This window comes from Hordeum vulgare, chromosome 1H (genome assembly GCF_904849725.1).
Source record: "Hordeum vulgare subsp. vulgare chromosome 1H, MorexV3_pseudomolecules_assembly, whole genome shotgun sequence".
NCBI lineage: Eukaryota > Viridiplantae > Streptophyta > Magnoliopsida > Poales > Poaceae > Hordeum > Hordeum vulgare.
Window position 1 is genome coordinate 18,229,088 of NC_058518.1, and position 144,179 is coordinate 18,373,266.

Here is a 144,179-nt window from a genome sequence, read left to right on the forward strand (position 1 = left end):
TGCACCATTCAGAGGCACATCATAAAATTTCAACAATTTCTGACTTCATTTTGTATATTTCGTGCATTTACTTATTTTTTTTTGAGCTAGTTGACCCTGAAATTGAAAAGCACTACAAATGAACTCTGAAAATGTTGAAAGTTGGCATGCTATCATCATTTCACCCACATAGCATGTGTTACAAATTTGAGAGGGCTACGACAAAAACTGGATGCACTCCGTGTACAAAACGAACAATCTCTCTCGAAGTATCAAGGTTTCGAACGAGAACTTATCTCTTACAAAGGGATTTCATTTTTTTGAACTTATTTGAACTCCATACTTTTTGTGTGTTCAAAATGCACCATTCAAAGGCACATCACAAAATTTCAACAATTTCTGACTTCATTTGGTATATTTCGTGGATTTACTTTTTTTTAGCTAGTTGACCCTGAAATTGAAAAGCACTACAAATGAACTCTGGAAATGTTCAAAGTTGGCATGCTAACATCATTTCACCCACATAGCATGTGTTAAAAAGTTGAGAGGGCTACGACAAAAACTGGATGCACTCCGTGTACAAAACGGACAATCTCTCTCGAAGTATCAGGGTTTCGAACGAGAACACATCTCTTACAAAGGGATTTCATTTTTTGAACTTATTTGAACTCCATACTTTTGTGTGTGTTCAAAATGCACCATTCAAAGGCACATCACAAAATTTCAACAATTTCTGTCTTCATTTGGTATGTTTCGTGGATTTACTTTTTTTTTTGAGCTAGTTGACCCTGAAATTGAAAATCACTACAAATGAACTCTGAAAATGTTGAAAGTTGGCATGCTATCATCATTTCACCCACATAGCATGTGTTACAAAGTTGAGAGGGCTACGACAAAAACTGGATGCACTCCGTGTACAAAATGGACAATCTCTCTCGAAGTATCAGGGTTTCGAACGAGAACTCATCTCTTACAAAGTGATTTCATTTTTTGAACTTATTTGACCTCCATACTTTTTGTGTGTTCAAAATGCACCATTCAAAGGCACATCACAAAATTTCAACAATTTCTGACTTCATTTGGTATATTTCGTGCATTTACTTGTTGTTTGGAGCTAGTTGACCCTGAAATTGAAAAGCACTACAAATGAACTCTGAAAATGTTCAAAGTTGGCATGCTATCATCATTTCACCCACATAGCATGTGTTAAAAAGTTGAGATGGCTACGATAAAAACTGGATGCACTTCGTGTACAAAACGGACAATCTCTCTCGAAGTATCAAGGTTTTGAACGATAACTCATCTCTTACAAAGGGATTTCATTTTTTTGAACTTCTATGAACTCCATTCTTTTTGTGTGTTCAAAATGCACCATTCAAAGGCACATCACAAAATTTCAACAATTTCTGACTTCATTTGGTATATTTCGTGGATTTACTTACTTTTTTTGAGCTAGTTGACCCTAAAATTGAAAAGCACTACAAATGAACTCTGAAAATGTTGAAAGTTGGCATGCTATAATCATTTCACCCACATAGCATGTGTTACAAAGTTGAGAGGGCTACGACAAAAACTGGATGCACTTCGTGTACAAAACGGACAATCTCTCTCGAAGTATCAGGGTTTCAAACGAGAACTCATCTCTTACAAAGGGATCTCATTTTTTTTAACTTATTTGAACTCCATACTTTTTGTGTGTTCAAAATACACCATTAAAAGGCACATCACAAAATTTCAACAATTTCTGACTTCATTTGGTATATTTCGTGCATTTACTTATTTTTTTTGAGCTAGTTGACCCTGAAATTGAAAAGCACTACAAATGAACTATGAAAATGTTGAAAGTTGGCATTCTATCATCATTTCACCCACATAGCATGTGTTAAAAAGTTGAGATGGCTACGACAAAAACTGGATGCACTTCGTGTACAAAACGGACAATCTCTCTCGAAGTATAAGGGTTTCGAACGAGAACTCATCTCTTACAAAGGGATCTTATTTTTTTGAACTTATTTGATCTCCATACTTTTTGTGTGTTCAAAATGCACCATTCAAAGGCACATCACAAAATTTCAACAATTTCTGACTTCATTTGGTATATTTCGTGCATTTACTTTGTTTTTGAGCTAGTTGACCCTGAAATTGAAAAGCACTACAAATGAACTCTGAAAATGTTGAAAGTTGGCATGCTATCATCATTTCACACACATAGCATGTTTTAAAAAGTTCAGAGGGCTACGACAAAAACTGGATGCACTTCGTGTACAAAACGGACAATCTCTCTCGAAGTATCAGGGTTTCGAACGAGAATTCATCTCTTACAAAGGGATCTCATTTTTTTAACTTATTTGAACTCCATACTTTTTGTGTGTTCAGAATGCACCATTAAAACGCACATCACAAAATTTCAACAATTTATGACTTCATTTGGTATATTTCGTGCATTTACTTTTTTTTTGAGCTAGTTGACCCTGAAATTGAAAAGCACTACAAATGAACTCTGAAAATGTTGGAAGTTGGCATGCTATCATCATTTCACCCACATAGCATGTGTTAAAAAGTTGAGATGGCTACGACAAAAACTGGATGCACTTCCTGTACAAAACGGACAATCTCTCTCGAAGTATCAGGGTTTCGAACGAGAACTCATCTCTTACAAAGGGATTTCATTTTTTTTAACTTATTTGAACTCCATACTTTTTGTGTGTTCAAAATGCACCATTCAAAGGCACATCACAAAATTTCAACAATTTCTGACTGCATTTGGTATATTTCGTGGATTAACTTTTTTTTTGAGCTAGTTGACCCTGAAATTGAAAAGCACTACAAATGAACTCTGAAAATGTTCAAAGTTGGCATGCTATCATCATTTCACCCACATAGCATGTGTTAAAAAGTTGAGAGGGCTACGACAAAAACTGGATGCACTTCGTGTACAAAACGGACAATCTCTCTCGAAGTATCAGGGTTTCGAACGAGAACTCATCTCTTACAAAGGGATTTCATTTTTTTGAACTTATTTGAACTCCATACTTTTGTGTGTGTTCAAAATGCACCATTCAAAGGCACATCACAAAATTTCAACAATTTCTGTCTTCATTTGGTATGTTTCGTGGATTTACTTTTTTTTTTGAGCTAGTTGACCCTGAAATTGAAAATCACTACAAATGAACTCTGAAAATGTTGAAAGTTGGCATGCTATCATCATTTCACCCACATAGCATGTGTTACAAAGTTGAGAGGGCTACGACAAAAACTGGATGCACTCCGTGTACAAAACGGACAATCTCTCTCGAAGTATCAGGGTTTCGAACGAGAACTCATCTCTTACAAAGTGATTTCATTTTTTGAACTTATTTGACCTCCATACTTTTTGTGTGTTCAAAATGCACCATTCAAAGGCACATCACAAAATTTCAACAATTTCTGACTTCATTTGGTATATTTCGTGCATTTACTTGTTGTTTGGAGCTAGTTGACCCTGAAATTGAAAAGCACTACAAATGAACTCTGAAAATGTTCAAAGTTGGCATGCTATCATCATTTCACCCACATAGCATGTGTTAAAAAGTTGAGATGGCTACGATAAAAACTGGATGCACTTCGTGTACAAAACGGACAATCTCTCTCGAAGTATCAAGGTTTTGAACGATAACTCATCTCTTACAAAGGGATTTCATTTTTTTGAACTTCTATGAACTCCATTCTTTTTGTGTGTTCAAAATGCACCATTCAAAGGCACATCACAAAATTTCAACAATTTCTGACTTCATTTGGTATATTTCGTGGATTTACTTACTTTTTTTGAGCTAGTTGACCCTAAAATTGAAAAGCACTACAAATGAACTCTGAAAATGTTGAAAGTTGGCATGCTATAATCATTTCACCCACATAGCATGTGTTACAAAGTTGAGAGGGCTACGACAAAAACTGGATGCACTTCGTGTACAAAACGGACAATCTCTCTCGAAGTATCAGGGTTTCAAACGAGAACTCATCTCTTACAAAGGGATCTCATTTTTTTTAACTTATTTGAACTCCATACTTTTTGTGTGTTCAAAATACACCATTAAAAGGCACATCACAAAATTTCAACAATTTCTGACTTCATTTGGTATATTTCGTGCATTTACTTATTTTTTTTGAGCTAGTTGACCCTGAAATTGAAAAGCACTACAAATGAACTATGAAAATGTTGAAAGTTGGCATTCTATCATCATTTCACCCACATAGCATGTGTTAAAAAGTTGAGATGGCTACGACAAAAACTGGATGCACTTCGTGTACAAAACGGACAATCTCTCTCGAAGTATAAGGGTTTCGAACGAGAACTCATCTCTTACAAAGGGATCTTATTTTTTTGAACTTATTTGATCTCCATACTTTTTGTGTGTTCAAAATGCACCATTCAAAGGCACATCACAAAATTTCAACAATTTCTGACTTCATTTGGTATATTTCGTGCATTTACTTTGTTTTTGAGCTAGTTGACCCTGAAATTGAAAAGCACTACAAATGAACTCTGAAAATGTTGAAAGTTGGCATGCTATCATCATTTCACACACATAGCATGTTTTAAAAAGTTCAGAGGGCTACGACAAAAACTGGATGCACTTCGTGTACAAAACGGACAATCTCTCTCGAAGTATCAGGGTTTCGAACGAGAATTCATCTCTTACAAAGGGATCTCATTTTTTTAACTTATTTGAACTCCATACTTTTTGTGTGTTCAGAATGCACCATTAAAACGCACATCACAAAATTTCAACAATTTATGACTTCATTTGGTATATTTCGTGCATTTACTTTTTTTTTGAGCTAGTTGACCCTGAAATTGAAAAGCACTACAAATGAACTCTGAAAATGTTGGAAGTTGGCATGCTATCATCATTTCACCCACATAGCATGTGTTAAAAAGTTGAGATGGCTACGACAAAAACTGGATGCACTTCCTGTACAAAACGGACAATCTCTCTCGAAGTATCAGGGTTTCGAACGAGAACTCATCTCTTACAAAGGGATTTCATTTTTTTTAACTTATTTGAACTCCATACTTTTTGTGTGTTCAAAATGCACCATTCAAAGGCACATCACAAAATTTCAACAATTTCTGACTGCATTTGGTATATTTCGTGGATTAACTTTTTTTTGAGCTAGTTGACCCTGAAATTGAAAAGAACTACAAATGAACTCTGAAAATGTTCAAAGTTGGCATGCTATCATCATTTCACCCACATAGCATGTGTTAAAAAGTTGAGAGGGCTACGACAAAAACTGGATGCACTTCGTGTACAAAACGGACAATCTCTCTCGAAGTATCAGGGTTTCGAACGAGAACTCATCTCTTACAAAGGGATTTCATTTTTTTGAACTTATTTGAACTCCATACTTTTTGTGTGTTCAAAAATCACCATTCAAAGGCACATAACAAAATTTCAACAATTTATGACTTCATTTGGTATATTTCGTGGATTTACTTTTTTTTTTTGAGCTAGTTGACCCTGAAATTGAAAAGCACTACAAATGAACTCTGAAAATGTTGAAAGTTGGCATGCTATCATCATTTCACCCACATAGCATGTTTTAAAAAGTTGAGATGGCTACGACAAAAACTGGATGCACTTCGTGTACAAAACGGACAATCTCTCTCGAAGTATCAGGGTTTCGAACGAGAACTCATCTCTTACAAAGGGATTTCATTTTTTTGAACTTATTTGAACTCCATACTTTTGTGTGTGTTCAAAATGCACCATTCAAAGACACATCACAAAATTTCAACAATTTCTGTCTTCATTTGGTATGTTTCGTGGATTTACTTTTTTTTTGAGCTAGTTGACCCTGAAATTGAAAAGCACTACAAATGAACTCTGAAAATGTTGAAAGTTGGCATGCTATCATCATTTCACCCACATAGCATGTGTTACAAAGTTGAGAGGGCTACGACAAAAATTGGATGCACTTCGTGTACAAAAAGGACAATCTCTCTCGAAGTATGAGGGTTTCGAACGAGAACTCATCTCTTACAAAGGGATTTCATTTTTTTGAACTTATTTGAACTCCATACTTTTTGTGTGTTCAAAATGCACCATTCAAAGGCACATCATAAAATTTCAACAATTTCTCACTTCATTTGGTATATTTCGTGCATTTACTTTTTTTTTTGAGCTAATTGACCCTGAAATTGAAAAGCACTACAAATGAACTCTGGAAATGTTCAAAGTTGGCATGCTATCATCATTTCACCCACATAGCATGTGTTAAAAAGTTGAGAGGGCTACGACAAAAACTGGATGCACTCCGTGTACAAAACGGACAATCTCTCTCGAAGTATCAGGGTTTCGAACGAGAACTCATCTCTTACAAAGGGATTTCATTTTTTGAACTTATTTGAACTCCATACTTTTGTGTGTGTTCAAAATGCACCATTCAAAGGCACATCACAAAATTTCAACAATTTCTGTCTTCATTTGGTATGTTTCGTGGATTTACTTTTTTTTTTGAGCTAGTTGACCCTGAAATTGAAAAGCACTACAAATGAACTATGAAAATGTTGAAAGTTGGCATTCTATCATCATTTCACCCACATAGCATGTGTTAAAAAGTTGAGATGGCTACGACAAAAACTGGATGCACTTCGTGTACAAAACGGACAATCTCTCTCGAAGTATAAGGGTTTCGAACGAGAACTCATCTCTTACAAAGGGATCTCATTTTTTTGAACTTATTTGATCTCCATACTTTTTGTGTGTTCAAAATGCACCATTCAAAGGCACATCACAAAATTTCAACAATTTCTGACTTCATTTGGTATATTTCGTGCATTTACTTTGTTTTTGAGCTAGTTGACCCTGAAATTGAAAAGCACTACAAATGAACTCTGAAAATGTTGAAAGTTGGCATGCTATCATCATTTCACACACATAGCATGTTTTAAAAAGTTCAGAGGGCTACGACAAAAACTGGATGCACTTCGTGTACAAAACGGACAATCTCTCTCGAAGTATTAGGGTTTCGAACGAGAACTCGTCTCTTACAAAGGGATTTCATTTTTTTTACTTACTTGAACTCTATACTTTTTGTGTGTTCAAAATGCACCATTCAAAGGCACATCACAAAATTTGAACAATTTCTGACTTCATTTGGTATATTTCGTGCATTTACTTATTTTTTTGACCTAGTTGACCCTGAAATTGAAAAGCACTACAAATGAACTCTGAAAATGTTGGAAGTTGGCATGCTATCATCATTTCACCCACATAGCATGTGTTAAAAAGTTGAGATGGCTACGACAAAAACTGGATGCACTTCCTGTACAAAACGGACAATCTCTCTCGAAGTATCAGGGTTTCGAACGAGAACTCATCTCTTACAAAGGGATTTCATTTTTTTTAACTTATTTGAACTCCATACTTTTTGTGTGTTCAAAATGCACCATTCAAAGGCACATCACAAAATTTCAACAATTTCTGACTGCATTTGGTATATTTCGTGGATTAACTTTTTTTTTGAGCTAGTTGACCCTGAAATTGAAAAGCACTACAAATGAACTCTGAAAATGTTGAAAGTTGGCATGCTATCATCATTTCACCCACATAGCATGTGTTAAAAAGTTGAGAGGGCTACGACAAAAACTGGATGCACTTCGTGTACAAAACGGACAATCTCTCTCGAAGTATCAGGGTTTCGAACGAGAACTCATCTCTTACAAAGGGATTTCATTTTTTTGAACTTATTTGAACTCCATACTTTTTGTGTGTCCAAAAATCACCATTCAAAGGCACATAACAAAATTTCAACAATTTATGACTTCATTTGGTATATTTCGTGGATTTACTTTTTTTTTTGAGCTAGTTGACCCTGAAATTGAAAAGCACTACAAATGAACTCTGAAAATGTTGAAAGTTGGCATGCTATCATCATTTCACCCACATAGCATGTTTTAAAAAGTTGAGATGGCTACGACAAAAACTGGATGCACTTCGTGTACAAAACGGACAATCTCTCTCGAAGTATCAGGGTTTCGAACGAGAACTCATCTCTTACAAAGGGATTTCATTTTTTTGAACTTATTTGAACTCCATACTTTTGTGTGTGTTCAAAATGCACCATTCAAAGACACATCACAAAATTTCAACAATTTCTGTCTTCATTTGGTATGTTTCGTGGATTTACTTTTTTTTTGAGCTAGTTGACCCTGAAATTGAAAAGCACTACAAATGAACTCTGAAAATGTTGAAAGTTGGCATGCTATCATCATTTCACCCACATAGCATGTGTTACAAAGTTGAGAGGGCTACGACAAAAATTGGATGCACTTCGTGTACAAAAAGGACAATCTCTCTCGAAGTATGAGGGTTTCGAACGAGAACTCATCTCTTACAAAGGGATTTCATTTTTTTGAACTTATTTGAACTCCATACTTTTTGTGTGTTCAAAATGCACCATTCAAAGGCACATCATAAAATTTCAACAATTTCTCACTTCATTTGGTATATTTCGTGCATTTACTTTTTTTTTTTGAGCTAATTGACCCTGAAATTGAAAAGCACTACAAATGAACTCTGGAAATGTTCAAAGTTGGCATGCTATCATCATTTCACCCACATAGCATGTGTTAAAAAGTTGAGAGGGCTACGTCAAAAATTGGATGCACTCCGTGTACAAAACGGACAATCTCTCTCGAAGTATCAGGGTTTCGAACGAGAACTCATCTCTTACAAAGGGATTTCATTTTTTTAAACTTATTTGAACTCCATACTTTTTGTGTGTTCAAAATGCACCATTCAAAGGCACATCACAAAATTTGAACAATTTCTGACTTCATTTGGTATATTTCGTGCATTTACTTATTTTTTTAACCTAGTTGACCCTGAAATTGAAAAGCACTACAAATGAACTCTGAAAATGTTGGAAGTTGGCATGCTATCATCATTTCACCCACATAGCATGTGTTAAAAAGTTGAGATGGCTACGACAAAAACTGGATGCACTTCCTGTACAAAACGGACAATCTCTCTCGAAGTATCAGGGTTTCGAACGAGAACTCATCTCTTACAAAGGGATTTCATTTTTTTTAACTTATTTGAACTCCATACTTTTTGTGTGTTCAAAATGCACCATTCAAAGGCACATCACAAAATTTCAACAATTTCTGACTGCATTTGGTATATTTCGTGGATTAACTTTTTTTTTGAGCTAGTTGACCCTGAAATTGAAAAGCACTACAAATGAACTCTGAAAATGTTGAAAGTTGGCATGCTATCATCATTTCACCCACATAGCATGTGTTAAAAAGTTGAGAGGGCTACGACAAAAACTGGATGCACTTCATGTACAAAACGGACAATCTCTCTCGAAGTATCAGGGTTTCGAACGAGAACTCATCTCTTACAAAGGGATTTCATTTTTTTGAACTTATTTGAACTCCATACTTTTTGTGTGTTCAAAAATCACCATTCAAAGGCACATAACAAAATTTCAACAATTTATGACTTCATTTGGTATATTTCGTGGATTTACTTTTTTTTTTGAGCTAGTTGACCCTGAAATTGAAAAGCACTACAAATGAACTCTGAAAATGTTGAAAGTTGGCATGCTATCATCATTTCACCCACATAGCATGTTTTAAAAAGTTGAGATGGCTACGACAAAAACTGGATGCACTTCGTGTACAAAACGGACAATCTCTCTCGAAGTATCAGGGTTTCGAACGAGAACTCATCTCTTACAAAGGGATTTCATTTTTTTGAACTTATTTGAACTCCATACTTTTGTGTGTGTTCAAAATGCACCATTCAAAGACACATCACAAAATTTCAACAATTTCTGTCTTCATTTGGTATGTTTCGTGGATTTACTTTTTTTTTGAGCTAGTTGACCCTGAAATTGAAAAGCACTACAAATGAACTCTGAAAATGTTGAAAGTTGGCATGCTATCATCATTTCACCCACATAGCATGTGTTACAAAGTTGAGAGGGCTACGACAAAAATTGGATGCACTTCGTGTACAAAAAGGACAATCTCTCTCGAAGTATGAGGGTTTCGAACGAGAACTCATCTCTTACAAAGGGATTTCATTTTTTTGAACTTATTTGAACTCCATACTTTTTGTGTGTTCAAAATGCACCATTCAAAGGCACATCATAAAATTTCAACAATTTCTCACTTCATTTGGTATATTTCGTGCATTTACTTTTTTTTTTGAGCTAATTGACCCTGAAATTGAAAAGCACTACAAATGAACTCTGGAAATGTTCAAAGTTGGCATGCTATCATCATTTCACCCACATAGCATGTGTTAAAAAGTTGAGAGGGCTACGACAAAAACTGGATGCACTCCGTGTACAAAACGGACAATCTCTCTCGAAGTATCAGGGTTTCGAACGAGAACTCATCTCTTACAAAGGGATTTCATTTTTTGAACTTATTTGAACTCCATACTTTTGTGTGTGTTCAAAATGCACCATTCAAAGGCACATCACAAAATTTCAACAATTTCTGTCTTCATTTGGTATGTTTCGTGGATTTACTTTTTTTTTTGAGCTAGTTGACCCTGAAATTGAAAATCACTACAAATGAACTCTGAAAATGTTGAAAGTTGGCATGCTATCATCATTTCACCCTCATAGCATGTGTTACAAAGTTGAGAGGGCTACGAAAAAAACTGGATGCACTCCGTGTACAAAACGGACAATCTCTCTCGAAGTATCAGGGTTTCGAACGAGAACTCATCTCTTACAAAGTGATTTCATTTTTTGAACTTATTTGACCTCCATACTTTTTGTGTGTTCAAAATGCACCATTCAAAGGCACATCACAAAATTTCAACAATTTCTGACTTCATTTGGTATATTTCGTGCATTTACTTATTGTTTGGAGCTAGTTGACCCTGAAATTGAAAAGCACTACAAATGAACTCTGAAAATGTTCAAAGTTGGCATGCTATCATCATTTCACCCACATAGCATGTGTTAAAAAGTTGAGATGGCTACGATAAAAACTGGATGCACTTCGTGTACAAAACGGACAATCTCTCTCGAAGTATCAGGGTTTCGAACGAGAACTCATCTCTTACAAAGTGATTTCATTTTTTGAACTTATTTGACCTCCATACTTTTTGTGTGTTCAAAATGCACCATTCAAAGGCACATCACAAAATTTCAACAATTTCTGACTTCATTTGGTATATTTCGTGCATTTACTTATTGTTTGGAGCTAGTTGACCCTGAAATTGAAAAGCACTACAAATGAACTCTGAAAATGTTCAAAGTTGGCATGCTATCATCATTTCACCCACATAGAATGTGTTAAAAAGTTGAGATGGCTCCGATAAAAACTGGATGCACTTCGTGTACAAAACGGACAATCTCTCTCGAAGTATCAAGGTTTTGAACGAGAACTCATCTCTTACAAAGGGATTTCATTTTTTTGAACTTCTATGAACTCCATTCTTTTTGTGTGTTCAAAATGCACCATTCAAAGGCACATCACAAAATTTCAACAATTTCTGACTTCATTTGGTATATTTCGTGGATTTACTTACTTTTTTTGAGCTAGTTGACCCTCAAATTGAAAAGCACTACAAATGAACTCTGAAAATGTTGAAAGTTGGCATGCTATAATCATTTCACCCACATAGCATGTGTTACAAAGTTGAGAGGGCTACGACAAAAACTGGATGCACTTCGTGTACAAAACGGACAATCTCTCTCGAAGTATCAGGGTTTCAAACGAGAACTCATCTCTTACAAAGGGATCTCATTTTTTTTAACATATTTGAACTCCATACTTTTTGTGTGTTCAAAATACACCATTAAAAGGCACATCACAAAATTTCAACAATTTCTGACTTCATTTGGTATATTTCGTGCATTTACTTATTTTTTTTGAGCAAGTTGACCCTGAAATTGAAAAGCACAACAAATGAACTCTGAAAATGTTGAAAGTTGGCATGCTATCATCATTTCACACACATAGCATGTTTTAAAAAGTTCAGAGGGCTACGACAAAAACTGGATGCACTTCGTGTACAAAACGGACAATCTCTCTCGAAGTATTAGGGTTTCGAACGAGAACTCGTCTCTTACAAAGGGATTTCATTTTTTTTACTTACTTGAACTCTATACTTTTTGTGTGTTCAAAATGCACCATTCAAAGGCACATCACAAAATTTGAACAATTTCTGACTTCATTTGGTATATTTCGTGCATTTACTTATTTTTTTGACCTAGTTGACCCTGAAATTGAAAAGCACTACAAATGAACTCTGAAAATGTTGAAAGTTGGCATGCTATCATCATTTCACCCACATAGCATGTGTTAAAAAGTTGAGATGGCTACGACAAAAACTGGATGCACTTCCTGTACAAAACGGACAATCTCTCTCGAAGTATCAGGGTTTCGAACGAGAACTCATCTCTTACAAAGGGATTTCATTTTTTTGAACTTATTTGAACTCCATTCTTTTTGTGTGTTCAAAATGCACCATTCAAAGGCACATCACAAAATTTCAACAATTTCTGACTTCATTTGGTATATTTCGTGGATTAACTTTTTTTTTGAGCTAGTTGACCCTGAAATTGAAAAGCACTACAAATGAACTCTGAAAATGTTGAAAGTTGGCATGCTATCATCATTTCACCCACATAGCATGTGTTAAAAAGTTGAGAGGGCTACGACAAAAACTGGATGCACTCCGTGTACAAAACGGACAATCTCTCTCGAAGTATCAGGGTTTCGAACGAGAACTCATCTCTTACAAAGGGATTTCATTTTTTGAACTTATTTGAACTCCATACTTTTGTGTGTGTTCAAAATGCACCATTCAAAGGCACATCACAAAATTTCAACAATTTCTGTCTTCATTTGGTATGTTTCGTGGATTTACTTTTTTTTTTGAGCTAGTTGACCCTGAAATTGAAAATCACTACAAATGAACTCTGAAAATGTTGAAAGTTGGCATGCTATCATCATTTCACCCACATAGCATGTGTTACAAAGTTGACAGGGCTACGACAAAAACTGGATGCACTCCGTGTACAAAACGGACAATCTCTCTCGAAGTATCAGGGTTTCGAACGAGAACTCATCTCTTACAAAGTGATTTCATTTTTTGAACTTATTTGACCTCCATACTTTTTGTGTGTTCAAAATGCACCATTCAAAGGCACATCACAAAATTTCAACAATTTCTGACTTCATTTGGTATATTTCGTGCATTTACTTATTGTTTGGAGCTAGTTGACCCTGAAATTGAAAAGCACTACAAATGAACTCTGAAAATGTTCAAAGTTGGCATGCTATCATCATTTCACCCACATAGCATGTGTTAAAAAGTTGAGATGGCTACGATAAAAACTGGATGCACTTCGTGTACAAAACGGACAGTCTCTCTCGAAGTATCAGGGTTTCGAACGAGAACTCATCTCTTACAAAGTGATTTCATTTTTTGAACTTATTTGACCTCCATACTTTTTGTGTGTTCAAAATGCACCATTCAAAGGCACATCACAAAATTTCAACAATTTCTGACTTCATTTGGTATATTTCGTGCATTTACTTATTGTTTGGAGCTAGTTGACCCTGAAATTGAAAAGCACTACAAATGAACTCTGAAAATGTTCAAAGTTGGCATGCTATCATCATTTCACCCACATAGCATGTGTTAAAAAGTTGAGATGGCTACGATAAAAACTGGATGCACTTCGTGTACAAAACGGACAATCTCTCTCGAAGTATCAAGGTTTTGAACGAGAACTCATCTCTTACTAAGGGATTTCATTTTTTTGAACTTCTATGAACTCCATTCTTTTTGTGTGTTCAAAATGCACCATTCAAAGGCACATCACAAAATTTCAACAATTTCTGACTTCATTTGGTACATTTCGTGGATTTACTTACTTTTTTTGAGCTAGTTGACCCTCAAATTGAAAAGCACTACAAATGAACTCTGAAAATGTTGAAAGTTGGCATGCTATAATCATTTCACCCACATAGCATGTGTTACAAAGTTGAGAGGGCTACGACAAAAAATGGATGCACTTCGTGTACAAAACGGACAATCTCTCTCGAAGTATCAGGGTTTCCAACGAGAACTCATCTCTTACAAAGGGATCTCATTTTTTTTAACTTATTTGAACTCCATACTTTTTGTGTGTTCAAAATACACCATTAAAAGGCACATCACAAAATTGCAACAATTTCTGACTTCATTTGGTATATTTCGTGCATTTACTTATTTTTTTTGAGCAAGTTGACCCTGAAATTGAAAAGCACTACAAATGAACTCTGAAAATGTTGAAAGTTGGCATGCTATCATCATTTCACACACATAGCATGTTTTAAAAAGTTCAGAGGGCTACGACAAAAACTGGATGCACTTCGTGTACAAAACGGACAATCTCTCTCGAAGTATTAGGGTTTCGAACGAGAACTCGTCTCTTACAAAGGGATTTCATTTTTTTTACTTACTTGAACTCTATACTTTTTGTGTGTTCAAAATGCACCATTCAAAGGCACATCACAAAATTTGAACAATTTCTGACTTCATTTGGTATATTTCGTGCATTTACTTATTTTTTTTGAGCAAGTTGACCCTGAAATTGAAAAGCACTACAAATGAACTCTGAAAATGTTGAAAGTTGGCATGCTATCATCATTTCACACACATAGCATGTTTTAAAAAGTTCAGAGGGCTACGACAAAAACTGGATGCACTTCGTGTACAAAACGGACAATCTCTCTCGAAGTATTAGGGTTTCGAACGAGAACTCGTCTCTTACAAAGGGATTTCATTTTTTTTACTTACTTGAACTCTATACTTTTTGTGTGTTCAAAATGCACCATTCAAAGGCACATCACAAAATTTGAACAATTTCTGACTTCATTTGGTATATTTCGTGCATTTACTTATTTTTTTGACCTAGTTGACCCTGAAATTGAAAAGCACTACAAATGAACTCTGAAAATGTTGAAAGTTGGCATGCTATCATCATTTCACCCACATAGCATGTGTTAAAAAGTTGAGATGGGTACGAAAAAAACTGGATGCACTTCCTGTACAAAACGGACAATCTCTCTCGAAGTATCAGGGTTTCGAACGAGAACTCATCTCTTACAAAGGGATTTCATTTTTTTGAACTTATTTGAACTCCATACTTTTTGTGTGTTCAAAATGCACCATTCAAAGGCACATCACAAAATTTCAACAATTTCTGACTTCATTTGGTATATTTCGTGGATTAACTTTTTTTTTGAGCTAGTTGACCCTGAAATTGAAAAGCACTACAAATGAACTCTGAAAATGTTGAAAGTTGGCATGCTATCATCATTTCACCCACATAGCATGTGTTAAAAAGTTGAGAGGGCTACGACAAAAACTGGATGCACTCCGTGTACAAAACGGACAATCTCTCTCGAAGTATCAGGGTTTCTAACGAGAACTTATCTCTTACAAAGGGATTTCATTTTTTTGAACTTATTTGAACTCCATACTTTTTGTGTGTTCAAAATGCACCATTCAAAGGCACATCACAAAATTTCAACAATTTCTGACTTCATTTGGTATATTTCGTGGATTTACTTTTTTTTTAGCTAGTTGACCCTGAAATTGAAAAGCACTACAAATGAACTCTGGAAATGTTCAAAGTTGGCATGCTATCATCATTTCACCCACATAGCATGTGTTAAAAAGTTGAGAGGGCTACGACAAAAACTGGATGCACTCCGTGTACCAAACGGACAATCTCTCTCGAAGTATCAGGGTTTCGAACGAGAACTCATCTCTTACAAAGGGATTTCATTTTTTGAACTTATTTGAACTCCATACTTTTGTGTGTGTTCAAAATGCACCATTCAAAGGCACATCACAAAATTTCAACAATTTCTGTCTTCATTTGGTATGTTTCGTGGATTTACTTTTTTTTTTGAGCTAGTTGACCCTGAAATTGAAAATCACTACAAATGAACTCTGAAAATGTTGAAAGTTGGCATGCTATCATCATTTCACCCACATAGCATGTGTTACAAAGTTGACAGGGCTACGACAAAAACTGGATGCACTCCGTGTACAAAACGGACAATCTCTCTCGAAGTATCAGGGTTTCGAACGAGAACTCATCTCTTACAAAGTGATTTCATTTTTTGAACTTATTTGACCTCCATACTTTTTGTGTGTTCAAAATGCACCATTCAAAGGCACATCACAAAATTTCAACAATTTCTGACTTCATTTGGTATATTTCGTGCATTTACTTATTGTTTGGAGCTAGTTGACCCTGAAATTGAAAAGCACTACAAATGAACTCTGAAAATGTTCAAAGTTGGCATGCTATCATCATTTCACCCACATAGCATGTGTTGAAAAGTTGAGATGGCTACGATAAAAACTGGATGAACTTCGTGTACAAAACGGACAATCTCTCTCGAAGTATCAGGGTTTCGAACGAGAACTCATCTCTTACAAAGTGATTTCATTTTTTGAACTTATTTGACCTCCATACTTTTTGTGTGTTCAAAATGCACCATTCAAAGGCACATCACAAAATTTCAACAATTTCTGACTTCATTTGGTATATTTCGTGCATTTACTTATTGTTTGGAGCTAGTTGACCCTGAAATTGAAAAGCACTACAAATGAACTCTGAAAATGTTCAAAGTTGGCATGCTATCATCATTTCACCCACATAGCATGTGTTAAAAAGTTGAGATGGCTACGATAAAAACTGGATGCACTTCGTGTACAAAACGGACAATCTCTCTCGAAGTATCAAGGTTTTGAACGAGAACTCATCTCTTACTAAGGGATTTCATTTTTTTGAACTTCTATGAACTCCATTCTTTTTGTGTGTTCAAAATGCACCATTCAAAGGCACATCACAAAATTTCAACAATTTCTGACTTCATTTGGTATATTTCGTGGATTTACTTACTTTTTTTGAGCTAGTTGACCCTCAAATTGAAAAGCACTACAAATGAACTCTGAAAATGTTGAAAGTTGGCATGCTATAATCATTTCACCCACATAGCATGTGTTACAAAGTTGAGAGGGCTACGACAAAAAACGGATGCACTTCGTGTACAAAACGGACAATCTCTCTCGAAGTATCAGGGTTTCCAACGAGAACTCATCTCTTACAAAGGGATCTCATTTTTTTTAACTTATTTGAACTCCATACTTTTTGTGTGTTCAAAATACACCATTAAAAGGCACATCACAAAATTTCAACAATTTCTGACTTCATTTGGTATATTTCGTGCATTTACTTATTTTTTTTGAGCAAGTTGACCCTGAAATTGAAAAGCACTACAAATGAACTCTGAAAATGTTGAAAGTTGGCATGCTATCATCATTTCACACACATAGCATGTTTTAAAAAGTTCAGAGGGCTACGACAAAAACTGGATGCACTTCGTGTACAAAACGGACAATCTCTCTCGAAGTATTAGGGTTTCGAACGAGAACTCGTCTCTTACAAAGGGATTTCATTTTTTTTACTTACTTGAACTCTATACTTTTTGTGTGTTCAAAATGCACCATTCAAAGGCACATCACAAAATTTGAACAATTTCTGACTTCATTTGGTATATTTCGTGCATTTACTTATTTTTTTGACCTAGTTGACCCTGAAATTGAAAAGCACTACAAAGAACTCTGAAAATGTTGAAAGTTGGCATGCTATCATCATTTCACCCACATAGCATGTGTTAAAAAGTTGAGATGGCTACGACAAAAACTGGATGCACTTCCTGTACAAAACGGACAATCTCTCTCGAAGTATCAGGGTTTCGAACGAGAACTCATCTCTTACAAAGGGATTTCATTTTTTTGAACTTATTTGAACTCCATACTTTCTGTGTGTTCAAAATGCACCTTTCAATGGCACATCACAAAATTTGAACAATTTCTGACTTCATTTGGTATATTTCGTGGATTAACTTTTTTTTTGAGCTAGTTGACCCTGAAATTGAAAAGCACTACAAATGAACTCTGAAAATGTTGAAAGTTGGCATGCTATCATCATTTCACCCACATAGCATGTGTTAAAAAGTTGAGAGGGCTACGACAAAAACTGGATGCACTTCGTGTACAAAACGGACAATCTCTCTCGAAGTATGAGGGTTTCGAACGAGAACTCATCTCTTACAAAGGGATTTCATTTTTTTGAACTTATTTGAACTCCATACTTTTTGTGTGTTCAAAAATCACCATTCAAAGGCGCATAACAAAATTTCAACAATTTATGACTTCATTTGGTATATTTCGTGGATTTACTTTTTTTTTGAGCTAGTTGACCCTGAAATTGAAAAGCACTACAAATGAACTCTGAAAATGTTGAAAGTTGGCATGCTATCATCATTTCACCCACATAGCATGTTTTAAAAAGGTGAGATGGCTACGACAAAAACTGGATGCACTTCGTGTACAAAACGGACAATCTCTCTCGAAGTATCAGGGTTTCGAACGATAACTCATCTCTTACAAAGGGATTTCATTTTTTTGAACTTATTTGAACTCCATACTTTTTGTGTGTTCAAAATGCACCATTCAAAGGCACATAACAAAATTTCAACAATTTCTGACTTCATTTGGTATATTTCGTGGATTTACTTTTTTTTTGAGCTAGTTGACCCTGAAATTGAAAAGCACTACAAATGAACTCTGAAAATGTTGAAAGTTGGCATGCTATCATCATTTCACCCACATGGCATGTGTTAAAAAGTTGAGAGGGCTACGACAAAAACTGGATGCACTTCGTGTACAAAACGGACAATCTCTCTCGAAGTATCAGGGTTTCGAACGAGAACTCATCTCTTACAAAGGGATTTCATTTTTTAACTTATTTGAACTCCATACTTTTTGTGTGTTCAAAATGCACCATTCAAAGGCACATCACAAAATTTCAACAATTTCAGACTTCATTTGGTATGTTTCGTGCATTTACTCAATTTTTTTGAGCTAGTTGACCCTGAAATTGAAAAGCACTACAAATGAACTCTGAAAATGTAGAAAGTGGGCATGCTATCATCATTTCACCCACATAGCATGTGTTACAAAGTTGAGAGGGCTACGACAAAAACTGGATGCACTTCGTGTACAAAACGGACAATCTCTCTCGAAGTATCAGGGTTTCGAACGAGAACTCATCACTTACAAAGGGATATCATTTTTTTGGAACTCCATACTTTTTGTGTGTTCAAAATGCACCATTCAAAGGCACATCACAAAATTCAACAATTTCTGAATTCATTTGGTATATTTCGTTGATTATTTTTTTTTGAGCTAGTTGACCCTGAAATTGAAAAGCATTACAAATGAACTCTGAAAATGTTGAAAGTTGGCATGCTATCATCATTTCACCCACATAGCATGTGTTAAAAATTTGAGAGGGCTACGACAAAAACTGGATGCACTTCGTGTACAAAACGGACAATCTCTCTTGAAGTATCAGGGTTTCGAACGAGAACTCATCTCTTACAAAGTGATTTCATTTTTTGAACTTATTTGACCTCCATTCTTTTTGTGTGTTCAAAATGCACCATTCAAAGGCACATTACAAAATTTCAACAATTTCTGACTTCATTTGGTATATTTCGTGCATTTACTTATTGTTTGGAGCTAGTTGACCCTGAAATTGAAAAGCACTACAAATGAACTCTGAAAATGTTCAAAGTTGGCATGCTATCATCTTTTCACCCACATAGCATGTGTTAAAAAGTTGAGATGGCTACGATAAAAACTGGATGCACTTCGTGTACAAAACGGACAATCTCTCTCGAAGTATCAGGGTTTCGAACGAGAACTCATCTCTTACAAAGTGATTTCATTTTTTGAACTTATTTGACCTCCATACTTTTTGTGTGTTCAAAATGCACCATTCAAAGGCACATCACAAAATTTCAACAATTTCTGACTTCATTTGGTATATTTCGTGCATTTACTTATTGTTTGGAGCTAGTTGACCCTGAAATTGAAAAGCACTACAAATGAACTCTGAAAATGTTCAAAGTTGGCATGCTATCATCATTTCACCCACATAGCATGTGTTAAAAAGTTGAGATGGCTACGATAAAAACTGGATGCACTTCGTGTACAAAACGGACAATCTCTCTCGAAGTATCAAGGTTTTGAACGAGAACTCATCTCTTACAAAGGGATTTCATTTTTTTTGAACTTCTATGAACTCCATTCTTTTTGTGTGTTCAAAATGCACCATTCAAAGGCACATCACAATATTTCAACAATTTCTGACTTCATTTGGTATATTTCGTGGATTTACTTACTTTTTTTGAGCTAGTTGACCCTCAAATTGAAAAGCACTACAAATGAACTCTGAAAATGTTGAAAGTTGGCATGCTATAATCATTTCACCCACATAGCATGTGTTACAAAGTTGAGAGGGCTACGACAAAAACTGGATGCACTTCGTGTACAAAACGGACAATCTCTCTCGAAGTATCAGGGTTTCCAACGAGAACTCATCTCTTACAAAGGGATCTCATTTTTTTTAACTTATTTCAACTCCATACTTTTTGTGTGTTCAAACTACACCATTAAAAGGCACATCACAAAATTTCAACAATTTCTGACTTCATTTGGTATATTTCGTGCATTTACTTATTTTTTTTGAGCAAGTTGACCCTGAAATTGAAAAGCACTACAAATGAACTCTGAAAATGTTGAAAGTTGGCATGCTATCATCATTTCACACACATAGCATGTTTTAAAAAGTTCAGAGGGCTACGACAAAAACTGGATGCACTTCGTGTACAAAACGGACAATCTCTCTCGAAGTATTATGGTTTCGAACGAGAACTCGTCTCTTACAAAGGGATTTCATTTTTTTTACTTACTTGAACTCTATACTTTTTGTGTGTTCAAAATGCACCATTCAAAGGCACATCACAAAATTTGAACAATTTCTGACTTCATTTGGTATATTTCGTGCATTTACTTATTTTTTTGACCTAGTTGACCCTGAAATTGAAAAGCACTACAAATGAACTCTGAAAATGTTGAAAGTTGGCATGCTATCATCATTTCACCCACATAGCATGTGTTAAAAAGTTGAGATGGCTACGACAAAAACTGGATGCACTTCCTGTACAAAACGGACAATCTCTCTCGAAGTATCAGGGTTTCGAACGAGAACTCATCTCTTACAAAGGGATTTCATTTTTTTGAACTTATTTGAACTCCATACTTTTTGTGTGTTCAAAATGCACCATTCAAAGGCACATCACAAAATTTCAACAATTTCTGACTTCATTTGGTATATTTCGTGGATTAACTTTTTTTTTTGAGCTAGTTGACCCTGAAATTGAAAAGCACTACAAATGAACTCTGAAAATGTTGAAAGTTGGCATGCTATCATCATTTCACCCACATAGCATGTGTTAAAAAGTTGAGAGGGCTACGACAAAAACTGGATGCACTCCGTGTACAAAACGGACAATCTCTCTCGAAGTATCAGGGTTTCGAACGAGAACTTATCTCTTACAAAGAGATTTCATTTTTTTGAACTTATTTGAACTCCATACTTTTTGTGTGTTCAAAATGCACCATTCAAAGGCACATCACAAAATTTCAACAATTTCTGACTTCATTTGGTATATTTCGTGGATTAACTTTTTTTTTGAGCTAGTTGACCCTGAAATTGAAAAGCACTACAAATGAACTCTGAAAATGTTGAAAGTTGGCATGCTATCATCATTTCACCCACATAGCATGTGTTAAAAAGTTGAGAGGGCTACGACAAAAACTGGATGCACTTCGTGTACAAAACGGACAATCTCTCTCGAAGTATCAGGGTTCCGAACGAGAACTCATCTCTTACAAAGGGATTTCATTTTTTTGAACTTATTTGAACTCCATACTTTTTGTGTGTTCAAAAATCACCATTCAAAGGCACATAACAAAATTTCAACAATTTATGACTTCATTTGGTATATTTCGTGGATTTACTTTTTTTTTGAGCTAGTTGACCCTGAAATTGAAAAGCACTACAAATGAACTCTGAAAATGTTGAAAGTTGGCATGCTATCATCATTTCACCCACATAGCATGTTTTAAAAAGTTGAGATGGCTACGACAAAAACTGGATACACTTCGTGTACAAAACGGACAATCTCTCTCGAAGTATCAGGGTTTCGAACGAGAACTCATCTCTTACAAAGGGATTTCATTTTTTTGAACTTATTTGAACTCCATACTTTTTGTGTGTTCAAAATGCACCATTCAAAGGCACATAACAAAATTTCAACAATTTCTGACTTCATTTGGTATATTTCGTGGATTTACTTTTTTTTTGAGCTAGTTGACCCTGAAATTGAAAAGCACTACAAATGAACTCTAAAAATGTTGAAAGTTGGCATGCTATAATCATTTCACCCACATGGCATGTGTTAAAAAGTTGAGAGGGCTACGACAAAAACTGGATGCACTTCGTGTACAAAACGGACAATCTCTCTCGAAGTATCAGGGTTTCGTACGAGAACTCATCTCTTACAAAGGGATTTCATTTTTTTGAACTTATTTGAACTCCATACTTTTTGTGTGTTCAAAATGCACCATTCAAAGGCACATCACAAAATTTCAACAATTTCTGACTTCATTTGGTATATTTCGTGGATTAACTTTTTTTTTGAGCTAGTTGACCCTGAAATTGAAAAGCACTACAAATGAACTCTGAAAATGTTGAAAGTTGGCATGCTATCATCATTTCACCCACATAGCATGTGTTAAAAAGTTGAGAGGGCTACGACAAAAACTGGATGCACTTCGTGTACAAAACGGACAATCTCTCTCGAAGTATCAGGGTTTCGAACGAGAACTCATCTCTTACAAAGGGATTTCATTTTTTTGAACTTATTTGAACTCCATACTTTTTGTGTGTTCAAAAATCACCATTCAAAGGCACATAACAAAATTTCAACAATTTATGACTTCATTTGGTATATTTCGTGGATTTACTTTTTTTTTTGAGCTAGTTGACCCTGAAATTGAAAAGCACTACAAATGAACTCTGAAAATGTTGAAAGTTGGCATGCTATCATCATTTCACCCACATAGCATGTGTTAAAAAGTTGAGATGGCTACGACAAAAACTGGATGCACTTCGTGTACGAAACGGACAATCTCTCTCGAAGTATCAGGGTTTCGAACGAGAACTCATCTCTTACAAAGGGATTTCATTTTATTGAACTTATTTGAACTCCATACTTTTTGTGTGTTCAAAATGCACCATTCAAAGGCACATAACAAAATTTCAACAATTTCTGACTTCATTTGGTATATTTCGTGGATTTACTTTTTTTTTTGAGCTAGTTGACCCTGAAATTGAAAAGCACTACAAATGAACTCTAAAAATGTTGAAAGTTGGCATGCTATCATCATTTCACCCACATGGCATGTGTTAAAAAGTTGAGAGGGCTACGACAAAAACTGGATGCACTTCGTGTACAAAACGGACAATCTCTCTCGAAGTATCAGGGTTTCGAACGAGAACTCATCTCTTACAAAGGGATTTCATTTTTTTGAACTTATTTGAACTCCATACTTTTTGTGTGTTCAAAATGCACCATTCAAAGGCACATCACAAAATTTCAACAATTTCTGACTTCATTTGGTATATTTCGTGGATTAACTTTTTTTTTGAGCTAGTTGACCCTGAAATTGAAAAGCACTACAAATGAACTCTGAAAATGTTGAAAGTTGGCATGCTATCATCATTTCACCCACATAGCATGTGTTAAAAAGTTGAGAGGGCTACGACAAAAACTGGATGCACTTCGTGTACAAAACGGACAATCTCTCTCGAAGTATCAGGGTTTCGAACGAGAACTCATCTCTTACAAAGGGATTTCATTTTTTTGAACTTATTTGAACTCCATACTTTTTGTGTGTTCAAAAATCACCATTCAAAGGCACATAACAAAATTTCAACAATTTATGACTTCATTTGGTATATTTCGTGGATTTACTTTTTTTTTTGAGCTAGTTGACCCTGAAATTGAAAAGCACTACAAATGAACTCTGAAAATGTTGAAAGTTGGCATGCTATCATCATTTCACCCACATAGCATGTGTTAAAAAGTTGAGATGGCTACGACAAAAACTGGATGCACTTCGTGTACGAAACGGACAATCTCTCTCGAAGTATCAGGGTTTCGAACGAGAACTCATCTCTTACAAAGGGATTTCATTTTATTGAACTTATTTGAACTCCATACTTTTTGTGTGTTCAAAATGCACCATTCAAAGGCACATAACAAAATTTCAACAATTTCTGACTTCATTTGGTATATTTCGTGGATTTACTTTTTTTTTTGAGCTAGTTGACCCTGAAATTGAAAAGCACTACAAATGAACTCTAAAAATGTTGAAAGTTGGCATGCTATCATCATTTCACCCACATGGCATGTGTTAAAAAGTTGAGAGGGCTACGAAAAAAACTGGATGCACTTCGTGTACAAAACGGACAATCTCTCTCGAAGTATCAGGGTTTCGAACGAGAACTCATCTCTTACAAAGGGATTTCATTTTTTTGAACTTATTTGAACTCCATACTTTTTGTGTGTTCAAAATGCACCATTCAAAGGCACATCACAAAATTTCAACAATTTCTGACTTCATTTGGTATATTTCGTGGATTAACTTTTTTTTTGAGCTAGTTGACCCTGAAATTGAAAAGCACTACAAATGAACTCTGAAAATGTTGAAAGTTGGCATGCTATCATCATTTCACCCACATAGCATGTGTTAAAAAGTTGAGAGGGCTACGACAAAAACTGGATGCACTTCGTGTACAAAACGGACAATCTCTCTCGAAGTATCAGGGTTCCGAACGAGAACTCATCTCTTACAAAGGGATTTCATTTTTTTGAACTTATTTGAACTCCATACTTTTTGTGTGTTCAAAAATCACCATTCAAAGGCACATAACAAAATTTCAACAATTTATGACTTCATTTGGTATATTTCGTGGATTTACTTTTTTTTTGAGCTAGTTGACCCTGAAATTGAAAAGCACTACAAATGAACTCTGAAAATGTTGAAAGTTGGCATGCTATCATCATTTCACCCACATAGCATGTTTTAAAAAGTTGAGATGGCTACGACAAAAACTGGATACACTTCGTGTACAAAACGGACAATCTCTCTCGAAGTATCAGGGTTTCGAACGAGAACTCATCTCTTACAAAGGGATTTCATTTTTTTGAACTTATTTGAACTCCATACTTTTTGTGTGTTCAAAATGCACCATTCAAAGGCACATAACAAAATTTCAACAATTTCTGACTTCATTTGGTATATTTCGTGGATTTACTTTTTTTTTGAGCTAGTTGACCCTGAAATTGAAAAGCACTACAAATGAACTCTAAAAATGTTGAAAGTTGGCATGCTATAATCATTTCACCCACATGGCATGTGTTAAAAAGTTGAGAGGGCTACGACAAAAACTGGATGCACTTCGTGTACAAAACGGACAATCTCTCTCGAAGTATCAGGGTTTCGTACGAGAACTCATCTCTTACAAAGGGATTTCATTTTTTTGAACTTATTTGAACTCCATACTTTTTGTGTGTTCAAAATGCACCATTCAAAGGCACATCACAAAATTTCAACAATTTCTGACTTCATTTGGTATATTTCGTGGATTAACTTTTTTTTTGAGCTAGTTGACCCTGAAATTGAAAAGCACTACAAATGAACTCTGAAAATGTTGAAAGTTGGCATGCTATCATCATTTCACCCACATAGCATGTGTTAAAAAGTTGAGAGGGCTACGACAAAAACTGGATGCACTTCGTGTACAAAACGGACAATCTCTCTCGAAGTATCAGGGTTTCGAACGAGAACTCATCTCTTACAAAGGGATTTCATTTTTTTGAACTTATTTGAACTCCATACTTTTTGTGTGTTCAAAAATCACCATTCAAAGGCACATAACAAAATTTCAACAATTTATGACTTCATTTGGTATATTTCGTGGATTTACTTTTTTTTTTGAGCTAGTTGACCCTGAAATTGAAAAGCACTACAAATGAACTCTGAAAATGTTGAAAGTTGGCATGCTATCATCATTTCACCCACATAGCATGTGTTAAAAAGTTGAGATGGCTACGACAAAAACTGGATGCACTTCGTGTACGAAACGGACAATCTCTCTCGAAGTATCAGGGTTTCGAACGAGAACTCATCTCTTACAAAGGGATTTCATTTTATTGAACTTATTTGAACTCCATACTTTTTGTGTGTTCAAAATGCACCATTCAAAGGCACATAACAAAATTTCAACAATTTCTGACTTCATTTGGTATATTTCGTGGATTTACTTTTTTTTTTGAGCTAGTTGACCCTGAAATTGAAAAGCACTACAAATGAACTCTAAAAATGTTGAAAGTTGGCATGCTATCATCATTTCACCCACATGGCATGTGTTAAAAAGTTGAGAGGGCTACGAAAAAAACTGGATGCACTTCGTGTACAAAACGGACAATCTCTCTCGAAGTATCAGGGTTTCGAACGAGAACTCATCTCTTACAAAGGGATTTCATTTTTTTAACTTATTTGAACTCCATACTTTTTGTGTGTTCAAAATGCACCATTCAAAGGCATATCACAAAATTTCCACAATTTCAGACTTCATTTGGTATGTTTCGTGCATTTACTCAATTTTTTTGAGCTAGTTGACCCTGAAATTGAAAAGCACTACAAATGAACTCTGAAAATGTAGAAAGTGGGCATGCTATCATCATTTCACCCACATAGCATGTGTTACAAAGTTGAGAGGGCTTCGACAAAAACTGGATGCACTTCGTGTACAAAACGGACAATCTCTCTCGAAGTATCAGGGTTTCGAACGAGAACTCATCACTTACAAAGGGATTTCATTTTTTTGAACTCCATACTTTTTGTGTGTTCAAAATGCACCATTCAAAGGCACATCACAAAATTCAACAATTTCTGAATTCATTTGGTATATTTCGTTGATTATTTTTTTTGAGCTAGTTGACCCTGAAATTGAAAAGCATTACAAATGAACTCTGAAAATGTTGAAAGTTGGCATGCTATCATCATTTCACCCACATAGCATGTGTTAAAAATTTGAGAGGGCTACGACAAAAACTGGATGCGCTTCGTGTACAAAACGGACAATCTCTCTTGAAGTATCAGGGTTTCGAACGAGAACTCATCTCTTACAAAGGGATTTCATTTTTTTAACTTATTTGAACTCCATACTTTTTGTGTGTTCAAAATGCACCATTCAAAGGCACATCACAAAATCTGAACAATTTCTGACTTCATTTGATACATTTCGTGCATTTACTTTTTTTTTTGAGCTAGTTGACCGTGAAATTGAAAAGCACTACAAATGAACTCTGAAAATGTTGAAAGCTGGCATGCTATCATCATTTCACCCACATAGCATGTGTTAAAAAGTTGAGATGGCTACGACAAAAACTGGATGCACTTCGTGTACAAAACGGACAATCTCTCTCGATGTATCAGAGTTTCGAACGAGAACTCATCTCTTACAAAGGGATTTCATTTTTTTGAACTTTTTTGAACTCCATACTTTTTGTGTGTTCAAAATGCACCATTCAAAGGCACATCACAAAATTTCAACAATTTCTGACTTCATTTGGTATATTTCGTGGATTTACTTTTTTTTTGAGCTAGTTGACCCTGAAATTGAAAAGCACTACAAATGAACTCTAAAAATGTTGAAAGTTGGCATGCTATCATCATTTCACCCACATGGCATGTGTTAAAAAGTTGAGAGGGCTACGAAAAAAACTGGATGCACTTCGTGTACAAAACGGACAATCTCTCTCGAAGTATCAGGGTTTCAAACGAGAACTCATCTCTTACAAAGGGATTTCATTTTTTTAACTTATTTGAACTCCATACTTTTTGTGTGTTCAAAATGCACCATTCAAAGGCACATCACAAAATTTCAACAATTTCAGACTTCATTTGGTATGTTTCGTGCATTTACTCAATTTTTTTGAGCTAGTTGACCCTGAAATTGAAAAGCACTACAAATGAACTCTGAAAATGTAGAAAGTGGGCATGCTATCATCATTTCACCCACATAGCATGTGTTACAAAGTTGAGAGGGCTTCGACAAAAACTGGATGCACTTCGTGTACAAAACGGACAATCTCTCTCGAAGTATCAGGGTTTCGAACGAGAACTCATCACTTACAAAGGGATTTCATTTTTTTGAACTCCATACTTTTTGTGTGTTCAAAATGCACCATTCAAAGGCACATCACAAAATTCAACAATTTCTGAATTCATTTGGTATATTTCGTTGATTATTTTTTTTTGAGCTAGTTGACCCTGAAATTGAAAAGCATTACAAATGAACTCTGAAAATGTTGAAAGTTGGCATGCTATCATCATTTCACCCACATAGCATGTGTTAAAAATTTGAGAGGGCTACGACAAAAACTGGATGCACTTCGTGTACAAAACGGACAATCTCTCTTGAAGTATCAGGGTTTCGAACGAGAACTCATCTCTTACAAAGGGATTTCATTTTTTTAACTTATTTGAACTCCATACTTTTTGTGTGTTCAAAATGCACCATTCAAAGGCACATCACAAAATTTGAACAATTTCTGACTTCATTTGATACATTTCGTGCATTTACTTTTTTTTTTGAGCTAGTTGACCGTGAAATTGAAAAGCACTACAAATGAACTCTGAAAATGTTGAAAGCTGGCATGCTATCATCATTTCACCCACATAGCATGTGTTAAAAAGTTGAGATGGCTACGACAAAAACTGGATGCACTTCGTGTACAAAACGGACAATCTCTCTCGATGTATCAGAGTTTCGAACGAGAACTCATCTCTTACAAAGGGATTTCATTTTTTTGAACTTTTTTGAACTCCATACTTTTTGTGTGTTCAAAATGCACCATTCAAAGGCACATCACAAAATTTCAACAATTTCTGACTTCATTTGGTATATTTCGTGGATTTACTTTTTTTTGAGCTAGTTGACCCTGAAATTGAAAAGCACTACAAATGAACTCTGAAAATGTTGAAAGTTGGCATGCTATCATCATTTCACCCACATAGCATGTGTTAAAAAGTTGAGAGGGCTACGACAAAAACTGGATGCACTCCGTGTACAAAACGGACAATCTCTCTCGAAGTATCAGGGTTTCGAACGAGAACTCATCTCTTACAAAGGGATTTCATTTTTTTAACTTATTTGAACTCCATACTTTTTGTGTGTTCAAAATGCACCATTCAAAGGCACATCACAAAATTTCAACAATTTCTGACTTCATTTGGTATATTTCGTGCATTTACTTATTGTTTGGAGCTAGTTGACCCTGAAATTGAAAAGCACTACAAATGAACTCTGAAAATGTTCAAATTTGGCATGCTATCATCATTTCACCCACATAGCATGTGTTAAAAAGGTGAGATGGCTACGATAAAAACTGGATGCACTTCGTGTACAAAACGGACAATCTCTCTCGAAGTATCAAGGTTTCGAACGAGAACTCATCTCTTACAAAGGGATTTCATTTTTTTGAACTTCTATGAACTCCATTCTTTTTGTGTGTTCAAAATGCACCATTCAAAGGCACATCACAAAATTTCAACAATTTCTGACTTCATTTGGTATATTTCGTAGATTTACTTACTTTTTTTGAGCTAGTTGACCCTAAAATTGAAAAGCACTACAAATGAACTCTGAAAATGTTGAAAGTTGGCATGCTATAATCATTTCACCCACATAGCATGTGTTACAAAGTTGAGAGGGCTACGACAAAAACTGGATGCACTTCGTGTACAAAACGGACAATCTCTCTCGAAGTATCAGGGTTTCAAACGAGAACTCATCTCTTACAAAGGGATCTCATTTTTTTTAACTTATTTGAACTCCATACTTTTTGTGTGTTCAAAATACACCATTCAAAGGCACATCACAAAATTTCAACAATTTCTGACATCATTTGGTATATTTCGTGCATTTACTTATTTTTTTTGAGCTAGTTGACCCTGAAATTGAAAAGCACTACAAATGAACTATGAAAATGTTGAAAGTTGGCATGCTATCATCATTTCACCCACATAGCATGTGTTAAAAAGTTGAGATGGCTACGACAAAAACTGGATGCACTTCGTGTACAAAACGGACAATCTCTCTCGAAGTATAAGGGTTTCGAACGAGAACTCATCTCTTACAAAGGGATCTCATTTTTTTGAACTTATTTGATCTCCATACTTTTTGTGTGTTCAAAATGCACCATTCAAAGGGACATCACAAAATTTCAACAATTTCTGACTTCATTTGGTATATTTCGTGCATTTACTTTGTTTTTGAGCTAGTTGACCCTGAAATTGAAAAGCACTACAAATGAACTCTGAAAATGTTGAAAGTTGGCATGCTATCATCATTTCACACACATAGCATGTTTTTAAAAGTTCAGAGGGCTACGACAAAAACTGGATGCACTTCGTGTACAAAACGGACAATCTCTCTCGAAGTATCAGGGTTTCGAACGAGAGCTCATCTCTTACAAAGGGATTTCATTTTTTTAACTTATTTGAACTCCATACTTTTTGTGTGTTCAAAATGCACCATTCAAAGGCACATCACAAAATTTCAACAATTTCAGACTTCATTTGGTATGTTTCGTGCATTTACTCTTTTTTTTGAGCTAGTTGACCCTGAAATTGAAAAGCACTACAAAAGAACTCTGAAAATGTTGAAAGTTGGCATGCTATCATCATTTCACCCACATAGCATGTGTTACAAAGTTGAGAGGGCTACGACAAAAACTGGATGCACTTCGTGTACAAAACACACAATCTCTCTCGAAGTATCACGGTTTCGAACGAGAACTCATCTCTTACAAAGGGATTTCATTTTTTTGAACTCCATACTTTTTGTGTGTTCAAAATGCACCATTCAAAGGCACATCACAAAATTTCAACAATTTCTGAATTCATTTGGTATATTTCGTTGATTATTTTTTTTTGAGCTAGTTGACCCTGAAATTGAAAAGCATTACAAATGAACTCTGAAAATGTTGAAACTTGGCATGCTATCATCATTTCACCCACATAGCATGTGTTAAAAATTTGAGAGGGCTACGACAAAAACTGGATGCACTTCGTGTACAAAACGGACAATCTCTCTTGAAGTATCAGGGTTTTGAACGAGAACTCATCTCTTACAAAGGGATTTCATTTTTTTAACTTATTTGAACTCCATACTTTTTGTGTGTTCAAAATGCACCATTCAAAGGCACATCACAAAATTTGAACAATTTCTGACTTCATTTGGTACATTTCGTGCATTTACTTTTTTTTTTGAGCTAGTTCACCCTGAAATTGAAAAGCACTACAAATGAACTCTGAAAATGTTGAAAGCTGGCATGCTATCATCATTTCACCCACATAGCATGTGTTAAAAAGTTGAGATGGCTACGACAAAAACTGGATGCACTTCGTGTACAAAATGGAAAAAATCTCTCGATGTATCAGAGTTTCGAACGAGAACTCATCTCTTACAAAGGGATTTCATTTTTTTGAACTTTTTTGAACTCCATACTTTTTGTGTGTTCAAAATGCACCATTCAAAGGCACATCACAAAATTTCAACAATTTCTGACTTCATTTGGTATATTTCGTGGATTTACTTTTTTTTTGAGCTAGTTGACCCTGAAATTGAAAAGCACTACAAATGAACTCTGAAAATGTTGAAAGTTGGCATGCTATCATCATTTCACCCACATAGCATGTGTTAAAAAGTTGAGAGGGCTACGACAAAAACTGGATGCACTCCGTGTACAAAACGGACAATCTCTCTCGAAGTATTAAGGTTTCGAACGAGAACTCATCTCTTACAAAGGGATTTCATTTTTTTGAACTTATTTGACCTCCATACTTTTTGTGTGTTCAAAATGCACCATTCAAAGGCACATCACAAAATTTCAACAATTTCTCACTTCATTTGGTATATTTCGTGCATTTACTTATTTTTTTTGAGCTAGTTGACCCTGAAATTGAAAAGCACTACAAATGAACTCTGAAAATGTTGAAAGTTGGCATGCTATCATCATTTGACGCACATAGCATGTGTTACAAAGTTGAGAGGGCTACGACAAAAACTGGATGCACTTCGTGTACAAAACAGACAATCTCTTTCGAAGTATGAGGGTTTCGAACGAGAACTCATCTCTTACAAAGGGATTTCTTTTTTTTGACCTTATTTAAACTCCATACTTTTTGTGTGGTCAAAATGCACCATTCAAAGGCACATCACAAAATTTCAACAATTTCTGACTTCATTTGGTATATTTCGTGCATTTACTTATTTTTTTTGAGCTAGTTGACCCTGAAATTGAAAAGCACTACAAATGAACTCTGAAAATGTTGAAAGTTGGCATCCTATCATAATTTCACCCACATAGCATGTTTTAAAAAGTTGAGATGGCTACGACAAAAACTGGATGCACTTCGTGTACAAAACGGACAATCTCTCTCGAAGTATCAGGGTTTCGAACGAGAACTCATCTCTTACAAAGGGATTTCATTTTTTTGAACTTATTTGAACTCCATACTTTTTGTGTGTTCAAAATGCACCATTCAAAGGCACATAACAAAATTTCAACAATTTCTGACATCATTTGGTATATTTCGTGGATTTACTTTTTTTTTTGAGCTAGTTGACCCTGAAATTGAAAAGCACTACAAATGAACTCTGAAAATGTTGAAAGTTGGCATGCTATCATCGTTTCACCCACATGGCATGTGATAAAAAGTTGAGAGGGCTACGACAAAAACTGGATGCACTTCGTGTACAAAACGGACAATCTCTCTCGAAGTATCAGGGTTTCGAACGAGAACTCATCTGTTACAAAGGGATTTCATTTTTTTAACTTATTTGAACTCCATACTTTTTGTGTGTTCAAAATGCACCATTCAAAGGCACATCACAAAATTTCAACAATTTCAGACTTCATTTGGTATGTTTCGTGCATTTACTCTTTTTTTTTGAGCTAGTTGACCCTGAAATTGAAAAGCAGTACAAAAGAACTCTGAAAATGTTGAAAGTTGGCATGCTATCATCATTTCACCCACATAGCATGTGTTACAAAGTTGAGAGGGCTACGACAAAAACTGGATGCACTTCGTGTACAAAACGGACAATCTCTCTCGAAGTATCAGGGTTTCGAACGAGAACTCATCTCTTACAAAGGGATTTCATTTTTTTGAACTCCATACTTTTTGTGTGTTCAAAATGCACCATTCAAAGGCACATCACAAAATTTCAACAATTTCGGAATTCATTTGGTATATTTCGTTGATTATTTTTTTTTGAGCTAGTTGACCCTGAAATTGAAAAGCATTACAAATGAACTATGAAAATGTTGAAACTTGGCATGCTATCATCATTTCACCCAAATAGCATGTGTTAAAAATTTGAGAGGGCTACGACAAAAACTGGATGCACTTCGTGTACAAAACGGACAATCTCTCTTGAAGTATCAGGGTTTCGAACGAGAACTCATCTCTTACAAAGGGATTTCATTTTTTTAACTTATTTGAACTCCATACTTTTTGTGTGTTCAAAATGCACCATTCAAAGGCACATCACAAAATTTGAACAATTTCTGACTTCATTTGGTATATTTCGTGCATTTACTTTTTTTTTTGAGCTAGTTGACCCTGAAATTGAAAAGCACTACAAATGAACTCTGAAAATGTTGAAAGTTGGCATGCTATCATCGTTTCACCCACATAGCATGTGTTAAAAACTTGAGATGGCTACGACAAAAACTGGATGCACTTCGTGTACAAAACGGACAATCTCTCTCGATGTATCAGAGTTTCGAACGAGAACTCATCTCTTACAAAGGGATTTCATTTTTTTGAACTTTTTTGAACTCCATACTTTTTGTGTGTTCAAAATGCACCATTCAAAGGCACATCACAAAATTTCAACAATTTCTGACTTCATGTGGTATATTTCGTGGATTTACTTATTTTTTGAGCTAATTAACCCTGAAATTGAAAAGCACTACAAATGAACTCTGAAAATGTTTAAAGTTGGCATGCTATCATCATTTCACCCACATAGCATGTGTTAAAAAGTTGAGAGGGCTACGACAAAAACTGGATGCACTCCGTGTACAAAACGGACAATCTCTCTCGAAGTATGAGGGTTTCGAACGAGAACTCATCTCTTACAAAGGGATTTCATTTTTTTGAACTTATTTGACCTCCATACTTTTTGTGTGTTCAAAATGCACCATTTAAAGGCACATCACAAAATTTCTACAATTTCTCACTTCATTTGGTATATTTCGTGCATTTACTTATTTTTTTTGAGCTAGTTGACCCTGAAATTGAAAAGCACTACAAATGAACTCTGAAAATGTTGAAAGTTGGCATGCTATCAGCATTTCACCCACATAGCATGTGTTACAATGTTGAGAGGGCTACGACAAAAACTGGATGCACTTCGTGTACAAAACGGACAATCTCTCTCGAAGTATGAGGGTTTCGAACGAGAACTCATCTCTTACAAAGGGATTTCTTTTTTTTTAACTTATTTGAACTCCATACTTTTTGTGTGGTCAAAATGCACCATTCAAAGGCACATCACAAAATTTCAACAATTTCTGACTTCATTTGGTATATTTCGTGCATTTACATTTTTTTTTGAGCTAGTTGACCCTGAAATTGAAAAGCACTACAAATGAATTCTGGAAATGTTGAAAGTTGGCATGCTATCATCATTTCACCCACAAAGCATGTTTTAAAAAGTTGAGATGGCTACGACAAAAACTGGATGCACTTCGTGTACAAAACGGACAATCTCTCTCGAAGTATCAGGGTTTCGAACGAGAACTCATCTCTTACAAAGGGATTTCAATTTTTTGAACTTATTTGAACTCCATACTTTTTGTGTGTTCAAAATGCACCATTCAAAGGAACATAACAAAATTTCAACAATTTCTGACATCATTTGGTATATTTCGTGGATTTACTTTTTTTTTTTTAGCTAGTTGACCCTGAAATTGAAAAGCACTACAAATGAACTCTGAAAATGTTGAAAGTTGGCATGCTATCATCATTTCACCCAAATGGCATGTGTTAAAAAGTTGAGAGGGCTACGACAAAAACTGGATGCACTTCGTGTACAAAACGGACAATCTCTCTCGAAGTATCAGGGTTTCGAACGAGAACTCATCTCTTACAAAGGGATTTCATTTTTTTAACTTATTTGAACTCCATACTTTTTGTGTGTTCAAAATGCACCATTCAAAGGCACATCACAAAATTTCAACAATTTCAGACTTCATTTGGTATGTTTCCTGCATTTACTCATTTTTTTTTGAGCTAGTTGACCCAGAAATTGAAAAGCACTACAAATGAACTCTGAAACTGTTGAAAGTTGGCATGCTATCATCATTTCACCCACATAGCATGTGTTACAAAGTTGAGAGGGCTACGACAAAAACTGGATGCACTTCGTGTACAAAACGGACAATCTCTCTCGAAGTATCAGGGTTTCGAACGAGAACTCATCTCTTACAAAGGGATTTCATTTTTTTGAACTCCATACTTTTGTGTGTTCAAAATGCACCATTCAAAGGCACATCACAAAATTTCAACAATTTCTGAATTCATTTGGTATATTTCGTTGATTTTTTTTTTTGAGCTAGTTGACCCTGAAATTGAAAAGCATTACAAATGAACTCTGAAAATATTGAAAGTTGGCATGCTATCATCATTTCACCCACATAGCATGTGTTAAAAATTTGAGAGGGCTCGACAAAAACTGGATGCACTTCGTGTACAAAACGGACAATCTCTCTTGAAGTATCAGGGTTTCGAACGAGAACTCATCTCTTACAAAGGGATTTCATTTTTTTAACTTATTTGAACTCCATACTTTTTGTGTGTTCAAAATGCACCATTCAAAGGCACATCACAAAATTTGAACAATTTCTGACTTCATTTGGTATATTTCGTGCATTTACTTTTTTTTTGAGCTAGTTGACCCTGAAATTGAAAAGCACTACAAATGAACTCTGAAAATGTTGAAAGTTGGCATGCTATCATCATTTCACCCACATAGCATGTGTTCAAAAGTTGAGAGGGCTACGACAAAAACTGGATGCACTCCGTGTACAAAACGGACAATCTCTCTCGAAGTATTAAGGTTTCGAACGAGAACTCATCTCTTACAAAGGGATTTCATTTTTTTGAACTTTTTTGAACTCCATACTTTTTGTGTGTTCAAAATGCACCATTCAAAGGCACATCACAAGATTTCAACAATTTCTCACTTCATTTGGTATATTTCGTGCATTTACTTATTTTTTTTGAGCTAGTTGACCCTGAAATTGAAAAGCACTACAAATGAACTCTGAAAATGTTGAAAGTTGGCATGCTATCATCATTTCACCCACATAGCATGTGTTACAATGTTGAGAGGGCTACGACAAAAACTGGATGCACTTCGTGTACAAAACGGACAATCTCTCTCGAAGTATGAGGGTTTCGAACGAGAACTCATCTCTTACAAAGGGATTTCTTTTTTTTGAACTTATTTGAACTCCATACTTTTTGTGTGGTCAAAGTGCACCATTCAAAGGCACATCACAAAATTTCAACAATTTCTGACTTCATTTGGTATATTTCGTGCATTTACTTATTTTTTTGAGCTAGTTGACCCTGAAATTGAAAAGCACTACAAATGAACTCTGAAAATGTTGAAAGTTGGCCTGCTATCATCATTTCACCCACATAGCATGTTTTAAAAAGTTGAGATGGCTACGACAAAAACTGGATGCACTTCGTGTACAAAACGGACAATCTCTCTCGAAGTATCAGGGTTTCGAACGAGAACTCATCTCTTGCAAAGGGATTTCATTTTTTTGAACTTATTTGAACTCCATACTTTTTGTGTGTTCAAAATGCACCATTCAAAGGGACATAACAAAATTTCAACAATTTCTGACATCATTTGGTATATTTCGTAGATTTACTTTTTTTTTTGAGCTAGTTGACCCTGAAATTGAAAAGCACTACAAATGAACTCTGAAAATGTTGAAAGTTGGCATGCTATCATCATTTCACCCACATGGCATGTGTTAAAAAGTTGAGAGGGCTACGACAAAAACTGGATGCACTTCGTGTACAAAACGGACAATCTCTCTCCAAGTATCAGGGTTTCGAACGAGAACTCATCTCTTACAAAGGGATTTCATTTTTTTTAACTTAATTGAACTCCATACTTTTTATGTGTTCAAAATGCACCATTCAAAGGCACATCACAAAATTTCAACAATTTCAGACTTCATTTGGTATGTTTCGTGCATTTACTCATTTTTTTGAGCTAGTTGACCCTGAAATTGAAAAGCACTACAAATGAACTCTGAAAATGTTGAAAGTTGGCATGCTATCATCATTTGACCCACATAGCATGTGTTACAAAGTTGAGAGGGCTACGACAAAAACTGGATGCACTTCGTGTACAAAACGGACAATCTCTCTCGAAGTATCAGGGTTTCGAACGAGAACTCATCTCTTACAAAGGGATTTCATTTTTTGAACTCCATACTTTTTGTGTGTTCAAAATGCACCATTAAAAGGCACATCACAAAATTTCAACAATTTCTGAATTCATTTGGTATATTTCGTTGATTATTTTTTTTTGAGCTAGTTGACCCTGAAATTGAAAAGCATTACAAATGAACTCTGAAAATGTTGAAAGTTGGCATGCTATCATAATTTCACCCACATAGCATGTGTTAAAAATTTGACAGGGCTACGACAAAAACTGGATGCACTTCGTGTACAAAACGGACAATCTCTCTTGAAGTATCAGGGTTTCGAACGAGAACTCATCTCTTACAAAGGGATTTCATTTTTTTAACTTATTTGAACTCCATACTTTTTGTGTGTTCAAAATGCACCATTCAAAGGCACATCACAAAATTTGAACAATTTCTGACTTCATTTGGTATATTTCGTGCATTTACTTTTTTTTTGAGCTAGTTGACCCTGAAATTGAAAAGCACTACAAATGAACTCTGAAAATGTTGAAAGTTGGCATGCTATCATCATTTCACCCACATAGCATGTGTTAAAAAGTTGAGATGGCTACGACAAAAACTGGATGCACTTCGTGTACAAAACGGACAATCTCTCTCGATGTATCAGAGTTTCGAACGAGAACTCATCTCTTACAAAGGGATTTCATTTTTTTGAACTTTTTTGAACTCCATACTTTTTGTGTGTTCAAAATGCACCATTCAAACGCACATCACAAAATTTCAACAATTTCTGACTTCATTTGGTATATTTCGTGGATTTACTTTTTTTTTGAGCTAGTTAACCCTGAAATTGAAAAGCACTACAAATGAACTCTGAAAATGTTGAAAGTTGGCATGCTATCATCATTTCACCCACATAGCATGTGTTAAAAAGTTGAGAGGGCTACGACAAAAACTGGATGCACTTCGTGTACAAAACGGACAATCTCTCTCGAAGTATGAGGGTTTCGAACGAGAACTCATCTCTTACAAAGGGATTTCTTTTTTTTTTGAACTTATTTGAACTCCATACTTTTTGTGTGGTCAAAATGCACCATTCAAAGGCACATCACAAAATTTCAACAATTTCTGACTTTATTTGGTATATTTCGTGCATTTACTTATTTTTTTTGAGCTAGTTGACCCTGAAATTGAAAAGCACTACAAATGAACTCTGAAAATGTTGAAAGTTGGCATGCTATCATCATTTCACCCACATAGCATGTTTTAAAAAGTTGAGATGGCTACGACAAAAACTGGATGCACTTCGTGTACAAAACGGACAATCTCTCTCGAAGTATCAGGGTTTCGAACGAGAACACATCTCTTACAAAGGGATTTCATTTTTTTGAACTTATTTGAACTCCATACTTTTTGTGTGTTCAAGATGCACCATTCAAAGGGACATAACAAAATTTCAACAATTTCTGACATCATTTGGTATATTTCGTGGATTTACTTTTTTTTTGAGCTAGTTGACCCTGAAATTGAAAAGCACTACAAATGAACTCTGAAAATGTTGAAAGTTGGCATGCTATCATCATTTCACCCACATGGCATGTGTTAAAAAGTTGAGAGGGCTACGAAAAAAACTGGATGCACTTCGTGTACAAAACGGACAATCTCTCTCGAAATATCAGGGTTTCGAACGAGAACTCATCTCTTACGAAGGGATTTCATTTTTTTAACTTATTTGAACTCCATACTTTTTGTGTGTTCAAAATGCACCATTCAAAGGCACATCACAAAATTTCAACAATTTCAGACTTCATTTGGTATGTTTCGTGCATTTACTCATTTTTTTTGAGCTAGTTGACCCTGAAATTGAAAAGCACTACAAATGAACTCTGAAAATGTTGAAAGTTGGCATGCTATCATCATTTCACCCACATAGCATGTGTTACAAAGTTGAGAGGGCTACGACAAAAACTGGATGCACTTCGTGTACAAAACGGACAATCTCTCTCGAAGTATCAGAGTTTCGGACGAGAACTCATCTCTTACAAAGGGATTTCATTTTTTTGAACTCCATACTTTTTGTGTGTTCAAAATGCACCATTCAAAGGCACATCACAAAATTTCAACAATTTCTGAATTCATTTGGTATATTTCGTTGATTATTTTTTTTTGAGCTAGTTGACCCTGAAATTGAAAAGCATTACAAATGAACTCTGAAAATGTTGAAAGTTGGCATGCTATCATCATTTCACCCACATAGCATGTGTTAAAAATTTGACAGGGCTACGACAAAAACTGGATGCACTTCGTGTACAAAACGGACAATCTCTCTTGAAGTATCAGGGTTTCGAACGAGAACTCATCTCTTACAAAGGGATTTCATTTTTTTAACTTATTTGAACTCCATACTTTTTGTGTGTTCAAAATGCACCATTCAAAGGCACATCACAAAATTTGAACAATTTCTGACTTCATTTGGTATATTTCGTGCATTTACTTTTTTTTTGAGCTAGTTGACCCTGAAATTGAAAAGCACTACAAATGAACTCTGAAAATGTTGAAAGTTGGCATGCTATCATCATTTCACCCACATAGCATGTGTTAAAAAGTTGAGATGGCTACGACAAAAACTGGATGCACTTCGTGTACAAAACGGACAATCTCTCTCGATGTATCAGAGTTTCGAACGAGAACTCATCTCTTACAAAGGGATTTCATTTTTTTGAACTTTTTTGAACTCCATACTTTTTGTGTGTTCAAAATGCACCATTCAAACGCACATCACAAAATTTCAACAATTTCTGACTTCATTTGGTATATTTCGTGGATTTACTTTTTTTTTGAGCTAGTTAACCCTGAAATTGAAAAGCACTACAAATGAACTCTGAAAATGTTGAAAGTTGGCATGCTATCATCATTTCACCCACATAGCATGTGTTAAAAAGTTGAGAGGGCTACGACAAAAACTGGATGCACTTCGTGTACAAAACGGACAATCTCTCTCGAAGTATGAGGGTTTCGAACGAGAACTCATCTCTTACAAAGGGATTTCTTTTTTTTTGAACTTATTTGAACTCCATACTTTTTGTGTGGTCAAAATGCACCATTCAAAGGCACATCACAAAATTTCAACAATTTCTGACTTTATTTGGTATATTTCGTGCATTTACTTATTTTTTTTGAGCTAGTTGACCCTGAAATTGAAAAGCACTACAAATGAACTCTGAAAATGTTGAAAGTTGGCATGCTATCATCATTTCACCCACATAGCATGTTTTAAAAAGTTGAGATGGCTACGACAAAAACTGGATGCACTTCGTGTACAAAACGGACAATCTCTCTCGAAGTATCAGGGTTTCGAACGAGAACACATCTCTTACAAAGGGATTTCATTTTTTTGAACTTATTTGAACTCCATACTTTTTGTGTGTTCAAGATGCACCATTCAAAGGGACATAACAAAATTTCAACAATTTCTGACATCATTTGGTATATTTCGTGGATTTACTTTTTTTTTGAGCTAGTTGACCCTGAAATTGAAAAGCACTACAAATGAACTCTGAAAATGTTGAAAGTTGGCATGCTATCATCATTTCACCCACATGGCATGTGTTAAAAAGTTGAGAGGGCTACGAAAAAAACTGGATGCACTTCGTGTACAAAACGGACAATCTCTCTCGAAATATCAGGGTTTCGAACGAGAACTCATCTCTTACGAAGGGATTTCATTTTTTTAACTTATTTGAACTCCATACTTTTTGTGTGTTCAAAATGCACCATTCAAAGGCACATCACAAAATTTCAACAATTTCAGACTTCATTTGGTATGTTTCGTGCATTTACTCATTTTTTTTGAGCTAGTTGACCCTGAAATTGAAAAGCACTACAAATGAACTCTGAAAATGTTGAAAGTTGGCATGCTATCATCATTTCACCCACATAGCATGTGTTACAAAGTTGAGAGGGCTACGACAAAAACTGGATGCACTTCGTGTACAAAACGGACAATCTCTCTCGAAGTATCAGGGTTTCGGACGAGAACTCATCTCTTACAAAGGGATTTCATTTTTTTGAACTCCATACTTTTTGTGTGTTCAAAATGCACCATTCAAAGGCACATCACAAAATTTCAACAATTTCTGAATTCATTTGGTATATTTCGTTGATTATTTTTTTTTGAGCTAGTTGACCCTTAAATTGAAAAGCATTACAAATGAACTCTGAAAATGTTGAAAGTTGGCATGCTATCATCATTTCACCCACATAGCATGTGTTAAAAATTTGAGAGGGCTACGACAAAAACTGGATGCACTTCGTGTACAAAACGGACAATCTCTCTTGAAGTATGAGGGTTTCGAACGAGAACTCATCTCTTACAAAGGGATTTCATTTTTTTAACTTATTTGAACTCCATACTTTTTGTGTGTTCAAAATGCACCATTCAAAGGCACATCACAAAATTTGAAGAATTTCTGATTTCATTTGGTATATTTCGTGCATTTACTTATTTTTTTGACCTAGTTGACCCTGAAATTGAAAAGCACTACAAATGAACTCTGGAAATGTTGAAAGTTGGCATGCTATCATCATTTCACCCACATAGCATGTGTTAAAAAGTTGAGAGGGCTACGACAAAAACTGGATGCACTCCGTGTACAAAACAGACAATCTCTCTCGAAGTATCAGGTCTTCGAACGAGAACTCATCTCTTACAAAGGGATTTCATTTTTTTAACTTATTTGAACTCCATACTTTTTGTGTGTTCAAAATGCACCATTCAAAGGCACATCACAAAATTTGAACAATTTCTGATTTCATTTGGTATATTTCGTGCATTTACTTTTTTTTTGAGCTAGTTGACCCTGAAATTGAAAAGCACTACAAATGAACTCTGAAAATGTTGAAAGTTGGCATGCTATCATAATTTCACCCACATAGCATGTGTTAAAAAGTTGAGATGGCTACGACAAAAACTGGATGCACTTCGTGTACAAAACGGACAATCTCTCTCGATGTATCAGAGTTTCGAACGAGAACTCATCTCTTACAAAGGGATTTCATTTTTTTGAACTTTTTTGAACTCCATACTTTTTGTGTGTTCAAAATGCACCATTCAAAGGCACATCACAAAATTTCAACAATTTCTGACTTCATTTGGTATATTTCGTGGATTTACTTTTTTTTTGAGCTAGTTGACCCTGAAATTGAAAAGCACTACAAATGAACTCTGAAAATGTTGAAAGTTGGCATGCTATCATCATTTCACCCACATAGCATGTGTTAAAAAGTTGAGAGGGCTACGACAAAAACTAGATGCACTCCGTGTACAAAACGGACAATCTCTCTCGAAGTATTAAGGTTTCGAACGAGAACTCATCTCTTACAAGGGGATTTCATTTTTTGAACTTATTTGACCTCCATACTTTTTGTGTGTTCAAAATGCACCATTCAAAGGCACATCACAAAATTTCAACAATTTCTCACTTCATTTGGTATATTTCGTGCATTTACTTATTTTTTTTGAGCTAGTTGACCCTGAAATTGAAAAGCACTACAAATGAACTCTGAAAATGTTGAAAGTTGGCATGCTTTCATCATTTCACCCACATAGCATGTGTTACAAAGTTGAGAGGGCTACGACAAAAACTGGATGCACTTCGTGTACAAAACGGACAATCTCTCTCGAAGTATGAGGGTTTCGAACGAGAACTCATCTCTTACAAAAGGATTTCTTTTTTTGAACTTATTTGAACTCCATACTTTTTGTGTGTTCAAAATGCACCATTCAAAGGCACATCACAAAATTTCAACAATTTCTGACTTCATTTGGTATATTTCGTGCATTTACTTATTTTTTTTGAGCTAGTTGACCCTGAAATTGAAAAGCACTACAAATGAACTCTGAAAATGTTGAAAGTTGGCATGCTATCATCATTTCACCCACATAGCATGTGTTGAAAAGTTGAAATGGCTACGACAAAAACTGGATGCACTTCGTGTACAAAATGGACAATCTCTCTCGAAGTATCACGGTTTCGAACGAGAACTCATCTCTTACAAAGGGATTTCATTTTTTTAACTTATTTGAACTCCATACTTTTTGTGTGTTCAAAATGCACCATTCAAAGGCACATCACAAAATTTCAACAATTTGTGACTTCATTTGGTATATTTCGTGGATTTACTTTTTTTTTGAGCTAGTTGACCCTGAAATTGAAAAGCACTACAAATGAACTCTGAAAATGTTGAAAGTTGGCATGCTATCATCATTTAACCCACATAGCATGTGTTACAAAGTTGAGAGGGCTACGACAAAAACTGGATGCACTTCGTGTACAAAAAGGACAATCTCTCTCGAAGTATCAGGGTTTCGAACGAGAACTCATCTCTTACAAAGGGATTTCATTTTTTTAACTTATTTGAACTCCATACTTTTTGTGTGTTCAAAATGCACCATTCAAAGGCACATCACAAAATTTCAACAATTTCTGACTTCATTTGGTATATTTCGTGGATTTACGTTTTTTTTTTGAGCTAGTTGACCCTGAAATTGAAAAGCACTACAAATGAACTCTGAAAATGTTGAAAGTTGGCATGCTATCATCATTTCACCCACATAGCATGTGTTAAAAAGTTGAGAGGGCTATGACAAAAACTGGATGCACTTCGTGTACAAAACAGACAATCTCTCTCGAAGTATCAGGGTTTCGAACGAGAACTCATCTCTTACAAAGGGATTTCATTTTTTTAACTTATTTGAACTCCATACTTTTTGTGTGTTCAAAATGCACCATTCAAAGGCACATCACAAAATTTCAACAATTTCTGACTTCATTTGGTATATTTCGTGCATTTACTTTTTTTTTTTGAGCTAGTTGACACTGAAATTGAAAAGCACTACAAATGAACTCTGAAAATGTTGAAAGTTGGCATGCTATCATCATTTCACCCACATAGCATGTGTTAAAAAGTTGAGATGGCTACGACAAAAACTGGATGCACTTCGTGTACAAAACGGACAATCTCTCTCGATGTATCAGAGTTTCGAACGAGAACTCATCTCTTACAAAGGGATTTCATTTTTTTGAACTTTTTTGAACTCCATACTTTTTGTGTGTTCAAAATGCACCATTCAAAGGCGCATCACAAAATTTCAACAATTTCTGACTTCATTTGGTATATTTCGTGGATTTACTTTTTTTTTGAGCTAGTTGACCCTGAAATTGAAAAGCATTACAAATGAACTCTGAAAATGTTGAAAGTTGACATGCTATCATCATTTCACCCACATAGCATGTGTTAAAAAGTTGAGAGGGCTACGACAAAAACTGGATGCACTCCGTGTACAAAACGGACAATCTCTCTCGAAGTATTAAGGTTTCGAACGAGAACTCATCTCTTACAAAGGGATTTCATTTTTTTGAACTTATTTGACCTCCATACTTTTTGTGTGTTCAAAATGCACCATTCAAAGGCACGTCACAAAATTTCAACAATTTCTCACTTCATTTGGTATATTTCGTGCATTTACTTATTTTTTTTGAGCTAGTTGACCCTGAAATTGAAAAGCACTACAAATGAACTCTGAAAATGTTGAAAGTTGGCATGCTATCATCATTTCACCCACATAGCATGTGTTACAATGTTGAGAGGGCTACGACAAAAACTGGATGCACTTCGTGTACAAAACGGACAATCTCTCTCGAAGTATGAGGGTTTCAAACGAGAACTCATCTCTTACAAAGGGATTTCTTTTTTTTGAACTTATTTGAACTCCATACTTTTTGTGTGGTCAAAATGCACCATTCAAAGGCACATCACAAAATTTCAACAATTTCTGACTTCATTTGGTATATTTCGTGGATTTTTTTTTTTGAGCTAGTTAACCCTGAAATTCAAAAGCACTACAAATGAACTCCGAAAATGTTGAAAGTTGGCATGCTATCATCATTTCACCCACATAGCATGTTTTAAAAAGTTGAGATGGCTACGACAAAAACTGGATGCACTTCGTGTACAAAACGGACAATCTCTCTCGAAGTATCAGGGTTTCGAACGAGAACTCATCTCTTACAAAGGGATTTCATTTTTTTAACTTATTTGAACTCCATACTTTTTGTGTGTTCAAAATGCACCATTCAAAGGCACATCACAAAATTTCAACAATTTCAGACTTCATTTGGTATGTTTCGTGCATTTACTCATTTTTTTTGAGCTAGTTGACCCTGAAATTGAAAAGCACTACAAATGAACTCTGAAAATGTTGAAAGTTGGCATGCTATCATCATTTCACCCACATAGCATGTGTTACAAAGTTGAGAGGGCAACGACAAAAACTGGATGCACTTCGTGTACAAAACGGACAATCTCTCTCGAAGTATCAGGGTTTCGAACGAGAACTCATCTCTTACAAAGGGATTTCATTTTTTTGAACTCCATACTTTTTGTGTGTTCAAAATGCACCATTCAAAGGCACATCACAAAATTTCAACAATTTCTAAATTCATTTGGTATATTTCGTTGATTATTTTTTTTGAGCTAGTTGACCCTGAAATTGAAAAGTATTACAAATGAACTCTGAAAATGTTGAAAGTTGGCATGCTATCATCATTTCACCCACATAGCATGTGTTAAAAATTTGAGAGGGCTACGACAAAAACTGGATGCACTTCGTGTACAAAACGGACAATCTCTCTTGAAGTATCAGGGTTTCGAACGAGAACTCATCTCTTACAAAGGGATTTCATTTTTTTAACTTATTTGAACTCCATACTTTTTGTGTGTTCAAAATGCACCATTCAAAGGCACATCACAAAATTTGAACAATTTCTGACTTCATTTGGTATATTTCGTGCACTTACTTTTTTTTTGAGCTAGTTGACCCTGAAATTGAAAAGCACTACAAATGAACTCTGAAAATGTTGAAAGTTGGCATGCTATTATCATTTCACCCACATAGCATGTGTTAAAAAGTTGAGATGGCTACGACAAAAACTGGATGCACTTCGTGTACAAAACGGACAATCTCTCTCGATGTATCAGAGTTTCGAACGAGAACTCATCTCTTACAAAGGGATTTCATTTTTTTGAACTTTTTTGAACTCCATACTTTTTGTGTGTTCAAAATGCACCATTCAAAGGCACATCACAAAATTTCAACAATTTCTGACTTCATTTGGTATATTTCGTGGATTTACTTTTTTTTGAGCTAGTTTACCCTGAAATTGAAAAGCACTACAAATGAACTCTGAAAATGTTGAAAGTTGGCATGCTATCATCATTTCACCCACATAGCATGTGTGAAAAAGTTGAGAGGGCTACGACAAAAACTGGATGCACTCCGTGTACAAAACGGACAATCTCTCTCGAAGTATTAAGGTTTCGAAAGAGAACTCATCTCTTACAAGGGGATTTCATTTTTTTGAACTTATTTGACCTCCATACTTTTTGTGTGTTCAAAATGCACCATTCAAAGGCACATCACAAAATTTCAACAATTTCTCACTTCATTTGGTATATTTCGTGCATTTACTTATTTTTTTGAGCTAGTTGACCGTGAAATTGAAAAGCACTACAAATGAACTATGAAAATGTTGAAAGTTGGCATGCTATCATAATTTCACCCACATAGCATGTGTTACAAAGTTGAGAGGGCTACGACAAAAACTGGATGCACTTCGTGTACAAAACGGACAATCTCTCTCGAAGTATGAGGGTTTCGAACGAGAACTCATCTCTTACAAAGGGATTTCTTTTTTTGAACTTATTTGAACTCCATACTTTTTGTGTGTTCAAAATGCACCATTCAAAGGCACATCACAAAATTTCAACAATTTCTGACTTCATTTGGTATATTTCGTGCATTTACTTTTTTTTTTTAGCTAGTTGACCCTGAAATTGAAAAGCACTACAAATGAACTCTGAAAATGTTGAAAGTTGGCATGCTATCATCATTTCACCCACATAGCATGTGTTACAAAGTTGAGAGGGCTACGACAAAAACTGGATGCACTTCGTGTACAAAACGGACAATCTCTCTTGAAGTATGAGGGTTTCGAACGAGAACTCATCTCTTACAACGGGATTTCTTTTTTTGAACTTATTTGAACTCCATAATTTTTGTGTGTTCAAAATGCACCATTCAAAGGCACATCACAAAATTTCAACAATTTCTGACTTCATTTGGTATATTTCGTGGATTTACTTATTTTTTTGAGCTAGTTGACCCTGAAATTGAAAAGCACTACAAATGAACTCTGAAAATGTTGAAAGTTGGCATGCTATCATCATTTCACCCACATAGCATGTGTTACAAAGTTGAGAGGGCTACGACAAAAACTGGATGCACTTCGTGTACAAAACGGACAATCTCTCTCGAAGTATCAGGGTTTCGAACGAGAACTCATCTCTTACAAAGGGATTTCATTTTTTTGAACTCCATACTTTTTGTGTGTTCAAAATGCACCATTCAAAGGCACATCACAAAATTTCAACAATTTCTAAATTCATTTGGTATATTTCGTTGATTATTTTTTTTGAGCTAGTTGACCCTGAAATTGAAAAGCATTACAAATGAACTCTGAAAATGTTGAAAGTTGGCATGCTATCATCATTTCACCCACATAGCATGTGTTAAAAATTTGAGAGGGCTACGACAAAAACTGGATGCACTTCGTGTACAAAACGGACAATCTCTCTTGAAGTATCAGGGTTTCGAACGAGAACTCATCTCTTACAAGGGGATTTCATTTTTTTAACTTATTTGAACTCCATACTTTTTGTGTGTTCAAAATGCACCATTCAAAGGCACATCACAAAATTTGAACAATTTCTGACTTCATTTGGTATATTTCGTGCACTTACTTTTTTTTTGAGCTAGTTGACCCTGAAATTGAAAAGCACTACAAATGAACTCTGAAAATGTTGAAAGTTGGCATGCTATTATCATTTCACCCACATAGCATGTGTTAAAAAGTTGAGATGGCTACGACAAAAACTGGATGCACTTCGTGTACAAAACGGACAATCTCTCTCGATGTATCAGAGTTTCGAACGAGAACTCATCTCTTACAAAGGGATTTCATTTTTTTGAACTTTTTTGAACTCCATACTTTTTGTGTGTTCAAAATGCACCATTCAAAGGCACATCACAAAATTTCAACAATTTCTGACTTCATTTGGTATATTTCGTGGATTTACTTTTTTTTGAGCTAGTTTACCCTGAAATTGAAAAGCACTACAAATGAACTCTGAAAATGTTGAAAGTTGGCATGCTATCATCATTTCACCCACATAGCATGTGTGAAAAAGTTGAGAGGGCTACGACAAAAACTGGATGCACTCCGTGTACAAAACGGACAATCTCTCTCGAAGTATTAAGGTTTCGAAAGAGAACTCATCTCTTACAAGGGGATTTCATTTTTTTGAACTTATTTGACCTCCATACTTTTTGTGTGTTCAAAATGCACCATTCAAAGGCACATCACAAAATTTCAACAATTTCTCACTTCATTTGGTATATTTCGTGCATTTACTTATTTTTTTGAGCTAGTTGACCGTGAAATTGAAAAGCACTACAAATGAACTATGAAAATGTTGAAAGTTGGCATGCTATCATAATTTCACCCACATAGCATGTGTTACAAAGTTGAGAGGGCTACGACAAAAACTGGATGCACTTCGTGTACAAAACGGACAATCTCTCTCGAAGTATGAGGGTTTCGAACGAGAACTCATCTCTTACAAAGGGATTTCTTTTTTTGAACTTATTTGAACTCCATACTTTTTGTGTGTTCAAAATGCACCATTCAAAGGCACATCACAAAATTTCAACAATTTCTGACTTCATTTGGTATATTTCGTGCATTTACTTATTTTTTTTTAGCTAGTTGACCCTGAAATTGAAAAGCACTACAAATGAACTCTGAAAATGTTGAAAGTTGGCATGCTATCATCATTTCACCCACATAGCATGTGTTGAAAAGTTGAGATGGCTACGACAAAAACTGGATGCACTTCGTGTACAAAACGGACAATCTCTCTCGAAGTATCACGGTTTCGAACGAGAACTCATCTCTTACAAAGGGATTTCATTTTTTTGAACTTACTTGAACTCCATACTTTTTGTGTGTTCAAAATTCACCATTCAAAGGCACATCACAAAATTTCAACAATTTCTGACTTCATTTGGTATATTTCGTGGATTTACTTTTTTTTTTTGAGGTAGTTGACCCTGAAATTGAAAAGCACTACAAATGAACTCTGAAAATGTTGAAAGTTGGCATGCTATCATCATTTAACCCACATAGCATGTGTTACAAAGTTGAGAGGGCTACGACAAAAACTGGATGCACTTCGTGTACAAAAAGGACAATCTCTCTCGAAGTATCAGGGTTTCGAACGAAAACTCATCTCTTACAAAGGGATTTCATTTTTTTTAACTTATTTGAACTCCATACTTTTTGTGTGTGGAAAATGCACCATTCAAAGGCACATCATAAAATTTCAACAATTTCTGACTTCATTTGGTATATTTCGTGCATTTACTTATTTTTTTTGAGCTAGTTGACCCTGAAATTGAAAATCACTACAAATGAACTCTGAAAATGTTGAAAGTTGGCATGCTATCATCATTTCACCGACATAGCATGTGTTAAAAAGTTGAGAGGGCTACGACAAAAACTGGATGCACTCCGTGTACAAAACGGACAATCTCTCTCGAAGTATTAAGGTTTCGAACGAGAACTCATCTCTTACAAGGGGATTTCATTTTTTTGAACTTATTTGACCTCTATACTTTTTGTGTGTTCAAAATGCACCATTCAAAGGCACATCACAAAATTTCAACAATTTCTCACTTCATTTGGTATATTTCGTGCATTTACTTATTTTTTTTGAGCTAGTTGACCCTGAAATTGAAAAGCACTACAAATGAACTCTGAAAATGTTGAAAGTTGGCATGCTATCATCATTTCACCCACATAGCATGTGTTACAAAGTTGAGAGGGCTACGACAAAAACTGGATGCACTTCGTGTACAAAACGGACAATCTCTCTCGAAGTATGAGGGTTTCGAACGAGAACTCATCCCTTACAACGGGATTTCTTTTTTTGAACTTATTTGAACTCCATAATTTTTGTGTGTTCAAAATGCACCATTCAAAGGCACATCACAAAATTTCAACAATTTCTGACTTCATTTGGTATATTTCGTGGATTTACTTATTTTTTTGAGCTAGTTGACCCTGAAATTGAAAAGCACTACAAATGAACTCTGAAAATGTTGAAAGTTGGCATGCTATCATCATTTCACCCACATAGCATGTGTTACAAAGTTGAGAGGGCTACGACAAAAACTGGATGCACTTCGTGTACAAAACGGACAATCTCTCTCGAAGTATCAGGGTTTCGAACGAGAACTCATCTCTTACAAAGGGATTTCATTTTTTTGAACTCCATACTTTTTGTGTGTTCAAAATGCACCATTCAAAGGCACATCACAAAATTTCAACAATTTCTAAATTCATTTGGTATATTTCGTTGATTATTTTTTTTGAGCTAGTTGACCCTGAAATTGAAAAGCATTACAAATGAACTCTGAAAATGTTGAAAGTTGGCATGCTATCATCATTTCACCCACATAGCATGTGTTAAAAATTTGAGAGGGCTACGACAAAAACTGGATGCACTTCGTGTACAAAACGGACAATCTCTCTTGAAGTATCAGGGTTTCGAACGAGAACTCATCTCTTACAAAGGGATTTCATTTTTTTAACTTATTTGAACTCCATACTTTTTGTGTGTTCAAAATGCACCATTCAAAGGCACATCACAAAATTTGAACAATTTCTGACTTCATTTGGTATATTTCGTGCACTTACTTTTTTTTTGAGCTAGTTGACCCTGAAATTGAAAAGCACTACAAATGAACTCTGAAAATGTTGAAAGTTGGCATGCTATTATCATTTCACCCACATAGCATGTGTTAAAAAGTTGAGATGGCTACGACAAAAACTGGATGCACTTCGTGTACAAAACGGACAATCTCTCTCGATGTATCAGAGTTTCGAACGAGAACTCATCTCTTACAAAGGGATTTCATTTTTTTGAACTCCATACTTTTTGTGTGTTCAAAATGCACCATTCAAAGGCACATCACAAAATTTCAACAATTTCTAAATTCATTTGGTATATTTCGTTGATTATTTTTTTTGAGCTAGTTGACCCTGAAATTGAAAAGCATTACAAATGAACTCTGAAAATGTTGAAAGTTGGCATGCTATCATCATTTCACCCACATAGCATGTGTTAAAAATTTGAGAGGGCTACGACAAAAACTGGATGCACTTCGTGTACAAAACGGACAATCTCTCTTGAAGTATCAGGGTTTCGAACGAGAACTCATCTCTTACAAAGGGATTTCATTTTTTTAACTTATTTGAACTCCATACTTTTTGTGTGTTCAAAATGCACCATTCAAAGGCACATCACAAAATTTGAACAATTTCTGACTTCATTTGGTATATTTCGTGCACTTACTTTTTTTTTGAGCTAGTTGACCCTGAAATTGAAAAGCACTACAAATGAACTCTGAAAATGTTGAAAGTTGGCATGCTATTATCATTTCACCCACATAGCATGTGTTAAAAAGTTGAGATGGCTACGACAAAAACTGGATGCACTTCGTGTACAAAACGGACAATCTCTCTCGATGTATCAGAGTTTCGAACGAGAACTCATCTCTTACAAAGGGATTTCATTTTTTTGAACTTTTTTGAACTCCATACTTTTTGTGTGTTCAAAATGCACCATTCAAAGGCACATCACAAAATTTCAACAATTTCTGACTTCATTTGGTATATTTCGTGGATTTACTTTTTTTTGAGCTAGTTTACCCTGAAATTGAAAAGCACTACAAATGAACTCTGAAAATGTTGAAAGTTGGCATGCTATCATCATTTCACCCACATAGCATGTGTGAAAAAGTTGAGAGGGCTACGACAAAAACTGGATGCACTCCGTGTACAAAACGGACAATCTCTCTCGAAGTATTAAGGTTTCGAAAGAGAACTCATCTCTTACAAGGGGATTTCATTTTTTTGAACTTATTTGACCTCCATACTTTTTGTGTGTTCAAAATGCACCATTCAAAGGCACATCACAAAATTTCAACAATTTCTCACTTCATTTGGTATATTTCGTGCATTTACTTATTTTTTTGAGCTAGTTGACCGTGAAATTGAAAAGCACTACAAATGAACTATGAAAATGTTGAAAGTTGGCATGCTATCATAATTTCACCCACATAGCATGTGTTACAAAGTTGAGAGGGCTACGACAAAAACTGGATGCACTTCGTGTACAAAACGGACAATCTCTCTCGAAGTATGAGGGTTTCGAACGAGAACTCATCTCTTACAAAGGGATTTCTTTTTTTGAACTTATTTGAACTCCATACTTTTTGTGTGTTCAAAATGCACCATTCAAAGGCACATCACAAAATTTCAACAATTTCTGACTTCATTTGGTATATTTCGTGCATTTACTTATTTTTTTTTAGCTAGTTGACCCTGAAATTGAAAAGCACTACAAATGAACTCTGAAAATGTTGAAAGTTGGCATGCTATCATCATTTCACCCACATAGCATGTGTTGAAAAGTTGAGATGGCTACGACAAAAACTGGATGCACTTCGTGTACAAAACGGACAATCTCTCTCGAAGTATAACGGTTTCGAACGAGAACTCATCTCTTACAAAGGGATTTCATTTTTTTGAACTTACTTGAACTCCATACTTTTTGTGTGTTCAAAATTCACCATTCAAAGGCACATCACAAAATTTCAACAATTTCTGACTTCATTTGGTATATTTCGTGGATTTACTTTTTTTTTTGAGGTAGTTGACCCTGAAATTGAAAAGCACTACAAATGAACTCTGAAAATGTTGAAAGTTGGCATGCTATCATCATTTAACCCACATAGCATGTGTTACAAAGTTGAGAGGGCTACGACAAAAACTGGATGCACTTCGTGTACAAAAAGGACAATCTCTCTCGAAGTATCAGGGTTTCGAACGAAAACTCATCTCTTACAAAGGGATTTCATTTTTTTTAACTTATTTGAACTCCATACTTTTTGTGTGTGGAAAATGCACCATTCAAAGGCACATCACAAAATTTCAACAATTTCTGACTTCATTTGGTATATTTCGTGCACTTACTTTTTTTTGAGCTAGTTGACCCTGAAATTGAAAAGCACTACAAATGAACTCTGAAAATGTTGAAAGTTGGCATGCTATTATCATTTCACCCACATAGCATGTGTTAAAAAGTTGAGATGGCTACGACAAAAACTGGATGCACTTCGTGTACAAAACGGACAATCTCTCTCGATGTATCAGAGTTTCGAACGAGAACTCATCTCTTACAAAGGGATTTCATTTTTTTGAACTCCATACTTTTTGTGTGTTCAAAATGCACCATTCAAAGGCACATCACAAAATTTCAACAATTTCTAAATTCATTTGGTATATTTCGTTGATTATTTTTTTTGAGCTAGTTGACCCTGAAATTGAAAAGCATTACAAATGAACTCTGAAAATGTTGAAAGTTGGCATGCTATCATCATTTCACCCACATAGCATGTGTTAAAAATTTGAGAGGGCTACGACAAAAACTGGATGCACTTCATGTACAAAACGGACAATCTCTCTTGAAGTATCAGGGTTTCGAACGAGAACTCATCTCTTACAAAGGGATTTCATTTTTTTAACTTATTTGAACTCCATACTTTTTGTGTGTTCAAAATGCACCATTCAAAGGCACATCACAAAATTTGAACAATTTCTGACTTCATTTGGTATATTTCGTGCACTTACTTTTTTTTTGAGCTAGTTGACCCTGAAATTGAAAAGCACTACAAATGAACTCTGAAAATGTTGAAAGTTGGCATGCTATTATCATTTCACCCACATAGCATGTGTTAAAAAGTTGAGATGGCTACGACAAAAACTGGATGCACTTCGTGTACAAAACGGACAATCTCTCTCGATGTATCAGAGTTTCGAACGAGAACTCATCTCTTACAAAGGGATTTCATTTTTTTGAACTTTTTTGAACTCCATACTTTTTGTGTGTTCAAAATGCACCATTCAAAGGCACATCACAAAATTTCAACAATTTCTGACTTCATTTGGTATATTTCGTGGATTTACTTTTTTTTGAGCTAGTTTACCCTGAAATTGAAAAGCACTACAAATGAACTCTGAAAATGTTGAAAGTTGGCATGCTATCATCATTTCACCCACATAGCATGTGTGAAAAAGTTGAGAGGGCTACGACAAAAACTGGATGCACTCCGTGTACAAAACGGACAATCTCTCTCGAAGTATTAAGGTTTCGAAAGAGAACTCATCTCTTACAAGGGGATTTCATTTTTTTGAACTTATTTGACCTCCATACTTTTTGTGTGTTCAAAATGCACCATTCAAAGGCACATCACAAAATTTCAACAATTTCTCACTTCATTTGGTATATTTCGTGCATTTACTTATTTTTTTGAGCTAGTTGACCGTGAAATTGAAAAGCACTACAAATGAACTATGAAAATGTTGAAAGTTGGCATGCTATCATAATTTCACCCACATAGCATGTGTTACAAAGTTGAGAGGGCTACGACAAAAACTGGATGCACTTCGTGTACAAAACGGACAATCTCTCTCGAAGTATGAGGGTTTCGAACGAGAACTCATCTCTTACAAAGGGATTTCTTTTTTTGAACTTATTTGAACTCCATACTTTTTGTGTGTTCAAAATGCACCATTCAAAGGCACATCACAAAATTTCAACAATTTCTGACTTCATTTGGTATATTTCGTGCATTTACTTATTTTTTTTTAGCTAGTTGACCCTGAAATTGAAAAGCACTACAAATGAACTCTGAAAATGTTGAAAGTTGGCATGCTATCATCATTTCACCCACATAGCATGTGTTGAAAAGTTGAGATGGCTACGACAAAAACTGGATGCACTTCGTGTACAAAACGGACAATCTCTCTCGAAGTATAACGGTTTCGAACGAGAACTCATCTCTTACAAAGGGATTTCATTTTTTTGAACTTACTTGAACTCCATACTTTTTGTGTGTTCAAAATTCACCATTCAAAGGCACATCACAAAATTTCAACAATTTCTGACTTCATTTGGTATATTTCGTGGATTTACTTTTTTTTTTTGAGGTAGTTGACCCTGAAATTGAAAAGCACTACAAATGAACTCTGAAAATGTTGAAAGTTGGCATGCTATCATCATTTAACCCACATAGCATGTGTTACAAAGTTGAGAGGGCTACGACAAAAACTGGATGCACTTCGTGTACAAAAAGGACAATCTCTCTCGAAGTATCAGGGTTTTGAACGAAAACTCATCTCTTACAAAGGGATTTCATTTTTTTTAACTTATTTGAACTCCATACTTTTTGTGTGTGGAAAATGCACCATTCAAAGGCACATCATAAAATTTCAACAATTTCTGACTTCATTTGGTATATTTCGTGCATTTACTTATTTTTTTTGAGCTAGTTGACCCTGAAATTGAAAAGCACTACAAATGAACTCTGAAAATGTTGAAAGTTGGCATGCTATCATCATTTCACCGACATAGCATGTGTTAAAAAGTTGAGAGGGCTACGACAAAAACTGGATGCACTCCGTGTACAAAACGGACAATCTCTCTCGAAGTATTAAGGTTTCGAACGAGAACTCATCTCTTACAAGGGGATTTCATTTTTTTGAACTTATTTGACCTCTATACTTTTTGTGTGTTCAAAATGCACCATTCAAAGGCACATCACAAAATTTCAACAATTTCTCACTTCATTTGGTATATTTCGTGCATTTACTTATTTTTTTTGAGCTAGTTGACCCTGAAATTGAAAAGCACTACAAATGAACTCTGAAAATGTTGAAAGTTGGCATGCTATCATCATTTCACCCACATAGCATGTGTTACAAAGTTGAGAGGGCTACGACAAAAACTGGATGCACTTCGTGTACAAAACGGACAATCTCTCTCGAAGTATGAGGGTTTCGAACGAGAACTCATCTCTTACAACGGGATTTCTTTTTTTGAACTTATTTGAACTCCATAATTTTTGTGTGTTCAAAATGCACCATTCAAAGGCACATCACAAAATTTCAACAATTTCTGACTTCATTTGGTATATTTCGTGGATTTACTTATTTTTTTGAGCTAGTTGACCCTGAAATTGAAAAGCACTACAAATGAACTCTGAAAATGTTGAAAGTTGGCATGCTATCATCATTTCACCCACATAGCATGTGTTACAAAGTTGAGAGGGCTACGACAAAAACTGGATGCACTTCGTGTACAAAACGGACAATCTCTCTCGAAGTATCAGGGTTTCGAACGAGAACTCATCTCTTACAAAGGGATTTCATTTTTTTGAACTCCATACTTTTTGTGTGTTCAAAATGCACCATTCAAAGGCACATCACAAAATTTCAACAATTTCTAAATTCATTTGGTATATTTCGTTGATTATTTTTTTTGAGCTAGTTGACCCTGAAATTGAAAAGCATTACAAATGAACTCTGAAAATGTTGAAAGTTGGCATGCTATCATCATTTCACCCACATAGCATGTGTTAAAAATTTGAGAGGGCTACGACAAAAACTGGATGCACTTCGTGTACAAAACGGACAATCTCTCTTGAAGTATCAGGGTTTCGAACGAGAACTCATCTCTTACAAAGGGATTTCATTTTTTTAACTTATTTGAACTCCATACTTTTTGTGTGTTCAAAATGCACCATTCAAAGGCACATCACAAAATTTGAACAATTTCTGACTTCATTTGGTATATTTCGTGCACTTACTTTTTTTTTGAGCTAGTTGACCCTGAAATTGAAAAGCACTACAAATGAACTCTGAAAATGTTGAAAGTTGGCATGCTATTATCATTTCACCCACATAGCATGTGTTAAAAAGTTGAGATGGCTACGACAAAAACTGGATGCACTTCGTGTACAAAACGGACAATCTCTCTCGATGTATCAGAGTTTCGAACGAGAACTCATCTCTTACAAAGGGATTTCATTTTTTTGAACTTTTTTGAACTCCATACTTTTTGTGTGTTCAAAATGCACCATTCAAAGGCACATCACAAAATTTCAACAATTTCGGACTTCATTTGGTATATTTCGTGGATTTACTTTTTTTTGAGCTAGTTTACCCTGAAATTGAAAAGCACTACAAATGAACTCTAAAAATGTTGAAAGTTGGCATGCTATCATCATTTCACCCACATAGCATGTGTGAAAAAGTTGAGAGGGCTACGACAAAAACTGGATGCACTCCGTGTACAAAACGGACAATCTCTCTCGAAGTATTAAGGTTTCGAAAGAGAACTCATCTCTTACAAGGGGATTTCATTTTTTTGAACTTATTTGACCTCCATGCTTTTTGTGTGTTCAAAATGCACCATTCAAAGGCACATCACAAAATTTCAACAATTTCTCACTTCATTTGGTATATTTCGTGCATTTACTTATTTTTTTGAGCTAGTTGACCGTGAAATTGAAAAGCACTACAAATGAACTATGAAAATGTTGAAAGTTGGCATGCTATCATAATTTCACCCACATAGCATGTGTTACAAAGTTGAGAGGGCTACGACAAAAACTGGATGCACTTCGTGTACAAAACGGACAATCTCTCTCGAAGTATGAGGGTTTCGAACGAGAACTCATCTCTTACAAAGGGATTTCTTTTTTTGAACTTATTTGAACTCCATACTTTTTGTGTGTTCAAAATGCACCATTCAAAGGCACATCACAAAATTTCAACAATTTCTGACTTCATTTGGTATATTTCGTGCATTTACTTATTTTTTTTTAGCTAGTTGACCCTGAAATTGAAAAGCACTACAAATGAACTCTGAAAATGTTGAAAGTTGGCATGCTATCATCATTTCACCCACATAGCATGTGTTGAAAAGTTGAGATGGCTACGACAAAAACTGGATGCACTTCGTGTACAAAACGGACAATCTCTCTCGAAGTATCACGGTTTCGAACGAGAACTCATCTCTTACAAAGGGATTTCATTTTTTTGGACTTACTTGAACTCCATACTTTTTGTGTGTTCAAAATGCACCATTCAAAGGCACATCACAAAATTTCAACAATTTCTGACTTCATTTGGTATATTTCGTGGATTTACTTTTTTTTTTGAGGTAGTTGACCCTGAAATTGAAAAGCACTACAAATGAACTCTGAAAATGTTGAAAGTTGGCATGCTATCATCATTTAACCCACATAGCATGTGTTACAAAGTTGAGAGGGCTACGACAAAAACTGGATGCACTTCGTGTACAAAAAGGACAATCTCTCTCGAAGTATCAGGGTTTCGAACGAAAACTCATCTCTTACAAAGGGATTTCATTTTTTTTTTAACTTATTTGAACTCCATACTTTTTGTGTGTGGAAAATGCACCATTCAAAGGCACATCATAAAATTTCAACAATTTCTGACTTCATTTGGTATATTTCGTGCATTTACTTATTTTTTTTGAGCTAGTTGACCCTGAAATTGAAAAGCACTACAAATGAACTCTGAAAATGTTGAAAGTTGGCATGCTATCATCATTTCACCGACATAGCATGTGTTAAAAAGTTGAGAGGGCTACGACAAAAACTGGATGCACTCCGTGTACAAAACGGACAATCTCTCTCGAAGTATTAAGGTTTCGAACGAGAACTCATCTCTTACAAGGGGATTTCATTTTTTTGAACTTATTTGACCTCTATACTTTTTGTGTGTTCAAAATGCACCATTCAAAGGCACATCACAAAATTTCAACAATTTCTCACTTCATTTGGTATATTTCGTGCATTTACTTATTTTTTTTGAGCTAGTTGACCCTGAAATTGAAAAGCACTACAAATGAACTCTGAAAATGTTGAAAGTTGGCATGCTATCATCATTTCACCCACATAGCATGTGTTACAAAGTTGAGAGGGCTACGACAAAAACTGGATGCACTTCGTGTACAAAACGGACAATCTCTCTCGAAGTATGAGGGTTTCGAACGAGAACTCATCTCTTACAAAGGGATTTCTTTTTTTGAACTTATTTGAACTCCATAATTTTTGTGTGTTCAAAATGCACCATTCAAAGGCACATCACAAAATTTCAACAATTTCTGACTTCATTTGGTATATTTCGTGCATTTACTTATTTTTTTTGAGCTAGTCGACCCTGAAATTGAAAAGCACTACAAATGAACTCTGAAAATGTTGAAAGTTGGCATGCTATCATCATTTCACCCACATAGCATGTGTTGAAAAGTTGAGATGGCTACGACAAAAACTGGATGCACTTCGTGTACAAAACGGACAATCTCTCTCGAAGTATCACTGTTTCGAACGAGAACTCATCTCTTACAAAGGGATTTCATTTTTTTGAACTTACTTGAACTCCATACTTTTTGTGTGTTCAAAATTCACCATTCAAAGGCACATCACAAAATTTCAACAATTTCTGACTTCATTTGGTATATTTCGTGGATTTACTTTTTTTTTTAGCTAGTTGACCCTGAAATTGAAAAGCACTACAAATGAACTCTGAAAATGTTGAAAGTTGGCATGCAATCATCATTTCACCCACATAGCATTGTTAAAAAGTTGAGAGGGCTACGACAAAAACTGGATGCACTTCGTGTACAAAACGGACAATCTCTCTCGAAGTATGAGGGTTTCGAAGGAGAACTCATCTCTTACAAAGGGATTTCATTTTTTTGAACTTATTTGAGCTCCATACTTTTTGTGTGTTCAAAATGCACCATTCAAAGGCACATCACAAAATTTCAACAATTTCTGACTTCATTTCGTATATTTCGTGGATTTACTTTTTTTTTGAGCTAGTTGACCCTGAAATTGAAAAGCACTACAAATGAACTCTGAAAATGTTGAAAGTTGGCATGCTATCATCATTTCACCCACATAGCATGTGTTAAAAAGTTGAGAGGGCTACGACAAAAATTGGATGCACTTCGTGTACAAAACGGACAATCTCTCTCGAAGTATCACGGTTTCGAACGAGAACTCATCTCTTACAAAGGGATTTCATTTTTTTAACTTATTTGAACTCCACACTTTTTGTGTGTTCAAAATGCACCATTCAAAGGCACATCACAAAATTTCAACAATTTCTGACTTCATTTGGTATATTTCGTGCATTTACTTATTTTTTTTGAGCTAGTTGACCCTGAAATTGAAAAGCACTACAAATGAAATTTGAAAATGTTGAAAGTTGGCATGCTATCATCATTTCACCCACATAGCATGTGTTAAAAAGTTGAGATGGCTACGACAAAAACTGGATGCACTTCGTGTACAAAACGGACAATCTCTCTCGAATTATGAGGGTTTCGAACGAGAACTCATCTCTTACAAAGGGATTTCATTTTTTTGAACTTATTTGAAATCCATACTTTTTGTGTGTTCAAAATGCACCATTCAAAGGCACATCACAAAATTTCAACAATTTCTGACTTCATTTGGTATATTTCGTGGATTTACTTTTTTTTTTGAGCTAGTTGACCCTGAAATTAAAAAGCACTACAAATGAACTCTGAAAATGTTGAAAGTTGGCATGCTATCATCATTTCACCCACATAGCATGTGTTAAAAAGTTGAGAGGGCTACGACAAAAACTGGATGCACTTCGTGTACAAAACGGACAATCTCTCTCGAAGTATGAGGGTTTCGAACGAGAACTCATCTCTTACAAAGGGATTTCATTTTTTTAACTTATTTGAACTCCATACTTTTTGTGTGTTCAAAATGCACCATTCAAAGGCACATCACAAAATTTCAACAATTTCTGACTTCATTTGTTATATTTCGTGCATTTACTTACTTTTTTTGAGCTAGTTGACCCTGAAATTGAAAAGCACTACAAATGAACTCTGAAAATGTTGAAAGTTGGCATGCTATCATAATTTCACCCACATAGCATGTGTTAAAAAGTTGAGAGGGCTACGACAAAAACTGGATGCACTTCGTGTACAAAACGGACAATCTCTCTCGAAGTATGAGCGTTTCGAACGAGAACTCATCTCTTACAAAGGGATTTCATTTTTTTGAACTTATTCGAACTCCATACTTTTTGCGTGTTCAAAATGCACCATTCCAAGGCACATCACAAAATTTCAAAAATTTCTGACTTCCTTTGGTATATTTCGTGGATTTACTTTTTTTTTGAGTTAGTTGACCCTGAAATTGAAAAGCACTACAGATGAACTCTGAAAATGTTGAAAGTTGGCATGCTATCATCATTTCACCCACATAGCATGTGTTAAAAAGTTGAGAGGGCTACGACAAAAACTGGATGCACTTCGTGTACAAAACGGACAATCTCTCTCGAAGTATCAGGGTTTCGAACGACAACTCATCTCTTACAAAGGGATTTCATTTTTTTGAAATTATTTGAACTCCATACTTTTTGTGTGTTCAAAATGCACCATTCAAGGGCACATCACAAAATTTCAACAATTTCTGACTTCATTTGGTATATTTCGTGGATTTACTTTTTTTGAGCTAGCTGACCCTGAAATTGAAAAGCACTACAAATGAACTCTGAAAATGTTGAAAGTTGGCATTCTATCATCATTTCACCCACATAGCATGTGTTAAAAAGTTGAGAGGGCTACGACAAAAACTGGATGCACTCCGTGTACAAAACGGACAATCTCTCTCGAAGTATTAGGGTTTCGAACGAGAACTCATCTCTTACAAAGGGATTTCATTTTTTTGAACTTATTTGACCTCCATACTTTTTGTGTGTTCAAAATGCATCATTCAAAGGCACATCACAAAATTTCAACAATTTCTGACTTCATTTGGTATATTTCGTGCATTTACTTATTTTTTTTGAGCTAGTTGACCCTGAAATTGAAAAGCACTACAAATGAACTCTGAAAATGTTGAAAGTTGGCATGCAATCATCATTTCACCCACATAGCATGTGTTAAAAAGTTGAGAGGGCTACGACAAAAACTGGATGCACTTCGTGTACAAAACGGACAATCTCTCTCGAAGTATGAGGGTTTCGAAGGAGAACTCATCTCTTACAAAGGGATTTCATTTTTTTGAACTTATTTGAACTCCATACTTTTTGTGTGTTCAAAATGCACCATTCAAAGGCACATCACAAAATTTCAACAATTTCTGACTTCATTTGGTATATTTCGTGGATTTACTTTTTTTTTGAGCTAGTTGACCCTGAAATTGAAAAGCACTACAAATGAACTCTGAAAATGTTGAAAGTTGGCATGCTATCATCATTTCACCCACATAGCATGTGTTAAAAAGTTGAGAGGGCTACGACAAAAATTGGATGCACTTCGTGTACAAAACGGACAATCTCTCTCGAAGTATCAGGGTTTCGAACGAGAACTCATCTCTTACAAAGGGATTTCATTTTTTTAACTTATTTGAACTCCATACTTTTTGTGTGTTCAAAATGCACCATTCAAAGTCACATCACAAAATTTCAACAATTTCTGACTTCATTTGGTATATTTCGTGCATTTACTTTTTTTTTGAGCTAGTTGACCCTGAAATTGAAAAGCACTACGAATGAAATTTGAAAATGTTGAAAGTTGGCATGCTATCATCATTTCACCCACATAGCATGTGTTAAAAAGTTGAGATGGCTACGACAAAAACTGGATGCACTTCGTGTACAAAACGGACAATCTCTCTCGAATTATGAGGGTTTCGAACGAGAACTCATCTCTTACAAAGGGATTTCATTTTTTTGAACTTATTTGAAATCCATACTTTTTGTGTGTTCAAAATGCACCATTCAAAGGCACATCACAAAATTTCAACAATTTCTGACTTCATTTGGTATATTTCGTGGATTTACTTATTTTTTTTGAGCTAGTTGACCCTGAAATTAAAAAGCACTACAAATGAACTCTGAAAATGTTGAAAGTTGGCATGCTATCATCATTTCACCCACATAGCATGTGTTAAAAACTTGAGAGGGCTACGACAAAAACTGGATGCACTTCGTGTACAAAACGGACAATCTCTCTCGAAGTATCAGGGTTTCGAACGAGAACTCATCTCTTACAAAGGGATTTCATTTTTTTAACTTATTTGAACTCCATACTTTTTGTGTGTTCAAAATGCACCATTCAAAGGCACATCACAAAATTTCAACAATTTCTGACTTCATTTGTTATATTTCATGCATTTACTTACTTTTTTTGAGCTAGTTGACCCTGAAATTGAAAAGCACTACAAATGAACTCTGAAAATGTTGAAAGTTGGCATGCTATCATAATTTCACCCACATAGCATGTGTTAAAAAGTTGAGAGGGCTACGACAAAAACTGGATGCACTTCGTGTACAAAATGGACAATCTCTCTCGAAGTATGAGCGTTTCGAACGAGAACTCATCTCTTACAAAGGGATTTCATTTTTTTGAACTTATTCGAACTCCATACTTTTTGCGTGTTCAAAATGCACCATTCCAAGGCACATCACAAAATTTCAACAATTTCTGACTTCCTTTGGTATATTTCGTGGATTTACTTTTTTTTTGAGTTAGTTGACCCTGAAATTGAAAAGCACTACAGATGAACTCTGAAAATGTTGAAAGTTGGCATGCTATCATAATTTCACCCACATAGCATGTGTTAAAAAGTTGAGAGGGCTACGACAAAAACTGGATGCACTTCGTGTACAAAACGGACAATCTCTCTCGAAGTATCAGGGTTTCGAACGACAACTCATCTCTTACAAAGGGATTTCATTTTTTTGAAATTATTTGAACTCCATACTTTTTGTGTGTTCAAAATGCACCATTCAAGGGCACATCACAAAATTTCAACAATTTCTGACTTCATTTGGTATATTTCGTGGATTTACTTTTTTTGAGCTAGCTGACCCTGAAATTGAAAAGCACTACAAATGAACTCTGAAAATGTTGAAAGTTGGCATTCTATCATCATTTCACCCACATAGCATGTGTTAAAAAGTTGAGAGGGCTACGACAAAAACTGGATGCACTTCGTGTACAAAAAGGACAATGTCTCTCGAAGTATCAGGGTTTCGAACGAGAACTCATTTCTTACAAAGGGATTTCATTTTTTTTAACTTATTTGAACTCCATACTTTTTGTGTGTTGAAAATGCACCATTCAAAGGCATATCATAAAATGTCAACAATTTCTGACTTCATTTGGTATATTTCGTGCATTTACTTATTTTTTTGAGCTAGTTGACCCTGAAATTGAAAAGCACTACAAATGAACTCTGAAAATGTTGAAAGTTGGCATGCAATCATCATTTCACCCACATAGCATGTGTTAAAAAGTTGAGAGGGCTACGACAAAAACTGGATGCACTTCGTGTACAAAACGGACAATCTCTCTCGAAGTATGAGGGTTTCGAAGGAGAACTCATCTCTTACAAAGGGATTTCATTTTTTTGAACTTATTTGAACTCCATACTTTTTGTGTGTTCAAAATGCACCATTCAAAGGCACATCACAAAATTTCAACAATTTCTGACTTCATTTGGTATATTTCATGGATTTACTTTTTTTTTTGAGCTAGTTGACCCTGAAATTGAAAAGCACTACAAATGAACTCTGAAAATGTTGAAAGTTGGCATGCTATCATCATTTCACCCACATAGCATGTGTTAAAAAGTTGAGATGGCTACGACAAAAAATGGATGCACTTCGTGTACAAAACGGACAATCTCTCTCGAAGTATCACGGTTTCGAACGAGAACTCATCTCTTACAAAGGGATTTCATTTTTTTAACTTATTTGAACTCCACACTTTTTGTGTGTTCAAAATGCACCATTCAAAGTCACATCACAAAATTTCAACAATTTCTGACTTCATTTGGTATATTTCGTGCATTTACTTATTTTTTTTGAGCTAGTTGACCCTGAAATTGAAAAGCACTACAAATGAAATTTGAAAATGTTGAAAGTTGGCATGCTATCATCATTTCACCCACATCGCATGTGTTAAAAAGTTGAGATGGCTACGACAAAAACTGGATGCACTTCGTGTACAAAACGGACAATCTCTCTCGAATTATGAGGGTTTCGAACGAGAACTCATCTCTTACAAAGGGATTTCATTTTTTTGAACTTATTTGAAATCCATACTTTTTGTGTGTTCAAAATGCACCATTCAAAGGCACATCACAAAATTTCAACAATTTCTGACTTCATTTGGTATATTTCGTGGATTTACTTTTTTTTTTGAGCTAGTTGACCCTGAAATTAAAAAGCACTACAAATGAACTCTGAAAATGTTGAAAGTTGGCATGCTATCATCATTTCACCCACATAGCATGTGTTAAAAAGTTGAGAGGGCTACGACAAAAACTGGACGCACTTCGTGTACAAAACGGACAATCTCTCTCGAAGTATGAGGGTTTCGAACGAGAACTCATCTCTTACAAAGGGATTTCATTTTTTTAACTTATTTGAACTCCATACTTTTTGTGTGTTCAAAATGCACCATTCAAAGGCACATCACAAAATTTCAACAATTTCTGACTTCATTTGTTATATTTCGTGCATTTACTTACTTTTTTTGAGCTAGTTGACCCTGAAATTGAAAAGCACTACAAATGAACTCTGAAAATGTTGAAAGTTGGCATGCTATCATAATTTCACCCACATAGCATGTGTTAAAAAGTTGAGAGGGCTACGACAAAAACTGGATGCACTTCGTGTACAAAACGGACAATCTCTCTCGAAGTATGAGCGTTTCGAACGAGAACTCATCTCTTACAAAGGGATTTCATTTTTTTGAACTTATTCGAACTCCATACTTTTTGCGTGTTCAAAATGCACCATTCCAAGGCACATCACAAAATTTCAACAATTTCTGACTTCCTTTGGTATATTTCGTGGATTTACTTTTTTTTTGAGTTAGTTGACCCTGAAATTGAAAAGCACTACAGATGAACTCTGAAAATGTTGAAAGTTGGCATGCTATCATCATTTCACCCACATAGCATGTGTTAAAAAGTTGAGAGGGCTACGACAAAAACTGGATGCACTTCGTGTACAAAACGGACAATCTTTCTCGAAGTATCAGGGTTTCGAACGACAACTCATCTCTTACAAAGGGATTTCATTTTTTTGAAATTATTTGAACTCCATACTTTTTGTGTGTTCAAAATGCACCATTCAAGGGCACATCACAAAATTTCAACAATTTCTGACTTCATTTGGTATATTTCGTGGATTTACTTTTTTTGAGCTAGCTGACCCTGAAATTGAAAAGCACTACAAATGAACTCTGAAAATGTTGAAAGTTGGCATTCTATCATCATTTCACCCACATAGCATGTGTTAAAAAGTTGAGAGGGCTACGACAAAAACTGGATGCACTCCGTGTACAAAACGGACAATCTCTCTCGAAGTATTAGGGTTTCGAACGAGAACTCATCTCTTACAAAGGGATTTCATTTTTTTGAACTTATTTGACCTCCATACTTTTTGTGTGTTCAAAATGCATCATTCAAAGGCACATCACAAAATTTCAACAATTTCTGACTTCATTTGGTATATTTCGTGCATTTACTTATTTTTTTTGAGCTAGTTGACCCTGAAATTGAAAAGCACTACAAATGAACTCTGAAAATGTTGAAAGTTGGCATGCAATCATCATTTCACCCACATAGCATGTGTTAAAAAGTTGAGAGGGCTACGACAAAAACTGGATGCACTTCGTGTACAAAACGGACAATCTCTCTCGAAGTATGAGGGTTTCGAAGGAGAACTCATCTCTTACAAAGGGATTTCATTTTTTTGAACTTATTTGAACTCCATACTTTTTGTGTGTTCAAAATGCACCATTCAAAGGCACATCACAAAATTTCAACAATTTCTGACTTCATTTGGTATATTTCGTGGATTTACTTTTTTTTTTGAGCTAGTTGACCCTGAAATTGAAAAGCACTACAAATGAACTCTGAAAATGTTGAAAGTTGGCATGCTATCATCATTTCACCCACATAGCATGTGTTAAAAAGTTGAGAGGGCTACGACAAAAATTGGATGCACTTCGTGTACAAAACGGACAATCTCTCTCGAAGTATCAGGGTTTCGAACGAGAACTCATCTCTTACAAAGGGATTTCATTTTTTTAACTTATTTGAACTCCATACTTTTTGTGTGTTCAAAATGCACCATTCAAAGTCACATCACAAAATTTCAACAATTTCTGACTTCATTTGGTATATTTCGTGCATTTACTTTTTTTTTTGAGCTAGTTGACCCTGAAATTGAAAAGCACTACAAATGAAATTTGAAAATGTTGAAAGTTGGCATGCTATCATCATTTCACCCACATAGCATGTGTTAAAAAGTTGAGATGGCTACGACAAAAACTGGATGCACTTCGTGTACAAAACGGACAATCTCTCTCGAATTATGAGGGTTTCGAACGAGAACTCATCTCTTACAAAGGGATTTCATTTTTTTGAACTTATTTGAAATCCATACTTTTTGTGTGTTCCAAATGCACCATTCAAAGGCACATCACAAAATTTCAACAATTTCTGACTTCATTTGGTATATTTCGTGGATTTACTTATTTTTTTTGAGCTAGTTGACCCTGAAATTAAAAAGCACTACAAATGAACTCTGAAAATGTTGAAAGTTGGCATGCTATCATCATTTCACCCACATAGCATGTGTTAAAAACTTGAGAGGGCTACGACAAAAACTGGATGCACTTCGTGTACAAAACGGACAATCTCTCTCGAAGTATCAGGGTTTCGAAAAAGAACTCATCTCTTACAAAGGGATTTCATTTTTTTAACTTATTTGAACTCCATACTTTTTGTGTGTTCAAAATGCACCATTCAAAGGCACATCACAAAATTTCAACAATTTCTGACTTCATTTGTTATATTTCATGCATTTACTTACTTTTTTTGAGCTAGTTGACCCTGAAATTGAAAAGCACTACAAATGAACTCTGAAAATGTTGAAAGTTGGCATGCTATCATAATTTCACCCACATAGCATGTGTTAAAAATTTGAGAGGGCTACGACAAAAACTGGATGCACTTCGTGTACAAAACGGACAATCTCTCTCGAAGTATGAGCGTTTCGAACGAGAACTCATCTCTTACAAAGGGATTTCATTTTTTTGAACTTATTCGAACTCCATACTTTTTGCGTGTTCAAAATGCACCATTCCAAGGCACATCACAAAATTTCAACAATTTCTGACTTCCTTTGGTATATTTCGTGGATTTACTTTTTTTTTGAGTTAGTTGACCCTGAAATTGAAAAGCACTACAGATGAACTCTGAAAATGTTGAAAGTTGGCATGCTATCATCATTTCACCCACATAGCATGTGTTAAAAAGTTGAGAGGGCTACGACAAAAATTGGATGCACTTCGTGTACAAAACGGACAATCTCTCTCGAAGTATCAGGGTTTCGAACGAGAACTCATCTCTTACAAAGGGATTTCATTTTTTTAACTTATTTGAAGTCCATACTTTTTGTGTGTTCAAAGTGCACCATTCAAAGTCACATCACAAAATTTCAACAATTTCTGACTTCATTTGGTATATTTCGTGCATTTACTTTTTTTTTTTGAGCTAGTTGACCCTGAAATTGAAAAGCACTACAAATGAAATTTGAAAATGTTGAAAGTTGGCATGCTATCATCATTTCACCCACATAGCATGTGTTAAAAAGTTGAGATGGCTACGACAAAAACTGGATGCACTTCGTGTACAAAACGGACAATCTTTCTCGAATTATGAGGGTTTCGAACGAGAACTCATCTCTTACAAAGGGATTTCATTTTTTTGAACTTATTTGAAATCCATACTTTTTGTGTGTTCAAAATGCACCATTCAAAGGCACATCACAAAATTTCAACAATTTCTGACTTCATTTGGTATATTTCGTGGATTTACTTATTTTTTTTGAGCTAGTTGACCCTGAAATTAAAAAGCACTACAAATGAACTCTGAAAATGTTGAAAGTTGGCATGGTATCATCATTTCACCCACATAGCATGTGTTAAAAACTTGAGAGGGCTACGACAAAAACTGGATGCACTTCGTGTACAAAACGGACAATCTCTCTCGAAGTATCAGGGTTTCGAACGAGAAATCATCTCTTACAAAGGGATTTCATTTTTTTAACTTATTTGAACTCCATACTTTTTGTGTGTTCAAAATGCACCATTCAAAGGCACATCACAAAATTTCAACAATTTCTGACTTCATTTGTTATATTTCGTGCATTTTCTTACTTTTTTTGAGCTAGTTGACCCTGAAATTGAAAAGCACTACAAATGAACTCTGAAAATGTTGAAAGTTGGCATGCTATCATAATTTCACCCACATAGCATGTGTTAAAAAGTTGAGAGGGCTACAACAAAAACTGGATGCACTTCGTGTACAAAACGGACAATCTCTCTCGAAGTATCAGGGTTTCGAACGAGAACTCATCTCTTACAAAGGGATTTCATTTTTTTAACTTATTTGAACTCCATACTTTTTGTGTGTTCAAAATGCACCATTCAAAGGCACATCACAAAATTTCAACAATTTCTGACTTCATTTGTTATATTTCGTGCATTTACTTACTTTTTTTGAGCTAGATGACCCTGAAATTGAAAAGCACTACAAATGAACTCTGAAAATGTTGAAAGTTGGCATGCTATCATCATTTCACCCACATAGCATGTGTTAAAAAGATGAGAGGGCTACGACAAAAACTGGATGCACTCCGTGTACAAAACGGACAATCTCTCTCGAAGTATTAGGGTTTCGAACGAGAACTCATCTCTTACAAAGGGATTTCATTTTTTTGAACTTATTTGACCTCCATACTTTTTGTGTGTTCAAAATGCATCATTCAAAGGCACATCACAAAATTTCAACAATTTCTGACTTCATTTGGTATATTTCGTGCATTTACTTATTTTTTTTGAGCTAGTTGACCCTGAAATTGAAAAGCACTACAAATGAACTCTGAAAATGTTGAAAGTTGGCATGCAATCATCATTTCACCCACATAGCATGTGTTAAAAAGTTGAGAGGGCTACGACAAAAACTGGATGCACTTCGTGTACAAAACGGACAATCTCTCTCGAAGTATGAGGGTTTCGAAGGAGAACTCATCTCTTACAAAGGGATTTCATTTTTTTGAACTTATTTGAACTCCATACTTTTTGTGTGTTCAAAATGCACCATTCAAAGGCACATCACAAAATTTCAACAATTTCTGACTTCATTTGGTATATTTCGTGGATTTACTTTTTTTTTTGAGCTAGTTGACCCTGAAATTGAAAAGCACTACAAATGAACACTGAAAATGTTGAAAGTTGGCATGCTAATATCATTTCACCCACATAGCATGTGTTAAAAAGTTGAGAGGGCTACGACAAAAATTGGATGCACTTCGTGTACAAAACGGACAATCTCTCTCGAAGTATCAGGGTTTCGAACGAGAACTCATCTCTTACAAAGGGATTTCATTTTTTTAAGTTATTTGAACTCCATACTTTTTGTGTGTTCAAAATGCACCATTCAAAGTCACATCACAAAATTTCAACAATTTCTGACTTCATTTGGTATATTTCGTGCATTTACTTTTTTTTTTGAGCTAGTTGACCCTGAAATTGAAAAGCACTACAAATGAAATTTGAAAATGTTGAAAGTTGGCATGCTATCATCATTTCACCCACATAGCATGTGTTAAAAAGTTGAGATGGCTACGACAAAAACTGGATGCACTTCGTGTACAAAACGGACAATCTCTCTCGAATTATGAGGGTTTCGAACGAGAACTCATCTCTTACAAAGGGATTTCATTTTTTTGAACTTATTTGAAATCCATACTTTTTGTGTGTTCAAAATGCACCATTCAAAGGCACATCACAAAATTTCAACAATTTCTGACTTCATTTGGTATATTTCGTGGATTTACTTATTTTTTTGAGCTAGTTGACCCTGAAATTAAAAAGCACTACAAATGAACTCTGAAAATGTTGAAAGTTGGCATGCTATCATCATTTCACCCACATAGCATGTGTTAAAAACTTGAGAGGGCTACGACAAAAACTGGATGCACTTCGTGTACAAAACGGACAATCTCTCTCGAATTATGAGGGTTTCGAACGAGAACTCATCTCTTACAAAGGGATTTCATTTTTTTGAACTTATTTGAAATCCATACTTTTTGTGTGTTCAAAATGCAACATTCAAAGGCACATCACAAAATTTCAACAATTTCTGACTTCATTTGGTATATTTCGTGCATTTACTTATTTTTTTGAGCTAGCTGACCCTGAAATTGAAAAGCACTACAAATGAACTCTGAAAATGTTGAAAGTTGGCATGCAATCATCATTTCACGCACATAGCATGTGTTAAAAAGTTGAGAGGGCTACGACAAAAACTGGATGCACTTCGTGTACAAAACGGACAATCTCTCTCGAAGTATGAGGGTTTCGAAGGAGAACTCATCTCTTACAAAGGGATTTCATTTTTTTGAACTTATTTGAACTCCATACTTTTTGTGTGTTCAAAATGCACCATTCAAAGGCACATCGCAAAATTTCAACAATTTCTGACTTCATTTGGTATATTTCGTGGATTTACTTTTTTTTTTGAGCTAGTTGACCCTGAAATTGAAAAGCACTACAAATGAACTCTGAAAATGTTGAAAGTTGGCATGCTATCATCATTTCACCCACATAGCATGTGTTGAAAAGTTGAGAGGGCTACGACAAAAACTGGATGCACTTCGTGTACAAAACGGACAATCTCTCTCGAAGTATCAGGGTTTCGAACGAGAACTCATCTCTTACAAAGGGATTTCATTTTTTTAACTTATTTGAACTCCATAATTTTTGTGTGTTCAAAATGCACCATTCAAAGGCACATCACAAAATTTCAACAATTTCTGACTTCATTTGGTATATTTCGTGCATTTACCTTTTTTTTTTGAGCTAGTTGACCCTGAAATTGAAAAGCACTACAAATGAAATTTGAAAATGTTGAAAGTTGGCATGCTATCATCATTTCACCCACATAGCATGTGTTAAAAAGTTGAGATGGCTACGACAAAAACTGGATGCACTTCGTGTACAAAACGGACAATCTCTCTCGAATTATGAGGGTTTCGAACGAGAACTCATCTCTTACAAAGGGATTTCATTTTTTTGAACTTATTTGAAATCCATACTTTTTGTGTGTTCAAAATGCACCATTCAAAGGCACATCACAAAATTTCAACAATTTCTGACTTCATTTGGTATATTTCGTGGATTTACTTATTTTTTTGAGCTAGTTGACCCTGAAATTAAAAAGCACTACAAATGAACTCTGAAAATGTTGAAAGTTGGCATGCTATCATCATTTCACCCACATAGCATGTGTTAAAAACTTGAGAGGGCTACGACAAAAACTGGATGCACTTCGTGTACAAAACGGACAATCTCTCTCGAAGTATCAGGGTTTCGAACGAGAACTCATCTCTTACAAAGGGATTTCATTTTTTTAACTTATTTGAACTCCATACTTTTTGTGTGTTCAAAATGCACCATTCAAAGTCACATCACAAAATTTCAACAATTTCTGACTTCATTTGGTATATTTCGTGCATTTACTTATTTTTTTGAGCTAGTTGACCCTGAAATTGAAAAGCACTACAAATGAAATTTGAAAATGTTGAAAGTTGGCATGTTATCATCATTTCACCCACATAGCATGTGTTAAAAAGTTGAGAGGGCTACGACAAAAACTGGATGCACTTCGTGTACAAAACGGACAATCTCTCTCGAATTATGAGGGTTTCGAACGAGAACTCATCTCTTACAAAGGGATTTCATTTTTTTGAACTTATTTGAAATCCATACTGTTTGTGTGTTCAAAATGCACCATTCAAAGGCACATCACAAAATTTCAACAATTTCTGACTTCATTTGGTATATTTCGTGGATTTACTTATTTTTTTTGAGCTAGTTGACCCTGAAATTAAAAAGCACTACAAATGAACTCTGAAAATGTTGAAAGTTGGCATGCTATCATAATTTCACCCACATAGCATGTGTTAAAAAGTTGAGAGGGCTACGACAAAAACTGGATGCACTTCGTGTACAAAACGGACAATCTCTCTCGAAGTATCAGGGTTTCGAACGACAACTCATCTCTTACAAAGGGATTTCATTTTTTTGAAATTATTTGAACTCCATACTTTTTGTGTGTTCAAAATGCACCATTCAAAGGCACATCACAAAATTTCAATAATTTCTGACTTCACTTGTTATATTTCGTGCATTTACTTACTTTTTTTGAGCTAGTTGACCCTGAAATTGAAAAGCACTACAAATGAACTCTGAAAATGTTGAAAGTTGGCATGCTATCATAATTTCACCCACATAGCATGTGTTAAAAAGTTGAGAGGGCTACGACAAAAACTGGATGCACTTCGTGTACAAAACGGACAATCTCTCTCGAAGTATGAGGGTTTCGAACGAGAACTCATCTCTTACAAAGGGATTTCATTTTTTTGAACTTATCCGAACTCCATACTTTTTGCGTGTTCAAAATGCACCATTCCAAGGCACATCACAAAATTTCAACAATTTCTGACTTCCTTTGGTATATTTCGTGGATTTACTTTTTTTTTGAGTTAGTTGACCCTGAAATTGAAAAGCACTACAGATGAACTCTGAAAATGTTGAAAGTTGGCATGCTATCATCATTTCACCCACATAGCATGTGTTAAAAAGTTGAGAGGGCTACGACAAAAACTGGATGCACTTCGTGTACAAAACGGACAATCTCTCTCGAAGTATCAGGGTTTCGAACGACAACTCATCTCTTACAAAGGGATTTCATTTTTTTGAAATTATTTGAACTCCATACTTTTTGTGTGTTCAAAATGCACCATTCAAGGGCACATCACAAAATTTCAGCAATTTCTGACTTCATTTGGTATATTTCGTGGATTTACTTTTTTTGAGCTAGCTGACCCTGAAATTGAAAAGCACTACAAATGAACTCTGAAAATGTTGAAAGTTGGCATGCTATCATCATTTCACCCACATAGCATGTGTTAAAAAGTTGAGAGGGCTACGACAAAAACTGGATGCACTCCGTGTACAAAACGGACAATCTCTCTCGAAGTATCAGGGTTTCGAACGAGAACTCATCTCTTATAAAGGGATTTCATTTTTTTGAACTTATTTGAACTCAATACTTTTTGTGTGTTCAAAATGCACCATTCAAAGGCACATCACAAAATTTTAACAATTTCTGACTTCATTTGGTATATTTCGTGCATTTACTTACTTTTTTTGAGCTAGTTGACCCTGAAAATGAAAAGCACTACAAATGAACTCTGAAAATGTTGTAAGTTGGCATGCTATCATCATTTCACCCACATAGCATGTGTTAAAAAGTTGAGAGGGCTACGACAAAAACTGGATGCATTTCGTGTACAAAACGGACAATCTCTCTCGAAGTATGAGGGTTCCGAACGAGAACTCATCTCTTACAAAGGGATTTCATTTTTTTGAAGTTATTCGAACTCCATACTTTTTGTGTGTTCAAAATGCACCATTCAAAGGCACATCACAAAATTTCAAGAATTTCTGACTTCCTTTGGTATTATTTCGTGGATTTACTTTTTTTCTGAGTTAGTTGACCCTGAAATTGAAAAGCACTACAAATGAACTCTGAAAATGTTGAAAGTTGGCATGCTATCATCATTTCACCCACATAGCATGTGTTAAAAAGTTGAGAGGGCTACGACAAAAACTGGATGCACTTCGTGTACAAAACAGACAATCTCTCTCGAAGTATCACGGTTTCGAACGACAACTCATCTCTTACAAAGGGATTTCATTTTTTTGAAACTATTTGAACTCCATACTTTTTGTGTGTTCAAAATGCACCATTCAAAGGCACATCACAAAATTTCAACAATTTCTGACTTCATTTGGTATATTTCGTGGATTTACTTTTTTTGAGCTAGTTGACCCTGAAATTGAAAAGCACTACAAATGAACTCTGAAAATGTTGAAAGTTGGCATGCTATCATCATTTCACCCACATAGCATGTGTTAAAAAGTTGAGAGGGCTACGACAAAAACTAGATGCACTCCGTGTACAAAACGGACAATCTCTCTCGAAGTATCAGGGTTTCGAACGAGAACTCATCTCTTATAAAGGGATTTCATTTTTTTGAACTTATTTGAACTCCATACTTTTTGTGTGTTCAAAATGCACCATTCAAAGGCACATCACAATATTTTAACAATTTCTGACTTCATTTGGTATATTTCGTGCATTTACTTATTTTTTTAGCTAGTTGTCCCTAAAATTGAAAAGCACTACAAATGAACTCTGAAAATGTTGAAAGTCGGCATGCTATCATCATTTTACTCACATAGCATGTGTTAAAACGTTGAGAGGGCTACGACAAAAACTGGATGCACTTCGTGTACAAAACGGACAATCTCTCTCGATGTATCACGGTTTCGAACGAGAACTCATCTCTTACAAAGGGATTTCATTTTTTTGAACTTATTTGAACTCCATACTTTTTGTGTGTTCAAAATGCACCATTCAAAGGCACATCACAAAATTTCAACAATATCTGACTTCATTTGGTATATTTCGTGGAGTTACTTTTTTTTAGCTAGTTGACCCTGAAATTGAAAAGCACTACAAATGAACTCTGAAAATGTTGAAAGTTGGCATGCTATCATCATTTCACCCACATAGCATGTTTTAAAAAGTTGAGAGGGCTACGACAAAAACTAGATGCACTCCGTGTACAAAACGGACAATCTCTCTCGAAGTATTAGGGTTTCGAACGAGAACTCATCTCTTACAAAGGGATTTCATTTTGATGAACTTATTTGACCTCCATACTTTTTGTGTGTTCAAAATGCATCATTCAAAGGCACATCACAAAATTTCAACAATTTCTGACTTCATTTGGTATATTTCGTGCATTTACTTATTTTTTTTGAGCTAGTTGACCCTGAAATTGAAAAGCACTATAAATGAACTCTGAAAATGTTGAAAGTTGGCATGCTATCATCATTTCACCCACATAGCATGTGTTACAAAGTTGAGAGGGCTACGACAAAAACTGGATGCACTTCGTGTACAAAACGGACAATCTCTCTCGAAGTATCAGGGTTTCGAACGAGAACTCATCTCTTACAAAGGGATTTCATTTTTTCGAACTTATTTGAACTCCATACTTTTTGTGTGTGCAAAATGCACCATTCAAAGGCACATCACAAAATTTCAACAATTTCTGACTTCATTTGGTATATTTCGTGCATTTACTTTTTTTTTTGAGCTAGTTGACCCTGAAATTGAAAAGCACTACAAATGAACTCTGAAAATGTTGAAAGTTGGCATGCTATCATCATTTCACCCACATAGCATGTGTTACAAAGTTGAGAGGGCTACGACAAAAACTGGATGCACTCCGTGTACAAAACGGACAATCTCTCTCGAAGTATCAGGGTTTCGAACGAGAACTCATCTCTTACAAAGGGATTTCATTTTTTTGAACTTGTTTGAACCCCCTTGTTTTTCTGTGTTCAAAATGCACTATTCAAGGCACATCACAAAATTTCAACAATTTCTGACTTCATTTGGTATATTTCGTGGATTTACTTATTTTTTTTGAGCTAGTTGACCCTGAAATTGAAAAGCACTACAAATGAACTCTGAAAATGTTGAAAGTTGGCATTCTATCATCATTTCACCCACATAGCATGTGTTAAAAAGTTGAGAGGGCTACGACAAAAACTGGATGCACTTCGTGTACAAAACGGACAATCTCTCTCGAAGTATCACGGTTTCGAACGACAACTCATCTCTTACAAAGGGATTTCATTTTTTTGAAATTATTTGAACTCCATACTTTTTGTGTGTTCAAAATGCACCATTCAAAGGCACATCACAAAATTTCAACAATTTCTGACTTCATTTGGTATATTTCGTGGATTTACTTTTTTTGAGCTAGTTGACCCTGAAATTGAAAAGCACTACAAATGAACTCTGAAAATGTTGAAAGTTGGCATGCTATCATCATTTCACCCACATAGCATGTGTTAAAAAGTTGAGAGGGCTACGACAAAAACTGGATGCACTCCGTGTACAAAACGGACAATCTCTCTCGAAGTATCAGGGTTTCGAACGAGAACTCATCTCTTATAAAGGGATTTCATTTTTTTGAACTTATTTGAACTCCATACTTTTTGTGTGTTCAAAATGCACCATTCAAAGGCACATCACAATATTTTAACAATTTCTGACTTCATTTGGTATATTTCGTGCATTTACTTATTTTTTTTAGCTACTTGACCCTAAAATTGAAAAGCACTACAAATGAACTCTGAAAATGTTGAAAGTTGGCATGCTATCATCATTTCACTCACATAGCATGTGTTAAAACGTTGAGAGGGCTACGACAAAAACTGGATGCACCTCGTGTACAAAACGGACAATCTCTCTCGATGTATCACGGTTTCGAACGAGAACTCATCTCTTACAAAGGGATTTCATTTTTTTGAACTTATTTGAACTCCATACTTTTTGTGTGTTCAAAATGCACCATTCAAAGGCACATCACAAAATTTCAACAATTTCTGACTTCATTTGGTATATTTCGTGGAGTTACTTTTTTTTTAGCTAGTTGACCCTGAAATTGAAAAGCACTACAAATGAACTCTGAAAATGTTGAAAGTTGGCATGCTATCATCATTTCACCCACATAGCATGTGTTAAAAAGTTGAGAGGGCTACGACAAAAACTGGATGCACTCCGTGTACAAAACGGACAATCTCTCTCGAAGTATTTGGTTTCGAACGAGAACTCATCTCTTACAAAGGGATTTCATTTTTTTGAACTTATTTGACCTCCATACTTTTTGTGTGTTCAAAATGCACCATTCAAAGGCACATCACAAAATTTCAACAATTTCTGACTTCATTTGGTATATTTCGTGCATTTACTTATTTTTTTTGAGCTAGTTGACCCTGAAATTGAAAAGCACTACAAATGAACTCTGAAAATGTTGAAAGTTGGCATGCTATCATCATTTCACCCACATAGCATGTGTTACAAAGTTGAGAGGGCTACGACAAAAACTGGATGCACTTCGTGTACAAAACGGACAATCTCTCTCGAAGTATCAGGGTTTCGAACGAGAACTCATCCCTTACAATGGGATTTCATTTTTTTGATCTTATTTGAACTCCATACTTTTTGTGTGTGCAAAATGCACCATTCAAAGGCACATCACAAAATTTCAACAATTTCTGACTTCATTTGGTATATTTCGTGCATTTACTTATTTTTTTTTTGAGCTAGTTGACCCTGAAATTGAAAAGCACTACAAATGAACTCTGAAAATGTTGAAAGTTGGCATGCTATCATCATTTCACCCACATAGCATGTGTTACAAAGTTGAGAGGGCTACGACAAAAACTGGATGCACTTCGTGTACAAAACGGACAATCTCTCTCGAAGTATGAGGGTTTCGAACGAGAACTCATCTCTTACAAAGGGATTTCATTTTTTTGAACTTATTTGAACTCCATACTTTTTGTGTGTTCAAAATGCACCATTCAAAGGCACATCACAAAATTTCAACAATTTCTGACTTCATTTGGTATATTTCGTGGATTTACTTTTTTTTGAGCTAGTTGACCCTGAAATTGAAAAGCACTACAAATGAACTCTGAAAATGTTGAAAGTTTGCATGCTATCATCATTTCACCCACATAGCATGTGTTACAAAGTTGAGAGGGCTACGAGAAAAACTGGATGCACTTCGTGTACAAAACGGACAATCTCTCTCGACGTATCAGGGTTTCGAACGAGAACTCATCCCTTACAAAGGGATTTCATTTTTTTGAACTTATTTGAACTCCATACTTTTTGTGTGTTCAAAATGCACCATTCAAAGGCACATCACAAAATTTCAACAATTTCTGACTTCATTTGGTATATTTCGTCCATTTACTTATTTTTTTTGAGCTAGTTCACCCTAAAATGAAAAGCACTACAAATGAACTCTCAAAATGCTGAAAGTTGGCATGCTATCATCATTTCACCCACATAGCATGTGTTAAAAAGATGAGAGGGCTACGACAAAAACTGGATGCACTCCATGTACAAAACGGACAATCTCTCTCGAAGTATCAGGGTTTCGAACGAGAACTCATCTCTTACAAAGGGATTTCATTTTTTTGAACTTGTTTGAACCCCCTTGTTTTTCTGTGTTCAAAATGCACTATTCAAGGCATATCACAAAATTTCAACAATTTCTGACTTCATTTGGTATATTTCGTGGATTTACTTATTTTTTTTGAGCTAGTTGACCCTGAAATTGAAAAGCACTACAAATGAACTCTGAAAATGTTGAAAGTTGGCATTCTATCATCATTTCACCCACATAGCATGTGTTAAAAAGTTGAGAGGGCTACGACAAAAACTGGATGCACTTCGTGTACAAAACGGACAATCTCTCTCGAAGTATCAGGGTTTCGAACGAGAACTCATCTCTTACAAAGGGATTTCATTTTTTTGAACTTATTTGAACTCCATACTTTTTGTGTGTTCAAAATGCACCATTCAAAGGCACATCACAAAATTTCAACAATTTCTGACTTCATTTGGTATATTTCGTGCATTTACTTATTTTTTTTGAGCTAGTTGACCCTGAAATTGAAAAGCACTACAAATGAACTCTGAAAATGTTGAAAGTTGGCATGCTATCATCATTTCACCCACATAGCATGTGTGAAAAAGTTGAGAGGGCTACGGCAAAAACTGGATGCACTTCGTGTACAAAACGGACATTCTCTCTCGAAGTATCAGGGTTTCGAACGAGAACTCATCTCTTACAAAGGGATTCCATTTTTTTGAACTTATTTGAACTCCATACTTTTTGTGTGTTCAAAATGCACCATTCAAAGGCACATCACAAAATTTCAACAATTTCTGACTTCATTTGGTATATTTCGTGGATTTACTTTTTTTTTGAGCTAGTTGACCCTGAAATTGAAAAGCACTACAAATGAACTCTTAAAATGTTGAAAGTTGGCATTCTATCATCAATTCACCCACATAGCATGTGTTAAAAAGTTGAGAGGGCTACGACAAAAACTGGATGCACTTCGTGTACAAAACGGACAATCTCTCTCGAAGTATCAGGGTTTCGAATGAGAACTCATCTCTTACAAAGGGATTTCATTTTTTTAACTTATTTGAACTCCATACTTTTTGTGTGTTCAAAATGCACCATTCAAAGGCACATCACAATATTTCAACAATTTCTGACTTCGTTTGGTATATTTCTTGCATTTACTTTTTTTTTTGAGCTAGTTCACCCTGAAAATGAAAAGCACTACAAATGAACTCTGAAAATGTTGAAAGTTGGCATGCTATCATCATTTCACCCACATAGCATGTGTTAAAAAGTTGAGAGGGCTACGACAAAAACTGGATGCACTTCGTGTACAAAACGGACAATCTCTCTCGAAGTATCAGGTTTCGAACGAGAACTCATCTCTTACAAAGGGATTTCATTTTTTTTAACTTATTTGAACCCCTTGTTTTTCTGTGTTCAAAATGCACCATTCAAAGGCACATCACAAAATTTCAACAATTTCTGACTTCATTTGGTATATTTCGTGCATTTACTTATTTTTTTTGAGCTAGTTGACCCTGAAATTGAAAAGCACTACAAATAAACTCTGAAAATGTTGAAAGTTGGCATGCTATCATCATTTCACCCACATAGCATGTGTTGAAAAGTTGAGATGGCTACGACAAAAACTGGATGCACTTCGTGTACAAAACGGACAATCTCTCTCGAAGTATCAGGGTTTCGAACGAGAAGTCATCTCTTACAAAGGGATTTCATTTTTTTGAACTTATTTGAACTCCATACTTTTTGTGTGTTCAAAATGCACCATTCAAAGGCACATCACAAAATTTCAACAATTTCTGACTTCATTTGCTATATTTCGTGGATTTACTTTTTTTGAGCTAGTTGACCCTGAAATTGAAAAGCACTACAAATGAACTCTTAAAATGATGAAAGTTGGCATGCTATCATCATTTCACCCACATAGCATGTGTTAAAAAGTTGATAGGGATACGACAAAAACTGGATGCACTTCGTGTACAAAACGGACAATCTCTCTCGAAATATCAGGGTTTCGAACAAGAACTCATCTCTTACAAAGGGATTTCATTTCTTTAAGTTATTTGAACTCCATACTTTTTGTGTGTTCAAAATGCACCATTCAAAGGCACATCACAAAATTTCAACAATTTCTGACTTCATTTGGTATATTTCTTGCATTTACTTTTTTTTTTTTGAGCTAGTTGACCCTGAAATTGAAAAGCACTACAAATGAACTCTTAAAATGTTGAAATTTGGCATGCTATCATCATTTCACCCACATAGCATGTGCTAAAAAGTTGAGAGGGCTACGACAAAAACTGGATGCACTTCCTGTACAAAACGGACAATCTCTCTCGAAGTATCAGGGTTTCGAACGAGAACTCATCTCTTACAAAGGGATTTCATTTTTTGAAACTTATTTGAACTCCATACTTTTTGTGTGTTCAAGATGCACCATTCAAAGGCACATCACAAAATTTCAACAATTTCTGACTTCATTTGGTATATTTCGTGCATTTACTTATTTTTTTTGAGCTAGTTGACCCTGAAATTGAAAAGCACTACAAATGAACTCTGAAAATGTTGAAAGTTGGCATGCTATCATCATTTCACCCACATAGCATGTGTGAAAAAGTTGAGAGGGCTATGACAAAAACTGGATGCACTTCGTGTACAAAACGGACATTCTCTCTCGAAGTATCAGGGTTTCGAACGAGAACTCATCTCTTACAAAGGGATTTCATTTTTTTGAACTTATTTGAACTCCATACTTTTTGTGTGTTCAAAATGCACCATTCAAAGGCACATCACAAAATTTCAACAATTTCTGACTTCATTTGGTATATTTCGTGGATTTACTTTTTCTTTGAGCTAGTTGACCCTGAAATTGAAAAGCACTACAAATGAACTCTTAAAATGTTGAAAGTTGGCATTCTATCATCAATTCACCCACATAGCATGTGTTAAAAAGTTGAGAGGGCTACGACAAAAACTGGATGCACTTCATGTACAAAACGGACAATCTCTCTCGAAGTATCAGGGTTTCGAATAAGAACTCATCTCTTACAAAGGGATTTCATTTTTTTAACTTATTTGAACTCCATACATTTTGTGTGTTCAAAATGCACCATTCAAAGGCACATCACAATATTTCAACAATTTCTGACTTCATTTGGTATATTTCTTGCATTTACTTATTTTTTTTTGAGCTAGTTGACCCTGAAATTGAAAAGCACTACAAATGAACTCTGAAAATGTTGAAAGTTGGCATGCTATCATCATTTCACCCACATAGCATGTGTTAAAAAGTTGAGATGGCTACGACAAAAACTGGATGCACTTCGTGTACAAAACGGACAATCTCTCTCGAAGTTTTAGGGTTTCGAACGAGAACTCATCTCTTACAAAGGGATTTCATTTTTTTGAACTTATTTGAACTCCATACTTTTTCTGTGTTGAAAATGCACCATTCAAAGGCACATCACAAAATATCAACAATTTCTGACTTCATTTGGTATATTTCGTGCATTTACTTATTTTTGTTGAGCTAGTTCACCCTGAAAATGAAAAGCACTACAAATGAACTCTGAAAATGTTTAAAGTTGGCATGCTATCATCATTTCACCCACATAGCATGTGTTAAAAAGTTGAGAGGGCTACGACAAAAACTGGATGCACTTCGTGTACAAAACGGACAATCTCTCTCGAAGTATCAGGTTTCGAACGAGAACTCATCTCTTACAAAGGGATTTCATTTTTTTTAACTTATTTGAACCCCTTGTTTTTCTGTGTTCAAAATGCACCATTCAAAGGCACATCACAAAATTTCAACAATTTCTGACTTCATTTGGTATATTTCGTGCATTTACTTATTTTTTTGAGCTAGTTGACCCTGAAATTGAAAAGCACTACAAATAAACTCTGAAAATGTTGAAAGTTGGCATGCTATCATCATTTCACCCACATAGCATGTGTTGAAAAGTTGAGATGGCTACGACAAAAACTGGGTGCACTTCGTGTACAAAACGGACAATCTCTCTCGAAGTATCAGGGTTTCGAACGAGAAGTCATCTCTTACAAAGGGATTTCATTTTTTTAACTTATTTGAACTCCATACTTTTTGTGTGTTCAAAATGCACCATTGAAAGGCACATCACAAAATTTCAACAATTTCTGACTTCATTTGGTATATTTCTTGCATTTACTTATTTTTTTTTTGAGCTAGTTGACCCTGAAATTGAAAAGCACTACAAATGAACTCTTAAAATGTTGAAATTTGGCATGCTATCATCATTTCACCCACATAGCATGTGCTAAAAAATTGAGAGGGCTACGACAAAAACTGGATGCACTTCGTGTACAAAACGGACAATCTCTCTCGAAGTATCAGGGTTTCGAACGAGAACTCATCTCTTACAAAGGGATTTCATTTTTTTGAACTTATTTGAACTCCATACTTTTTGTGTATTCAAAATGCACCATTCAGAGGCACATCACAAAATTTCAACAATTTCTGACTTCATTTGGTATATTTCGTGGATTTACTTTTTTTTTTGAGCTAGTTGACCCTGAAATTGAAAAGCACTACAAATGAACTCTTAAAATGTTGAAAGTTGGCATTCTATCATCAATTCACCCACATAGCATGTGTTAAAAAGTTGAGAGGGCTACGACAAAAACTCGATGCACTTCGTGTACAAAACGGACAATCTCTCTCGAAGTATGAGGGTTTCGAATGAGAACTCATCTCTTACAAAGGGATTTCATTTTTTTAACTTATTTGAACTCCATACTTTTTGTGTGTTCAAAATGCACCATTCAAAGGCACATCACAATATTTCAACAATTTCTGACTTCATTTGGTATATTTCTTGCATTTACTTATTTTTTTTGAGCTAGTTGACCCTGAAATTGAAAAGCACTACAAATGAACTCTGAAAATGTTGAAAGTTGGGATGCTATCATCATTTCACCCACATAGCATGTGTTAAAAAGTTGAGATGGCTACGACAAAAACTGGATGCACTTCGTGTACAAAACGGACAATCTCTCTCGAAGTTTCAGGGTTTCGAACGAGAACTCATCTCTTACAAAGGGATTTCATTTTTTTGAACTTATTTGAACTCCATACTTTTTCTGTGTTTAAAATGCACCATTCAAAGGCACATCACAACATATCAACAATTTCTGACTTCATTTGGTATATTTCGTGCATTTACTTTTTTTTTTGAGCTAGTTCACCCTGAAAATGAAAAGCACTACAAATGAACTCTGAAAATGTTGAAAGTTGGCATGCTATCATCATTTCACCCACATAGCATGTGTTAAAAAGTTGACAGGGCTACGACAAAAACTGGATGCACTTCGTGTACAAAACGGACAATCTCTCTCGAAGTATCAGGTTTCGAACGAGAACTCATCTCTTACAAAGGGATTTCATTTTTTTAACTTATTTGAACCCCTTGTTTTTCTGTGTTCAAAATGCACCATTCAAAGGCACATCACAAAATTTCAACAATTTCTGACTTCATTTGGTATATTTCGTGCATTTACTTATTTTTTTTGAGCTAGTTGACCCTGAAATTGAAAAGCACTACAAATAAACTCTGAAAATGTTGAAAGTTGGCATGCTATCATCATTTCACCCACATAGCATGTGTTGAAAAGTTGAGATGGCTACGACAAAAACTGGATGCACTTCGTGTACAAAACGGACAATCTCTCTCGAAGTATCACGGTTTCGAACGAGAAGTCATCTCTTACAAAGGGATTTCATTTTTTTGAACTTATTTGAACTCCATACTTTTTGTGTGTTCAAAATGCACCATTCAAAGGCACATCACAAAATTTCAACAATTTCTGACTTCGTTGGGTATATTTCGTGGATTTACATTTTTTGAGCTAGTTGACCCTGAAATTGAAAAGCACTACAAATGAACTCTGAAAATGTTGAAAGTTGGCATGCTATCATCATTTCACCCACATAGCATGTGTTAAAAAGTTGAGATGGCTACGACAAAAACTGGATGCACTTCGTGTACAAAACGGACAATCTCTCTCGAAATATCAGGGTTTCGAACAAGAACTCATCTCTTACAAAGGGATTTCATTTTTTTAATTTATTTGAACTCCATACTTTTTGTGTGTTCAAAATGCACCATTCAAAGGCACATCACAAAATTTCAACAATTTCTGACTTCATTTGGTAAATTTCGTGGATTTACTTTTTTTTTGAGCTAGTTGACCCTGAAATTGAAAAGCACTACAAATGAACTCTTAAAATGTTGAAAGTTGGCATTCTATCATCAATTCACCCACATAGCATGTGTTAAAAAGTTGAGAGGGCTACGACAAAAACTGGATGCACTTCGTGTACAAAACGGACAATCTCTCTCGAAGTATCAGGGTTTCGAATGAGAACTCATCTCTTACAAAGGGATTTCATTTTTTTAACTTATTTGAACTCCATACTTTTTGTGTGTTCAAAATGCACCATTCAAAGGCACATCACAATATTTCAATAATTTCTGACTTCATTTGGTATATTTCTTGCATTTACTTATTTTTTTTGAGCTAGTTGACCCTGAAATTGAAAAGCACTACAAATGAACTCTGAAAATGTTGAAAGTTGGCATGCTATCATCATTTCACCCACATAGCATGTGTTAAAAAGTTGAGATGGCTACGACAAAAACTGGATGCACTTCGTGTACAAAACGGACAATCTCTCTCGAAGTTTCAGGGTTTCGAACGAGAACTCATCTCTTACAAAGGGATTTCATTTTTTTGAACTTATTAGAACTCCATACTTTTTCTGTGTTTAAAATGCACCATTCAAAGGCACATCACAAAATATCAACAATTTCTGACTTCATTCGGTATATTTCGTGCATTTACTTATTTTTTTTGAGCTAGTTCACCCTGAAAATGAAAAGCACTACAAATGAACTCTGAAAATGTTGAAAGTTGGCATGCTATCATCATTTCACCCACATAGCATGTGTTAAAAAGTTGAGAGGGCTACGACAAAAACTGGATGCACTTCGTGTACAAAACGGACAATCTCTCTCGAAGTATCAGGTTTCGAACGAGAACTCATCTCTTACAAAGGGATTTCATTTTTTTAAACTTATTTGAACCCCTTGTTTTTCTGTGTTCAAAACGCACCATTCAAAGGCACATCACAAAATTTCAACAATTTCTGACTTCATTTGGTATATTTCATGCATTTACTTTTTTTTTTGAGCTAGTTGACCCTGAAATTGAAAAGCACTACAAATAAACTCTGAAAATGTTGAAAGTTGGCATGCTATCATCATTTCACCCACATAGCATGTGTTGAAAAGTTGAGATGGCTACGACAAAAACTGGATGCACTTCGTGTACAAAACGGACAATCTCTCTCGAAGTATCACGGTTTCGAACGAGAAGTCATCTCTTACAAAGGGATTTCATTTTGTTGAACTTATTTGAACTCCATACTTTTTGTGTGTTCAAAATGCACCATTCAAAGGCACATCACAAAATTTCAACAATTTCTGACTTCATTGGGTATATTTCGTGGATTTACTTTTTTTGAGCTAGTTGACCCTCAAATTGAAAAGCACTACAAATGAACTCTGAAAATGTTGAAAGTTGGCATGCTATCATCATTTCACCCACATAGCATGTGTTAAAAAGTTGAGATGGCTACGACAAAAACTGGATGCACTTCGTGTACAAAACGGACAATCTCTCTCGAAATATCAGGGTTTCGAACAAGAACTCATCTCTTACAAAGGGATTTCATTTTTTTAATTTATTTGAACTCCATACTTTTTGTGTGTTCAAAATGCACCATTCAAAGGCACATCACAAAATTTCAACAATTTCTGACTTCATTTGGTATATTTCGTGGATTTACTTTTTTTTTGAGCTAGTTGACCCTGAAATTGAAAAGCACTACAAATGAACTCTTAAAATGTTGAAAGTTGGCATTCTATCATGAATTCACCCACATAGCATGTGTTAAAAAGTTGAGAGGGCTACGTCAAAAACTGGATGCACTTCGTGTACAAAACGGACAATCTCTCTCGAAGTATCAGGGTTTCGAATGAGAACTCATCTCTTACAAAGGGATTTCATTTTTTTAACTTATTTGAACTCCATACTTTTTGTGTGTTCAAAATGCACCATTCAAAGGCACATCACAATATTTCAACAATTTCTGACTTCATTTGGTATATTTCTTGCATTTACTTATTTTTTTTGAGCTAGTTGACCCTGAAATTGAAAAGAACTACAAATGAACTCTGAAAATGTTGAAAGCTCGCATGCTATCATCATTTCACCCACATAGCATGTGTTAAAAAGTTGAGATGGCTACGACAAAAACTGGATGCACTTCGTGTACAAAACGGACAATCTCTCTCGAAGTTTCAGGGTTTCGAACGAGAACTCATCTCTTACAAAGGGATTTCATTTTTTTAACTTATTTGAACTCCATACTTTTTGTGTGTTCAAAATGCACCATTCAAAGGCACATCACAATATTTCAATAATTTCTGACTTCATTTGGTATATTTCTTGCATTTACTTATTTTTTTTGAGCTAGTTGACCCTGAAATTGAAAAGCACTACAAATGAACTCTGAAAATGTTGAAAGTTGGCATGCTATCATCATTTCACCCACATAGCATGTGTTAAAAAGTTGAGATGGCTACGACAAAAACTGGATGCACTTCGTGTACAAAACGGACAATCTCTCTCGAAGTATCAGGGTTTCGAATGAGAACTCATCTCTTACAAAGGGATTTCATTTTTTTAACTTATTTGAACTCCATACTTTTTGTGTGTTCAAAATGCACCATTCAAAGGCACATCACAATATTTCAATAATTTCTGACTTCATTTGGTATATTTCTTGCATTTACTTATTTTTTTTGAGCTAGTTGACCCTGAAATTGAAAAGCACTACAAATGAACTCTGAAAATGTTGAAAGTTGGCATGCTATCATCATTTCACCCACATAGCATGTGTTAAAAAGTTGAGATGGCTACGACAAAAACTGGATGCACTTCGTGTACAAAACGGACAATCTCTCTCGAAGTTTCAGGGTTTCGAACGAGAACTCATCTCTTACAAAGGGATTTCATTTTTTTGAACTTATTTGAACTCCATACTTTTTCTGTGTTTAAAATGCACCATTCAAAGGCACATCACAAAATATCAACAATTTCTGACTTCATTCGGTATATTTCGTGCATTTACTTATTTTTTTTGAGCTAGTTCACCCTGAAAATGAAAAGCACTACAAATGAACTCTGAAAATGTTGAAAGTTGGCATGCTATCATCATTTCACCCACATAGCATGTGTTAAAAAGTTGAGAGGGCTACGACAAAAACTGGATGCACTTCGTGTACAAAACGGACAATCTCTCTCGAAGTATCAGGTTTCGAACGAGAACTCATCTCTTACAAAGGGATTTCATTTTTTTAAACTTATTTGAACCCCTTGTTTTTCTGTGTTCAAAACGCACCATTCAAAGGCACATCACAAAATTTCAACAATTTCTGACTTCATTTGGTATATTTCGTGCATTTACTTTTTTTTTTGAGCTAGTTGACCCTGAAATTGAAAAGCACTACAAATAAACTCTGAAAATGTTGAAAGTTGGCATGCTATCATCATTTCACCCACATAGCATGTGTTGAAAAGTTGAGATGGCTACGACAAAAACTAGATGCACTTCGTGTACAAAACGGACAATCTCTCTCGAAGTATCACGGTTTCGAACGAGAAGTCATCTCTTACAAAGGGATTTCATTTTGTTGAACTTATTTGAACTCCATACTTTTTGTGTGTTCAAAATGCACCATTCAAAGGCACATCACAAAATTTCAACAATTTCTGACTTCATTGGGTATATTTCGTGGATTTACTTTTTTTGAGCTAGTTGACCCTCAAATTGAAAAGCACTACAAATGAACTCTGAAAATGTTGAAAGTTGGCATGCTATCATCATTTCACCCACATAGCATGTGTTAAAAAGTTGAGATGGCTACGACAAAAACTGGATGCACTTCGTGTACAAAACGGACAATCTCTCTCGAAATATCAGGGTTTCGAACAAGAACTCATCTCTTACAAAGGGATTTCATTTTTTTAATTTATTTGAACTCCATACTTTTTGTGTGTTCAAAATGCACCATTCAAAGGCACATCACAAAATTTCAACAATTTCTGACTTCATTTGGTATATTTCGTGGATTTACTTTTTTTTTTGAGCTAGTTGACCCTGAAATTGAAAAGCACTACAAATGAACTCTTAAAATGTTGAAAGTTGGCATTCTATCATGAATTCACCCACATAGCATGTGTTAAAAAGTTGAGAGGGCTACGTCAAAAACTGGATGCACTTCGTGTACAAAACGGACAATCTCTCTCGAAGTATCAGGGTTTCGAATGAGAACTCATCTCTTACAAAGGGATTTCATTTTTTTAACTTATTTGAACTCCATACTTTTTGTGTGTTCAAAATGCACCATTCAAAGGCACATCACAATATTTCAACAATTTCTGACTTCATTTGGTATATTTCTTGCATTTACTTATTTTTTTTGAGCTAGTTGACCCTGAAATTGAAAAGAACTACAAATGAACTCTGAAAATGTTGAAAGCTCGCATGCTATCATCATTTCACCCACATAGCATGTGTTAAAAAGTTGAGATGGCTACGACAAAAACTGGATGCACTTCGTGTACAAAACGGACAATCTCTCTCGAAGTTTCAGGGTTTCGAACGAGAACTCATCTCTTACAAAGGGATTTCATTTTTTTGAACTTATTTGAACTCCATACTTTTTCTGTGTTTAAAATGCACCATTCAAAGGCACATCACAAAATATCAACAATTTCTGACTTCATTCGGTATATTTCGTGCATTTACTTATTTTTTTTGAGCTAGTTCACCCTGAAAATGAAAAGCACTACAAATGAACTCTGAAAATGTTGAAAGTTGGCATGCTATCATCATTTCACCCACATAGCATGTGTTAAAAAGTTGAGAGGGCTACGACAAAAACTGGATGCACTTCGTGTACAAAACGGACAATCTCTCTCGAAGTATCAGGTTTCGAACGAGAACTCATCTCTTACAAAGGGATTTCATTTTTTTAAACTTATTTGAACCCCTTGTTTTTCTGTGTTCAAAATGCACCATTCAAAGGCACATCACAAAATTTCAACAATTTCTGACTTCATTTGGTATATTTCGTGCATTTACTTATTTTTTTTGAGCTAGTTGACCCTGAAATTGAAAAGCACTACAAATAAACTCTGAAAATGTTGAAAGTTGGCATGCTATCATCATTTCACCCACATAGCATGTGTTGAAAAGTTGAGATGGCTACGACAAAAACTGGATGCACTTCGTGTACAAAACGGACAATCTCTCTCGAAGTATCACGGTTTCGAATGAGAAGTCATCTCTTACAAAGGGATTTCATTTTTTTGAACTTATTTGAAATCCATACTTTTTGTGTGTTCAAAATGCACCATTCAAAGGCACATCACAAAATTTCAACAATTTCTGACTTCATTGGGTATATTTCGTGGATTTACTTTTTTTGAGCTAGTTGACCCTGAAATTGAAAAGCACTACAAACGAACTCTTAAAATATTGAAAGTTGGCATGCTATCATCATTTCACCCACATAGCATGTGTTAAAAAGTTGAGAGGGCTACGACAAAAACTGGATGCACTTCGTGTACAAAACGGACAATCTCTCTCGAAATATCAGGGTTTCGAACAAGAACTCATCTCTTACAAAGGGATTTCATTTTTTTAACTTATTTGAACTCCATACTTTTTGTGTGTTCAAAATGCACCATTCAAAGGCACATCACAAAATTTCAACAATTTCTGACTTCATTTTGTATATTTCTTGCATTTACTTATTTTTTTTGAGCTAGTTCACCCTGAAAATAAAAAGCACTACAAATGAACTCTGAAAATGTTGAAAGTTGGCATGCTATCATCATTTCACCCACATAGCATGTGTTAAAAAGTTGAGAGGGCTACGACAAAAACTGGATGCACTTCGTGTACAAAACGGACAATCTCTCTCGAAGTATCAGGTTTCGAACGAGAACTCATCTCTTACAAAGGGATTTCATTTTTTTAAACTTATTTGAACCCCTTGTTTTTCTGTGTTCAAAATGCACCATTCAAAGGCACATCACAAAATTTCAACAATTTCTGACTTCATTTGGTATATTTCGTGCATTTACTTATTTTTTTTGAGCTAGTTGACCCTGAAATTGAAAAGCACTACAAATACACTCTGAAAATGTTGAAAGTTGGCATGCTATCATCATTTCACCCACATAGCATGTGTTGAAAAGTTGAGATGGCTACGACAAAAACTGGATGCACTTCGTGTACAAAACGGACAATCTCTCTCGAAGTATCACGGTTTCGAAGGAGAAGTCATCTCTTACAAAGGGATTTCATTTTTTTGAACTTATTTGAAATCCATACTTTTTGTGTGTTCAAAATGCACCATTCAAAGGCACATCACAAAATTTCAACAATTTCTGACTTCATTGGGTATATTTCGTGGATTTACTTTTTTTGAGCTAGTTGACCCTGAAATTGAAAAGCACTACAAACGAACTCTTAAAATATTGAAAGTTGGCATGCTATCATCATTTCACCCACATAGCATGTGTTAAAAAGTTGAGAGGGCTACGACAAAAACTGGATGCACTTCGTGTACAAAACGGACAATCTCTCTCGAAATATCAGGGTTTCGAACAAGAACTCATCTCTTACAAAGGGATTTCATTTTTTTAACTTATTTGAACTCCATACTTTTTGTGTGTTCAAAATGCACCATTCAAAGGCACATCACAAAATTTCAACAATTTCTGACTTCATTTGGTATATTTCGTGGATTTACTTTTTTTGAGCTAGTTGACCCTGAAATTGAAAAGCACTACAAATGAACTCTTAAAATGTTGAAAGCTCGCATGCTATCATCATTTCACCCACATAGCATGTGTTAAAAAGTTGAGAGGCCTACGACAAAAACTGGATGCACTTCGTGTACAAAACGGACAATCTCTGTCGAAATATCAGGGTTTCGAACAAGAACTCATCTCTTACAAAGGGATTTCATTTTTTTAACTTATTTGAACTCCATACTTTTTGTGTGTTCAAAATGCACCATTCAAAGGCACATCACAAAATTTCAACAATTTCTGACTTCATTTGGTATATTTCTTGCATTTACTTATTTTTTTTGAGCTAGTTGACCCTGAAATTGAAAAGCACTACCAATGAACTCTTAAAATGTTGAAAGTTGGCATGCTATCATCATTTCACCCACATAGCATGTGTTAAAAAGTTGAGAGGGCTACGACAAAAACTGGATGCACTTCGTGTACAAAACAGACAATCTCTCTCGAAGTATCAGGGTTTGGAATGAGAACTCATCTCTTACAAAGGGATTTCATTTTTTTGTACTTATTTGAACTCCATACTTTTTCTGTGTTGAAAATGCACCATTCAAAGGCACATCACAATATTTCAACAATTTCTGACTTCATTTGGTATATTTCGTGGATTTACTTTTTTTTTGAGCTAGTTGACCCTGAAATTGAAAAGCACTACAAATGAACTCTGAAAATGTTGAAAGTTGGCATGCTATCATCATTTCACCCACATAGCATGTGTTAAAAAGTTGAGATGGCTACGACAAAAACTGGATGCACTTCGTGTACAAAACGGACAATCTCTCTCGAAATATCAGGGTTTCGAACAAGAACTCATCTCTTACAAAGGGATTTCATTTTTTTAATTTATTTGAACTCCATACTTTTTGTGTGTTCAAAATGCACCATTCAAAGGCACATCACAAAATTTCAACAATTTCTGACTTCATTTGGTATATTTCGTGGATTTACTTTTTTTTTGAGCTAGTTGACCCTGAAATTGAAAAGCACTACAAATGAACTCTTAAAATGTTGAAAGTTGGCATTCTATCATGAATTCACCCACATAGCATGTGTTAAAAAGTTGAGAGGGCTACGTCAAAAAATGGATGCACTTCGTGTACAAAACGGACAATCTCTCTCGAAGTATCAGGGTTTCGAATGAGAACTCATCTCTTACAAAGGGATTTCATTTTTTTAACTTATTTGAACTCCATACTTTTTGTGTGTTCAAAATGCACCATTCAAAGGCACATCACAATATTTCAACAATTTCTGACTTCATTTGGTATATTTCTTGCATTTACTTATTTTTTTTGAGCTAGTTGACCCTGAAATTGAAAAGCACTACAAATGAACTCTGAAAATGTTGAAAGCTCGCATGCTATCATCATTTCACCCACATAGCATGTGTTAAAAAGTTGAGATGGCTACGACAAAAACTGGATGCACTTCGTGTACAAAACGGACAATCTCTCTCGAAGTTTCAGGGTTTCGAACGAGAACTCATCTCTTACAAAGGGATTTCATTTTTTTGAACTTATTTGAACTCCATACTTTTTCTGTGTTTAAAATGCACCATTCAAAGGCACATCACAAAATATCAACAATTTCTGACTTCATTCGGTATATTTCGTGCATTTACTTATTTTTTTTGAGCTAGTTCACCCTGAAAATGAAAAGCACTACAAATGAACTCTGAAAATGTTGAAAGTTGGCATGCTATCATCATTTCACCCACATAGCATGTGTTAAAAAGTTGAGAGGGCTACGACAAAAACTGGATGCACTTCGTGTACAAAACGGACAATCTCTCTCGAAGTATCAGGTTTCGAACGAGAACTCATCTCTTACAAAGGGATTTCATTTTTTTAAACTTATTTGAACCCCTTGTTTTTCTGTGTTCAAAATGCACCATTCAAAGGCACATCACAAAATTTCAACAATTTCTGACTTCATTTGGTATATTTCGTGCATTTACTTATTTTTTTTGAGCTAGTTGACCCTGAAATTGAAAAGCACTACAAATAAACTCTGAAAATGTTGAAAGTTGGCATGCTATCATCATTTCACCCACATAGCATGTGTTAAAAAGTTGCGAGGGCTACGACAAAAACTGGATGGACTTCGTGTAGAAAACGGACAATCTCTCTCGAAGTATCAGGGTTTCGAACGAGAACTCATCTCTTACAAAGGGATTTCATTTTTTAACTTATTTGAACTCCATACTTTTTGTGTGTTCAAAATGCACCATTCAAAGGCACATCACAAAATTTCAACAATTTCTGACTTCATTTTGTATATTTCTTGCATTTACTTATTTTTTTTGAGCTAGTTGACCCTGAAATTGAAAAGCACTACAAATGAACTCTTAAAATGTTGAAAGCTCGCATGCTATCATCATTTCACCCACATAGCATGTGTTAAAAAGTTGAGAGGCCTACGACAAAAACTGGATGCACTTCGTGTACAAAACGGACAATCTCTGTCGAAATATCAGGGTTTCGAACAAGAACTCATCTCTTACAAAGGGATTTCATTTTTTTAACTTATTTGAACTCCATACTTTTTGTGTGTTCAAAATGCACCATTCAAAGGCACATCACAAAATTTCAACAATTTCTGACTTCATTTGGTATATTTCTTGCATTTACTTATTTTTTTTGAGCTAGTTGACCCTGAAATTGAAAAGCACTACCAATGAACTCTTAAAATGTTGAAAGTTGGCATGCTATCATAATTTCACCCACATAGCATGTGTTAAAAAGTTGAGAGGGCTACGACAAAAACTGGATGCACTTCGTGTACAAAACGGACAATCTCTCTCGAAGTATCAGGGTTTCGAACGAGAACTCATCTCTTACAAAGGGATTTCATTTTTTTGTACTTATTTGAACTCCATACTTTTTCTGTGTTGAAAATGCACCATTCAAAGGCACATCACAATATTTCAACAATTTCTGACTTCATTTGGTATATTTCGTGCATTTACTTATTTTTTTTGAGCTAGTTGACCATGAAATTCAAAAGCACTACAAATGAACTCTGAAAATGTTGAAAGTTGGCATGCTATCATCATTTCACCCACATAGCACGTGTTAACAAGTTGAGATGGCTACGACAAAAACTGGATGCACTTCGTGTACAAAACGGACAATCTCTCTCGAATTATCAGGGTTTCGAACGAGAACTCATCTCTTACAAAGGGATTTCATTTTTTTGAACTTATTTGAACTCCATACTTTTTGTGTGTTCAAAATGCACCATTCAAAGGCACATCACAAAATTTCAACAATTTCTGACTTCATTTGGTATATTTCGTGTATTTACTTTTTTTTTGAGCTAGTTGACCCTGAAATTGAAAAGCACTACAAATGAACTCTTAAAATGTTGAAAGTTGGCATTCTATCATCAATTCACCCACATAGCATGTGTTAAAAAGTTGAGAGGGCTACGACAAAAACTGGATGCACTTCGTGTACAAAACGGACAATCTCTCTCGAAGTATCAGGGTTTCGAACGAGAACTCATCTCTTACAAAGGGATTTCATTTTTTTAACTTATTTGAACTCCATACTTCTTGTGTGTTCAAAATGCACCATTCAAAGGCACATCACAATATTTCAACAATTTCTGACTTCATTTGGTATATTTCATGGATTTACTTATTTTTTTTGAGCTAGTTGACCCTGAAATTGAAAAGCACTACAAATTAACTCTGAAAATGTTGAAAGTTGGCATGCTATCATCATTTCACCCACATAGCATGTGTTAAAAAGTTGAGATGGCTACGACAAAAACTGGATGCACTTCGTGTACAGAACTGACAATCTCTCTCGAAGTATCAGGGTTTCGAACGAGAACTCATCTCTTACAAAGGGATTTCATTTTTTAAACTTATTTGAACTCCATAATTTTTGTGTGTTCAAAATGCACCATTCAAAGGCACATCACAAAATATCAACAATTTCTGACTTCATTTGGTATATTTCGTGCATTTACTTATTTTTTTGAGCTAGTTCACCCTGAAAATGAAAAGCACTACAAATGAACTCTGAAAATGTTGAAAGTTGGCATGCTATCATCATTTCACCCACATAGCATATTTTAAAAAGTTAAGAGGGCTACGACAAAAACTGGATGCACTTCGTGTACAAAACGGACAATCTCTCTCGAAGTATCAGGTTTCGAACGAGAACTCATCTCTTACAAAGGGATTTCATTTTTTTGAACTTATTTGAATCCCCTTGTTTTTCTGTGTTCAAAATGCACCATTCAAAGGCACATCACAAAATTTCAACAATTTCTGACTTCATTTTGTATTATTTCGTGCATTTACTTATTTTTTTTTGAGCTAGTTGACCCTGAAATTGAAAAGCACTACAAATAAACTCTGAGAATGTTGAAAGTTGGCATGCTATCATCATTTCACCCACATAGCATGTGTTAAAAAGTTGAGATGGCTACGACAAAAACTGGATGCACTTCGTGTACAAAACGGACAATCTCTCTCGAAGTATTAGGGCTTCGAACGAGAACTCATCTCTTACAAAGGGATTTCATTTTTTTAACTTATTTGAACTCCATACTTTTTGTGTGTTCAAAATGCACCATTCAAAGGCACATCACAAAATTTCAACAATTTCTGACTTCATTTGGTATATTACTTGCATTTACTTATTTTATTTGAGCTAGTTGACCCTGAAATTGAAAAGCACTACAAATGAACTCTTAAAATGTTGAAAGTTGGCATGCTATCATCATTTCACCCACATAGCATGTGTTAAAAAGTTGAGATGGCTACGACAAAAACTGGATGCACTTCGTGTACAAAACGGACAATCTCTCTCGAAGTTTCAGGGTTTCGAACGAGAACTCATCTCTTACAAAGGGATTTCATTTTTTTGAACTTATTTGAACTCCATACTTTTTGTGTGTTCAAAATGCACCATTCAAAGGCACATCACAAAATATCAACAATTTCTGACTTCATTTGGTATATTTCGTGCATTTACTTATTTTTTTTGAGCTAGTTCACCCTGAAAATGAAAAGCACTACAAATGAACTCTGAAAATGTTGAAAGTTGGCATGCTATCATCATTTCACCCAAATAGAATGTGTTAAAAAGTTGACATGGCTACGAAAAAAACTGGATGCACTTCATGTACAAAACGGACAATCTCTCTCGAAGTATCAGGGTTTCGAACGAGAACTCATCTCTTACAAAGGGATTTCATTTTTTTGAACTTATTTGAACCACCTTGTTTTTCTGTGTTCAATATGCACCATTCAAAGGCACATCACAAAATTTCAACAATTTCTGACTTCATTTGGTATTATTTCGTGCATTTACTTATTTTTTTTTGAGCTAGTTGACCCTGAAATTGAAAAGCACTACAAATAAACTCTGAAAATGTTGAAAGTTGGCATGCTATCATCATTTCACCCACATAGCATGTGTTAAAAAGTTGAGATGACCACGACAAAAACTGGATGCACTTCGTGTACAAATCGGACAATCTCTCTCGAAGTATTAGGGCTTCGAACGAGAACTCATCTCTTACAAAGGGATTTCATTTTTTTGAACTTATTTGAACTCCATACTTTTTGTGTGTTCAAAATGCACCATTCAAAGGCACATCACAAAATATCAACAATTTCTGACTTCATTTGGTATATTTCGTGGATTTACTTATTTTTTTTGAACTAGTTGACCCTGAAATTGAAAAGCACTACAAATGAACTCTAAAAATGTTGAAAGTAGGCATTCTATCATCATTTCACCCACATAGCATGTGTTAAAAAGTTGAGAGGGCTACGACAAAAACTGGATGCACTTCGTGTACAAAACGGACAATATCTCTCGAAGTATCAAGGTTTCGAACGAGAACTCATCTCTTACAAAGGGATTTCATTTTTTTGAACTTATTTGAACCACCTTGTTTTTCTGTGTTCAAAATGCACCATTCAAAGGCACATCACAAAATTTCAACAATTTCTGACTTCATTTGGTATATTTCGTGCATTTACTTGTTTTTTTTGAGCTAGTTGACCCTGAAATTGAAAAGCACTACAAATAAACTCTGAAAATGTTGAAAGTTGGCATGCTATCATCATTTCACCCACATAGCATGTGTTAAAAAGTTGAGATGGCTACGACAAAAACTGGATGCACTTCGTGTACAAAACGGACAATCTCTTTCGAAGTATCAGGGTTTCGAACGAGAACTCATCTCTTACAAAGGGATTTCATTTTTTTGAACTTATTTGAACTCCATACTTTTTGTGTGTTCAAAATGCACCATTCAAAGGCACATCACAAAATATCAACAATTTCTGACTTCATTTGGTATATTTCGTGCATTTACCTCTTTTTTTTTGAGCTAGTTCACCCTGAAAATGAAAAGCACTACAAATGAACTCTGAAAATGTTGAAAGTTGGCATGCTATCATCATTTCACCCACATAGCATGTGTTAAAAAGTTGATATGGCTACGACAAAAACTGGATGCACTTCGTGTACAAAACGGACAATCTCTGTCGAAGTATCAGGGTTTCGAACGAGAACTCATCTCTTACAAAGGGATTTCATTTTTTTGAACTTATTTGAATCACCTTGTTTTTCTGTGTTCAAAATGCACCATTCAAAGGCACATCACAAAATTTCAACAATTTCTGACTTCATTTGGTATATTTCGTGCATTTACTTATTTTTTTGAGCTAGTTGACCCTGAAATTGAAAAGCACTACAAATAAACTCTGAAAATGTTGAAAGTTGGCATGCTATCATCATTTCACCCACATAGCATGTGTTAAAAAGTTAAGATGGCTACGACAAAAACTGGATGCACTTCGTGTACAAAACGGACAATCTCTCTCTCTCAGTATTAGGGCTTCGAACGAGAACTCATCTCTTACAAAGGGATTTCATTTTTTTGAACTTATTTGAACTCCATACTTTTTGTGTGATTAAAATGCACCATTCAAAGGCACATCACAAAATATCAACAATTTTTGACTTCATTTGGTATATTTCGTGGATTTACTTTTTTTTTTTGAGCTAGTTGACCCTGAAATTGAAAAGCACTACAAATGAACTCTGAAAATGTTGAAAGTTGGCATTCTATCATCATTTCACCCACATAGCATGTGTTAAAAAGTTGAGAGGGCTACGACAAAAACTGGATGCACTTCGTGTACAAAATGGACAATCTCTCTCGAAGTATCAGGGTTTCGAACGACAACTCATCTCTTACAAAGGGATTTCATTTTTTTGAACTTATTTGAACTCCATAATTTTTGTGTGTTCAAAATGCACCATTCAAAGGCACATCACAAAATTTTAACAATTTCTGACTTCATTTGGTATATTTCGTGCATTTACTTATTTTTTTTGAGCTAGTTCACCCTGAAAATGAAAAGCACTACAAATGAACTCTGAAAATGTTGAAAGTTGGCATGCTATCATCATTTCACCCACATAGCATGTGTTAAAAAGTTGAGAGGGCTACGACGAAAACTGGATGCACTTCGTGTACAAAACGGACAATCTCTCTCGAAGTATCAGGGTTTCGAACGAGAACTCATCTCTTACAAAGGGATTTCATTTTTTGAACTTATTTGAACCCCCTTGTTTTTCCGTGTTCAAAATGCAACATTCAAAGGCACATCACAAAATTTCAACAATTTCTGACTTCATTTGGTATATAACGTGCATTTACTTTTTTTTTGAGCTAGTTGACCCTCAAATTGAAAAGCACTACAAATGAACTCTAAAAATGTTGAAAGTTGGCATGCTATCATCATTTCACCCACATAGCATGTGTTAAAAAGTTGCGAGGGCTACGACAAAAACTGGATGCACTTCGTGTACAAAACGGACAATCTCTCTCGAAGTATCAGGGTTTCGAACGAGAACTCATCTCTTACAAAGGGATTTCATTTTTTTAACTTATTTTAACTCCATACTTTTTGTGTGTTCAAAATGCACCATTCAAAGGCACATCACAAAATTTCAACAATTTCTGACTTCATTTGGTATATTTCGTGCATTTACTTATTTTTTTTGAGCTAGTTGACCCTGAAATTGAAAAGCACTACAAATGACCTCTGAAAATATTGAAAGTTGGCATGCTATCATCATTTCACCCACATAGCATGTGTTAAAAAGTTGAGATGGCTACGACAAAAACTGGATGCACTACGTGTACAAAACGGACAATCTCTCTCGAAGTATCAGGGTTTCGAACGAGAACTCATCTCTTACAAAGGGATTTCATTTTTTTGAACTTATTTGAACTCCATACTTTTTGTGTGTTCAAAATGCACCATTCAAAGGCACATCACAAAATTTCAACAATTTCTGACTTCATTTGGTATATTTCATGGATTTACTTTTTTTTTGAGCTAGTTGACCTTGAAATTGAAAAGCACTACAAATGAACTCTTAAAATGTTGACAGTTGGCATGCTATCATCATTTCACCCACATAGCACGTGTTAAAAAGATGAGAGGGCTACGACAAAAACTGGATGCACCTCGTGTACAAAACGGACAATCTCTCTCGAAGTATGAGGGTTTCGAACGAGAACTCATCTCTTACAAAGGGATTTCATTTTTTTAACTTATTTGAACTCCATACTTTTTGTGTGTTCAAAATGCACCATTCAAAGGCACATCACAAAATTTCAACAATTTCTGACTTCATTTGTTATATTTCGTGGATTTACTTATTTTTTTTGAGCTAGTTGACCCTGAAATCGAAAAGCACTACAAATGAACTCTGAAAATGTTGAAAGTTGGCATGCTATCATCATTTCACCCACATAGCATGTGTTAAAAAGTTGAGATGGCTACGACAAAAACTGGATGAACTTCGTGTACAAAACGGACAATCTCTCTCGAAGTATCAGGGTTTCGAACGAGAACTCATCTCTTACAAAGGGATTTCATTTTTTTAACTTATTTGAACTCCATACTTTTTGTGTTTTCAAAATGCACCATTGAAAGGCACATCACAAAATTTCAACAATTTCTGACTTCATTTGGTATATTTCTTGCATTTACTTTTTTTTTGAGCTAGTTGACCCTGAAAATGAAAAGCACTACAAATGAACTCAGAAAATGTTGAAAGTTGGCATGCTATCATCATTTCACCCACATAGCATGTTTTAAAAAGTTGAGAGGGCTACGACAAAAACTGGATGCACTTCGTGTACAAAACGGACAATCTCTCTCGAACTATCAGGGTTTCGAACGAGAACTCATCTCTTACAAAGGGATCTCATTTTTTTGAACTTATTGGATCTCCATACTTTTTGTGTGTTCAAAATGCACCATTCAAAGGCACATCGCAAAATTTCAACAATTTCTGACTTCATTTGGTATATTTCTTGCATTTACTTTTTTTTTGAGCTAGTTGACCCTGAAATTGACAAGCACAACAAATGAACTCTGAAAATGTTGAAAGTTGGCATGCTATCATCATTTCACCCACATAGCATGTGTTAAAAAGTGAAGAGGGCTACGACAAAAAATGGATGCACTTCGTGTACAAAACGGACAATCTCTCTCGATGTATCACGGTTTCGAACGAGAACTCATCTCTTACAAAGGGATTTCATTTTTTTGAACTTATTTGACCTCCATACTTTTTGTGTGTTCAAAATGCACCATTCAAAGGCACATCACAAAATTTCAACAATTTCTGACTTCATTTGGTATATTTCGTGCATTTACTTTTTTTTTGACCTAGTTGACCCTGAAATTGAAAAGCACTACAAATGAACTCTGAAAATGTTGAAAGTAGGCATTCTATCATCATTTCACCCACATAGCATGTGTTAAAAAGTTGAGAGGGCTACGACAAAAACTGGATGCACTTCGTGTACAAAACGGACAATCTCTCTCGAAGTATCAAGGTTTCGAACGAGAACTCATCTCTTACAAAGGGATTTCATTTTTTTGAACTTATTTGAACCACGTTGTTTTTCTGTGTTCAAAATGCACCATTCAAAGGCACATCACAAAATTTCAACAATTTCTGACTTCATTTGGTATATTTCGTGCATTTACTTATTTTTTTGAGCTAGTTGACCCTGAAATTGAAAAGCACTACAAATAAACTCTGAAAATGTTGAAAGTTGGCATGCTATCATCATTTCACCCACATAGCATGTGTTAAAAAGTTAAGATGGCTACGACAAAAACTGGATGCACTTCGTGTACAAAACGGACAATCTCTCTCGAAGTATTAAGGCTTCGAACGAGAACTCATCTCTTACAAAGGGATTTCATTTTTTTGAACTTATTTGAACTCCATACTTTTTGTGTGTTTAAAATGCACCATTCAAAGGCACATCACAAAATATCAACAATTTCTGACTTCATTTGGTATATTTCGTGGATTTACTTTTTTTTTTGAGCTAGTTGACCCTGAAATTGAAAAGCACTACAAATGAACTCTGAAAATGTTGAAAGTTGGCATTCTATCATCATTTCACCCACATAGCATGTGTTAAAAAGTTGAGAGGGCTACGACAAAAACTGGATGCACTTCGTGTACAAAATGGACAATCTCTCTCGAAGTATCAGGGTTTCGAACGACAACTCATCTCTTACAAAGGGATTTCATTTTTTTGAACTTATTTGAACTCCATAATTTTTATGTGTTCAAAATGCACCATTCAAAGGCACATCACAAAATTTTAACAATTTCTGACTTCATTTGGTATATTTCGTGCATTTAGTTATTTTTTTTCAGCTAGTTCACCCTGAAAATGAAAAGCACTACAAATGAACTCTGAAAATGTTGAAAGTTGGCATGCTATCATCATTTCACCCACATAGCATGTGTTAAAAAGTTGAGAGGGCTACGACAAAAACTGGATGCACTTCGTGTACAAAACGGACAATCTCTCTCGAAATATCAGGGTTTCGAACGAGAACTCATCTCTTACAAAGGGATTTCATTTTTTGAACTTATTTGAACCCCCTTGTTTTTCCATGTTCAAAATGCACCATTCAAAGGCACATCACAAAATTTCAACAATTTCTGACTTCATTTGGTATATAACGTGCATTTACTTTTTTTTTGAGCTAGTTGACCCTCAAATTGAAAAGCACTACAAATGAACTCTAAAAATGTTGAAAGTTGGCATGCTATCATCATTTCACCCACATAGCATGTGTTAAAAAGTTGCGAGGGCTACGACAAAAACTGGATGCACTTCGTGTACAAAACGGACAATCTCTCTCGAAGTATCAGGGTTTCGAACGAGAACTCATCTCTTACAAAGGGATTTCATTTTTTTAACTTATTTTAACTCCATACTTTTTGTGTGTTCAAAATGCACCATTCAAAGGCACATCACAAAATTTCAACAATTTCTGACTTCATTTGGTATATTTCGTGCATTTACTTATTTTTTTTGAGCTAGTTGACCCTGAAATTGAAAAGCACTACAAATGACCTCTGAAAATATTGAAAGTTGGCATGCTATCATCATTTCACCCACATAGCATGTGTTAAAAAGTTGAGATGGCTACGACAAAAACTGGATGCACTACGTGTACAAAACGGACAATCTCTCTCGAAGTATCAGGGTTTCGAACGAGAACTCATCTCTTACAAAGGGATTTCATTTTTTTGAACTTATTTGAACTCCATACTTTTTGTGTGTTCAAAATGCACCATTCAAAGGCACATCACAAAATTTCAACAATTTCTGACTTCATTTGGTATATTTCATGGATTTACTTTTTTTTTGAGCTAGTTGACCTTGAAATTGAAAAGCACTACAAATGAACTCTTAAAATGTTGACAGTTGGCATGCTATCATCATTTCACCCACATAGCACGTGTTAAAAAGATGAGAGGGCTACGACAAAAACTGGATGCACCTCGTGTACAAAACGGACAATCTCTCTCGAAGTATGAGGGTTTCGAACGAGAACTCATCTCTTACAAAGGGATTTCATTTTTTTAACTTATTTGAACTCCATACTTTTTGTGTGTTCAAAATGCACCATTCAAAGGCACATCACAAAATTTCAACAATTTCTGACTTCATTTGTTATATTTCGTGGATTTACTTATTTTTTTTGAGCTAGTTGACCCTGAAATCGAAAAGCACTACAAATGAACTCTGAAAATGTTGAAAGTTGGCATGCTATCATCATTTCACCCACATAGCATGTGTTAAAAAGTTGAGATGGCTACGACAAAAACTGGATGAACTTCGTGTACAAAACGGACAATCTCTCTCGAAGTATCAGGGTTTCGAACGAGAACTCATCTCTTACAAAGGGATTTCATTTTTTTAACTTATTTGAACTCCATACTTTTTGTGTTTTCAAAATGCACCATTGAAAGGCACATCACAAAATTTCAACAATTTCTGACTTCATTTGGTATATTTCTTGCATTTACTTTTTTTTTGAGCTAGTTGACCCTGAAAATGAAAAGCACTACAAATGAACTCAGAAAATGTTGAAAGTTGGCATGCTATCATCATTTCACCCACATAGCATGTTTTAAAAAGTTGAGAGGGCTACGACAAAAACTGGATGCACTTCGTGTACAAAACGGACAATCTCTCTCGAACTATCAGGGTTTCGAACGAGAACTCATCTCTTACAAAGGGATCTCATTTTTTTGAACTTATTGGATCTCCATACTTTTTGTGTGTTCAAAATGCACCATTCAAAGGCACATCGCAAAATTTCAACAATTTCTGACTTCATTTGGTATATTTCTTGCATTTACTTTTTTTTTGAGCTAGTTGACCCTGAAATTGACAAGCACAACAAATGAACTCTGAAAATGTTGAAAGTTGGCATGCTATCATCATTTCACCCACATAGCATGTGTTAAAAAGTGAAGAGGGCTACGACAAAAAATGGATGCACTTCGTGTACAAAACGGACAATCTCTCTCGATGTATCACGGTTTCGAACGAGAACTCATCTCTTACAAAGGGATTTCATTTTTTTGAACTTATTTGACCTCCATACTTTTTGTGTGTTCAAAATGCACCATTCAAAGGCACATCACAAAATTTCAACAATTTCTGACTTCATTTGGTATATTTCGTGCATTTACTTTTTTTTTGACCTAGTTGACCCTGAAATTGAAAAGCACTACAAATGAACTCTGAAAATGTTGAAAGTAGGCATTCTATCATCATTTCACCCACATAGCATGTGTTAAAAAGTTGAGAGGGCTACGACAAAAACTGGATGCACTTCGTGTACAAAACGGACAATCTCTCTCGAAGTATCAAGGTTTCGAACGAGAACTCATCTCTTACAAAGGGATTTCATTTTTTTGAACTTATTTGAACCACGTTGTTTTTCTGTGTTCAAAATGCACCATTCAAAGGCACATCACAAAATTTCAACAATTTCTGACTTCATTTGGTATATTTCGTGCATTTACTTATTTTTTTGAGCTAGTTGACCCTGAAATTGAAAAGCACTACAAATAAACTCTGAAAATGTTGAAAGTTGGCATGCTATCATCATTTCACCCACATAGCATGTGTTAAAAAGTTAAGATGGCTACGACAAAAACTGGATGCACTTCGTGTACAAAACGGACAATCTCTCTCGAAGTATTAAGGCTTCGAACGAGAACTCATCTCTTACAAAGGGATTTCATTTTTTTGAACTTATTTGAACTCCATACTTTTTGTGTGTTTAAAATGCACCATTCAAAGGCACATCACAAAATATCAACAATTTCTGACTTCATTTGGTATATTTCGTGGATTTACTTTTTTTTTTGAGCTAGTTGACCCTGAAATTGAAAAGCACTACAAATGAACTCTGAAAATGTTGAAAGTTGGCATTCTATCATCATTTCACCCACATAGCATGTGTTAAAAAGTTGAGAGGGCTACGACAAAAACTGGATGCACTTCGTGTACAAAATGGACAATCTCTCTCGAAGTATCAGGGTTTCGAACGACAACTCATCTCTTACAAAGGGATTTCATTTTTTTGAACTTATTTGAACTCCATAATTTTTATGTGTTCAAAATGCACCATTCAAAGGCACATCACAAAATTTTAACAATTTCTGACTTCATTTGGTATATTTCGTGCATTTAGTTATTTTTTTTCAGCTAGTTCACCCTGAAAATGAAAAGCACTACAAATGAACTCTGAAAATGTTGAAAGTTGGCATGCTATCATCATTTCACCCACATAGCATGTGTTAAAAAGTTGAGAGGGCTACGACAAAAACTGGATGCACTTCGTGTACAAAACGGACAATCTCTCTCGAAATATCAGGGTTTCGAACGAGAACTCATCTCTTACAAAGGGATTTCATTTTTTGAACTTATTTGAACCCCCTTGTTTTTCCATGTTCAAAATGCACCATTCAAAGGCACATCACAAAATTTCAACAATTTCTGACTTCATTTGGTATATAACGTGCATTTACTTTTTTTTTGAGCTAGTTGACCCTCAAATTGAAAAGCACTACAAATGAACTCTGAAAATGTTGAAAGTTGGCATGCTATCATCATTTCACCCACATAGCATGTGTTAAAAAGTTGCGAGGGCTACGACAAAAACTGGATGGACTTCGTGTAGAAAACGGACAATCTCTCTCGAAGTATCAGGGTTTCGAACGAGAACTCATCTCTTACAAAGGGATTTCATTTTTTAACTTATTTGAACTCCATACTTTTTGTGTGTTCAAAATGCACCATTCAAAGGCACATCACAAAATTTCAACAATTTCTGACTTCATTTGGTATATTTCGTGCATTTACTTATTTTTTTTGAGCTAGTTGACCCTGAAATTGAAAAGCACTACAAATGAACTCTGAAAATATTGAAAGTTGGCATGCTATCATCATTTCACCCACATAGCATGTGTTAAAAAGTTGAGATGGCTACGACAAAAACTGGATGCACTTCGTGTACAAAACGGACAACTCTCTCGAAGTATCAGGGTTTCGAACGAGAACTCATCTCTTACAAAGGGATTTCATTTTTTTGAACTTATTTGAACTCCATACTTTTTGTGTGTTCAAAATGCACCATTCAAAGGCACATCACAAAATTTCAACAATTTCTGACTTCATTTGGTATATTTCGTGGATTTACTTTTTTTTTGAGCTAGTTGAACCTGAAATTGAAAAGCACTACAAATGAACTCTTAAAATGTTGAAAGTTGGCATGCTATCATCATTTAACCCACATAGCACGTGTTAAAAAGTTGAGAGGGCTACGACAAAAACTGGATGCACTTCGTGTACAAAACGGACAATCTCTCTCGAAGTATGAGGGTTTCGAACGAGAACTCATCTCTTACAAAGGGATTTCATTTTTTTAACTTATTTGAACTCCATACTTTTTGTGTGTTCAAAATGCACCATTCAAAGGCACATCACAAAATTTCAACAATTTCTGACTTCATTTGTTATATTTTGTGGATTTACTTATTTTTTTTGAGCTAGTTGACCCTGAAATCGAAAAGCACTACAAATGAACTCTGAAAATGTTGAAAGTTGGCATGCTATCATCATTTCACCCACGTAGCATGTGTTAAAAAGTTGAGATGGCTACGACAAAAACTGGATGAACTTCGTGTACAAAACGGACAATCTCTCTCGAAGTATCAGGGTTTCGAACGAGAACTCATCTCTTACAAAGGGATTTCATTTTTTTAACTTATTTGAACTCCATACTTTTTGTGTTTTCAAAATGCACCATTCAAAGGCACATCACAAAATTTCAACAATTTCTGACTTCATTTGGTATATTTCGTGCATTTACTTTGTTTTTGAGCTAGTTGACCCTGAAATTGAAAAGCACTACAAGTGAACTCTGAAAATATTGAAAGTTGGCATGCTATCATCATTTCACCCACATAGCATGTGTTAAAAAGTTGAGATGGCTACGACAAAAACTGGATGCACTTCGTGTACAAAACGGACAATCTCTCTCGAAGTATCAGGGTTTCGAACGAGAACTCATCTCTTACAAAGGGATTTCATTTTTTTGAACTTATTTGAACTCCATACTTCTTGTGTGTTCAAAATGCACCATTCAAAGGCACATCACAAAATTTCAACAATTTCTGACTTCATTTGGTATATTTCGTGGATTTACTTTTTTTTTTGAGCTAGTTGACCCTGAAATTGAAAAGCACTACAAATGAACTCTTAAAATGTTGAAAGTTCGCATGCTATCATCATTTCACCCACATAGCACGTGTTAAAAAGTTGAGAGGGCTACGACAAAAACTGGATGCACTTCGTGTACAAAACGGACAATCTCTCTCGAAGTATGAGGGTTTCAAACGAGAACTCATCTCTTACAAAGGGATTTCATTTTTTTAACTTATATGAACTCCATACTTTTTGTGTGTTCAAAATGCACCATTCAAAGGCACATCACAAAATTTCAACAATTTCTGACTTCATTTGTTATATTTCGTGGATTTACTTATTTTTTTTGAGCTAGTTGACCCTGAAATCGAAAAGCACTACAAATGAACTCTGAAAATGTTGAAAGTTGGCATGCTATCATCATTTCACCCACGTAGCATGTGTTAAAAAGTTGAGATGGCTACGACAAAAACTGGATGCACTTCGTGTACAAAACGAACAATCTCTCTCGAAGTATGAGGGTTTCGAACGAGAACTCATCTCTTACAAAGGGATCTCATTTTTTTGAACTTATTTGATCTCCATACTTTTTGTGTGTTCAAAATGCACCATTCAAAGGCACATCACAAAATTTCAACAATTTCTGACTTCATTTGGTATATTTCGTGCATTTACTTTGTTTTTGAGCTAGTTGACCCTGAAATTGAAAAGCACTACAAATGAACTCTGAAAATATTGAAAGTTGGCATGCTATCATCATTTCACCCACATAGCATGTGTTAAAAAGTTGAGATGGCTACGACAAAAACTGGATGCACTTCGTGTACAAAACGGACAATCTCTCTCGAAGTATCAGGGTTTCGAACGAGAACTCATCTCTTACAAAGGGATTTCATTTTTTTGAACTTATTTGAACTCCATACTTCTTGTGTGTTCAAAATGCACCATTCAAAGGCACATCACAAAATCTCAACAATTTCTGACTTCATTTGGTATATTTCGTGGATTTACTTTTTTTTTTGAGCTAGTTGACCCTGAAATTGAAAAGCACTACAAATGAACTCTTAAAATGTTGAAAGTTGGCATGCTATCATCATTTCACCCACATAGCACGTGTTAAAAAGTTGAGAGGGCTACGACAAAAACTGGATGCACTTCGTGTACAAAACGGACAATCTCTCTCGAAGTATGAGGGTTTCAAACGAGAACTCATCTCTTACAAAGGGATTTCATTTTTTTAACTTATATGAACTCCATTCTTTTTGTGTGTTCAAAATGCACCATTCAAAGCCACATCACAAAATTTCAACAATTTCTGACTTCATTTGTTATATTTCGTGGATTTACTTATTTTTTTTGAGCTAGTTGACCCTGAAATCGAAAAGCACTACAAATGAACTCTGAAAATGTTGAAAGTTGGCATGCTATCATCATTTCACCCACGTAGCATGTGTTAAAAAGTTGAGATGGCTACGACAAAAACTGGATGCACTTCGTGTACAAAACGAACAATCTCTCTCGAAGTATGAGGGTTTCGAACGAGAACTCATCTCTTACAAAGGGATCTCATTTTTTTCAACTTATTTGATCTCCATACTTTTTGTGTGTTCAAAATGCACCATTCAAAGGCACATCACAAAATTTCAACAATTTCTGACTTCATTTGGTATATTTCGTGCATTTACTTTGTTTTTGAGCTAGTTGACCCTGAAATTGAAAACCACTACAAATGAACTCTGAAAATATTGAAAGTTGGCATGCTATCATCATTTCACCCACATAGCATGTGTTAAAAAGTTGAGATGGCTACGACAAAAACTGGATGCACTTCGTGTACAAAACGGACAATCTCTCTCGAAGTATCAGGGTTTCGAACGAGAAGTCATCTCTTACAAAGGGATTTCATTTTTTTGAACTTATTTGAACTCCATACTTCTTGTGTGTTCAAAATGCACCATTCAAAGGCACATCACAAAATTTCAACAATTTCTGACTTCATTTGGTATATTTCGTGCATTTACTTTGTTTTTGAGCTAGTTGACCCTGAAATTGAAAAGCACTACAAATGAACTCTGAAAATATTGAAAGTTGGCATGCTATCATCATTTCACCCACATAGCATGTGTTAAAAAGTTGAGATGGCTACGACAAAAACTGGATGCACTTCGTGTACAAAACGGACAATCTCTCTCGAAGTATCAGGGTTTCGAACGAGAACTCATCTCTTACAAAGGGATTTCATTTTTTTGAACTTATTTGAACTCCATACTTCTTGTGTGTTCAAAATGCACCATTCAAAGGCACATCACAAAATCTCAACAATTTCTGACTTCATTTGGTATATTTCGTGGATTTACTTTTTTTTTTGAGCTAGTTGACCCTGAAATTGAAAAGCACTACAAATGAACTCTTAAAATGTTGAAAGTTGGCATGCTATCATCATTTCACCCACATAGCACGTGTTAAAAAGTTGAGAGGGCTACGACAAAAACTGGATGCACTTCGTGTACAAAACGGACAATCTCTCTCGAAGTATGAGGGTTTCAAACGAGAACTCATCTCTTACAAAGGGATTTCATTTTTTTAACTTATATGAACTCCATACTTTTTGTGTGTTCAAAATGCACCATTCAAAGCCACATCACAAAATTTCAACAATTTCTGACTTCATTTGTTATATTTCGTGGATTTACTTATTTTTTTTGAGCTAGTTGACCCTGAAATCGAAAAGCACTACAAATGAACTCTGAAAATGTTGAAAGTTGGCATGCTATCATCATTTCACCCACGTAGCATGTGTTAAAAAGTTGAGAGGGCTACGACAAAAACTGGATGCACTTCGTGTACAAAACGGACAATCTCTCTCGAAGTATCAGGGTTTCGAACGAGAACTCATCTCTTACAAAGGGATTTCATTTTTTTAACTTATTTGAACTCCATACTTTTTGTGTTTTCAAAATGCACCATTGAAAGGCACATCACAAAATTTCAACAATTTCTGACTTCATTTGGTATATTTCTTGCATTTACTTTTTTTTTGAGCTAGTTGACCCTGAAAATGAAAAGCACTACAAATGAACTCAGAAAATGTTGAAAGTTGGCATGCTATCATCATTTCACCCACATAGCATGTTTTAAAAAGTTGAGAGGGCTACGACAAAAACTGGATGCACTTCGTGTACAAAACGGACAATCTCTCTCGAACTATCAGGGTTTCGAACGAGAACTCATCTCTTACAAAGGGATCTCATTTTTTTGAACTTATTGGATCTCCATACTTTTTGTGTGTTCAAAATGCACCATTCAAAGGCACATCGCAAAATTTCAACAATTTCTGACTTCATTTGGTATATTTCTTGCATTTACTTTTTTTTGGAGCTAGTTGACCCTGAAATTGACAAGCACAACAAATGAACTCTGAAAATGTTGAAAGTTGGCATGCTATCATCATTTCACCCACATAGCATGTGTTAAAAAGTGAAGAGGGCTACGACAAAAAATGGATGCACTTCGTGTACAAAACGGACAATCTCTCTCGATGTATCACGGTTTCGAACGAGAACTCATCTCTTACAAAGGGATTTCATTTTTTTGAACTTATTTGACCTCCATACTTTTTGTGTGTTCAAAATGCACCATTCAAAGGCACATCACAAAATTTCAACAATTTCTGACTTCATTTGGTATATTTCGTGCATTTACTTTTTTTTTGACCTAGTTGACCCTGAAATTGAAAAGCACTACAAATGAACTCTGAAAATGTTGAAAGTAGGCATTCTATCATCATTTCACCCACATAGCATGTGTTAAAAAGTTGAGAGGGCTACGACAAAAACTGGATGCACTTCGTGTACAAAACGGACAATCTCTCTCGAAGTATCAAGGTTTCGAACGAGAACTCATCTCTTACAAAGGGATTTCATTTTTTTGAACTTATTTGAACCACGTTGTTTTTCTGTGTTCAAAATGCACCATTCAAAGGCACATCACAAAATTTCAACAATTTCTGACTTCATTTGGTATATTTCGTGCATTTACTTATTTTTTTGAGCTAGTTGACCCTGAAATTGAAAAGCACTACAAATAAACTCTGAAAATGTTGAAAGTTGGCATGCTATCATCATTTCACCCACATAGCATGTGTTAAAAAGTTAAGATGGCTACGACAAAAACTGGATGCACTTCGTGTACAAAACGGACAATCTCTCTCGAAGTATTAAGGCTTCGAACGAGAACTCATCTCTTACAAAGGGATTTCATTTTTTTGAACTTATTTGAACTCCATACTTTTTGTGTGTTTAAAATGCACCATTCAAAGGCACATCACAAAATATCAACAATTTCTGACTTCATTTGGTATATTTCGTGGATTTACTTTTTTTTTTGAGCTAGTTGACCCTGAAATTGAAAAGCACTACAAATGAACTCTGAAAATGTTGAAAGTTGGCATTCTATCATCATTTCACCCACATAGCATGTGTTAAAAAGTTGAGAGGGCTACGACAAAAACTGGATGCACTTCGTGTACAAAATGGACAATCTCTCTCGAAGTATCAGGGTTTCGAACGACAACTCATCTCTTACAAAGGGATTTCATTTTTTTGAACTTATTTGAACTCCATAATTTTTATGTGTTCAAAATGCACCATTCAAAGGCACATCACAAAATTTTAACAATTTCTGACTTCATTTGGTATATTTCGTGCATTTAGTTATTTTTTTTCAGCTAGTTCACCCTGAAAATGAAAAGCACTACAAATGAACTCTGAAAATGTTGAAAGTTGGCATGCTATCATCATTTCACCCACATAGCATGTGTTAAAAAGTTGAGAGGGCTACGACAAAAACTGGATGCACTTCGTGTACAAAACGGACAATCTCTCTCGAAATATCAGGGTTTCGAACGAGAACTCATCTCTTACAAAGGGATTTCATTTTTTGAACTTATTTGAACCCCCTTGTTTTTCCATGTTCAAAATGCACCATTCAAAGGCACATCACAAAATTTCAACAATTTCTGACTTCATTTGGTATATAACGTGCATTTACTTTTTTTTTGAGCTAGTTGACCCTCAAATTGAAAAGCACTACAAATGAACTCTGAAAATGTTGAAAGTTGGCATGCTATCATCATTTCACCCACATAGCATGTGTTAAAAAGTTGCGAGGGCTACGACAAAAACTGGATGGACTTCGTGTAGAAAACGGACAATCTCTCTCGAAGTATCAGGGTTTCGAACGAGAACTCATCTCTTACAAAGGGATTTCATTTTTTAACTTATTTGAACTCCATACTTTTTGTGTGTTCAAAATGCACCATTCAAAGGCACATCACAAAATTTCAACAATTTCTGACTTCATTTGGTATATTTCGTGCATTTACTTATTTTTTTTGAGCTAGTTGACCCTGAAATTGAAAAGCACTACAAATGAACTCTGAAAATATTGAAAGTTGGCATGCTATCATCATTTCACCCACATAGCATGTGTTAAAAAGTTGAGATGGCTACGACAAAAACTGGATGCACTTCGTGTACAAAACGGACAACTCTCTCGAAGTATCAGGGTTTCGAACGAGAACTCATCTCTTACAAAGGGATTTCATTTTTTTGAACTTATTTGAACTCCATACTTTTTGTGTGTTCAAAATGCACCATTCAAAGGCACATCACAAAATTTCAACAATTTCTGACTTCATTTGGTATATTTCGTGGATTTACTTTTTTTTTGAGCTAGTTGAACCTGAAATTGAAAAGCACTACAAATGAACTCTTAAAATGTTGAAAGTTGGCATGCTATCATCATTTAACCCACATAGCACGTGTTAAAAAGTTGAGAGGGCTACGACAAAAACTGGATGCACTTCGTGTACAAAACGGACAATCTCTCTCGAAGTATGAGGGTTTCGAACGAGAACTCATCTCTTACAAAGGGATTTCATTTTTTTAACTTATTTGAACTCCATACTTTTTGTGTGTTCAAAATGCACCATTCAAAGGCACATCACAAAATTTCAACAATTTCTGACTTCATTTGTTATATTTTGTGGATTTACTTATTTTTTTTGAGCTAGTTGACCCTGAAATCGAAAAGCACTACAAATGAACTCTGAAAATGTTGAAAGTTGGCATGCTATCATCATTTCACCCACGTAGCATGTGTTAAAAAGTTGAGATGGCTACGACAAAAACTGGATGAACTTCGTGTACAAAACGGACAATCTCTCTCGAAGTATCAGGGTTTCGAACGAGAACTCATCTCTTACAAAGGGATTTCATTTTTTTAACTTATTTGAACTCCATACTTTTTGTGTTTTCAAAATGCACCATTCAAAGGCACATCACAAAATTTCAACAATTTCTGACTTCATTTGGTATATTTCGTGCATTTACTTTGTTTTTGAGCTAGTTGACCCTGAAATTGAAAAGCACTACAAGTGAACTCTGAAAATATTGAAAGTTGGCATGCTATCATCATTTCACCCACATAGCATGTGTTAAAAAGTTGAGATGGCTACGACAAAAACTGGATGCACTTCGTGTACAAAACGGACAATCTCTCTCGAAGTATCAGGGTTTCGAACGAGAACTCATCTCTTACAAAGGGATTTCATTTTTTTGAACTTATTTGAACTCCATACTTCTTGTGTGTTCAAAATGCACCATTCAAAGGCACATCACAAAATTTCAACAATTTCTGACTTCATTTGGTATATTTCGTGGATTTACTTTTTTTTTTGAGCTAGTTGACCCTGAAATTGAAAAGCACTACAAATGAACTCTTAAAATGTTGAAAGTTCGCATGCTATCATCATTTCACCCACATAGCACGTGTTAAAAAGTTGAGAGGGCTACGACAAAAACTGGATGCACTTCGTGTACAAAACGGACAATCTCTCTCGAAGTATGAGGGTTTCAAACGAGAACTCATCTCTTACAAAGGGATTTCATTTTTTTAACTTATATGAACTCCATACTTTTTGTGTGTTCAAAATGCACCATTCAAAGGCACATCACAAAATTTCAACAATTTCTGACTTCATTTGTTATATTTCGTGGATTTACTTATTTTTTTTGAGCTAGTTGACCCTGAAATCGAAAAGCACTACAAATGAACTCTGAAAATGTTGAAAGTTGGCATGCTATCATCATTTCACCCACGTAGCATGTGTTAAAAAGTTGAGATGGCTACGACAAAAACTGGATGCACTTCGTGTACAAAACGAACAATCTCTCTCGAAGTATGAGGGTTTCGAACGAGAACTCATCTCTTACAAAGGGATCTCATTTTTTTGAACTTATTTGATCTCCATACTTTTTGTGTGTTCAAAATGCACCATTCAAAGGCACATCACAAAATTTCAACAATTTCTGACTTCATTTGGTATATTTCGTGCATTTACTTTGTTTTTGAGCTAGTTGACCCTGAAATTGAAAAGCACTACAAATGAACTCTGAAAATATTGAAAGTTGGCATGCTATCATCATTTCACCCACATAGCATGTGTTAAAAAGTTGAGATGGCTACGACAAAAACTGGATGCACTTCGTGTACAAAACGGACAATCTCTCTCGAAGTATCAGGGTTTCGAACGAGAACTCATCTCTTACAAAGGGATTTCATTTTTTTGAACTTATTTGAACTCCATACTTCTTGTGTGTTCAAAATGCACCATTCAAAGGCACATCACAAAATCTCAACAATTTCTGACTTCATTTGGTATATTTCGTGGATTTACTTTTTTTTTTGAGCTAGTTGACCCTGAAATTGAAAAGCACTACAAATGAACTCTTAAAATGTTGAAAGTTGGCATGCTATCATCATTTCACCCACATAGCACGTGTTAAAAAGTTGAGAGGGCTACGACAAAAACTGGATGCACTTCGTGTACAAAACGGACAATCTCTCTCGAAGTATGAGGGTTTCAAACGAGAACTCATCTCTTACAAAGGGATTTCATTTTTTTAACTTATATGAACTCCATTCTTTTTGTGTGTTCAAAATGCACCATTCAAAGCCACATCACAAAATTTCAACAATTTCTGACTTCATTTGTTATATTTCGTGGATTTACTTATTTTTTTTGAGCTAGTTGACCCTGAAATCGAAAAGCACTACAAATGAACTCTGAAAATGTTGAAAGTTGGCATGCTATCATCATTTCACCCACGTAGCATGTGTTAAAAAGTTGAGATGGCTACGACAAAAACTGGATGCACTTCGTGTACAAAACGAACAATCTCTCTCGAAGTATGAGGGTTTCGAACGAGAACTCATCTCTTACAAAGGGATCTCATTTTTTTCAACTTATTTGATCTCCATACTTTTTGTGTGTTCAAAATGCACCATTCAAAGGCACATCACAAAATTTCAACAATTTCTGACTTCATTTGGTATATTTCGTGCATTTACTTTGTTTTTGAGCTAGTTGACCCTGAAATTGAAAACCACTACAAATGAACTCTGAAAATATTGAAAGTTGGCATGCTATCATCATTTCACCCACATAGCATGTGTTAAAAAGTTGAGATGGCTACGACAAAAACTGGATGCACTTCGTGTACAAAACGGACAATCTCTCTCGAAGTATCAGGGTTTCGAACGAGAAGTCATCTCTTACAAAGGGATTTCATTTTTTTGAACTTATTTGAACTCCATACTTCTTGTGTGTTCAAAATGCACCATTCAAAGGCACATCACAAAATTTCAACAATTTCTGACTTCATTTGGTATATTTCGTGCATTTACTTTGTTTTTGAGCTAGTTGACCCTGAAATTGAAAAGCACTACAAATGAACTCTGAAAATATTGAAAGTTGGCATGCTATCATCATTTCACCCACATAGCATGTGTTAAAAAGTTGAGATGGCTACGACAAAAACTGGATGCACTTCGTGTACAAAACGGACAATCTCTCTCGAAGTATCAGGGTTTCGAACGAGAACTCATCTCTTACAAAGGGATTTCATTTTTTTGAACTTATTTGAACTCCATACTTCTTGTGTGTTCAAAATGCACCATTCAAAGGCACATCACAAAATCTCAACAATTTCTGACTTCATTTGGTATATTTCGTGGATTTACTTTTTTTTTTGAGCTAGTTGACCCTGAAATTGAAAAGCACTACAAATGAACTCTTAAAATGTTGAAAGTTGGCATGCTATCATCATTTCACCCACATAGCACGTGTTAAAAAGTTGAGAGGGCTACGACAAAAACTGGATGCACTTCGTGTACAAAACGGACAATCTCTCTCGAAGTATGAGGGTTTCAAACGAGAACTCATCTCTTACAAAGGGATTTCATTTTTTTAACTTATATGAACTCCATACTTTTTGTGTGTTCAAAATGCACCATTCAAAGCCACATCACAAAATTTCAACAATTTCTGACTTCATTTGTTATATTTCGTGGATTTACTTATTTTTTTTGAGCTAGTTGACCCTGAAATCGAAAAGCACTACAAATGAACTCTGAAAATGTTGAAAGTTGGCATGCTATCATCATTTCACCCACGTAGCATGTGTTAAAAAGTTGAGATGGCTACGACAAAAACTGGATGCACTTCGTGTACAAAACGAACAATCTCTCTCGAAGTATGAGGGTTTCGAACGAGAACTCATCTCTTACAAAGGGATCTCATTTTTTTGAACTTATTTGATCTCCATACTTTTTGTGTGTTCAAAATGCACCATTCAAAGGCACATCACAAAATTTCAACAATTTCTGACTTCATTTGGTATATTTCGTGCATTTACTTTGTTTTTGAGCTAGTTGACCCTGAAATTGAAAACCACTACAAATGAACTCTGAAAATATTGAAAGTTGGCATGCTATCATCATTTCACCCACATAGCATGTGTTAAAAAGTTGAGATGGCTACGACAAAAACTGGATGCACTTCGTGTACAAAACGGACAATCTCTCTCGAAGTATCAGGGTTTAGAACGAGAAGTCATCTCTTACAAAGGGATTTCATTTTTTTGAACTTATTTGAACTCCATACTTCTTGTGTGTTCAAAATGCACCATTCAAAGGCACATCACAAAATTTCAACAATTTCTGACTTCATTTGGTATATTTCGTGCATTTACTTTGTTTTTGAGCTAGTTGACCCTGAAATTGAAAAGCACTACAAATGAACTCTGAAAATATTGAAAGTTGGCATGCTATCATCATTTCACCCACATAGCATGTGTTAAAAAGTTGAGATGGCTACGACAAAAACTGGATGCACTTCGTGTACAAAACGGACAATCTCTCTCGAAGTATCAGGGTTTCGAACGAGAACTCATCTCTTACAAAGGGATTTCATTTTTTTGAACTTATTTGAACTCCATACTTCTTGTGTGTTCAAAATGCACCATTCAAAGGCACATCACAAAATCTCAACAATTTCTGACTTCATTTGGTATATTTCGTGGATTTACTTTTTTTTTTGAGCTAGTTGACCCTGAAATTGAAAAGCACTACAAATGAACTCTTAAAATGTTGAAAGTTGGCATGCTATCATCATTTCACCCACATAGCACGTGTTAAAAAGTTGAGAGGGCTACGACAAAAACTGGATGCACTTCGTGTACAAAACGGACAATCTCTCTCGAAGTATGAGGGTTTCAAACGAGAACTCATCTCTTACAAAGGGATTTCATTTTTTTAACTTATATGAACTCCATACTTTTTGTGTGTTCAAAATGCACCATTCAAAGCCACATCACAAAATTTCAACAATTTCTGACTTCATTTGTTATATTTCGTGGATTTACTTATTTTTTTTGAGCTAGTTGACCCTGAAATCGAAAAGCACTACAAATGAACTCTGAAAATGTTGAAAGTTGGCATGCTATCATCATTTCACCCACGTAGCATGTGTTAAAAAGTTGAGATGGCTACGACAAAAACTGGATGCACTTCGTGTACAAAACGAACAATCTCTCTCGAAGTATGAGGGTTTCGAACGAGAACTCATCTCTTACAAAGGGATCTCATTTTTTTGAACTTATTTGATCTCCATACTTTTTGTGTGTTCAAAATGCACCATTCAAAGGCACATCACAAAATTTCAACAATTTCTGACTTCATTTGGTATATTTCGTGCATTTACTTTGTTTTTGAGCTAGTTGACCCTGAAATTGAAAAGCACTACAAATGAACTCTGAAAATATTGAAAGTTGGCATGCTATCATCATTTCACCCACATAGCATGTGTTAAAAAGTTGAGATGGCTACGACAAAAACTGGATGCACTTCGTGTACAAAACGGACAATCTCTCTCGAAGTATCAGGGTTTAGAACGAGAAGTCATCTCTTACAAAGGGATTTCATTTTTTTGAACTTATTTGAACTCCATACTTCTTTTGTGTTCAAAATGCACCATTCAAAGGCACATCACAAAATTTCAACAATTTCTGACTTCATTTGGTATATTTCGTGCATTTACTTTGTTTTTGAGCTAGTTGACCCTGAAATTGAAAAGCACTACAAATGAACTCTGAAAATATTGAAAGTTGGCATGCTATCATCATTTCACCCACATAGCATGTGTTAAAAAGTTGAGATGGCTACGACAAAAACTGGATGCACTTCGTGTACAAAACGGACAATCTCTCTCGAAGTATCAGGGTTTAGAACGAGAAGTCATCTCTTACAAAGGGATTTCATTTTTTTGAACTTATTTGAACTCCATACTTCTTGTGTGTTCAAAATGCACCATTCAAAGGCACATCACAAAATTTCAACAATTTCTGACTTCATTTGGTATATTTCGTGGATTTACTTTTTTTTTTGAGCTAGTTGACCCTGAAATTGAAAAGCACTACAAATGAACTCTTAAAATGTTGAAAGTTGGCATGCTATCATCATTTCACCCACATAGCACGTGTTAAAAAGTTGAGAGGGCTACGACAAAAACTGGATGCACTTCGTGTACAAAACGGACAATCTCTCTCGAAGTATGAGGGTTTCGAACGAGAACTCATCTCTTACAAAGGGATTTCATTTTTTTAACTTATTTGAACTCCATACTTTTTGTGTGTTCAAAATGCACCATTCAAAGGCACATCACAAAATTTCAACAATTTCTGACTTCATTTGTTATATTTCGTGGATTTACTTATTTTTCTTGAGCTAGTTGACCCTGAAATCGAAAAGCACTACAAATGAACTCTGAAAATGTTGAAAGTTGGCATGCTATCATCATTTCACCCACATAGCATGTGTTCAAAAGTTGAGATGGCTACGACAAAAACTGGATGAACTTCGTGTACAAAACGGACAATGTCTCCCGAAGTATCAGGGTTTCGAACGAGAACTCATCTCTTACAAAGGGATTTCATTTTTTTAACTTATTTGAACTCCATACTTTTTGTGTTTTCAAAATGCACCATTCAAAGGCACATCACAAAATTTCAACAATTTCTGACTTCATTTGGTATATTTCTTGCATTTACTTTTTTTTTGAGCTAGCTGACCCTGAAAATGAAAAGCACTACAAATGAACTCAGAAAATGTTGAAAGTTGGCATGCTATCATCATTTCACCCACATAGCATGTTTTAAAAAGTTGAGAGGGCTACGACAAAAACTGGATGCACTTCGTGTACAAAACGGACAATCTCTCTCGAAGTATGAGGGTTTCGAACGAGAACTCATCTCTTACAAAGGGATTTCATTTTTTTAACTTATTTGAACTCCATACTTTTTGTGTGTTCAAAATGCACCATTCAAAGGCACATCACAAAATTTCAACAATTTCTGACTTCATTTGTTATATTTCGTGGATTTACTTTTTTTTTTGAGCTAGTTGACCCTGAAATCGAAAAGCACTACAAATGAACTCTGAAAATGTTGAAAGTTGGCATGCTATCATCATTTCACCCACATAGCATGTGTTCAAAAGTTGAGATGGCTACGACAAAAACTGGATGAACTTCGTGTACAAAACGGACAATGTCTCCCGAAGTATCAGGGTTTCGAACGAGAACTCATCTCTTACAAAGGGATTTCATTTTTTTAACTTATTTGAACTCCATACTTTTTGTGTTTTCAAAATACACCATTCAAAGGCACATCACAAAATTTCAACAATTTCTGACTTCATTTGGTATATTTCTTGCATTTACTTTTTTTTGAGCTAGCTGACCCTGAAAATGAAAAGCACTACAAATGAACTCAGAAAATGTTGAAAGTTGGCATGCTATCATCATTTCACCCACATAGCATGTTTTAAAAAGTTGAGAGGGCTACGACAAAAACTGGATGCACTTCGTGTACAAAACGGACAATCTCTCTCGAACTATCAGGGTTTCGAACGAGAACTCATCTCTTACAAAGGGATCTCATTTTTTTGAACTTATTGGATCTCCATACTTTTTGTGTGTTCAAAATTCACCATTCAAAGGCACATCACAAAATTTCAACAATTTCTGACTTCATTTGGTATATTTCTTGCATTTACTTTTTTTTTGAGCTAGTTGACCCTGAAATTGACAAGCACTACAAATGAACTCTGAAAATGTTGAAAGTTGGCATGCTATCATCATTTCACCCACATAGCATGTGTGAAAAAGTTCAGAGGGCTACGACAAATATTGGATGCACTTCGTGTACAAAACGGAATATCTCTCTCGATGTATCACGGTTTCGAACGAGAACTCATCTCTTACAAAGGGATTTCATCTTTTTGAACTTATTTGACCTCCATACTTTTTGTGTGTTCAAAATGCACCATTCAAAGGCACATCACAAAATTTCAACAATTTCTGACTTCATTTGGTATATTTCGTGCATTTACTTTTTTTTGACCTAGTTGACCCTGAAATTGAAAAGCACTACAAATGAACTCTGAAAATGTTCAAAGTTGGCATGCTATCATCATTTCACCCACATAGCATGTGTTAAAAAGTTGAGATGGCTACGACAAAAACTGGATGCACTTCGTGTACAAAACGAACAATCTCTCTCGAAGTATGAGGGTTTCGAACGAGAACTCATCTCTTACAAAGGGATCTCATTTTTTTGAACTTGTTTGATCTCCATACTTTTTGTGTGTTCAAAATGCACCATTCAAAGGCACATCACAAAATTTCAACAATTTCTGACTTCATTTGGTATATTTCGTGCATTTACTTTTTTTTTTGAGCTAGTTGACCCTGAAATTGAAAAGCACTACAAATGAACTCTTAAAATGTTGAAAGTTGGCATGCTATCATCATTTCACCCACATAGCACGTGTTAAAAAGTTGAGAGGGCTACGACAAAAACTGGATGCACTTCGTGTACAAAACGGACAATCTCTCTCGAAGTATGAGGGTTTCAAACGAGAACTCATCTCTTACAAAGGGATTTCATTTTTTTAACTTATATGAACTCCATACTTTTTGTGTGTTCAAAATGCACCATTCAAAGGCACATCACAAAATTTCAACAATTTCTGACTTCATTTGTTATATTTCGTGGATTTACTTATTTTTTTTGAGCTAGTTGACCCTGAAATCGAAAAGCACTACAAATGAACTCTGAAAATGTTGAAAGTTGGCATGCTATCATCATTTCACCCACATAGCATGTGTTAAAAAGTTGAGATGGCTACGACAAAAACTGGATGAACTTCGTGTACAAAACGGACAATCTCTCTCGAAGTATGAGGGTTTCAAACGAGAACTCATCTCTTACAAAGGGATTTCATTTTTTTAACTTATATGAACTCCATACTTTTTGTGTGTTCAAAATGCACCATTCAAAGGCACCTCACAAAATTTCAACAATTTCTGACTTCATTTGTTATATTTCGTGGATTTACTTATTTTTTTTGAGCTAGTTGACCCTGAAATCGAAAAGCACTACAAATGAACTCTGAAAATGTTGAAAGTTGGCATGCTATCATCATTTCACCCAGGTAGCATGTGTTAAAAAGTTGAGATGGCTACGACAAAAACTGGATGCACTTCGTGTACAAAACGAACAATCTCTCTCGAAGTATGAGGGTTTCGAACGAGAAGTCATCTCTTACAAAGGGATCTCATTTTTTGAACTTGTTTGATCTCCATACTTTTTGTGTGTTCAAAATGCACCATTCAAAGGCACATCACAAAATTTCAACAATTTCTGACTTCATTTGGTATATTTCGTGCATTTACTTTTTTTTGACCTAGTTGACCCTGAAATTGAAAAGCACTACAAATGAACTCTGAAAATGTTCAAAGTTGGCATGCTATCATCATTTCACCCACATAGCATGTGTTAAAAAGTTGAGATGGCTACGACAAAAACTGGATGCACTTCGTGTACAAAACGAACAATCTCTCTCGAAGTATGAGGGTTTCGAACGAGAACTCATCTCTTACAAAGGGATCTCATTTTTTTGAACTTGTTTGATCTCCATACTTTTTGTGTGTTCAAAATGCACCATTCAAAGGCACATCACAAAATTTCAACAATTTCTGACTTCATTTGGTATATTTCGTGCATTTACTTTTTTTTTTGAGCTAGTTGACCCTGAAATTGAAAAGCACTACAAATGAACTCTTAAAATGTTGAAAGTTGGCATGCTATCATCATTTCACCCACATAGCACGTGTTAAAAAGTTGAGAGGGCTACGACAAAAACTGGATGCACTTCGTGTACAAAACGGACAATCTCTCTCGAAGTATGAGGGTTTCAAACGAGAACTCATCTCTTACAAAGGGATTTCATTTTTTTAACTTATATGAACTCCATACTTTTTGTGTGTTCAAAATGCACCATTCAAAGGCACATCACAAAATTTCAACAATTTCTGACTTCATTTGTTATATTTCGTGGATTTACTTATTTTTTTTGAGCTAGTTGACCCTGAAATCGAAAAGCACTACAAATGAACTCTGAAAATGTTGAAAGTTGGCATGCTATCATCATTTCACCCACATAGCATGTGTTAAAAAGTTGAGATGGCTACGACAAAAACTGGATGAACTTCGTGTACAAAACGGACAATCTCTCTCGAAGTATGAGGGTTTCAAACGAGAACTCATCTCTTACAAAGGGATTTCATTTTTTTAACTTATATGAACTCCATACTTTTTGTGTGTTCAAAATGCACCATTCAAAGGCACCTCACAAAATTTCAACAATTTCTGACTTCATTTGTTATATTTCGTGGATTTACTTATTTTTTTTGAGCTAGTTGACCCTGAAATCGAAAAGCACTACAAATGAACTCTGAAAATGTTGAAAGTTGGCATGCTATCATCATTTCACCCAGGTAGCATGTGTTAAAAAGTTGAGATGGCTACGACAAAAACTGGATGCACTTCGTGTACAAAACGAACAATCTCTCTCGAAGTATGAGGGTTTCGAACGAGAAGTCATCTCTTACAAAGGGATCTCATTTTTTTGAACTTGTTTGATCTCCATACTTTTTGTGTGTTCAAAATGCACCATTCAAAGGCACATCACAAAATTTCAACAATTTCTGACTTCATTTGGTATATTTCGTGCATTTACTTTTTTTTGACCTAGTTGACCCTGAAATTGAAAAGCACTACAAATGAACTCTGAAAATGTTCAAAGTTGGCATGCTATCATCATTTCACCCACATAGCATGTGTTAAAAAGTTGAGATGGCTACGACAAAAACTGGATGCACTTCGTGTACAAAACGAACAATCTCTCTCGAAGTATGAGGGTTTCGAACGAGAACTCATCTCTTACAAAGGGATCTCATTTTTTGGAACTTGTTTGATCTCCATACTTTTTGTGTGTTCAAAATGCACCATTCAAAGGCACATCACAAAATTTCAACAATTTCTGACTTCATTTGGTATATTTCGTGCATTTACTTTTTTTTTTGAGCTAGTTGACCCTGAAATTGAAAAGCACTACAAATGAACTCTTAAAATGTTGAAAGTTGGCATGCTATCATCATTTCACCCACATAGCACGTGTTAAAAAGTTGAGAGGGCTACGACAAAAACTGGATGCACTTCGTGTACAAAACGGACAATCTCTCTCGAAGTATGAGGGTTTCAAACGAGAACTCATCTCTTACAAAGGGATTTCATTTTTTTAACTTATATGAACTCCATACTTTTTGTGTGTTCAAAATGCACCATTCAAAGGCACATCACAAAATTTCAACAATTTCTGACTTCATTTGTTATATTTCGTGGATTTACTTATTTTTTTTGAGCTAGTTGACCCTGAAATCGAAAAGCACTACAAATGAACTCTGAAAATGTTGAAAGTTGGCATGCTATCATCATTTCACCCACGTAGCATGTGTTAAAAAGTTGAGATGGCTACGACAAAAACTGGATGCACTTCGTGTACAAAACGAAGAATCTCTCTCGAAGTATGAGGGTTTCGAACGAGAAGTCATCTCTTACAAAGGGATCTCATTTTTTTGAACTTGTTTGATCTCCATACTTTTTGTGTGTTCAAAATGCACCATTCAAAGGCACATCACAAAATTTCAACAATTTCTGACTTGATTTGGTATATTTCGTGCATTTACTTTTTTTTGACCTAGTTGACCCTGAAATTGAAAAGCACTACAAATGAACTCTGAAAATGTTCAAAGTTGGCATGCTATCATCATTTCACCCACATAGCATGTGTTAAAAAGTTGAGATGGCTACGACAAAAACTGGATGCACTTCGTGTACAAAACGAACAATCTCTCTCGAAGTATGAGGGTTTCGAACGAGAACTCATCTCTTACAAAGGGATCTCATTTTTTTGAACTTGTTTGATCTTCATACTTTTTGTGTGTTCAAAATGCACCATTCAAAGGCACATCACAAAATTTCAACAATTTCTGACTTCATTTGGTATATTTCGTGCATTTACTTTTTTTTTGAGCTAGTTGACCCTGAAATTGAAAAGCACTACAAATGAACTCTTAAAATGTTGAAAGTTGGCATGCTATCATCATTTCACCCACATAGCACGTGTTAAAAAGTTGAGAGGGCTACGACAAAAACTGGATGCACTTCGTGTACAAAACGGACAATCTCTCTCGAAGTATGAGGGTTTCAAACGAGAACTCATCTCTTACAAAGGGATTTCATTTTTTTAACTTATATGAACTCCATACTTTTTGTGTGTTCAAAATGCACCATTCAAAGGCACATCACAAAATTTCAACAATTTCTGACTTCATTTGTTATATTTCGTGGATTTACTTTTTTTTTTTGAGCTAGTTGACCCTGAAATCGAAAAGCACTACAAACGAACTCTGAAAATGTTGAAAGTTGGCATGCTATCATCATTTCACCCACGTAGCATGTGTTAAAAAGTTGAGATGGCTACGACAAAAACTGGGTGCACTTCGTGTACAAAACGAACAATCTCTCTCGAAGTATGAGGGTTTCGAACGAGAACTCATCTCTTACAAAGGGATCTCATTTTTTTGAACTTATTTGATCTCCATACTTTTTGTGTGTTCAAAATGCACCATTCAAAGGCACATCACAAAATTTCAACAATTTCTGACTTCATTTGGTATATTTCGTGCATTTACTTTGTTTTTGAGCTAGTTGACCCTGAAATTGAAAAGCACTACAAATGAACTCTGAAAATATTGAAAGTTGGCATGCTATCATCATTTCACCCACATAGCATGTGTTAAAAAGTTGAGATGGCTACGACAAAAACTGGATGCACTTCGTGTACAAAACGGACAATCTCTCTCGAAGTATCAGGGTTTAGAACGAGAAGTCATCTCTTACAAAGGGATTTCATTTTTTTGAACTTATTTGAACTCCATACTTCTTGTGTGTTCAAAATGCACCATTCAAAGGCACATCACAAAATTTCAACAATTTCTGACTTCATTTGGTATATTTCGTGGATTTACTTTTTTTTTTTGAGCTAGTTGACCCTGAAATTGAAAAGCACTACAAATGAACTCTTAAAATGTTGAAAGTTGGCATGCTATCATCATTTCACCCACATAGCACGTGTTAAAAAGTTGAGAGGGCTACGACAAAAACTGGATGCACTTCGTGTACAAAACGGACAATCTCTCTCGAAGTATGAGGGTTTCGAACGAGAACTCATCTCTTACAAAGGGATTTCATTTTTTTAACTTATTTGAACTCCATACTTTTTGTGTGTTCAAAATGCACCATTCAAAGGCACATCACAAAATTTCAACAATTTCTGACTTCATTTGTTATATTTCGTGGATTTACTTATTTTTTTTGAGCTAGTTGACCCTGAAATCGAAAAGCACTACAAATGAACTCTGAAAATGTTGAAAGTTGGCATGCTATCATCATTTCACCCACATAGCATGTGTTCAAAAGTTGAGATGGCTACGACAAAAACTGGATGAACTTCGTGTACAAAACGGACAATGTCTCCCGAAGTATCAGGGTTTCGAACGAGAACTCATCTCTTACAAAGGGATTTCATTTTTTTAACTTATTTGAACTCCATACTTTTTGTGTTTTCAAAATGCACCATTCAAAGGCACATCACAAAATTTCAACAATTTCTGACTTCATTTGGTATATTTCTTGCATTTACTTTTTTTTTGAGCTAGCTGACCCTGAAAATGAAAAGCACTACAAATGAACTCAGAAAATGTTGAAAGTTGGCATGCTATCATCATTTCACCCACATAGCATGTTTTAAAAAGTTGAGAGGGCTACGACAAAAACTGGATGCACTTCGTGTACAAAACGGACAATCTCTCTCGAACTATCAGGGTTTCGAACGAGAACTCATCTCTTACAAAGGGATCTCATTTTTTTGAACTTATTGGATCTCCATACTTTTTGTGTGTTCAAAATGCACCATTCAAAGGCACATCACAAAATTTCAACAATTTCTGACTTCATTTGGTATATTTCTTGCATTTACTTTTTTTTTTGAGCTAGTTGACCCTGAAATTGACAAGCACTACAAATGAACTCTGAAAATGTTGAAAGTTGGCATGCTATCATCATTTCACCCACATAGCATGTGTGAAAAAGTTCAGAGGGCTACGAAAAAAATTGGATGCACTTCGTGTACAAAACGGAATATCTCTCTCGATGTATCACGGTTTCGAACGAGAACTCATCTCTTACAAAGGGATTTCATTTTTTTGAACTTATTTGACCTCCATACTTTTTGTGTGTTCAAAATGCACCATTCAAAGGCACATCACAAAATTTCAACAATTTCTGACTTCATTTGGTATATTTCGTGCATTTACTTTTTTTTGACCTAGTTGACCCTGAAATTGAAAAGCACTACAAATGAACTCTGAAAATGTTCAAAGTTGGCATGCTATCATCATTTCACCCACATAGCATGTGTTAAAAAGTTGAGATGGCTACGACAAAAACTGGATGCACTTCGTGTACAAAACGAACAATCTCTCTCGAAGTATGAGGGTTTCGAACGAGAACTCATCTCTTACAAAGGGATCTCATTTTTTTGAACTTGTTTGATCTTCATACTTTTTGTGTGTTCAAAATGCACCATTCAAAGGCACATCACAAAATTTCAACAATTTCTGACTTCATTTGGTATATTTCGTGCATTTACTTTTTTTTTTGAGCTAGTTGACCCTGAAATTGAAAAGCACTACAAATGAACTCTTAAAATGTTGAAAGTTGGCATGCTATCATCATTTCACCCACATAGCACGTGTTAAAAAGTTGAGAGGGCTACGACAAAAACTGGATGCACTTCGTGTACAAAACGGACAATCTCTCTCGAAGTATGAGGGTTTCAAACGAGAACTCATCTCTTACAAAGGGATTTCATTTTTTTAACTTATATGAACTCCATACTTTTTGTGTGTTCAAAATGCACCATTCAAAGGCACATCACAAAATTTCAACAATTTCTGACTTCATTTGTTATATTTCGTGGATTTACTTATTTTTTTGAGCTAGTTGACCCTGAAATCAAAAAGCACTACAAATGAACTCTGAAAATGTTGAAAGTTGGCATGCTATCATCATTTCACCCACGTAGCATGTGTTAAAAAGTTGAGATGGCTACGACAAAAACTGGATGCACTTCGTGTACAAAACGAACAATCTCTCTCGAAGTATGAGGGTTTCGAACGAGAACTCATCTCTTACAAAGGGATCTCATTTTTTTGAACTTATTTGATCTCCATACTTTTTGTGTGTTCAAAATGCACCATTCAAAGGCACATCACAAAATTTCAACAATTTCTGACTTCATTTGGTATATTTCGTGCATTTACTTTGTTTTTGAGCTAGTTGACCCTGAAATTGAAAAGCACTACAAATGAACTCTGAAAATATTGAAAGTTGGCATGCTATCATCATTTCACCCACATAGCATGTGTTAAAAAGTTGAGATGGCTACGACAAAAACTGGATGCACTTCGTGTACAAAACGGACAATCTCTCTCGAAGTATCAGGGTTTAGAACGAGAAGTCATCTCTTACAAAGGGATTTCATTTTTTTGAACTTATTTGAACTCCATACTTCTTGTGTGTTCAAAATGCACCATTCAAAGGCACATCACAAAATTTCAACAATTTCTGACTTCATTTGGTATATTTCGTGGATTTACTTTTTTTTTTGAGCTAGTTGACCCTGAAATTGAAAAGCACTACAAATGAACTCTTAAAATGTTGAAAGTTGGCATGCTATCATCATTTCACCCACATAGCACGTGTTAAAAAGTTGAGAGGGCTACGACAAAAACTGGATGCACTTCGTGTACAAAACGGACAATCTCTCTCGAAGTATGAGGGTTTCGAACGAGAACTCATCTCTTACAAAGGGATTTCATTTTTTTAACTTATTTGAACTCCATACTTTTTGTGTGTTCAAAATGCACCATTCAAAGGCACATCACAAAATTTCAACAATTTCTGACTTCATTTGTTATATTTCGTGGATTTACTTATTTTTTTTGAGCTAGTTGACCCTGAAATCGAAAAGCACTACAAATGAACTCTGAAAATGTTGAAAGTTGGCATGCTATCATCATTTCACCCACATAGCATGTGTTCAAAAGTTGAGATGGCTACGACAAAAACTGGATGAACTTCGTGTACAAAACGGACAATGTCTCCCGAAGTATCAGGGTTTCGAACGAGAACTCATCTCTTACAAAGGGATTTCATTTTTTTAACTTATTTGAACTCCATACTTTTTGTGTTTTCAAAATGCACCATTCAAAGGCACATCACAAAATTTCAACAATTTCTGACTTCATTTGGTATATTTCTTGCATTTACTTTTTTTTTGAGCTAGCTGACCCTGAAAATGAAAAGCACTACAAATGAACTCAGAAAATGTTGAAAGTTGGCATGCTATCATCATTTCACCCACATAGCATGTTTTAAAAAGTTGAGAGGGCTACGACAAAAACTGGATGCACTTCGTGTACAAAACGGACAATCTCTCTCGAACTATCAGGGTTTCGAACGAGAACTCATCTCTTACAAAGGGATCTCATTTTTTTGAACTTATTGGATCTCCATACTTTTTGTGTGTTCAAAATGCACCATTCAAAGGCACATCACAAAATTTCAACAATTTCTGACTTCATTTGGTATATTTATTGCATTTACTTTTTTTTTTGAGCTAGTTGACCCTGAAATTGACAAGCACTACAAATGAACTCTGAAAATGTTGAAAGTTGGCATGCTATCATCATTTCACCCACATAGCATGTGTGAAAAAGTTCAGAGGGCTACGAAAAAAATTGGATGCACTTCGTGTACAAAACGGAATATCTCTCTCGATGTATCACGGTTTCGAACGAGAACTCATCTCTTACAAAGGGATTTCATTTTTTTGAACTTATTTGACCTCCATACTTTTTGTGTGTTCAAAATGCACCATTCAAAGGCACATCACAAAATTTCAACAATTTCTGACTTCATTTGGTATATTTCGTGCATTTACTTTTTTTTTGACCTAGTTGACCCTGAAATTGAAAAGCACTACAAATGAACTCTGAAAATGTTCAAAGTTGGCATGCTATCATCATTTCACCCACATAGCATGTGTTAAAAAGTTGAGATGGCTACGACAAAAACTGGATGCACTTCGTGTACAAAACGAACAATCTCTCTCGAAGTATGAGGGTTTCGAACGAGAACTCATCTCTTACAAAGGGATCTCATTTTTTTGAACTTGTTTGATCTCCATACTTTTTGTGTGTTCAAAATGCACCATTCAAAGGCACATCACAAAATTTCAACAATTTCTGACTTCATTTGGTATATTTCGTGCATTTACTTTTTTTTTTGAGCTAGTTGACCCTGAAATTGAAAAGCACTACAAATGAACTCTTAAAATGTTGAAAGTTGGCATGCTATCATCATTTCACCCACATAGCACGTGTTAAAAAGTTGAGAGGGCTACGACAAAAACTGGATGCACTTCGTGTACAAAACGGACAATCTCTCTCGAAGTATGAGGGTTTCAAACGAGAACTCATCTCTTACAAAGGGATTTCATTTTTTTAACTTATATGAACTCCATACTTTTTGTGTGTTCAAAATGCACCATTCAAAGGCACATCACAAAATTTCAACAATTTCTGACTTCATTTGTTATATTTCGTGGATTTACTTATTTTTTTGAGCTAGTTGACCCTGAAATCAAAAAGCACTACAAATGAACTCTGAAAATGTTGAAAGTTGGCATGCTATCATCATTTCACCCACGTAGCATGTGTTAAAAAGTTGAGATGGCTACGACAAAAACTGGATGCACTTCGTGTACAAAACGAACAATCTCTCTCGAAGTATGAGGGTTTCGAACGAGAACTCATCTCTTACAAAGGGATCTCATTTTTTTGAACTTATTTGATCTCCATACTTTTTGTGTGTTCAAAATGCACCATTCAAAGGCACATCACAAAATTTCAACAATTTCTGACTTCATTTGGTATATTTCGTGCATTTACTTTGTTTTTGAGCTAGTTGACCCTGAAATTGAAAAGCACTACAAATGAACTCTGAAAATATTGAAAGTTGGCATGCTATCATCATTTCACCCACATAGCATGTGTTAAAAAGTTGAGATGGCTACGACAAAAACTGGATGCACTTCGTGTACAAAACGGACAATCTCTCTCGAAGTATCAGGGTTTAGAACGAGAAGTCATCTCTTACAAAGGGATTTCATTTTTTTGAACTTATTTGAACTCCATACTTCTTGTGTGTTCAAAATGCACCATTCAAAGGCACATCACAAAATTTCAACAATTTCTGACTTCATTTGGTATATTTCGTGGATTTACTTTTTTTTTTGAGCTAGTTGACCCTGAAATTGAAAAGCACTACAAATGAACTCTTAAAATGTTGAAAGTTGGCATGCTATCATCATTTCACCCACATAGCACGTGTTAAAAAGTTGAGAGGGCTACGACAAAAACTGGATGCACTTCGTGTACAAAACGGACAATCTCTCTCGAAGTATGAGGGTTTCGAACGAGAACTCATCTCTTACAAAGGGATTTCATTTTTTTAACTTATTTGAACTCCATACTTTTTGTGTGTTCAAAATGCACCATTCAAAGGCACATCACAAAATTTCAACAATTTCTGACTTCATTTGTTATATTTCGTGGATTTACTTATTTTTTTTGAGCTAGTTGACCCTGAAATCGAAAAGCACTACAAATGAACTCTGAAAATGTTGAAAGTTGGCATGCTATCATCATTTCACCCACATAGCATGTGTTCAAAAGTTGAGATGGCTACGACAAAAACTGGATGAACTTCGTGTACAAAACGGACAATGTCTCCCGAAGTATCAGGGTTTCGAACGAGAACTCATCTCTTACAAAGGGATTTCATTTTTTTAACTTATTTGAACTCCATACTTTTTGTGTTTTCAAAATGCACCATTCAAAGGCACATCACAAAATTTCAACAATTTCTGACTTCATTTGGTATATTTCTTGCATTTACTTTTTTTTTGAGCTAGCTGACCCTGAAAATGAAAAGCACTACAAATGAACTCAGAAAATGTTGAAAGTTGGCATGCTATCATCATTTCACCCACATAGCATGTTTTAAAAAGTTGAGAGGGCTACGACAAAAACTGGATGCACTTCGTGTACAAAACGGACAATCTCTCTCGAACTATCAGGGTTTCGAACGAGAACTCATCTCTTACAAAGGGATCTCATTTTTTTGAACTTATTGGATCTCCATACTTTTTGTGTGTTCAAAATGCACCATTCAAAGGCACATCACAAAATTTCAACAATTTCTGACTTCATTTGGTATATTTATTGCATTTACTTTTTTTTTTGAGCTAGTTGACCCTGAAATTGACAAGCACTACAAATGAACTCTGAAAATGTTGAAAGTTGGCATGCTATCATCATTTCACCCACATAGCATGTGTGAAAAAGTTCAGAGGGCTACGAAAAAAATTGGATGCACTTCGTGTACAAAACGGAATATCTCTCTCGATGTATCACGGTTTCGAACGAGAACTCATCTCTTACAAAGGGATTTCATTTTTTTGAACTTATTTGACCTCCATACTTTTTGTGTGTTCAAAATGCACCATTCAAAGGCACATCACAAAATTTCAACAATTTCTGACTTCATTTGGTATATTTCGTGCATTTACTTTTTTTTGACCTAGTTGACCCTGAAATTGAAAAGCACTACAAATGAACTCTGAAAATGTTCAAAGTTGGCATGCTATCATCATTTCACCCACATAGCATGTGTTAAAAAGTTGAGATGGCTACGACAAAAACTGGATGCACTTCGTGTACAAAACGAACAATCTCTCTCGAAGTATGAGGGTTTCGAACGAGAACTCATCTCTTACAAAGGGATCTCATTTTTTTGAACTTGTTTGATCTCCATACTTTTTGTGTGTTCAAAATGCACCATTCAAAGGCACATCACAAAATTTCAACAATTTCTGACTTCATTTGGTATATTTCGTGCATTTACTTTTTTTTTGAGCTAGTTGACCCTGAAATTGAAAAGCACTACAAATGAACTCTTAAAATGTTGAAAGTTGGCATGCTATCATCATTTCACCCACATAGCACGTGTTAAAAAGTTGAGAGGGCTACGACAAAAACTGGATGCACTTCGTGTACAAAACGGACAATCTCTCTCGAAGTATGAGGGTTTCGAACGAGAACTCATCTCTTACAAAGGGATTTCATTTTTCTAACTTATTTGAACTCCATACTTTTTGTGTGTTCAAAATGCACCATTCAAAGGCACATCACAAAATTTCAACAATTTCTGACTTCATTTGTTATATTTCGTGGATTTACTTATTTTTTTTGAGCTAGTTGACCCTGAAATCGAAAAGCACTACAAATGAACTCTGAAAATGTTGAAAGTTGGCATGCTATCATCATTTCACCCACATAGCATGTGTTAAAAAGTTGAGATGGCTACGACAAAAACTGGATGAACTTCGTGTACAAAACGGACAATCTCTCTCGAAGTATCAGGGTTTCGAACGAGAACTCATCTCTTACAAAGGGATTTCATTTTTTTAACTTATTTGAACTCCATACTTTTTGTGTTTTCAAAATGCACTATTCAAAGGCACATCACAAAATTTCAACAATTTCTGACTTCATTTGGTATATTTCTTGCATTTACTTTTTTTTTGAGCTAGCTGACCCTGAAAATGAAAAGCACTACAAATGAACTCTGAAAATGTTGAAAGTTGGCATGCTATCATCATTTCACCCACATAGCATGTTTTAAAAAGTTGAGAGGGCTACGACAAAAACTGGATGCACTTCGTGTACAAAACGGACAATCTCTCTCGAACTATCAGGGTTTCGAACGAGAACTCATCTCTTACAAAGGGATCTCATTTTTTTGAACTTATTGGATCTCCATACTTTTTGTGTGTTCAAAATGCACCATTCAAAGGCACATCACAAAATTTCAACAATTTCTGACTTCATTTGGTATATTTCTTGCATTTACTTTTTTTTTGAGCTAGTTGACCCTGAAATTGACAAGCACTACAAATGAACTCTGAAAATGTTGAAAGTTGGCATGCTATCATCATTTCACCCACATAGCATGTGTGAAAAAGTTCAGAGGGCTACGACAAAAATTGGATGCACTTCGTGTACAAAACGGAATATCTCTCTCGATGCATCACGGTTTCGAACGAGAACTCATCTCTTACAAAGGGATTTCATTTTTTTGAACTTATTTGACCTCCATACTTTTTGTGTGTTCAAAATGCACCATTCAAAGGCACATCACAAAATTTCAACAATTTCTGACTTCATTTGGTATATTTCGTGCATTTACTTTTTTTTGACCTAGTTGACCCTGAAATTGAAAAGCACTACAAATGAACTCTGAAAATGTTCAAAGTTGGCATGCTATCATCATTTCACCCACATAGCATGTGTTAAAAAGTTGAGATGGCTACGACAAAAACTGGATGCACTTCGTGTACAAAACGAACAATCTCTCTCGAAGTATGAGGGTTTCGAACGAGAACTCATCTCTTACAAAGGGATCTCATTTTTTTGAACTTGTTTGATCTCCATACTTTTTGTGTGTTCAAAATGCACCATTCAAAGGCACATCACAAAATTTCAACAATTTCTCACTTCGTTTGGTATATTTCGTGCATTTACTTTTTTTTGAGCTAGTTGACCCTGAAATTGAAAAGCACTACAAATGAACTCTTAAAATGTTGAAAGTTGGCATGCTATCATCATTTCACCCACATAGCACGTGTTAAAAAGTTGAGAGGGCTACGACAAAAACTGGATGCACTTCGTGTACAAAACGGACAATCTCTCTCGAAGTATGAGGGTTTCGAACGAGAACTCATCTCTTACAAAGGGATTTCATTTTTTTAACTTATTTGAACTCCATACTTTTTGTGTGTTCAAAATGCACCATTCAAAGGCACATCACAAAATTTCAACATTTTCTGACTTCATTTGTTATATTTCGTGGATTTACTTATTTTTTTTGAGCTAGTTGACCCTGAAATCGAAAAGCACTACAAATGAACTCTGAAAATGTTGAAAGTTGGCATGCTATCATCATTTCACCCACATAGCATGTGTTAAAAAGTTGAGATGGCTACGACAAAAACTGGATGAACTTCGTGTACAAAACGGACAATCTCTCTCGAAGTATCAGGGTTTCGAACGAGAACTCATCTCTTACAAAGGGATTTCATTTTTTTAACTTATTTGAACTCCATACTTTTTGTGTTTTCAAAATGCACCATTCAAAGGCACATCACAAAATTTCAACAATTTCTGACTTCATTTGGTATATTTCGTGCATTTACTTTTTTTTTTGAGCTAGTTGACCCTGAAATTGAAAAGCACTACAAATGAACTCTTAAAATGTTGAAAGTTGGCATGCTATCATCATTTCACCCACATAGCACGTGTTAAAAAGTTGAGAGGGCTACGACAAAAACTGGATGCACTTCGTGTACAAAACGGACAATCTCTCTCGAAGTATGAGGGTTTCGAACGAGAACTCATCTCTTACAAAGGGATTTCATTTTTTTAACTTATTTGAACTCCATACTTTTTGTGTGTTCAAAATGCACCATTCAAAGGCACATCAAAATATTTCAACATTTTCTGACTTCATTTGTTATATTTCGTGGATTTACTTATTTTTTTTGAGCTAGTTGACCCTGAAATCGAAAAGCACTACAAATGAACTCTGAAAATGTTGAAAGTTGGCATGCTATCATCATTTCACCCACATACCATGTGTTAAAAAGTTGAGATGGCTACGACAAAAACTGGATGAACTTCGTGTACAAAACGGACAATCTCTCTCGAAGTATCAGGGTTTCGAACGAGAACTCATCTCTTACAAAGGGATTTCATTTTTTTAACTTATTTGAACTCCATACTTTTTGTGTTTTCAAAATGCACCATTCAAAGGCACATCACAAAATTTCAACAATTTCTGACTTCATTTGGTATATTTCTTGCATTTACTTTTTTTTTGAGCTAGCTGACCCTGAAAATGAAAAGCACTACAAATGAACTCTGAAAATGTTGAAAGTTGGCATGCTATCATCATTTCACCCACATAGCATGTTTTAAAAAGTTGAGAGGGCTACGACAAAAACTGGATGCACTTCGTGTACAAAACGGACAATCTCTCTCGAACTATCAGGGTTTCGAACGAGAACTCATCTCTTACAAAGGGATCTCATTTTTTTGAACTTATTGGATCTCCATACTTTTTGTGTGTTCAAAATGCACCATTCAAAGGCACATCACAAAATTTCAACAATTTCTGACTTCATTTGGTATTTTTCTTGCATTTACTTTTTTTTTGAGCTAGTTGACCCTGAAATTGACAAGCACTACAAATGAACTCTGAAAATGTTGAAAGTTGGCATGCTATCATCATTTCACCCACATAGCATGTGTGAAAAAGTTCAGAGGGCTACGACAAAAATTGGATGCACTTCGTGTACAAAACGGAATATCTCTCTCGATGTATCACGGTTTCGAACGAGAACTCATCTCTTACAAAGGGATTTCATTTTTTTGAACTTATTTGACCTCCATACTTTTTGTGTGTTCAAAATGCACCATTCAAAGGCACATCACGAAATTTCAACAATTTCTGACTTCATTTGGTATATTTCGTGCATTTACTTTTTTTTGACCTAGTTGACCCTGAAATTGAAAAGCACTACAAATGAACTCTGAAAATGTTCAAAGTTGGCATGCTATCATCATTTCACCCACATAGCATGTGTTAAAAAGTTGAGATGGCTACGACAAAAACTGGATGCACTTCGTGTACAAAACGAACAATCTCTCTCGAAGTTTGAGGGTTTCGAACGAGAACTCATCTCTTACAAAGGGATCTCATTTTTTTGAACTTGTTTGATCTCCATACTTTTTGTGTGTTCAAAATGCACCATTCAAAGGCACATCACAAAATTTCAACAATTTCTGACTTCATTTGGTATATTTCGTGCATTTACTTTTTTTTTTGAGCTAGTTGACCCTGAAATTGAAAAGCACTACAAATGAACTCTTAAAATGTTGAAAGTTGGCATGCTATCATCATTTCACCCACATAGCACGTGTTAAAAAGTTGAGAGGGCTACGACAAAAACTGGATGCACTTCGTGTACAAAACGGACAATCTCTCTCGAAGTATGAGGGTTTCGAACGAGAACTCATCTCTTACAAAGGGATTTCATTTTTTTTAACTTATTTGAACTCCATACTTTTTGTGTGTTCAAAATGCACCATTCAAAGGCACATCACAAAATTTCAACAATTTCTGACTTCATTTGTTATATTTCGTGGATTTACTTATTTTTTTTGAGCTAGTTGACCCTGAAATCGAAAAGCACTACAAATGAACTCTGAAAATGTTGAAAGTTGGCATGCTATCATCATTTCACCCACATAGCATGTGTTAAAAAGTTGAGATGGCTACGACAAAAACTGGATGAAGTTCGTGTACAAAACGGACAATCTCTCTCGAAGTATCAGGGTTTCGAACGAGAACTCATCTCTTACAAAGGGATTTCATTTTTTTAACTTATTTGAACTCCATACTTTTTGTGTTTTCAAAATGCACCATTCAAAGGCACATCACAAAATTTCAACAATTTCTGACTTCATTTGGTATATTTCTTGCATTTACTTTTTTTTTTGAGCTAGCTGACCCTGAAAATGAAAAGCACTACAAATGAACTCTGAAAATGTTGAAAGTTGGCATGCTATCATCATTTCACCCACATAGCATGTTTTAAAAAGTTGAGAGGGCTACGACAAAAACTGGATGCACTTCGTGTACAAAACGGACAATCTCTCTCGAACTATCAGGGTTTCGAACGAGAACTCATCTCTTACAAAGGGATCTCATTTTTTTGAACTTATTGGATCTCCATACTTTTTGTGTGTTCAAAATGCACCATTCAAAGGCACATCACAAAATTTCAACAATTTCTGACTTCATTTGGTATATTTCTTGCATTTACTTTTTTTTTGAGCTAGTTGACCCTGAAATTGACAAGCACTACAAATGAACTCTGAAAATGTTGAAAGTTGGCATGCTATCATCATTTCACCCACATAGCATGTGTGAAAAAGTTCAGAGGGCTACGACAAAAATTGGATGCACTTCGTGTACAAAACGGAATATCTCTCTCGATGTATCACGGTTTCGAACGAGAACTCATCTCTTACAAAGGGATTTCATTTTTTTGAACTTATTTGACCTCCATACTTTTTGTGTGTTCAAAATGCACCATTCAAAGGCACATCACAAAATTTCAACAATTTCTGACTTCATTTGGTATATTTCGTGCATTTACTTTTTTTTGACCTAGTTGACCCTGAAATTGAAAAGCACTACAAATGAACTCTGAAAATGTTCAAAGTTGGCATGCTATCATCATTTCACCCACATAGCATGTGTTAAAAAGTTGAGATGGCTACGACAAAAACTGGATGCACTTCGTGTACAAAACGAACAATCTCTCTCGAAGTTAGAGGGTTTCGAACGAGAACTCATCTCTTACAAAGGGATCTCATTTTTTTGAACTTGTTTGATCTCCATACTTTTTGTGTGTTCAAAATGCACCATTCAAAGGCACATCACAAAATTTCAACAATTTCTGACTTCGTTTGGTATATTTCGTGCATTTACTTTTTTTTTTGAGCTAGTTGACCCTGAAATTGAAAAGCACTACAAATGAACTCTTAAAATGTTGAAAGTTGGCATGCTATCATCATTTCACCCACATAGCACGTGTTAAAAAGTTGAGAGGGCTACGACAAAAACTGGATGCACTTTGTGTACAAAACGGACAATCTCTCTCGAAGTATGAGGGTTTCGAACGAGAACTCATCTCTTACAAAGGGATTTCATTTTTTTAACTTATTTGAACTCCATACTTTTTGTGTGTTCAAAATGCACCATTCAAAGGCACATCACAAAATTTCAACATTTTCTGACTTCATTTGTTATATTTCGTGGATTTACTTATTTTTTTTGAGCTAGTTGACCCTGAAATCGAAAAGCACTACAAATGAACTCTGAAAATGTTTAAAGTTGGCATGCTATCATCATTTCACCCACATAGCATGTGTTAAAAAGTTGAGATGGCTACGACAAAAACTGGATGAACTTCGTGTACAAAACGGACAATCTCTCTCGAAGTATCAGGGTTTCGAACGAGAACTCATCTCTTACAAAGGGATTTCATTTTTTTAACTTATTTGAACTCCATACTTTTTGTGTTTTCAAAATGCACCATTCAAAGGCACATCACAAAATTTAAACAATTTCTGACTTCATTTGGTATATTTCGTGCATTTACTTTTTTTTTTGAGCTAGTTGACCCTGAAATTGAAAAGCACTACAAATGAACTCTTAAAATGTTGAAAGTTGGCATGCTATCATCATTTCACCCACATAGCACGTGTTAAAAAGTTGAGAGGGCTACGACAAAAACTGGATGCACTTCGTGTACAAAACGGACAATCTCTCTCGAAGTATGAGGGTTTCGAACGAGAACTCATCTCTTACAAAGGGATCTCATTTTTTTGAACTTGTTTGATCTCCATACTTTTTGTGTGTTCAAAATGCACCATTCAAAGGCACATCACAAAATTTCAACAATTTCTGACTTCGTTTGGTATATTTCGTGCATTTACTTTTTTTTTTGAGCTAGTTGACCCTGAAATTGAAAAGCACTACAAATGAACTCTTAAAATGTTGAAAGTTGGCATGCTATCATCATTTCACCCACATAGCACGTGTTAAAAAGTTGAGAGGGCTACGACAAAAACTGGATGCACTTCGTGTACAAAACGGACAATCTCTCTCGAAGTATGAGGGTTTCGAACGAGAACTCATCTCTTACAAAGGGATTTCATTTTTTTAACTTATTTGAACTCCATACTTTTTGTGTGTTCAAAATGCACCATTCAAAGGCACATCACAAAATTTCAACATTTTCTGACTTCATTTGTTATATTTCGTGGATTTACTTATTTTTTTTGAGCTAGTTGACCCTGAAATCGAAAAGCACTACAAATGAACTCTGAAAATGTTTAAAGTTGGCATGCTATCATCATTTCACCCACATAGCATGTGTTAAAAAGTTGAGATGGCTACGACAAAAACTGGATGAACTTCGTGTACAAAACGGACAATCTCTCTCGAAGTATCAGGGTTTCGAACGAGAACTCATCTCTTACAAAGGGATTTCATTTTTTTAACTTATTTGAACTCCATACTTTTTGTGTTTTCAAAATGCACCATTCAAAGGCACATCACAAAATTTAAACAATTTCTGACTTCATTTGGTATATTTCGTGCATTTACTTTTTTTTTTGAGCTAGTTGACCCTGAAATTGAAAAGCACTACAAATGAACTCTTAAAATGTTGAAAGTTGGCATGCTATCATCATTTCACCCACATAGCACGTGTTAAAAAGTTGAGAGGGCTACGACAAAAACTGGATGCACTTCGTGTACAAAACGGACAATCTCTCTCGAAGTATGAGGGTTTCGAACGAGAACTCATCTCTTACAAAGGGATTTCATTTTTTTAACTTATTTGAACTCCATACTTTTTGTGTGTTCAAAATGCACCATTCAAAGGCACATCACAAAATTTCAACATTTTCTGACTTCATTTGTTATATTTCGTGGATTTACTTATTTTTTTTGAGCTAGTTGACCCTGAAATCGAAAAGCACTACAAATGAACTCTGAAAATGTTGAAAGTTGGCATGCTATCATCATTTCACCCACATAGCATGTGTTAAAAAGTTGAGATGGCTACGACAAAAACTGGATGAACTTCGTGTACAAAACGGACAATCTCTCTCGAAGTATCAGGGTTTCGAACGAGAACTCATCTCTTACAAAGGGATTTCATTTTTTTAACTTATTTGAACTCCATACTTTTTGTGTTTTCAAAATGCACCATTCAAAGGCACATCACAAAATTTCAACAATTTCTGACTTCATTTGGTATATTTCTTGCATTTACTTTTTTTTTTGAGCTAGCTGACCCTGAAAATGAAAAGCACTACAAATGAACTCTGAAAATGTTGAAAGTTGGCATGCTATCATCATTTCACCCACATAGCATGTTTTAAAAAGTTGAGAGGGCTACGACAAAAACTGGATGCACTTCGTGTACAAAACGGACAATCTCTCTCGAACTATCAGGGTTTCGAACGAGAACTCATCTCTTACAAAGGGATCTCATTTTTTTGAACTTATTGGATCTCCATACTTTTTGTGTGTTCAAAATGCACCATTCAAAGGCACATCACAAAATTTCAACAATTTCTGACTTCATTTGGTATATTTCTTGCATTTATTTTTTTTTTGAGCTAGTTGACCCTGAAATTGACAAGCACTACAAATGAACTCTGAAAATGTTGAAAGTTGGCATGCTATCATCATTTCACCCACATAGCATGTGTGAAAAAGTTCAGAGGGCTACGACAAAAATTGGATGCACTTCGTGTACAAAACGGAATATCTCTCTCGATGTATCACGGTTTCGGACGAGAACTCATCTCTTACAAAGGGATTTCATTTTTTTGAACTTATTTGACCTCCATACTTTTTGTGTGTTCAAAATGCACCATTCAAAGGCACATCACAAAATTTCAACAATTTCTGACTTCATTTGTTATATTTCGTGGATTTACTTATTTTTTTTGAGCTAGTTGACCCTGAAATCGAAAAGCACTACAAATGAACTCTGAAAATGTTGAAAGTTGGCATGCTATCATCATTTCACCCACGTAGCATGTGTTAAAAAGTTGAGATGGCTACGACAAAAACTGGATGCACTTCGTGTACAAAACGAACAATCTCTCTCGAAGTATGAGGGTTTCGAACGAGAACTCACCTCTTACAAAGGGATCTCATTTTTTTGAACTTGTTTGATCTCCATACTTTTTGTGTGTTCAAAATGCACCATTCAAAGGCACATCACAAAATTTCAACAATTTCTGACTTCATTTGGTATATTTCGTGCATTTACTTTTTTTTGAGCTAGTTGACCCTGAAATTGAAAAGCACTACAAATGAACTCTTAAAATGTTGAAAGTTGGCATGCTATCATCATTTCACCCACATAGCACGTGTTAAAAAGTTGAGAGGGCTACGACAAAAACTGGATGCACTTCGTGTACAAAACGGACAATCTCTCTCGAAGTATGAGGGTTTCGAACGAGAACTCATCTCTTACAAAGGGATTTCATTTTTTTAACTTATTTGAACTCCATACTTTTTGTGTGTTCAAAATGCACCATTCAAAGGCACATCACA